Consider the following 144,179-nt stretch of genomic DNA (forward strand, 5'->3'; position numbering starts at 1 on the left):
TTCTTTCATTTTCATTACATAGGTCACAATTTTGGTAGAACTTTTACAGTTTGCTTGACCTACCTAAAATATTACAGTAATGAGATTCCTTTTCTTTTTTTTTCCTTTAATAAACTAGTATAACATTCTTTGTTGTATGGGTGTCCTATGATATTTGGGCAGAATAGTTACTCCCTCCAATAAGGCAATAATAACACGGGGACTAAGAGATTTTGATAATTTGTTTTTATGTGAGGTCAAAATTGTTTCTTACAGTCAAGTTACGAAAAATAGCAGCATACACAAAAAACAAAAACAAAAACAAAAACAAAATAATAATAATAATAATAATAATAATAATAATAATAATAATAATAATAACAACAACAACAACAACAGCAATAATAATAATAATAATAATAATAATAATAATAATAATAATAATAATAATAATAATAATAATAATAATAATAATAATAATAATAATAATAATCAGGCTGCGTTTTGAACATAGCCAAGTTAATATTTATTAAGTAATTAGCCAAGTTAATATTTATTAAGTAATTTACAAAATTACCATTAAAATGTCGTTTATTCATTTTTGCAGCAGAGCATGGTTTCAATTGATTTTCAGAAGTCCCTCTTAAAAGAGTTTTGAAACAATTAAAATTACCTATTTGTGGCTAGTCTCATAACCATTCGAACTATCCCATCCGAAACTAAATCCTACATGTTAAGTTGCATGTGCTTGTGTGATTCTATCAATATCCTACTATAGCTAAAAGTTGACAAACAATAATCTGTACTGGCCCTTGCCTAATTTAATTATTCGGTCTACAGCAGATCTCTTCATAATTTAATTAATTAATTAGGCACTTCATTTTAATGGAGATGTTGCGTAAATTAGGCACAAAGCTGTATCGCCTTAATGTGGAGATTGAAAATAAATCAACATACTGCTAAACACGATGTGATAAATCAACATACTGCTAATTGCTAAACATGATGTGTGACAGAAGTATCACTCTCATAAAATGTCATGGATAACAACCCCAATCTTTCTTGATATAACCCTTCCCCTGCCCGCAGAAACTTAAAAAAGAAAAACAAATTAACTGAAAAAATTAAAGAAGTGTAGAAAGAAGGCATAAATTACTATTATTACATTTCTTGTATTCGAGCGCCGGTTCTGTTTCAGAAGAAGCATGATGGCAGCTTAAGGTTTTGCATCGATTATAGAGCGCTTAACAAAGTGACCATCTAGAACAAGTACCTTATGCCTCTTATTGCAGACCTTTTCGATCAGTTGAGTGGAGCACGATACTTCACGAAGTTTGATTTGCGGTCGGGGTATTATCAAGTGTGTATTGTCGAGGGTGAACATATTTCTTTTCTCTTGTGTTGGCTTTGCAAGTTCCTGCTGTGCATTCCTGCCCGATCATTTTCTTCTGATTATCTCTTTTTAGCCAAACTACGCAAATGGGTTCTTATCTCCTTATATGATTTGGGATTTTAATATTATTGCCGGACAGTTAAAACAAATTTACTCGCCTAGACGTAATCCGTTTAATCTTGTCAATATATACTCAATGCAATAATAAATGTATAATGTATATCACACTAATAATATATAGATTATATAGTGATTATCTTAACTATGTAAAAAAAAAATTAGGGATTTTTTTTGCTGTAGGTTTTTTTGAACAGTTATATCGCGTAAAATCTCTTCTGATTTTGAATCGTCAGATTGGGAGCTAACTTTTGAGGTTCAAATTTTGTAAAATTAGGCCGAAAGTTCATTTTCTTTACATTATTTAGAGTTAGGTCCTTTTATATTTTGGACCATCCAATTTTGGGCCCCTAAGTTATATCAGCTATACAAAAACGTCCGGTCTTTGACGCATGAGGATATTAAATGTCCTACAGTGATAGAAGGAATATGTTGTTCTTCTTATACCATCTTAGAAAAATCCTCATATTACAATAGTTGTGATGAATTCAGATGATTACAATTTTAGGAAAGTGGGGGAATTTATAAGAAAAACTGTTGGTAACTGCTTTCGTGATTTTCGCATGTTTCAAGACATTAAATGAATCCCGAATATCTTGAAATTTGACTGTTCTTTGTGTTATCGTCTGTCCGGGCAATCTGAACCTTTAATTTAGGATAGATCGTTGTGACCTCTGCTGTCCAATGCGAATAAGGCCGGTCCAAGTGCTGATTCTTGAATATAATGGTCAAACACGTCTTTGATCTGACGGGCGTTGACTGAATCAATAGTTGATTGTAGCCCTTTTTATTCTTGCCATGTATTTGATAAAATAGTCTTTGCTTTCGGTATGTATATATATTCTTATCAATACAAGTCACGTTAACGGAAGGAACGTTTTGTTATCTTCGTATACCATCTTGAAAAATTCTCATCTCACAATTAGCTTTTGAAGTTGATTTAGACTGAATATCTATATATATATATATATATATATATATATATATATATATATATATTTTATCTATTACAGTGTACCACAATGCAATTATATAGCAATTCGTTTAAACAGTGAAGAGAGTCCTCTCCTATCTACTTAAACATTCTCATCTTAATTTCCTTATTCAGATATAAAATGGCGTGGAATTACTGCCAAATGTGGTAGTGTAAAAGTGAAAAGAGACTCTCCACACCTAAAATTCCAAAGCGGCTCTTCATAAATCTTACAGAGTTTTATTAATGTTTCTGCGATGGCATTCAATATATTTGTCCGCTGTGAATTTCAGTAGGACAGTTGATAGGGGATGGACCCCAAGACTTTTGTAACCCAAAAATAAATTTTTGGAACCAAAATAACTCATTAAAAAAAAAAGAACTAAAATAGGCTTTACGCACAGAATCTGTGCGTAAAAGGACCAAAGTGTACATTTACACTTAAGTTCTTTTACGCGCAGATTTTGTGCGTAAAATCCGTTAAATATCCTGGGCTCCTTCTTCTCCACCACTGGTCCCCCTCTATCAAAAAAGAAAAAGAAAATCAGCCATTGAAGGTGCGTTCCGAGGTCCCACACGATCAAAAACATCATTTTCTTGTTGATTTCCAACCCGAAAGTCAACATTTTTGGTATATTGAAGTCTAGGAACAAGTTTCATCGCAATAAAGCGGCGTATATTCAATTCAAAAACTCAAAATCAAAACTTCAATCTAGGTATTTTACTACGATTTTTCTATTACATTATTAACCTAAGCATTATTATTGTGTATTATTTGCGGATATTGACAAAACAAAAAACTTTTACACACTTTTTTAGTGCGCAAAATGGGGCTGTTGCCAGCCCGTTTTTTCTTTTATTTTTTTATTTTTTTTTATTTGTTAATTTTTTAATTGTTTATTTAGTATTTGTTAATTGTTAGATTAGTTATTTCAATTGTTAGACTAGCTAATTATTTATTTAATTTTTGTTAAGCCAATTGTTTATTTGTTAATTATTTGATTAGTTAGTTAATTGTTTATTTATTAATTATATGCTAATAATTTGTTAATTGTTTGATTAGTTTGTTAATTGTTTATTTATTAATTATATGCTAATTGTTAATTTTTTGATTTGTTAATTATTAATCTTTATATCTTTAATTGTTAATTTATTTATTTGCTAATTAGAAATTGAAAATCCTTAGTTTAGGATTCAATCGTTTGTATAATTTCTCGATAAAAGATTAAATAACTAATACTGCGTATTAGAGATTAATTAAAAATATAATGATTAATTTAAAATGCGTAAAAAATATACCACTTTAATCCTTACTTCATGTATTAATGATTAATTTAAAATGCCTTAAATAGACAGGACACCTCCATGGAGCCGGGGCCCTTCGACAACAGAGGGGTACTTTATCTACAACATGAGCATAGGTCCCATTATGTATGGGATGCACCGGTATCCTATAGTAGAGTAGTCTGTACCCGTTCGGGGGAGTCAACATGGGATATTCTAGAGGCTATTCCCCCACATCCTTGTGTCATAGATATACTACGTCGGGGCGGTATCTATCGATGCATCGAGATTGGTCAGCTTGTGCACGATAGGGCTCTAGTGACGGCTATGATTGAGCGCTGGTGACCGGAGACCCATATATTTCATCTTCGCCCTGGCGAGGCTACCATCATCCTGCAGGATGTCGACGTGATTTATGGTCTACAGATTGATGGACATGCATTGAATAGAGTGGAGCCTCCGCAACCATCGTATGATCATATTTTGGGTCAGCTGCCGGCATTTTGTAGGGCAGGTGAGCACATATGGATGGCACGGTGTCCATTGATCCATATGGACATCGTTGAGTATCACGCGTCCGATCGCGTGTTACGGCAGTTTGGGCATGTACAGAACATACCTGAGGCTACGCGTTGGGAGCACGGCCACTATACCTGGGATGAACGTTCGATCGACAATGCGGCATGGCGGGAGCATATGCACCAGGAAGTCGATGCATGGAACGCGAGGATGACGACTCTAGCGGCGGTCAGACATGACACTCCGGTCCATGAGTACATGACGCGGTACATGCAGATCACTCACACCTTGATTGTCAACCCCTCGACGCATCGTCCTGATGGCCGAGGATATGCATCACTCTCAGGAGCGTATGAGAGGCTGGTAAGTTTTATTAGTCTTAAACTTAATCCATCGTCTTATTATGTATTACTTTACGAATTTATTCAATTCTTAAAATTTGCAAATATATGCAGCTACAGATGACTCTGATGATACGCCATGAGAGCATTCTCCTTACGGTGTCCCCTAAGCCTGGGATAACGGCATATACAGCACGTATAGTTCAGCTTACCGACACTAGTATAACACGGGTGATACGCTCAAATTACACCTATTAATGGTGTAACGCGGACGTTGTCAAATATAGTAACCCAACAAGGTTGGGGTCGAATCCCACAGGGAATATGGTGTGAAAAGGTTACTAAAGTCGTAGGATGCTAAGTTCTAGGTCTAATGTCTTAATCCGATGATTTTGGTAAAAGTTGGTTTTTCTATAACTAATTGTTATCTATTGCTTTGGTAGGAATTTATGGTAAAAGAACTAAGGTTGTGTCCCCGTTAGATAGAGTGTATGATCATGGGTATTGATCTTGATATACTTGTAATGGATCATTATATGAATGCACTTAATCTCTATGTGAATCTCTACTATTTCCCAATAAATAAAGATTATGTCTTTCTATGATTTTCCCAAATATAAGAAAGTGACTTATGAAGAACGATTAATCATGCCAAGTAAATTCTTCTTATTCCTAAGTGAATTTATTAAACAAAGTTTAAAGCTTTGAGTTCCTGTTAGTTATTCTTACCAACCCTAATTATTTTCCCAAATAACTCAAGGTTTATGGCTTTAATCAATGTTTGTAACCATTAATTATGAATGAATAATGAAGAATAACTAAACCCTAATGATCCATTATTTGTATATCAATCACAAACCCAATCACAAAACACCCATCATTGGGTTCACAACCCTAGTAAGAGAATTTAGCTACTCATGACAAGGAACAAGAAATAAGAAATTGAAGAATTCATAATTGCTTACTTTGGAATGAAAGATGAATTGATGTTTGAATCTTTAAAAACTAGAGAGTATTTACTGTTCTAAGTCAAGAGAGAAAAATATAAGAACTGATGTCTATTAAAAACCCTACAATGACTATTTATAGGTTTTGGAAATACAAAAGTTACAGATTTGCACTTTAGTCCCGTCGTTGCGAAATACAGTCCGTAAATTGAAATACGGACCGTAAACCAGTTTATTACCCAGTCGTCCTTCAGTTGTCAGCAAATTTCGTCTTTTGAAATACGGACCGTAAAGTGGTTTACGGCCCGTAAACTGCTTGGTCGTCTTTCAACTTCCATAATTCAGACTTTCTGCCAATTGCTCTAATCGTTAAATACGTGTTGGAATACGGAACGTAAACTGAAATACGGTCCGTAAACTGAGCTCGTAAATCACCATCTTCTCAACTTGCATTTCTGTTTCTGGTATCCTTTAATACGCCCATGGAATACGGCCCGTATTGTACTTTACGGACCGTAAACTGAGTTTACGACCTTGTCACGACCCAGCTAGGGGCCGCGACGGGTACTCGGAGCAATTACCGAGCACCGCTCACTCTACTGCCTGTCTTGCTCATTTAATACTCTTTTATAAATTTTACATACCAATTGTAGAAAAATCATATTTAATCAAAACATACATACATACTTTATATACATTTGCCTTTCGGCCATCAAAATAATATACATACATATGAAAACATCTTGTGAGACCATCTAACCCACACTGTGTATCTACGAGCCTCTACTAACATAATGAATACATAGACGGAACAAGACTCCGTCATGCCCAAAATATGCATGTATGAAGGTACATCAAAAGAATAGCCATAAGCACCTCCGGACAATGGAGTGTTATCTATCAGCTGACATCTACTGAGGACCTGGGCCAAGCTCTCCTCCCTGTCTACCTGTGGGCATGAACACAGCGTCCGAAGAAAAGACGTCAGTACGAATATTGTACCGAGTATGAGAGGCATACATAATGAAAGGAAACATCAGTAATATGAGGATAACAACAATATGAGACAACTGAATCTGACTGATAATCATACATGAAGTAATGCATGCTGTCTTACTCATCATCATAACATGTATGCATCATATGCAAGCTGCCCGTCCGTGTCGGAACGGTGTGATAATCAATAATATTAGCCCGCGTCCAGGCCTCCCGCGTCCGGGGTACCATCTCATGCCACCCACTAGTGGTGTCTGCCCACGCCCGTAGGTCGTGGTGTATCCGTATCGCCGCCCGCCGAAGCGGTGTCTGCCCGGCCAACTAGGCCCGGTGTGAATGCAATCATGACATGCTTAACGTAAATACTCATAGTAATATGTTTATCATAAAATACTTATCTTATCATAATGCGTATATATATGACTCATGGTCAACTTTACTCTATCGGGGTGACGTAAGGTCGTGATCCCCCGATTACATTATGGAACCATCATGGACATTCCGCCTCACCTTGAAAGGACTAGTACATAAGGTGAGTGTAGGAAAGGAATAACATCATCATCATTCTAGTGTCATCATATCGTATAACTTATCTCATATAAACATTCATAGGCATAAGCTTTTAACTTCTTAGAATGTAAGAATTCATGAAAGGAATAGGGATTCAAGCTAAAAGATTCATGCCATTAGAAAGAAGGACTGGCCTCACATACCTTGGTTGTTTAACTAAGATATCGCTCACTTGTTCTCCGTCGATATCACGTCGTTACCTTCATAAGAGAATTCGTATCAACATTAGTAGCTGGCTATAAGAACGCGTCGCTAATTCTAGGAAAAGTTGGACGACGCTTCCTTCGCTCATACCACTTTTCCCACGTTCTATATCAACTCCCAATATTCATAGTATTATTCGTAATATCATAATCGACAATCGTCATTTACGTACTTTTGGCAAAATCCACCATTTTCCTCCAATTTTCCCTTATTTCTACTTCTAGCTCATCCTTTCATTTTCATGCATTCAATGCTTGTTTCATGATATAAACATCATTTATAACATATTTGTACTCACAACACTTCAATATTCATAGTTCAATTCCACTATCATTCATTTATGTCACTATTCACTCAATAATGACCCATTTCTATGTTCTTCTACATTTCAAGTGTCTAAGCTTTCCAATACTTCAAACAACATGGAATAATCATGAAAATTACCTTGGATGATGGTTGAACAATCCTTAAGTTGAAACACTTCAATTAGCCAAAACCCTAGTTCCACCTTCTTGGGAATTTCTTGACTTAGAAGATCCTTTGATGTGTTCTTACACTTATTTTCATGAATTTGGTGGTGTTGATCTTAATGGTTCCTTTGATCCTTTTGAATTCTTGTGGAGGAAGTATTTGGAGAGTTCTAGAAGTCTCTTGAGTTGTATGGATGAATAATGAAATGAATTGAAGTCCAAGTCCTTTTAATAATCACAAAATCTGATCTTTAATGAATTCTTGTCGGGATGAACAGTGGTCGTAAACCACCATATACGGACCGTATTTTGATTTACGGTCCGTCCTCCATGGTCGTATTTAACCATTTCAAAGACAGAAAGTTTTGGCTGATGGACATGGCAGTTTATAACTGAGGTTTACGGTCCGTAAACCAGTTTACGGGCAGTCCTTCAAGTCGTACCTTTCCATTACAACAACCCACAATATCTTCGCCTCACAGGGCTATATCACAATATCAACACATTTATGGCCACACACGACCAAAAACATAAAATTAAAACATACATACCTTACACCATCGGCGTCTCATCTTGAATCTCTTATGGGGATTGGAACAAATGGGGGTACATAGATTTCATCTTCTCCTCCGCTTCCCAAGTCATTTCTTCCCGATTATTGTTCCGCCATAGGACTTTGACTGAAGCAACCTCTTTATTCCGAAGCCTTCGTACTTGTCTATCCAAAATGGCAATGGGCATTTCTCTGTTACTTGCACATCATCAACCGGAACTATTCTTGTTGGATCTCCAATAAATTTGCGGAGCATCGAAACATGGAACACTGGATGCACGGATTCGAGCTCTGAAGGCAAGTCCAATTTATAGGCTACTCGACTCACCTTGCGAATGATTTGGTAGGGTCCGATATATCTGCGACTTAGCTTTCCCTTCTTGCCAAATCTCATCACTCCCTTCATCGGCGATACCTTCAGGAACACCCAATCGCCCACTTGAAATTCCATGTCTCGTCAGCGATTATCTGTATAAGACTTTTGGCGACTTTGAGCTGTTACCAATCGGTCTCGAATCACTTTAACCTTTTCAATTGCTTGTTGGATCAAGTCGGGGCCTATCAATTGTACTTCTCCGGTTTCAAACCATCCAATTGGGGATTAGCATTTTCTTCCATATAAGGCTTCACACGGGGCCATTTGAATACTGGAATGATAGTTGTTATTATAGGCAAATTCAATAAGAGGAAAATGCTCATCCCAACTACCGCCAAAGTCCAATACACATGCCCGTAGCATATCCTCTAAGGTCTAAATAGTGCGCTCGGCTTGTCCGTCAGTCTGCGGATGGAACGCCGTGCTGAGCTTAACTTGGGTACCTAGACCTTCTTGAAAGGACTTCCAGAACTTGGCTATGAACTGTGCCCCTCTGTCTGTGATAATGGCCAAAGGAATACCGTGAAGTCATACAATCTCCTTGAGATAAAATTTAGCATAATCTTCCGCTGAATACGTGGTTCTAACGGGGAGAAAATGAGCTGCTTTCGTGAGTCTATCCACGATCACCCATATAGAATCGTACTTCCCTCGCGTACGGGGTAATCCTACCACAAAATCCATGTTAATTTCTTCCCATTTCCACGTAGGAATTTCCATTGCTTGCAATAACCCTCCTGGCTTTTGATGCTCGGCTTTCACTTGCTGGCAATTCGGACATTGGGCTACAAATTCTGCTATGCCTCACTTCATGCCATCCCACCAATATATCGATTTAAGATCATGGTACATCTTAGTTGCACCTGGATGAACGGAATACCGGGAATAATGTGCTTCCTCTAGAATCCGTTGGTGCAAGTTTTCCACATTCGGTACACATAGCCGACCTCGATATCTAAGAACCCCTTCTATGGAAACTTCGAATGGAGACTTTTCCTTTTCATGAGATAGATCTCGATAGTGGCTTAATTGAGGATCTTTATATTGTCGTTCCTTCACTTCTAGATTTAATGATGAAACTGTGGGGTCATTGATGCTAATACTTGCATCTCCTGAATCAATTGGCCGTACGCCGAGACTTGCTAACCGATGGACCTCACAAACCATTTCTCGCTTTTCCGAAGGAACTCCACATAAACTACCCATCGATCGGCGGCTAAGTGCATCTGCTACTACATTCGCCTTCCCTAGATGATATAGAATGTTCACATCGTAATCCTTCAGTAACTCTAACCATCGCCTTTGCCGCAGGTTCAACTCCTTCTGTTTGAAAATATATTGAAGGCTTTTGTGATCCGTATAGATGTCCATGTGCACACCATATAAGTAGTGTCTCCACATTTTCAATGCATGAATGACCGCAACTAGCTCAAGATCATGAGTGGGATAATTCTGTTCATGTTTTCGCAACTGTCTCGAAGCATATGCAATAACTTTCCCATTGTACATCAATACACATCCTAATCCCACACCGGAGGCGTCACAATATACTACATAGCCATCTGATCCTTCTGGAAGTGTTAGCACTGGCGCTGAGGTCAACCTGTTTTTCAACTCTTGGAAGCTACGCTCACAGGAATCACTCCACTGGAATTTAGCCGACTTCTGGGTTAACTTTGTCAATGGGGTTGAAATAGATGAGAAGCCCTCTACAAATCTTCTATAATATCCTGCTAACCCAAGGAAACTATGAACTTCTGTGGGCGTCGTAGGCCTTGGCCAAGTCTTCACAGCTTCTATTTTCTGAGTGTCGACTCGGTTACCATCATCTGAAATAATATGACCCACGAATGCAACAGAATTAAGCCAAAACTCGCACTTCGCAAACTTTGCATACAATTCTCGATCTCGAAGAACGCCAAGAATAATTCTTTGATGATCTGCATGTTCTGATTCTGTGCGAGAATATACCAGGATATCGTCGATAAATACTATCACGAAGAGGTCCAAGAATGGCCTGAACACATTATTCATTAAATTCATGAACACTGCCGGGGCATTTGTCAACCCGAACGACAGTACTCGAAACTCGTAGTGACCATATCTTGTCCTGAAGGCAGTCTTAGGAATATCTGCTTCCCTAATTCTCACCTGATGATAACCCGATCTCAGATCTATCTTGGAGAACCATTTAACACCTTGCAATTGATCGAACAAGTCGTCAATTATAGGAAGGGGATATCTGTTCTTCACCGTCACATTATTCAGCTGTCTGTAATAAATACACATTCGTAACGAACCGTCCTTCTTCCTTACGAACAAGACTGGTGCTCCCCATGGCGAGGAACTAGGCCTTATAAACCCCTTCTCAAGTAAATCTTTTAGCTGTGCTTTTAGCTGTGCTTTTAGCTCCTTCAGTTCTGCTGGAGCCATTCGATACGGAGGAATAGAAATAGGCTCGGTGTTTGGTAGTACATCAATAGCAAAGTCGATCCCCCTTTCTGGAGGAAGGCTTGGTAACTCGCCGGGAAACACATCTGGGAATTCATTCACTACCGGGACAGACTGAAAAGTTGGCACTTCCGCTTCCGTGTCATGAACCTGAACTAGATGACAAATATAACCTTTGGCTATCATCTTTCTCGCCTTAAGGTAGGAAATAAACCTACACTTTGGGGAAGCTGTATTACCCTTCCACTCGAGTATGGGCTCTCCCAGAAATTGGAATCGAACTACCTTTGTCCGGCAACAAACATTAGCATAGCATGATGCCAACCAGTCCATACCCATAATTACGTCAAAATCTATCATCTCCAGTTCAATCAAATCAGCCCTTGTCTGACGATCACATATAATGACTACACAGTTCTTATATACTTGTCTCGCTATTACGGGATCACCAACCGGAGTGAATACCTCGAAAGGTTCAATTGGCTCAGGTCTCACCCCAACACAATCAGCGATATACAGAGTAATATATGAGAAGGTAGAACCCGGATCAATCAGAGCATATACGTCACGGGAAAATATAGTCAAGGTACCTGTGACAACATCTGGAGAAGACTCAAGATCCTTTCGCCCAGCTAAGGCATATACACGGGGCTGAACAGCACCTGAAGTGGATGCTCCCCCTCTACCTCTGCCTCTGCCTGCTGTAGTCTGAGGAGTCTGTACGGTCGGGCGCGCTGAAGAAGAACTCGCTGCTGAACCTGTGGGCTGAGTCCCCGCTCTATCTCTCGCTGAAGGGCAATCTCTTATCATATGACCAACCTGCCCGCAAGCATAACAAGCATCCGAACCCTGACGACACTGTCCGGAATGCAATTTACTGCACTGCTACACCGCGGTACTGAAGGTCTCCTCTGGCTAAAGTCTCCCCTAGGCTGCGAATCTGAAGCCCTTGAACTCTGCCCCTGGCCTGATTGAAAAGAACAGTCGAATCTCCTATCCGAGAATCTGGGAGGTGCACTGGTCGCTGACTGACCTGAGTGCCTGGAATGCGTCTGTCTCGGTCCCCTCGGTACTCACTGCTCTCCCCCATAGATTTAGCCCTCTTACCTTGTCTTCTGTCACCCTCACGATCACTTCTCTGCTGTCGTTGTCGTTCCTCGAGGTTCTGAGCATGGGCCTGTATTCGGAAAATATCCATCCCGTCTTGCAAAGAGGCTGTCAGGCAATTTCTGAACAAGTGTGGTCCTAAACCACTCACAAATCTATAGACTCGGTCCCCCATGTCAGCCACCATAGTCGGCGCATACCGGGCCAATGAGTTGAATTGCATACTATACTCTCGGGCACTCATGCTTCCCTGTTTCAAATTCAAGAACCTGTCCGCTCTAGCTCGGCGGACTTCAGGTGGCAAGTAATGACGAATAAAGCCATCTGCAAATTCTTGCCACGTGGGAGGTGGAGCATTCTCTCCTCTTGTTATCACTCAATTCTTATACCATAGCACCGCCACGTCGCGAAGTCTATATGAGCCCAACTCCACGGATTCGGTCTCAGAAGCATGCATAAGTTTCAGCGTCCGCAACATCTCATCGATAAAACCTTGTGGGTCCTTGATGTGGCGTGATTTTACACCACAATCGATGCTTTTTAACTATAAGTTTTACTTGTTTTTAAGCAAGTCTATGTCATTTTACGTAGTTTTTGTCATGTTTCAGGTAATACGAGGTCCCTAGAGCCTAAGTGTGAAAAACAAGCAAAAAAGTTGCAAAACTGGAAATAACTGGAAGTTCTGGAAAAATACCGTGGAAAAATACTCTACGCGATCGTGCAGAGTACCCACGCGATCGCGTCCACGCGGGAATTGCACTCCACGTGTTCGCGCTGGAATATAACGCGACCGCGCCCACGCTCGTTGTTAATGACACGCGATCGCGCAGGCTCGACACGCGATCGCGATTAAGGGAGCAGGGGAGCTGACGTCATCCACGCGATCGCGCAGACACATGGCGCGATCGCGTTGAAGGATTTTCGGAAATTTCGACCAGAACTCGGATTTTGACGATTTCTTCCATTCCAGTTCATATAAATAGAAAATTAGGGCAAAATATTAAACATCTTTGGCAGCTCCCACAAGTTGGAGGCTAGGGTTCCTACAAAAAATGTTCTCTCTTCTTTTTAATCCTTGTTGATGGAAATCTCTTGGTGACAATTAAGATTGAAACTCTTGTTGTGCTTATTTATTCATTTGCATTGTTCTTAATCAAGTAAGTTTTTGGCTATTTTAATTATTCTTGTTCTTGAATGTTTTCAATGGATTAGCTAACCTTTGAACTCGCCCATTTACTTTGTTTGAAACTCGGAAGAGGAAGAACGGAGTTGAGTTAGAATAATTAACATGAATTTGGGGCGTTAACCCTCATCTAATGGAAATTGACCTAGGAATAGACAATACCAATTGTAGTCATATTCGGGTGTTCTTAATGCTCCTAATTGCTTGAGGGATCTTCAATTGGGTAGTCTAGTTAATCTTCGGAAGAAGTTAATTTAGAGTCATTATCCGAGGCTAAATAACATAAACTTGCTATTATTTACAATTCGTGAAATAGATTGGATCGTTACTTGAGAAGTAGTTTCCCTCCTTCTATTCTTGTTGCCATTGATCAATTTACTTGCTTTCTAGATTAGAATTTATATTTCCATATTTTATAAAAACCTTATCAAAAACCACCATTGATGCGTTCGGGCATAGCTATTGTTAGTGATAATTCCTAATCTGCTTAAATCACCTACATATTTTTCTCTATGGGATTCGACCCCGACTCATAGTTGGGTAAATTATATTTGCATACGACCGTGCCCATTCTAATTAATAGGGTGGATTTGGACGTTATCAAAAATGGCGCCGTTGCCGGGGAACAATTTGGCGTATTTGGTTTAGTTTGGGATTTAAGCTAATTTGCTTTGGTCCAAACTTTCTTTGCTTTATTTTATCTTTAAAAAAAAAAAAAACTGATCAGTTTTTGCAAAACTGTCCAGTTTTTATTTCTGCAAAACTGTCCAGTTTTTGCTTTTGCTAAAATAAATTTAAAAAAAAAAAAACAATGGCATCTTGTAATGAAAATGGGTCGGATGGAAGTTGTTCATACTTTGATGACCCTTGTCCCTATTGTGGAGGACCTCACTTTTGGCAAAATTGTTTAAAGTCTCCCGGGGGAGGATTGTGCGCACAATCTCGAACCCATGAATGGAACATATGTGATAGATGTGGTGGTTAAAATGGCCATTGGGCTAATTGTGCTTATGTGTCCTTCCCTTCCCCGAACCCCCACTATGTCGATTCTACTTTTTGTTGTGATAATGATAGGGAAATGGAAGTGGAAGAAGTTGAGAATGGACAAAATGGAGAGTGCAAGCTCATGATGGAATGCCTACTTAAAGAAGGAAATGAAAAGCAAAAAGCCTTGGAGGAGTACTTGGAAACTAGTCTCCAAAATGGCTTGATGAATGAATACAAAAATCTTCCGTGGGCATTTGATCAAAATCAAGAAGAATTCTCAAATGCTCAATATGAGGAGAGAATGCCCATGTTGGAGGCCAATCATGAAAAGGAGGAATCAAGAATTGAAAATCCTCCAAACGAATCTATTTTCATTAGAGATGCCAAAGAAGAAAAGAAATTAGAGTCAACCGTTGTCTTGAGAAAAATGGTGGAAGTTGACTCTAGTTTGGGGGAAAATGAGAATGTCAAAATCCGGAAAAGTTTGCAAATCGGGAGGTTGAAGTCTCACTCCAAGCATTTTTCAACATTGGATTTGTATGGTGATATGGGAATTGAGCCACATACATCCATGTTGGATGGTGAAAAAGAAAGACAAGTACCTTACATCTTGCAATTCGAAAGAGTAAGAAGGCAAAATGACATTCCTCATTTGAAAGCCAAGAAGTTCAGAATGAAGAAATTAACGTTTGGCTTGTTCATCTACTTACCACCCCCCACCGCTCGTGGTCACAAACTTGAGTCCAAGTTGGGTGCCCAATTCATAAGCTCCAAATGGCGAGAAAAGCGGTAAAGGTAACCGTCGTGCCGCGACGTTAACTTAAGCGCTTGGTGGGAGGCAACCCATCGTTTTAAAAAATTTAAATCGTTTTTGAAATTTTATTTTTTAGAATAGTTTAGTTTATGATTTTTGACTAATCTGCAAAGTTTAAGAATTTTTGGAGTGTTTTGAGCAGGTCGGATTTCCGGACAGCCCCAAACCAGTAGCTCCTGAAAATTGCAGCACTGTTAATAGAACTGTTTTGCACAGTTTTTGTAAAACTGTCCAGTTTTTTGCAAAATTGAACAGTTTCTGCAGAACTGTCCAGTTGCAAAAAATTGTCCAGTTGCAAAACTGTCCAGTTTCTGCAGAACTGTCCAGTTTCTACAGAACTGTCCAGTTTTTTGCAAAACTGTCCAGTTGCACACAAAAAAAAAAAAAATCTATTTTTATGTTTTGTTTTGATTATGTACAATGAGGACACTGCAATATTTTTAGTTAGGGGTGGCATGTGGTAACAAATTATATTTTGGTTATGCTTGATCGCGCTGACTCGTTTCAGATTTTTCAAAAACATTTTCGCAAACAGGTGGTGTGCATGATTTTTGGGGCTTCGATTCAACGATTTTAAGCTTGTATTTTGCCCCATTTTTTCATATATCAGCACCCAACTCTCAACTCACATCACTCAATCAACAAACAACACTTTATACAACAACAAATTCAACAATTTCATCATATTTTCATGCTTAGACAAGTAAAAATATTTTTTTTTTCACAATTTCTAACATGGAAAGATGATAAAAACAACCCTAGGAACAAAACAATGTAAGAATCACATACCTTGTGGTTGCAAGTTGAAGAATTTTTCCGAAAATTTGAAGTTGAATTTGAGAGAAAAGTGAGAATTTTTGAGAAAAAATGAAGGAAATGGGGGGTTAAGCCGTTTTGCCCTTTTTAATTCTGTTTTGATAACTGGACACGCGCCTCTGCGCGTTCGCGTGTCCTTAACGCACGATCGCGCAGCGTCAATATTTTTTTTTTTTTACGCGATCGCGTGGGTTATGGTCGCGATCGCGAAGAGTAAAATTTGCCCCTATTTTTCCAGATTCAGAAAATAAGCACAGAAACCAGTCTAACAAATTACAGAAACCAGCAGCTACTGATTTGTGGCTGTTCTGAAAACCCAACCTGCTCAAAACAATTCCAAAAAAAATTGAAATTTTGCAGATTAGTCACAAATCATAAGCTGAACAATTCTAAAAAAAAAATCAAATTTAAAAAATGATTAAAAAAAATTAAAAATGATGGGTTGCCTCCCACCAAGCGCTTAAGTTAACGTCGCGGCACGACGGTTACCAACTTCACCGCTTTTCTCGCCATTTGGAGCTTATGAATTGGGCACCTAACTTGGAATCAAGTTTGTGACCACGAGCAGCGGGGGGTGGTAAATATCTGATCACGCCAAGTAAAATATTGTTCATTCTACACTTCTTGGCTTTCAAGTGAGGAATGTCATTTTGCCTTGTTGAATTTTCAAATTGCAGAATATAAGGCTCTTGAACTTTTTGAACTATGACATCCTCTTTTTCCCCCGGATTGGGGTCAACACCAACCATATCGTTCAGAACAATGGTTGACTCCCATTCATTTTTTTCTTTGGCATTCCCAATAAACTCATCTTCATGATTTACCCTTTTATTTTGAGCATTGGGTAGTTCATAATGATTTGCCCGTGGAGGATTTTCTTCTTCTTTCATCAAACCAAGTTGGAGACTAGTTTCCAAGTACTCTTCAAAGGCTTTTTGATTTTCATTACCCTCACCTAGTAGACACTCCATCATGAGTTTGAACTCACCAATTTGGCCATGCTCACAATAAAAGTCATTACTAAACAAGTTTTCATGGAAAGATGCCATTATTTTTTTATTTTTTTTAAATAAAAATAAAACACAGAAAATAACTACACAAATATTTACGGGTTCGGTTCAAAGCAAGTTAGCTTATTTCCTAGATTAGCCAAAATACACCCATTGTTCCCCGGCAACGGCGCCATTTTTGATAACGTCCAAATCCACCCTATTAATTAGAATGGGCACGGTCGTATGCAAATATAATTTACCCAACTATGAGTCGGGGTCGAATCCCACAGAGAACAATATGTAGGTGATTTAAGCAGATTAGGAATTATCACTAACAATAGTTATGCCCGAACGCATCAATGGTGGTTTTTGATAAGGTTTTTGTAAAATATGGAAATATAAATTCTAATCTAGAAAGCAAGTAAATTGATCAATGGCAACAAGAATAGAAGGAGGGAAACTACTTCTCAAGTAACGATCCAATCTATTTCACGAATTGTAAATAATAGCAAGTTTATGTTATTTAGCCTCGGATAATGACTCTAAATTAACTTCTTCCGAAGATTAACTAGACTACCCAATTGAAGATCCCTCAAGCAATTAGGAGCATTAAGAACACCCGAATATGGCTACAATTGGTATTGCCTATTCCTAGGTCAATTTCCATTAGATGAGGGTTAACGCCCCAAATTCATGTTAATTATTCTAACCCAACTCCGTTCTTCCTCTTCCGAGTTTCAAACAAAGTAAATGGGCGAGTTCAAAGGTTAGCTAATCCATTGAAAACATTCAAGAACAAGAATAATTAAAATAGCCAAAAACTTACTTGATTAAGAACAATGCAAATGAATAAATAAGCACAACAAGAGTTTCAATCTTAATTGTCACCAAGAGATTTCTATCAACAAGGATTAAAAAGAAGAGAGAACATTTTTTGTAGGAACCCTAGCCTCCAACTTGTCGGAGCTGCCAAAGATGTCTAATATTTTGCCCTAATTTTCTATTTATATGAACTGGAATGGAAGAAATCGTCAAAATCCGAGTTCTGGTCGAAATTTCCGAAAATCCTTCAACGCGATCGCGCCATGTGTCTGCGCGATCGCGTGGATGACGTCAGCTCCCCTGCTCCCTTAATCGCGATCGCGTGTCGAGCCTGCGCGATCGCGTGTCATTAACAATGCGCGTGGGCGCGGTCGCGTTACATTCCAGCGCGAACGCGTGGAGTGCAATTCCCGCATGGGTGCGATCGCGTGGGTACTCTGCGCAATCGAGTAGAGTATTTTTCCACGGTATTTTTCCAGAACTTCCAGTTTTGCAACTTTTTTGCTTGTTTTCCACACTTAGGCTCTAGGGACCTCGTATTACCTGAAACATGACAAAAACTACGTAAAATGACATAGACTTGCTTAAAAACAAGTAAAACTTATAGTTAAAAAGCATCGATTGTGGTGTAAAATCACGCCACATCAGTCCTCATCCGGCTTCGACCCAAAAAATTCTGGAGGGTTTAGAGTAAGGAAATCACGGGCTCTTGTACTAGCTGAACGATCACTTGGGCCCGCATTCTGTCGTTGTGCCTGAGCGGCAACCAACTGCGTCAATAAATGTATGGCCTCGGACACTTGTTGACCCGAAGCACCCGGTGGAGGAATCGGAGCTGAGGCTCCTCCCTGCTCTTCTACATTGGGTGCGGCCTCACTTTGCGATTCACTTTCCTCTACATTTGCCGGAGGCTCCCTTTCTGCCCGCTTCTTCGTCATAGCTTTGCCTTTCTGGGCAGCTGTAGCTTTTCCTTTCGGCGGCATTTTTCTGAAACCATAACGCACTTTTAGGAATGATATAATCCTAGACATGGCTCTATCACACGATCTCATGAGAAGAAGAATGGTCATTTTCCTAAATGCCCTGTAGCCTCTTGTTGATTAGCGTGACGCGCAACACACCATAAACAAGACTCTACTAGACACGGCTCGTAGACACTTCCTAGGGCGAACTGCTCTAATACCACTTCTGTCACGACCCAGCTAGGGGCTGCGATGGGTACCCGGAGCAATTACCGAGCACCGCTCACTCTACTGCTTGTGTTGCTCATTTAATACTCTTTTATAAATTTTACATACCAATTGTAGGAAAATCATATTTAATCAAAACATACATACATACTTTATATACATTTCCATTTCAGCCATCAAAATAATATACATACATATGAAAACATCATTTAATGCTTGTTTCATGATATAAACATCATTTATAACATATTGTACTCACAACACTTCAATATTCATAGTTCAATTCCACTATCATTCATTTATGTCACTATTCACTCAATAATGACCCATTTCTATGTTCTTCTACATTTCAAGTGTCTAAGCTTTCCAATACTTCAAACAACATGGAATAATCATGAAACTTACCTTGGATGATGGTTGAACAATCCTTAAGTTGAAACACTTCAATTAGCCAAAACCCTAGTTCCACCTTCTTGGGAATTTCTTGACTTAGAAGATCCTTTGATGTGTTCTTACACTTATTTTCATGAATTTGGTGGTGTTGATCTTAATGGTTCCTTTGATCCTTTTGAATTCTTGTGGAGGAAGTATTTGGAGAGTTCTAGAAGTCTCTTGAGTTGTATGGATGAATAATGAAATGAATTGAAGTCCAAGTCCCTTTTAATAATCACAAAATCTGATCTTTAATGAATTCTTGTCGGAATGAACAGTGGTCGTAAACCACCATATACGGACCGTATTTTGATTTACGGTCCGTCCTCCATGGCCGTATTTAACCATTTCAAAGACAGAAAGTTTTGGCTGATGGACATGGCAGTTTACGACTGAGGTTTACGGTCCGTAAACCAGTTTACGGGTCGTCCTCCAAGTCGTTTTTAACCATTTTCAGAATTTACAGAAAGTTGAGATTTTGGACAAGCTGGAGGACGATTGCACTATACGACCACTGGGCTGAAAAAAATTTCGCGACTTTCTTATTTCCAAAAATTCTTAATTAGACATTCCCGACTTAATAAAACATCATTCACTCAACTTTTCATCATTCCACTCATCATACAAGTACGGAGAAATTTCCGAGGTGTAACAGACCTGGTTTTGCCTTTTCAACTTCTGTCATGCCAAATCTGTTCCTTCTCCTAAAAAACTCTAAAAATCACGTAAAATCACATGGACTTGCTTAAAAACAAGTAAAACTTATAGCAGAAAAGCATCGATTTGTGGCGTAAAATCACGCCACATCAACTGGCACAGAAGAGGCATCTAGTATCAATAAGGATGTTCTAGAGCCGGTACCAGAGGGTGTTCCCGAGAGTGGTAGGGCTGATAGAGATGGTCGGACTGATGGAGGCGGTCGGGCTAGCAGAGGTGGTCGGACTGGCAGAGGTCTAGTAGATGAGCATGACAATATAGCTCGTCAGGCTCCGTCGGCTACAGATATCCCGTCGACTTCACAGAGACCTGGATATACGCCGGAGATGTTCGCACATTATGATCCTTGGTCATCATTTCCACAGGTTCCAATTAGTGATTTACATATGGGAGACGGACATGAGGACTTAGACTTGGGGATTATTTTCGATGAGTACTTTCTTCATCCTACAGCCAAGCCTACGGCACCATCTGCATCTCCGGCTCCGCGGGCCGCTCAGGAGCTCGTCGACACACAGGTTTGTTTTTTTTACAGTAAAATAATGTATTAATTAATTATTTTATTAATATAAACTAAATTATTTACATGTATTATAGGTTCATTCTTTTGCGCTTATGGACCCGTCTCCTCTTGTTCAGATTGACCCGTCTCCACCTCCAGCTATAGCTCCGGGTAGCACTCAGGAGACTGTTGAGGAGCCAGCTAAGGAGCCCTCTAACCAGCCATCTCAGGAGGCCGTCGACACACATGTTTGTTTTTTTACAATGAAATAATTTATTAAATAATTGTTTGTATATTATTTCATGTTTAGTTTATGATAAATCTAAATTAAATTGTTTATATGTTATTTGAGGTTCATTCTTCTGCTCATGTGGTCCAGTCTCCTTCGATTGAGTTATCTCCTGAGGCTTCTAATGTGGCTACGTAAGTTTCGACCGCCGTCGTCTCCCTCAGGATGCATATTTTCACCCTGAAGAAGGTAAGAAAGGATGATCATGGCATAAATCATCCTGTTATTAAGAGAAGGAGAGAGGATCCTGATGATAGTAAGGATGGTGGGGTTAGGAGGATCCTTAGGCCTTGGGAGATTGTGTATTTGTAAATAAAATGTACATTTTATGTTAATATTATATATATTTTTGGGTATATTTTTTTAATGATAATTAGTTATTTTAGTATATGTTGTCGATTAATAATAACTCGCGTGATGTCCTATATTAATTAGAACCCTATAAAATATGACAATTAAACTTAAAGATAACAAGTTTTCAAACTTACTTCGGAGCACTTTACAACCCCTAAAACGATGATCCAAACATATATGTATACATGATGTAATGAAACGACATTATTGTACTCTAAAAAAAATATTAAACTCTATATAAAATATTTATATTCCGACATTTTGAAACGTGACTAATCTTCGGTCAATGTAAGAAAAAAAACTTAAATATAACGAGATTTCAAACTTACTTCGGAGCACTTTACAACCCCTAAAATGACGATCCAAATGTATATGTATACCTGATGTAATGAGCCGATATTATTGTACACTAAAAAAAATATAAAGTTCTAAATAAAATATTTATATTCTGGTGTTTTGAAACGTGACTAATCTACGGTCAAAGTACGAAAAAAAGCTTAATTTTGAGTTTGATTTCTAAAGAATAAAGGCTGGAGTGGGGGGAAAGAGGGTTTCACGCACAAAATCTGTGCGTGAAAGGACCAAAGTGTAACTGTACACTTTGGCCCTTTTACGCACAGATTATGTGGGTGAAACCTACTTTATTTTTTTATTTTTTATTTTAATGGGTTAGTTTAATTCCATTTTTTTTTTTTTTGGTTAAAAAAGTTCCGGACCCATAGGGGATGTGAAGAATCTGCTATGTAAAGCCAGAAAAGTTCGTTGATGTGGTAACAAAACATATATTGTACCAAATTGAATTAAAACTGCCGCTGCTACTTTTTATTACTTATTATACGTACTTAAAAAAAAAAAAAAAAAAAAAACTACAGTGTACACTTTGTTATGATTATGCCAGGTTGTACTACTTTACTACTACTATATGCAAGCAAGCAGACATTATAATTTAAGACATTTATTAAAATCTAAGAAAATAACGTAGGATTTGGTGGGTCCATTATGAACCTCGCATGTGACTTAGCTACACACACAATTGAATTTTTAGTTTTTTTTTTAATTGAATCTGATCATAAGTTTCCATGAGTTTGAAATTTTAGCCCCTTTAATTTGATTGATGTGCATGCGTTATTCTTTAGCTAGCCTGGAGACCACCTTACGTAATTAAGTTTACTAACTTAACCCCTTTCACATGCAAATCAACATCAAAGTCCTCTTAATGGTGCCTGACACTGACTTATACCTCCTTCAACAGAAGCAATTTTGCTTGAATTACCTTGGCTAATTGCTTCAGCCCAAGGATTTTTCTTTTCCTATGCGTCCAAACGTAGTTAAGGACTTATGGGTCCATCTGAATTACTAATTTTGGATCGAATTTCATAGATTTGTTAAAAATTCACAAAATAAGTACAAATAATTGAATTCAAACCCTATAAATAAAATGAGTGATAGAATTTCGAACTCGAATGTATAATTAACATTCTTTAGTCTTGATTGTGTCTATTTGTTTTTTTAGTATTTTCCATATAACATATGTGGCACGCAATGTCTCATGTGACAGTATTTAACTGTTCATATGTGAATGCCTTATTGGGAACTAGAAATTTGTCAACTCGAATTCTGTTATGTGGTACTTCATGTAGAAAATGGAACAGAATTTTCCATCGACGCTCCTTATTCAGCCGAGAAATTACTCAATCGCAAGTTGAATGACGAGATGAGTGTGAAAATCAAATACTTGATGTTAATTCAAAGATTAATTCCTTAGCCATTTAAAAATAATACGTTCATGTAAGACTAAATGATAAATACTACTCCATCTGTCTCAGTTTATGTGAATGTATTTGACCAAGCACAAAGTATAAAAATAAAAGGAAGACTTTAAATTTGTGCTCTGAAAATGCACCATAAATATTTGTGTGATTATAATCGTCTCATTAAGAGTAAATGGAAGTTTAAAGTTACTCCCTCTGTCCATTCTTATTTATCATGTATTGAGCTGGCACGCCCCCCTTGAGGAGCTATAAATAGAATTGTATACGGGTAAAACCGAGGAAAAGGATATTCTCAGTTTCCCGACACGGGAATTGAGTTCGGTTGGGACCAAACCGAGGTACGATGAGAAGGCAGTTAATCACCATAATGGGGAGACTGAAATATCCGTCACTAGCCGGATATTTTGGCACCATCCCACCTATCAGTTACTGAAAGATTATGTGTCTTATTTAGATTTGTAGTAGGGTTAGGACTCATCTACTATATAAAGAGGAGGCTCCCCTTTACTTTGGGCAGTTCTTTTTCAGACGCACAAATCCGAAAAGCAATACAATTGTTAGCAAGTGTTAATTCATCTTTCTAAGTATTCCATTACTGTTCATTGTTCACTACACAACCATTATAGCTCGATCTCGGTTCCCAAAACCCGAGGCTGGCCATAACTTACTATGGTTAGATTTTTTATATTCGCATTTACTTCATTGTTTATCGCATAATACTCAATCGTGTTAAATCAAATCGCATATCCTTTGCACCGCGTACAAATTTAATTATTATCCATTTTTAGGGTAAACAAGAATGACAATTTTACTATATCACCTAATAATTACTAAGTCATTGCAACCACTAAGAATTCTTTAAACTTTCCAATCCAATAATAAATAATAAGGGTAAAATAGATATGAAATGATAAATTATCTCTTGGGTTTCCAAATCAGATAAGTAAAAATGGACAACTATTTTTAGTATGCAGGGTAAGTAAAAATCGACGGAGTGAGTAAAAATAGGGAAAGTAAAAATGAACGGAGGGAGTACTAAATAGAAATATGTCATTCTTTTTTGGATTGACTAAGAGCATGTTTGGATGGGCTTATAGCTGTTGACTTATAAGTTAAAAGCTATAAGTTGAGAATTCTAGCTTATTACGTTTGGCTTATTTTATTATTTGGCTTAAAAATAAGTGCTTAAAAGCTATTTTGGCTAAAAAAAATACCTAAAATAAGTCAATCCAAACGGGCTCTAAAAAAGAGTGCTATATAAATTAGGACGTAGCAATTGATACTAAAAAATATCAATGGAAAAAGTTTACTTAATTGTAATACTGTCATAAAAGAGAAAAAAGAAAAAGTACTCTCTTCGTTTCAAAATAAGTGTCACCTTCCCAAAAATGAATTATATCAAAATAAGTATTATCTTAGGAATTTAAGACAAAAATTTGTAAGTATTTCTAATTATGCGTTTCGTATTAAAGAATTAGTCCTCTTTAATATTATTTAATTTTTTTTTAAAATCTAATAAATAAGATAGTTTAGTAAAGTTCATATTGTATTAATTAATTTGAGCATATTTTTTATTATAATGACACTTACTTTGAGACAGAGTCTGAGAGTATTACTTAAGTTAGATTATTGCTCCAAATAGTTTCAGAGCCTGAATTCCGATAGATCAAGAAAAATAGGGATTATCGTAGAGTACAAAAAAAATATACTCCATTAATGAGGTGAAAAGAAAAAGGAGAGAGTGAAACAAGCTAGAGAAGAAAAAGATGTTGCGAACCCGAGAGGAAACAAAGAGGCACACGGCTCGAGAAATGCCAAACACCAAAACGTACCCAAATTATTGGGACTCGCGCCTCAGCTTTATTTCCTCCATCAATATTTTTATTCCTCGATACTGTTTGATATTTAGTTATTTACTTAAAGAAAAAGTGTCAAAAATATTTAATAACTGTTTGATATTTATTTTAAGGAAAAGCGAAAAAATCTTTCTTAACTACGAGAAATAGAATAATTGTTCCATCCATTTGAATTTAATTCTAAATACGTCTTTTATTACTTCCTCCGAATAAAAAAGATTGTCCACTTAATTTTTTTGGATAAAGAATAGTGTTCACTTAGCAAATCAAGAAAGAATTAACCTTATTTTTTTAAAAATTTGCCCCTATTAAGTGTTATGTGATCAAATTTCAATACATATTTAATTAGGAGCAGTTTGATTAAATTATCTATTTTTTTTTGTAATTTTTTTTTTCAGGAGTGTGCAAATAGCTAAGTAAATACTTTTTTTTTATCCGGAGGGAGTATAAGTTATTTGCCTTTCAACTCTGAAAAATAGAGAAATTCTATCATTAGGTTGAGTTTAAGCCCTTTTACTTGCTCAAATTTGTCTATCAAAATTATCACTTTTCTGTATCACTGCTAGTAACATTTGCTAAATTCATCTAGTTTACCACTATAGCTGATTTTCGCGCACAAAGGAAAAAAGGTCCACAAAATAATTTATGGACAATATATTAGGGTTTACATACCCACACAATAAGAAGACTTGAGGGAGTTTGACCTTTTCGATCTCCAAACCTGGATCGTTTTTAGTCAATGCTACTTATTTGATAATGGTCCACGGATTTGTGGCTCTAATTGACTAAGATTGAGAAAGCAGCGCAAAAGTAACGAACAATAAGTTTTGTGGGTTCTAGTTACAATTCAAATCTAAAAAGTTTGATAACTACCTCAAAAAAAGTTCGTGATGGGACGTTTTAGTGCATTGAGCCTTCACCATATTAGTTTCTGCCTTTCAAGAACTTATGAGATCTATAGCTTTCAAACTTTTTTATTGGGAGATCGGCAAGAAAAATGTAGTCAGAGTTTTAGAACTTTCGATAGCTAGAGACTAAAGGGCTATTGTTTTAGGGACGACTTTGTGGAGGAGGATGGTCCTGGAAATCTTTTTGTTTCACTTTCAGATTATATCAAGTCCAAGGTTTATACACGCAGTGGTGTGGAAATGAAGAGCCTGTTTGGATGGGCTTATGCCTATAAGCTAAAAAAAATAAGTTGGGGTAGTCTAACTTATTTATTTTTTTGCTTATAAGCTGTTTTTTGGTTATAAGCTGCTTTAGATAAGTTAAGTCCAATGGACCTAATTATTTTTTTGAGCTTATTTTAAGCACAAAATGACTTTAAGCTGGCCAGCCAAATACTCAAAAAAGCTGAAAACATCTTATAAGCAACTTATAAGCCAATCCAAACGGGCTCGAAGTCGGAGGCAAAGACGAACCTAGGACGTATTCTTTGGGTTCAAATGATTCATTATATTTTATTTGAATTATATATACAACGCAACAAAAGTTAATTTAAAGTGTATACAAACAAAAGTAAAATAGTGCAGTAGTAATTTTGAATCAGTGACTTTAAATTCTGAATTCGCCTTTGAATGGAGCAGAATGAGGCGGGGTCGTGTATGTATTCCCTATTATAAATATATTTCTCAAATTTCGAAGTTAAGAATGGTTTGAATTAATTATACTAGTTTCCGAAGTCTAAATTCACCGACTTTTAAATTATAATGAGTTCAATCTTTAAAAATGTGACACAGCAGGGTGCGGGGCTGCTACTCCGTTAACCTTTTTAAAGTTCAAAACTAACAAATTAAAAGCGAGAAGGTAGAATGTCACATCCGAAATTTTCCTCTTGAGAATGAATGAATCCATAATCAGACGTCGAATCCATCTTTATGGCTCACACAAACAAGTTAGAAAGGAGGAGGCGAGTACTTCATCTTAATGTCGGTCTGATCAAATACCCATGTTAATTAATGCAACATTATTTAACAGTGGCATTACACGGGATATGTAGCGAAGTTGATGTTTAATAGATTAAACCATGAGCCTTTGGTTAAAAATATTATCATTAAAATGGAGACCCCTATTGAGTAGCATGTTCACTTTACAGTAAAAAAGTTTCTTCATACTCCACGGTAATTCATCCTTAAAAGTTGCTACACTCGTGAACCTAGTTTTTTAGATATTTATTTTTCCATTTGTTTGTTTCCATTATAGAGTAAACATTTGGTTAGTCCAGAGTCGGACAAATGAAGTACGTGAGGAATAAAACGTTTGTTACATTGAGCAACATAATATTGTCCGTTATTAATGTCATTCACTCAGGTTATATTGACCTGTGATTGTAGGAGGTTTGACATCTACCTCTACCTTAAGTGTTATCATCTGAAAATTATTTACATAAGAGGAGGGCTAAACCTTTCCTCCCAATTCCTAGTGTAGATTAAACGTGTTCAATGCTATACGTACACGGGGATGGGAAGTGATCTTACGCAAAATAATACGAGGAAGTTCTCCCCTTCGTCCCAAAAGGCTATACTTATTAAGGGAAAGAAAAGGCTAATATTGTCCGTTCACTTCTCAAACTGAAAAGATATGAAGTAGTAGTAGTTTTTTATTTAATGTTGAGATCTTCTTTTTTCTCTTAAAACACTACATTCACAAAAAATGTTGTCTCTTTTCATTATAACCTTCCTCAAAGTGGTGCCTTATTTGGCGAAAAGTTTCGTCATGTATCATCTACCAAGAATAGAATAGTTATACGCACACAACACGTTTATACAAAAGAAAATTATATGTACAAATAAACAGTCGTTGTCATCTCCTTTGCATCCATATTTTAAAAAAAATCTTTTTCCTTTTCGATCTTGTTTAGAATCGGTCCTTTATTATGTTATAATTATTATTGACAGTTAATTTGCAGACGCACCCACTATTTAACGTATAATGTTGGCAAGTAGCAATCTATTATAAAGGCTACTCTTTTGTTTTATATTTGGGGATAACCAATAATACTCTAGCTTGGATGAAATAACAATGACCTACTGAAAATAAAGAAAGGGCCCAAATCGTTTAAAAGGATTGAAAGTTGGCACCAAGCATGAAAATGCCATACAATAATTTTTTCTAAAGAGGCACGGAAAAAAATAATATAAAGTTGTCCCAACTGATTAAAAGGATCCATATCCTTATTCGGAATCATTTAATACAATTAGTTGCACTAACAATAATTTTACCTAAACCTAAGATCGAGTCTTAGAATCCTTTGGGTTGAGAATCACATGGCAAAAGCTGATCCAATTTCTCTTAGATTCTCTCCTATGCAGCAACTAACTACTACCTTACACATGGCTACTAAGAATGAATTAATTCCAGACGTCCACACTTATTTGAGAACTGTATAAATTAAATAAAAAGCAAATTGTATATATTAAACCTTTTATTCGTTTCGAAAATTTTAAGCAAAAAATTGTAAACATGATAATTGCTTCTAAACCATTTAACTATTACATGATCGATGGGTCTAGCTAAAATCTTTAATTTTACTCTGCAAATTTTTACTCCTATATATAAATAAGCTCAGATTTTTTTATTTTTTATTTTTGTCGTCATTTCTCATGTATCGAGGTCAATATAATCAGTTTTTTAAACTATATCAAATATATACTGCTTTTCAAGAAAATAAATTTAAATATTCAGAAATTACCCTAAAACTACTACTGACATTATTTTTCTCTCATTTAAAAGTGACAAAACATTATAAAATAAAGAGTATTTGTTATGACTCTCGTTAAACAAATAACTAACCAACTTTAAAAAATAGAATATTATATTTTAGTCTTCATTAATCATCAGTTAATAATCCCCAATTATTGTTTAACTTGGGCGGTGCCCGGCATTTTAAGACAAACTCTCGTTTCTTATTAAAAAAAAAAACAAATACCATGTTAGTTCTATTTTACACGACATCCTTAACTACCATTCAAAAAGTCAAGTCAATTAAGTTTTCGCATACCATAGTATTTTCAATCAATTCCCTCTATTTACTTTTACTTGTCCACTATATTAAAAGTAAATTTTCTTATTTACTTGTCCACTTTAGCGTATCAAAGAAAGATATTTTTTTCTTATTTTACTCTTAACATTAATTACCCAATTTCAAATCATTCTCCAAATCTAATGAGAAAATACACCAATTAATATGTATATTATGGTAAAATATATATTTTATTTATTAATTCTTAAAGGATAGGTAAAATTAAAAATAGACAAGTAAAACTGAACGAAGAGAGTATTAGATAGCTAGGCTGATAATATAATTAGTGGAATGAATAAGAAAAGTCTATGGTCGACAAAGAAAACGAGGAATGGACATGGGAAGAAGCAAGACATCAATGGGTCACAACAAGACGAGCCAAAGAGAGACTCCAATGAAGTCATCATCAATCAAATATATAAGAAAAGACAAAAGATCGGAGAAAGCGCATGAGAGTCAAGAGAAGGATATTACTTTTTTGCCATGAAAATTAAATATTTTTCATTTTTGGAATTTTGACGTTGGAGTTGAAGATGAAGTTGTATTTGGTTATAGTTTTTGAAAGAATTATTTGGTTTTTTTGAATGTATTAAAAAATAGGGTTTTAGGAGTTTTCAAATTTCAAATCATGGCCAAATGTTGATTTAAAAAAAAAATGAAAAATTCTCATGGCCAAAGGGGTTATGGCCAAACGTTGATTTCAAAAGATTCCCTTTTTTTAATTAGAGATCTCGTGTTCAAGCCTAAGAATGAATAAATTTAATATTAAAAGTATTTCTCCCATTTATGAAAAATATATATGACACAATCTGAATTATTTGGATCAACGAAATGGATAAATGGTTATACACAAAAAAACACAATTAATTAGAACTAGAACTATGTAAATGACTTGTAATTTCTAAAAATTAAGAGGTACTAAGATGTAGATGGTTTGAGCACACCGTAATACTTTTTAGACCGATGCCACATAAATCAAGAGAGAGCGAGTACCATTTTAACTAGATTCTGAAGATTAGGTTTTATGAAAATCACTGAATTTTTTTAACCAGAAACGTCAGGAAAATCCCATGAAATCTCTTAAACTGCAACATCAAAATCTACTCAAGACAAAAAATAGATAAGAGGTAACAAAAACTACCCCAAACTCATAAATAGACCAAATATAGAAGAAACTGTAAAATTACATAACCGAAAGTGAGTTAATGTTAAAAAAATCGCAATTCCTATTAAATCTCACAACCAAAATTTGTTTTTTATATGTGACCTAGTCCAAAATGCTCATTTTCATGCACTTAATGGATCAAAACTGGTCAAAAACATTTTTAAGAGATCACTTTAAACAATCAGGACCATTTTTGCTTCTCGCTTGATATGCATATGTCTATTCAGACATGATTTCAAATTAGTGATTTGAAATAAGTTTTTTTTTTTTTTTTAAATTACATAGGGGGTAGGGAAGGGAAAACGGAGGAGAGATTACAAGGTGGGAATCGAACCCTCACCAATAATTTGAAAGTTCAAATAACCAACCAACTAGCTACTAAGATTCCCCAAATCAGTTTGATTTGGAGTTGAGATTTGTTAGAACATGCAATTTGAATTTTTTATGTTGAATTTTTTCTCATAAACTTGAATAAGTTATTGAAATATCCTATGGCACCACATTAATAAATCACAAATCTCCATGTTCTTTTTATAAATAAATGCTTAAAATTACATGCTATTACAAATTTTCAAATATACAATTTTTTTATGAAGATCCACTTGTCCAAAAAATCAATAATAATAGTAACTAGCTATTTTTTAATATAATCCCCACACGATATGGACAATTTTTTTTATGTCGAGCATGACTCTTTATTTGTAAAATTTAAAATGATGAGTTTTTTTTTCTTTTTTTAAACAAAATATAAACTATGAGGTAAGTTTTACATTAAAAAAAAAAATTAAAATTACAACTTTGAAATTTGAAACCCTACTTTTTGGAGAATAGAGGTTTGAGTTAGGCCTGTGCACGAATCGGTTCGGTTCGGTTTTGGCCATCATCGAGTTGAAATTTTGAATTTCGACTTTCTCAAATTCTCAACCAAACTCGATCCATTCTAGGTTCAATTGGATTCGTTTTTTATTATTTCGGTTCGGTTACACAAATTGATTTGTTCGGTTTATTTGAAATTTAAAGAAGCAACTATTTCATTTCAGTTTTAGAGTAAACACAACAAAAAATAATGAGATCTTAAACTTACACCCTTATAACCAAGACATTAACCAAGAAAAAATCATAAACTTGCAAGCATAATAGCATATAAATAGCAAAACAAGAGCTTGACAACTTGTGTAAGCATACAAATCCGCCAACACCACATTACATATACCAAATTAGTCATATTAGTCACTAGTGGCATATAAATTGGGTTTGTTCGGATCGGTTCGGTTGATAATTGAAGCAAACCATATCTGAACCGTTAAACCGTAATATTTTACAACTGCATTTATAAATCAAAATCAAATTATATTATCTAAATTGAATTATCCGAATTGTTTCGAATCGGTTCGAAAATTTGAATTGAATCGATTTGGGCACAAGCCTAGTTTGAGTGAAGTCGAAGTTTGGCACGAATTTCATAAAGAAACGTTGATTTCAAATTAAAAGTCCAAAATCCTATGGTCACACGCCTACTATGGATCCAAGTACGTCTCACGAATCCTAGGTGCAACTGGCGATATGCAAATATATCATTAGATGCTATTCCAATGTAACAAAAATTAGAATGACTGGTGTGGGGTGGGGGTTCCTAATGAGTATTTTAACAATTGTATGTACTGGTAGAGATACTTGTCATAGGGTCGGCGAGGTTCCGTATTTTATTAGTCACAGTTATCATAATTGGAATAGTATCGTGTTGAAAAATAATAATTGGAATAGCATCTTAACAATTTGTGGTAGTTTTGAAAAGAGTCCGGAATCAAAATGATCCAATAAAAATCCAAATAAATTAAAATACCCCCTAAAAAAAATTTGATACAAAAGTACCTTTAGCGCAGTATTTTACTGCGCTAAACAATATTTTTCTCTCCCCTATAGCGCAGTAAAATGCTGCGCTATAGGACTTCTTACTTTCCCAAAACACATTTTCACACTTTTTTACGTACTTTAGCCGCATATTAATAGACTCCGAAACTTCAATATTTTATGTAGAACCCTACTTATTTTTGTACGATTAATAAGGTAGGCTTAATACATCAAGGATACGCAAAAGTTCGGATTGTCGTGTTAGTGGTTGAAAAGTGCTCGAAGTCCATTTTTATTTGAAGACTTGTAGTCATTAGTTTACGTTATTTATGTTGTAGGATTTCGTGTTATTTTTAAATTAATGCTTAACTTTATTTCGAATGTGACACTATAAACAATAATAAAGACTAAGATAATATTTATAAATATAAATAGATATGCAAAAAATATATAATATTTACGATAAACTGTACAACACTAATGTATATACACTATCGTGGATGGGTCCCACATGTGGTATACCTGAGACTATCCTTAGGCCTAAGGCTCATACCATCCCCACCGCTCTCGCCATCGTCTCCATCGCCCTTTTTCCACTTAATAACCGGGCGCTCCAAGTCATGATCATCTCCTCTTCCCCTAGCCCTTGCGCCCTTGACTAGAACGTGCTTCTTTTTGGGATCTAGTCCCGCTGGCACGCTCAGAACCTCAGGCTGAGCTGGGTATGGAAACTCGACCTCTTCCTCGTCAGGAGTTGCCACCGCGGGCGCCGAAGGATGAACCTAAAAAATATATAATAATTAGTACCATTTCTTATTTATATTGAATACATTAACATTTGTTGAATAATCAAACTTGTGTATCAACAGGTGCCTGAGTAGGCTCCAGAGATGGGTCTGTAGGCTCCTAAGATGGGTCTGGTGCAGAATATGAGGTAGTCTCCTGGACGAGATGCTGTTCGAAGTCTAAATAAAGGTTATAAAAATTAAATAAATGTTCACCTTATATTGAATAAAATTGATTTTAAGTAAAAAGTTTACCTGTGGCTCGATAGTCTCATGAGAAGACACCTTTGGCTCGGCAGACTCATGAGTAGGCTCCTGAATGGGTCGCTCTTGTGGACCCACTGGCGCGGAATCCTAAAATATGAAAAAAATTAAATAATAAGTAACATATATATTTAAAATAAGTACTTTAAATAATCAAATATGTATTTTAAATATTGACCTTATATTAAACAAAGTTAATTTTAATAAAAAGCTTACTTGTGGCTCGAATGTCAAATGAAAAGACATCGCTGGCTCGGCAGGCCCATGAGAAAACGCCTGAGTGGGTCGCTCTGGCGGACCCGCTGGCGCCGAATCCTAAAATATAAAATATTACTAAATAATGAGTAACATATATATTTAAAATAAGTAATTTAAATGAACAAATAAGTATTTTAAATACTAATCGGGAATAAAAACTCATCGAAGTCAAGAATCCTGGGTACCTCTAAATTACTCACATGCCGCTCATCAGCTAATGAAACGCGTAACACCGCCCAATCGTTGTTATCACGCTCCTCTATGTATGCATTCTGGCTCGGCTGTGATGAAGACTCAAGTATCTTAGCAAGTAGGAGCGCCGGCGTAAACGTGGGTGTCTGTCCAGGTGAGCTATCACTGGCCTGGAATGGCTGTGGATGGACTAGAACGAGAACGTCCTCTGGAATGGGAGCGGCCTCATCTGCCTCATCTGCCAGATGGTATCCTCCACCACCAGGTCTTCTAGTAGCAGCACCACGTCCTCTACGCGCACCGCCTCCTCTGGCAACACGGCGTCTTCTGGCAGCAAGGCCTCCTCCTCTGGCAGCACCAGGCCCTCTTCCTGGCGCTGGCTGATACTCAGCCTCTGGAACAAGCTTCTCTGTGCGCCTAAACTCTCCTGCCTACCGGATACCATCCTCGAATAACCGTACTATCTCCACCGCAAGCCCGGCAAGCCTGGGTAAGGCACATGCTCTAACCCAACATGCGTAATCACTGAACGGCCACCAACTGCATTTGTGTTCAACAGTAAAAAAAAATTATTTTTTAAAACGTAACAGTTAATACAATTAAATAAATCTTAATACGATAAACTTACCAATACCTCGTACTGTCCGCGAGTGCTAAGTATCTTACATCCCTTGCGGGATGCAAAGCTGGGTTGCCGATCAATCGACGTGAGATCTGATGATACCAACACATGTAATCTACAATGGGAGTCAAATGGCCGACCACCGCTAAAGTGCCCAACTTGTTCTCCCAACGATGGAGTTGGACAGCTATGAAAGACAGAAATTCATCATCAACGGCGGCCATCATCCCGCTGATAATGTCGAAGCTCATGACGAACGTCAGGGGGTATACTCTGTGTATGCCCAAACTATCGTAAGACGCGCTCGGGCATGTGGTCCTTAACGATGTCCAGACTTATCAATGGACACGACGACCTCCAAACCCCTGACCTGCCCTGCAAAAGGCCAACAACCCATCTAATATAGCAACGTACGACGTCCATATTAATAGCTGCATAACATATAAATACAAATCAGTGATCACCAAGTAGAAAAGATGTTTAATTAAATTAATAACGTAAAGTTAAATTGTTTTACCGCATAGTCCTTCATGTGATCAAGCTGGTCCCGGAATGGAAGAATACTATGGTGCATATCCACATCCTGGTCAACACCAACAGTCCACCTCTTCGCATAAGGCATGTCAATATCGAGATGATACCTAGGTACGGGCTGAAAAGGCATCATCCTCTCCCACGCTCATAACTGTAAGCCGTATTAGAAAATACGATTTTTTAGTCGTCGTTTCAAGAGGTTTATTTACATTAAAGGGACGCATACTTAACACCTGGAGAAGAGCACCGCCCCAGTTGTAGTCTCCCAAGCGGTCCAGATTCTCCAAGAAGACCAAATATCGTAAACTGACAAAGGCGCCCGATGAGTTTGGGAACAAGAGGCCCCCGAATATAATAAGCAGGTACAAACGGGCATGACGATCAACAACGTCCTGCTTGGTGCCGTCCTCAAAAGGATCCAGACCCTCCAAATAAGTTCAGAGTGCACTAATCTGAACCCGACTCTATCTCGAAATCTGGCCCTCGGCACCAGGCACGAAGTGGGTGAGCCTAGTGTCACGCCCCAAACGGAGGAGTCGTGATGAGTGCCCGACCTTTTCTGATCAAGCACTCCTACCTTCGTACCTGAAACTCACTGAACATTATGGTGGCCCATATATGACTTTTAACTGAATTATACACTTCTGTACTAATAATATAATCGACTCTACACCAAGAACTCATGACCAACATATATATATATTTGTGCAAAAGATAACAGTGCACGCCGACTGGCCGCTACATATGCTGTATGACAAAAGTAAGAGCCGATAAGACTGCATAACTTTCTAACTACGTACAACTGTCTATAGACCTCTATGGAACATAAACTGTAGAGGAGACTGGACAAGGCCTCGTCATACTCCTATGTACAAATCAAATAGCATACCAAAAGAAACTGCACCTCCGAACCAAGTGGAGCGCACTGACTGCAGTTGAGTGGATATCCTACTGCGCTGGGCTGCTGGCCTAACCTCCTGAACCTGCAGGCATGAACGCAGCGTCCATAACAAAAGGACATCAATACGAGCAATGTACTGAGTATGTAAGGTATGAATAACAACATAATATAGATATGAAAGGTAAAATGGGATAAGAGATGTAACTTGTACATCTGGATGTCTCATAAGGCGGATGTCATGCATGCTTAGTTTTTTTTTTTTTCATACATACATATATATAATATCATCATCATAACGTACCCGACCTTTTCAAGACTCGGTGTGTAACGTACCCGGCTCTTTCGGGACTCGGTGTGTAACGTACCCAACCCTTTCGAGACTCGGTGTGTAATACCAACTGATCAGTGGTTGCACAATAGGTGTCGTACCCGACCAACTATAGCGCGGCTCGGTGTGAGAAAATACATACATATAAATATAAAAGCATGCATAAGAGCCAAATAAAAGCTATGAATACATCGGAGTGATGTAAGGTCGGTAGCCTCCGATTTTCATTATGGACTTATCATCATGCATATATCTCACCTTGAAAGAACAAAATCATAAGATGAGATCAACATCAACAAATATAATCAATAATCTTGAAACCAGCTCAGTAATCTCATAATGACATTAAAACCATAACTTTGGAATCTCCAGAAATGGGATCATCATAATCATCATCATGGTCATTATAGAAAACATCCATCTTTAGCATCATAAAAACTTGGAGAATCATAAAATTTTAAGGTTCTTGGAAATGAGGATTTTATGGAATTCATGCATGGGTTCGAAAGAAGAGAATCATGCCTTTAGAAAAAAAAGGATTAGCCTTACATACCTTTTGGTCTCCTTAACTACTCAACGTTTATCCTTCCAAACTCGTAAATCTACATATAAACCATTCATTCTATTATTAGGCTCATTGTCACATGCTTATCTTAAGCTTTCAATTTAAATCCATTTAGAATCTGCCAAAATTCGGGCAGCATCTCCCCTGCTTATATGCCTAGCCCGAAATCATAATATCAACAACCAACAACAACAATACCAATACCAACATCAACAACATCATTATCAATACTAATATATTCCGTAAAATATCCCACACGATTTTTTCCAAATTTCTCAACTAGCCAACTTGTAATACGACTATTTAATAACTTTACCTCCGCAAATAAACCGAAATTAATATCAATAAGGAGAGATTCATACCTTATTCTCACTAGATCCGCAAGATCTTCAATATTTGCTTTGAATCCAAGCCAACTCCATCGCAAAACAATACTATAACCACAACTACACGTTACCCGAGCCTCGATTAATATTCTGTCACTTGAAATCACTCAAAATACTCAATTTTGTGATATAAATATACTCTCATGTGTTTGATGAGCTTTGCGGAAATGTTTTAGGTGGAAATGTGGGGTTTTGCCTCTTTTATAAAGTGTTTAAGTCGGTTTGCACCAACTCAGACGCGAAGGATTATTCTGAACTCCTCTTCGTGTTTGCGGCCCTTTGGTCGCGTTCGCGAAGGGTTAATTTCTGCTCTGGCGGCCTAACTTGTAACGTCCATAACTCTATACTCTGATGCCCTATCGATGAGCGGTTTGTTGCGTTGGAAACTAGACTTCATGAACTTTAATTTAGGCTTTTGTTTTGCTCCAAAACTCCTCATTTACTAAAAGATATTTTTTCTCCAAGTTGGGCCAAAATTGCCCCTCTTATTTTCTCCAAAATTCAACAAACTTAATTTCGTTGATTCACTTGCCCTCCAATCCTTCCGTAGCTTATTATTTGAACTTAAACCCTCTTAACCATAAGATAAGCGCATATAATCTCGTATATCCTTGAAGGTAACTCCAATGTCCATACTTAAAACAACCAACACCTAACTAATCACAACATTCAAAACTATGGGGTGTAACACCTAGTCAACTCCGTCACCCATGTACTACCAAGAGGGGGCTCGTACCGAGTGTATAATGGCTCTCCATCTACCCGCAATCCAAAGAGGACCTCCATATCCTGAAGTGTAATCGCGGCCTCACCGCTGCGAAAAAAGTAAGGTATGTGTCTCCGACCTCTACCGCTCAACCATGGCCGTAATGAGCGCCCAATCATGCTGTAACCGACCAACGGACAAGCATAGATGCCGCCCCGAAACAATATTTGCAAGACGCGGGGGTGTGGGGAGCGCTCGTATAAAAGAATCCACGCTCTCTGCAGCCTACGGGGACAGAGCCTAGTCAATATCCCTATAGTACCAGCCCATAATAACTCTGACCTATGATTGCCTTGCAAAGACAATACTGATCTATCATCGGGGCCCGGGTGAACAGCGGGCCCCAGGTGATCATCGGGCTCTGGGGGAACATTCAGATCCATGAAAGAGTCTGGTCTGTACAAACTAAATTAATCATTATTCTTGAAATTAAAGAGAAATTATATTAACTAATTAATAATTTGTCGGGAATATGTGAATTATGTTGTATTATATCTTGTGGATAATTAACATGGGATAAACAATTTCACAAATAAATAAAGTAACAATGGCATAATTAACATAATAGGAGATTACTATATTTTGGGGGTATGTAGTCTCTATGTATGTGCGTTGCACGAATATTTCTTGTTGATTTTTATAATATTATTTATATTCTATTGATAAGCAACTTTAAAAAATAATATCTACTTATTATCTTGAATACAATATTATTTTTGAATGTATAAAAATCAAATATTTAATTCATTGCACGATTCTGAATATTTGATTTAGTAATTTTTTTATCAATCTTTATTAGATAGTCTTTTCCAAAAATTATTTTCACTCTCCAACCAAATATTTGAAGAAAATAATTATTTTCAACACAACTTTCGTAATATTAAATGTCCAGTAAATTTAATATGTGATAGTAAGGACACGGGATTTTGAATTATGTGATGGCAAAGATTTTTAAGTTAATTAGATTGGGAATCAAAATTCAGCAGTAATATTTTTTTAAAACTCTATTTTGAATATGTGATATATTTTTAGTTGACCAAATAGCCAACACAAATATGATAAAATTAGACTAAAAGAGTATATTCGTCGACCACATATTTTCCTACAAACCTTGCATTTTATCGTTAACGTATGCATTTATGAAATTCAAAATAATTTTTATTTCCGTGAACATAAATATTAAAAGAAGAACTTTAACTATTCTTTTTTAGATAATCTTTTTTATTTAAAATATATATTCATGATTTTAAAATAATATAGATTTTACAATTCATTCTCAATTAACAAAATAATAATTCATTAACAATTAACAAAATATCAATTCATAATCAATATTTTTCCAACTAATTAATTAATAATTGCATATTTTACTAATAATAGTACATTACTATATTAAACATTTCATAAACAATTAACAAATTAACAACTCATAAACATATAATAAATTAACAATTCATAAACATTTAACAAATTAACAATTCATAAACATTTAACAAATTAACAATTCATAAACATTTAACAAATAATGAATTAGCCAAAAAAAAAAAAAAACCGGAACAATGGCAAAAGCCACTGCCCAGACCGATCAAACAAGAAAAAGAAAAAAACTTTTTTTTTGGAAATTAACGACAATTAAATGTTAAATATGCTTAGAATATAATGCATATAACAAAATAATAACAAAAGTTCATAGTACAAAACCTTAATCGAAGATTTTTGTAGGGTTGTTTTAATCGAGTTGTATGTCATTTTTTTCAAAATTCGAGCTTAGAATCTTGCTGTTTGACTTGAATATACCGAAAATCTAACTTTCCCGATGAAAATTAATAGAAAACGGCGTATTTTGATGTGGGGACCACCTTGAAATCGCCTCCAATGGTGTTTTTGATTTATTTTTTTTTTGCTACTGGAGGGACCAGTGGTGGAACCCAATCGGGTTTTATGTGGGGTGATATAACACAGCATTTTACTGCGCTATGGGGGAGAGAGAAATATTGTGTAGCGCAGTAAAATACTGCGTTAAAGCACTTAACGGCTCCGTCACGGTTAAGTGTTTTAGCGCAGTAAAATACTGCGCTAAAGGTACTTTTGTACTGATTTTTTTTTTTTGAATATTTTGGTTCACTTGAATTTTTATTGGGTCATTTTGGTTCCGGAGTCTTCTGAAAATTACCCGACGCTCTCACTGTGGTAGTCAACCCCCATCCCTTTCAACAAATGTCCAAGTACTACTATTAAAGAAGCACATTTCTTCATAGTTGAAACTTTTGCTGAGTTAACGTAATTTGTTTTGGGAAAAAAATTTCATTTTTGATTTACAAAAATCTGTTGACTAATTTAACTATAAAGGCGTAAAAAAGATATGGGGCAATTAAACTCACTAGTAAAATAGATACATTCCCCTTGTGCAACATAAAAATGGTCCCATTAAAGTCACTAGTGAAAACAACAATTATTAGAATTTGAAAGTGTCTCCGGGAAAAGGGGGAAAAAACGTTGATGGAACCATCTCTACTACACTATTTATTCATTATTTCAGCATATTTAGCATTTAGCATTTAGCATTTTTAATATTTACAAGTTATTTAAAATTTAAATTAGGTGTTATTAAGTGGAAGTTTTCTATCCGAAGTTTGTGGACTTTATAAAGATATCTTTAACTTCTGCAAGGCCACTTAGGTGGTTTGTGGATTGGATAAAGACGGTAACAAGTTCAAGGACTCTATGATTAAAAACAATTGTGACAGATATATATAGAAGAATTACTAAACAGAGAATCTCCCAATCTTGGGATTATTTTATATCATCTAGGAGATGGTATAAAATAGTCCCAAAATAAGTGGTATAAAAAAGTATATCGCAGTTTATATCATGAGATATATTTTATACTTTGTTTGGTACAAGATATAAATTTATCTCAGGATAAAATTATACTTTTTACCAAACATGGTACAAAAAATTAGTATCGGGATATTCCAGCTTATACCTACTACCAAACGACCTCTTACCGTTATACTATTGACTCAAATATTTCCTTCACCGTTAAAGTTGTCCAAATTAAAATTCAATCCCACATAACACTAATATTTTAATTAGGTGAACACTACATGACATGCACGTCATTGACCAAATCCATTTTACCCCACCTCCCTCTCCTTCCATATCATCTTTCACCCTTAACATCTCCCCCTCCACCATTGTTATACCCTTTCATCACTAATATTTTTTCTCTATTAACATTGTTCCGGAAATAGAAGAATGAGCTTAGAAATTAGAGCAACTAAAGAAAACTAACAATTGGGCATCACAATTACATAAACAAAGACACCATTTTTCACCTTCCGGAACAATTCCAGAGCAAATATATAAAATTAAAACATTACAAGCTGGGATTACTGGTGGGCCCAGATTGAGATTCGAATCCATCGTCAAAATGGGTGCCCAAAACGGGTCTTTGGGTAAAAATAGAAGAGACAGTAGTTTTGAGCTGAACCGCAATTATTCCGTTATTCTCTCGGCCATTTGGTTTAACTTGTTCCTCCATTTCTCCTACTTCTTCCAGCTCCAATACAGGTGGTTGGCATAAGGGTGTAGCAACGGTGGAGAGGGAGATGTTAAGGGTGAAAGATGATATGGAAGGAGAGGGAGGTGGGGTAAAATTGAGTTTGGTTAATGACGTGACATGCCACATAGTGCCACTTTATTAAAATATTAATGTCATGTGGAATTGGATCCCAACTTAGATAACTTTAATGGTAGAGAGTTATATTTAAGCCAATAATATAACAGTAAAAATATATTTAGATCCAAAATATAACGAAACGTATATTTGGCCCTTTTTCCGTTTTTCAATGCTTTTGTTCCAAACAGTTATGAATGGAATAGATCAATGATTGAGCTTGCTTTTGATTGTGATGAGTAAGTATAACTGGTGCGCTAGCTAGGTAATTAAGAGCCTGTTTGGATGGGCTTATGCCTATAAGCTGTTTGCAGCTTATAAGCTAAAAAAAATAAGTTGGGGTAGCCTAACTTATTTTTTTTGACTTATAAGCTGCTTTAGATAAGCTAAGTCAAATGGGCCCAATTAATTTTTTGAGCTTATTTTAAGCACAAATTAACTTTAAGCTGGCCAGCCAAACACTCAAAAAAGCTGAAAACAACTTATAAGCAACTTATAAGCGACTTATAAGCCAATCCAAACGGGCTCTAAGTGCCGGTCATGGATTAAATTAACTTCGTAAGAAGAAAACATAAAAATACAACATATTTAAAGGACAAAATTGTCTATTTAGGCTCCACAATGATTTTACTAATTCTAATAAACATAAATAGATTTGTATAACATTTGAAACCGTGAGATAAGAAAAGAAGTGCTACTTCTCTGTCCCAAATTATGTGAAGTCATTTTTCTTTTAGTCTGTCAAAAAAAAAAGGTCACTATTCTATAATTATAAACACCTTAACGTTAAAATTCTTCTTTTACCTTTAATGAAATGAATTATAACCACGCAAATGTCTAAAGTTTATTTTAGACCACACATTTCAAAAGTCTTAATTTCTTTCTTAAACTTTGTGCCATGATACCACATAAATTGGGACGGGGAGTGTATAAGTCAAAATTATCTGTAGGTCCATGAAGAATTTTCATATGAATAAATTAAGGGGTTCGGTTGATTAGGAAGTGAATTACTTATTATTAAAATTAGCATAAGCGGCATGTTAGTTTTTTTTTCTTCAACTCTCGGGGAAATCCGCAACCGCTATTCTTTGGGTGCGCACTGGTCAACCTGCTCAATACGCAATAGCTCGCAAACCATATAGGAGATGTAAACCGCACTAGGCAAGTCAGGTACGACAAGCTCTAATTTGACTGAGAAAGTTGCCGTGAGGTGAATCGATCCCAAGTACATCATGGTTATATCAGGGAAATTAGGGAATCTATATATTATGTTATCACTACAAAAAAGGGTAATTTACGGATGTTGAAAGTTACAATTCCTGAGGGTTTTAACCTCCGCTATTTGCTAAAGGAGGCTAAAATCTCCGCAAATTACCTATTTTTTTTAGTGTATGCATGAAAAAAGATGAAATAACTAATTCATGCCATACAAATACCGGATAACACTAAACAGCCACCCTAAGGGGTTGTTCGCTTGAGTATGTGGTTAACTAATTTGAGCATAAAATTCCACATAAATACACAATGTTTGATTGGTGCTAACGAAATATAATTATTTCATGCAACGTTTGGGTGACAGCATCAAATAATACATATATTAAGTTATGTGTCAATATATGTATTATTTTAATGGAGAATGTAATATAAAAAAAGGTAAATTAATAGCGCGGAGATTAATTAAACTATTTAAAGATAAATATGTTTTTAAAATATATGTTGAGGCATAATTAAATACATAAACATTTGTTATCTCTTATAACAACTTAAACTTTAAGATGTAACAGTTAAATACCTGAACATGATATTAGAGTAGATGAAATGAGTTAGAGTTCTTCCTATTGTTATCGGAAATGTACTGACTTATTTGGCTCCTCAAAAGAATCAAACACTAGGGGGCATGCATGACATAATTCAATAAATAAAAATATATTTTCTTTAATTACTTTTAATTTTTAGATTGCATAAGGATTTATTAATTATTAAATATCGTATAACAATTCTTCATTATTATTAATCATACATAAATACTATAGTTGAACCAAAAAGAAACAAAATTTCTCTCCTCTTTTTTTATATATAAGTTCAGAATCAGAGGGAGAAATTTTTTGGGGCTTACACAATTTGTTGCATGGTAATTAGGAAACAAACAATAAGGGAGCAAGAAGATAAACAATCTTACAATAAGGGCGCAAGAAGATAAACAATCTTTTTCTATATATTTATTACACACAATTAAAATGGATGGAGACATAAAGGCAGCAGGTTTGGAGTAACGAGGACAAGGGAAGCAACTGCTGAGTGCTCGACACGTGTCAACACAACAACCGGCAGATTGGAATGTTATTATCTCAGAACCATAGGATGAATTAAGAGCAACACTATTAAGTAGTAATTGTGAGAGAGAACACTAGTAAAAGCACATCACTTTACAACCACCGATCGATTTAAGTGTGAGTTAAAGATAGTTATAGAGAGAGAGAATTGGAGGGCCTGTATATGTAAACAAGACTTGAATTAGCGTGTGTTTTTTTATGCTGAGCAGAGTGGGGGAGAGAGAGAGAGACGTTTGCTGCTTTTTTGGCCATGGCGGCGTTTGCAGAGAGTTGTAAGTCTACCTCTTTAATGCTCCCATACATAAGCCACAAAATAAAAGCCTAAAAAGCAAAATCAAAGGACTTATAGCTCCCCCACTTCTTTACTCTTCGAATTATCTCTATCTCCAAAAGTCTTCCTTACCTTTGTCTGCCCAAGAAAATTTAACAAAAAAGCTGCAACTTTTATCTATAGCTACCAAATGCCTTCTTAGCTTCCTCTCACTGTTGCTGTCACGCGCTTATATAGTACAGACAAGAACTGTAATTCTTTTAATTTTTTTTGTTTTTTGTTTTGGAGAGGGGAAAAAAAAAAAAACTTTGTATTATTCTTTTCGTTTATTGTACTCAAAAATTAAGAAAAAGTGGAAGGGGAGGTACAACCCATATCATTCTTGGGTCATAATCAAAGCCGGTGTTGGTGATCTGCTATGGATTGTCAGTCACAATTGAATTTTGGAAAAGTCTTAAAGAAGGCAACAAAATGGCTGGGTTCTTTTCACTAGGTGGAGGGGGAGCAAGTAGCAGCCAAGACCAGGCGGCTCACCAAGAGAGCGCTAATAATCCTCCCAATGAAATTAGTCCAGAAAATAATTGGTTCTTGTACAGAAATGATCCTCAAGAGTTGCCCACCACATACAGAGGGTTCGAGCTATGGCAAACTAGTAATAATTCCCAGCAACCCCAAATTCGACACCCAATTAATCCGCTTCAAGATCTTTATCCAACCGCGGCGGTTGGATTAGGTGTCGGGCCGAGCCGTAGCAGCTTTACTGTTACGGCGCGGCCCGATCATCATGACCCTTCCTCAGGAGGATCGGGTTTGGTCATGATGAGGAGTAGTGGGGGAGGGGGAATTAGTTGCCAGGATTGTGGTAACCAAGCGAAGAAAGATTGTCCACACATGAGATGTAGGACTTGTTGTAAGAGCCGAGGCTTTCAGTGCCAAACACATGTGAGAAGCACTTGGGTTCCAGCCGCTAAAAGGAGAGAAAGGCAACAACAACTATCTACTTTACAGCAGCAACAACAACAAGACCAACAAACGCTGCAGCTGCACAGAGATAACCCCAAAAGGCAAAGAGAGGATCCAAGTGCTTCCTCTCTTGTTTGCACTCGTATTTTACCTTCCAGTACTTCTGGTAAACTTTTTTGTCTTTCCTTCCTTACCGTATAACACAGAAATATATATACTCTCGAATTTCATATAAAGGACCTAAAAGATTAATCCTGTACTACAAAGTAATTCAACGAGAAGAAGTAGATGAATGTTTTTAAGGAAAAAAAACGAACTTCCATCACCGCTTTTGCTTTTTCTTTCTATCTACCTTGTCATCACTGTTTTTCGGTAATCCTGACAAAGAAGGCGCTATTTTCTCTCTCCTCTCATACTTCTATGTGTGTTTTTGATATCTGTGTAGCCACATGCCTTTCTTTTTTCCTCATTCTATGCAAATTCTTCCCTAGCCAATTATATTAACTTCACTTTGTTTTTGATGTTGTTAGGGTTAGAAGTGGGGAATTTTCCAGCAAAAGTAAGTTCAGATGCCGTATTTCATTGCGTTCGAATGAGCTCCATTGACGATGCTGAGGATCAATTCGCTTATCAAACAGCTGTGAACATTGGTGGACACGTATTTAAGGGAATTCTATACGATCACGGTCCTGAGAATCAGTACATGGCTGCTGGTGAAAGCTCGTCCGGTGGTGGAAGTGCTAGTCACCAACATAACCTTATTGGTGCTGCAGGCACCGCCACGTCAGCTGCTACGAGTGGTGGCGGTGCTGCTGCAGCACCCGAAGGTTCGCCTTATCTTGATCCTTCTTTATATCCAGCTCCTCTCAACACTTTCATGGCTGGTACGCAATTCTTTCCACCTCCAAGATCTTAGAGATGAAATATTCTTCTACACCTAAAAATTGACATTTGACTTTTACTCTGTAATGGGATATAGTTATGTTAGTAGTAGCCGTTAAGGTTGAAATTTCTAGGGGGACAAAATAGGAGCATATGAAAGAAAAGAGGGAATTGAGAGGATGATGATTTGTTTCAGTTCTAATTTCAAGCATAATTGAATTATTTCCAATAATTCTCTTTGGAATGTCTTATAAAGTCTCTCTCTTTGAGCTGAAATGTTTGGCTTTCTTCTTTTATTTTTGTATCAATTTCAAATGACATGTTTTCAAGTGTCTTCTGAAGTGAATTCAAAATGGGGTCTGAAATAAGTTGTGTTTGATTTTTATAGCCAAATTCCTGGCTGAAGGTTGAATATAGCACCTTTTTCTTCTCCGTAAACGTGTAGTATTGCCTGCTCTTTGAGTTGTTTTTTTTGTTCCCCCGTGCCCATAAACGTTTTGGGGTTCTGACTAATTCACGTCCCTTAAAGAGAAATCTTTACGAGTAGTTTACTCCTAGGAACTTTTTCTCAATCTTAGGACTTGAAACCTTTGAATAAAGGTGCAAAGAGATCCTATCTATAGCACCTCTACAAAAAGGAAGAGCACAAGCAAGACTTGTTGCGCTCGCATGAGAAATACTTTGAATTCATAGCGAATAGGCTATTTCAAAAGGTCTACATACACCGAATGGACAACTTGAAAAGGTCTACATAGACAAAGAGGAGAGGTGCTCTTTGAAGTGTAGTGACACTCAACGAGGTATTTTTTCTTTTACATTGTCAAACGTCTTTGAGCCTGTTTGGATGGGCTTAAAAAAAACAGCTTATAAGCCAAAAAAAATAAGTTGGTGTAGTCCAACTTATTTTTTTGGCGGCTTATAAGCTGCTTTAGATAAGTTATAAGCCAAACAAACCCAATTAATTTTTTGGGCTTATTTTAAGCACAAAATGGCTTTAAACTGTCCAGCCAAACATTCAAAAAAGCTAAAAACCGCTTATAGGCAACTTATAAGCCAATCCAAACGGGCTCTTTCATGTGTATGGTAAAAGAGTTTAACTTATACATGCACTAATACTTTAAAAAGAAATTTTGCATAAGTGTATTTTTCTACTGTGCAAATTATGGTTCACTTGAAACCACGATCTCTCAGCAAAATTAGTTACTTTTTTACATATTTTCTAGAGTTGATTTACTACTATTGCGAGTTTCCATGCTGCAAAAAAGATGAATAATACACTTGGTTGAATGCTGAATTATTCATATTTTCTTCTTTCTTTACTGATACATCCATATTCTAGAAAACGTAGATATGACTTGGCGTTATTTATCATGCTTTTTAGGTTCCTTGCTAACTATAAAAGTTACATCGTATTGACTTGTAAGTGACAAATGAAAATTTTGTTACACTTTATATTAGTTAATCTCTATGGAAACTTGAAAGAGCATACCTTATCAGGTGTGGCTATGTTATGTCCGTTCTTTTTTCGAGTGAGCTCTGTGTATATAAGAGATGTGATTTGCATGTAAGAAATGGAATGCTGCTTTTGGTTGGTTCAGGTTTTTGATTAAATGCATTGCAGGCGCATTATGTTAAAATTTATGTGCCATAACGTAAAGAGCTCAAAAAAAAAAAAAAAAGAATTTAAGAGCATTTACACAAGATGCATCAAGGTGTTTTTCTGTTTTCATTGTCAATGTCTACTTATGTGGTAACTGTGCAGAACAGATAAATTGAATAGTTTCGCCAATTTTCTGACCTGTTGCCTCTTACTATCTGATCTGAATTGAAGGGCTCCTTTGTTCTTCTCAGTCTGTTATTTGCCATATTTCTACTGTCTTTGCTAATGCTAGCATCAAAGATTTTTAGAACTGATATTCTTAATTATACTATAATATTTGATTCATCATAAAATTATGTCAGCAAAAGTAAAATAAAAATGTTAAAAGTTAATTTTTTTTCTTTCAAATATCTAAACTAATTTCTGCCATCTTTTTTGGAAAGAATAGATGGAAAGGGAAATAGTTTCATTGAAAAAAAAAAAAGTGTAGATATATAGTAACTGAAAATATCCTCCTTTGTTGAGATTTTGATCAACCTTATCATCATCCTTCGTTTGCAAATTATGTCTTTCATATAGTTCATTTTGCCAAGAATCTTTCTATTGGGTTAGAGATTAGTCATAATTCCAACTAATTAGTTTCGAAGTCTTTGACCTCTAAATGTTCATAAAAGCAGTGGAAGCACAGCTAGAAATGTGTAGTTGATGATTATATTAAAAAAACAATAATATAATGTGTACATCCACATTGATTAGTAGCCACCCCCATTGGGATGACCATAAATGACCGTATTCTTAGCTGGAAAGTTAATTCTCAGCAGGTTTTAACAAGTTTGATAGGTTTATTTAATGGTCTGATCTTTAGCTAGAAGCATTTAGGGAGAAGTTAAAAGAGCAGAAAAAAGATGAGCAGTATTCTCCATATTTTCAGATAAGAAAAGACGTAAAGTGTGAAATATGTATTTGTCCCAAGACTGCAATGGATACAGCAATGTTAACACCTGTACAGCCCATTCTTACATGACAAGATGGGCGGGACGTATTTCTTATTTATGCACAGGAAATATTGTTATTTTTTTCCGTCACTCTATTGCTTTAGATAATGAAGAACATTTTGCTATTTACTACTTCTTTCGTTTTAATTTATGTGAACTCATTTCACTAGGTACGACATTTAAGAAAGAGTGAACTTTTAAAACTTGTGGTTCAAAATAAGTCTTGAATATTTGTGTGGCTGTAAATCATTTCATAAAGTGAATTTGTTTTCAAATTAGGAAAGAAGTCATTCATTTTGGCACGGACTAAAAAGAAAATAGATTCACATAAATTGAAATAGAGGGAGTATGAATTTATCTTATGTGTGTTGAGAATATAATTAAGTACATAAAATATGCTATGTAAGCACATTTCAACATAATATTAGATAAACAAAAGTTGTGAGTTCGGGTGCTACTACCACATTTATCGTATTAAGAAAGAATTATCAAGTGCATGGCTGGGTAAAAAAAATTACGTATGCACTTGAAGAACATATTGAGAATATAATTAGAATAATAAATATGTATATGGGATAAGTTGCATTTTTCTTTGAACTAAATTTATTTAGTCAGGCTAGAGTTAATTTCTTCCCTTATGTGGGAAGATGGAATGATTCTTTCTTGCAGACAAAAGTTACGCCTACTAGAATTAACCGCTGCATTATTTGAATGTTCTGCTTTTACTCGTGATGAGAACATATAGTAATTGGTCATTTACTGCTATTATTTGAATTTTTAATTTAATTAATGCCTTTGCAATTAGAATGCCATTAATTTACTTCATGTGTGCTGTGTCACTGTGACATGCACGCTTTTATGAATTATGGTCCAGTTCTACTTACTGTATCATAAATTCATATGGAGTTAATACACTTGAAACTCGCTGTATATTTTTTATGTTCTCTAGTGAAAAGGTTGATGATTGAGATATCGAGAAATAGAGGTGCATAAGTGTTTTGAAATATAAAATTTTAATGACATTACTTGAAGTGTGTTACTGTTGATTATTTGTTTGAACTCATTGGGGATCAATTCGTTGTTTTTTATTAATATAAATCTTTATTTTATTTAGGCTAAGATTTAAAAGACAGAATAATTTTATGTATCAAATAATTCCTTGATTTGGTCCGGCGTTGCACTTGTCTTGTCTTAGATATAAGTAGCGTTTATTCAACTGAAAACTTTCCTTTTTGGTCGTGTAGTCGAGCACATCTTCTCGGACCATGGTCTACACGAATTAGTCCTCTATATTTCAACTCCGGAATGTGATTGCATGTGCTTTTAGTTCATGTGCCTAATCTATATGGAGCTTTATGTTTTTGGTATCGTCGATGGCATATTTTCTACAAGTTTCCACTTTTTTTTTCCCTATGATTTTATGTTTAGTTTGATGCATGCTCATGGATTCATTTTCAGAATTTTAGAGTTATGCTACTTTTTGCTTGTTTGTTATGCTGCGTATTTCCATTCCTTTTTTATTTTAGAGAAAAAAGTGAAACAAAACTCGCCATATGGTCCAAATGTAACCCCATTCCAAAAATAAATTGTAGTGATTATGAAAGGATTGAAGTATCCAACAAAAACGCTTTATTCGATTGATGGTACTGCAGAAGGACCATTTAAACTTTCTTGGAAGCTCTTACACAATTGACAAGAGACAAGTGTAACATTAAATCTCGCACGTGTACAATTTTAGACTCTTCTTGGCGTTCTTTTTGTTTTTTCTCTTGAAGTATAGGGAGAGGGAAGGCTGAACATGAGCGGGTATGTATAGGGGATGAGAGATTAGGTTCAACTGGCTAATCAGTGAGCCTGGAGTAATATTAGTAACTTGACGAAATTTTGTAGAAACGAGCTTATCATAGTTTGGATACATATGATACCTGGAGTAATATTAGTAACTCATTGAGTTTACTGAGAGAGAAGTTTTGAACGATAGGACACTAATGTAGTTGTGGAATTGAGCTTACGATGGAAGACTATGATACCATATGAAAGTGTCGGAGCAAATTTTCAAAGCAATGGGGAGTAGCCTAAAATAAGTTAAATATCTTTAGAAATTCTTATACAATTGATAAATGACAAAGTGCAATATTCTCTTATTGTAATATATCCAAAGAATTACGCACCTAAGGGTGTGATTTAATGGTTGATGAGTGGTTTTAAACTTTAGAAATGAGAGTTTAAATTAAGCTAAGACAAAAAATGTTAGATAACTCTAATTTATTTCATTATATAAGCTTTGGTAGGAAAAATTATCTGGTATGTGTATTAGCGGAGATAGCAAGTATTCGATAGAACATGCGGAAGTGTTGAAATAAACTAATATTCACGCATATAAAGACCGAAATGAGGAGCATGCATCGCAATGAACGTGTCGAAAGGCATATTTACCTAGTATGAGAATAATACATAGGGAACATATAGTCTGAATGGTCAGGTTTTCAATTCTGGCTTAACATGTAGCCGAAAGAAGACTATCATATATGAGCAACTATTATTGCAAGTTTACTGTCCCATGAAATTTTGAACGACTAGATTCGATCATATTTTCTTGGAGAAAAAAAGAATTCCATCAAAAGAAGAAGAAAGGTTTCCACTTTCATCAGATTCAAGAAATCTCGAGCAACAAAAAAAGCAGATATCTCCTTCTGCAATTTCCCTGTGCCACAGTTGATCCTGCCCATTTTTTTTGATAAATACGTCCTTTTTACGAGCTAATTAAGATCAGTGCTAATTACCAGCAATACTTTCACGTGATAAATGGGAAAAAATAAAAACTTTCATTTGCTCTAGTCAATGTTGGAAATATGTTGTAGACCATTTTTTGTCGTTACCATGCCAGACCATTGAATTATTAAAGCGTGAATTCCACATGACTAGCTCTCTCAAAGTTAATTATCTAATACAAAAACTTGACAGAGATGCTACAGTTTGGTGCAATGCCAAGGTCTTTTTCGTTTAAGTTTTCGCGAGAAAACAACAAAAAAAAAAAAAAACTGGCCAATTTACTTCCTCCATCCCATAATAAGTGTCACTTTAGCTAATTTTTTTTATCCCATAATGATAAGTGTTATCTTAGAAAATCAAGACATAAATTGGCTAGTTTTTTCTATTTCTACACCCCTTAGACAAAAACTAATAGTTAAAGTAACATCTAAATGATGATTGTAAAATTCACATAGTAACTTGGTATTGTTGGAATCACAATGTCAATAGGATTATTAGTCATGCTTGCTCTCAAGAGGAAAAGGTATTTTATTTTTATTATATAGGAGTAATTTAGTAAACTTCACCTTGAATTATTGGTTTCTTACTACAGAAAAGGGCCTAAAATGCCCTTGAACTATTGGATTTGGTACAAAAATGCCCACAAAAAAAAAAGGGTAATTTGCGGAGGTTGAAAGTTGCAATTCGGAGATATTTTAGCCTCCACTATTTGCTAGCAGAAGATAAACCCCCGCGAATTGCAACTTTCAACCTCCGCAAATTACTCATTTTTTTGTAGTGCCTCCGTTTGCCTTTTCGCTCCAAAATGCCTCTGCCGTCAAACTATTGGGCCTAAATTGCCCTTAATTTTAACGACCCTTTAACGGCAGAGGCATTTTAGAGCGCAAAGGTAGACGAAGGGCATTTTATACCAAATTCCATAGTTTGAGCGCATTTTAGGCCCTTTTCCATTTAAAAAAAAAACGCGCTCTCTCTACACACTCACCAGCCACGCTCTCTCTACACACTCACCATCCCACCCAACCCCCTTTGACCCATTCTCTTCTCTCTTCCATTTTAGTTTTCTTCCTCCTGTCAACCCCTCCCTCCTCCAATTATTTTCTCTAATTACTTATTTGTTTGCTAATTTTTTAAAAGTAAACTGTTTAAGTATGCAAAATTATTTTGATTATGACCAAAGTAATTAAATTAGTTTGAGTTAGAATCTGATCCTAAGTTTTTATCATTTACTTAATTATCTAAGCTTCTTGATTTAACGGAGTAAAATATTAATTATAATTTAGCTTATACAATTAATTAATTAATTGTTTTCACTAATAATAATTTGGCATAATTAAAAAATTAGCAAACAAATATGTAATTAGAGAAAATATTGAAGGAGGGAGGGGTTGATGGGAGGAAGAAGATAAAATGGAAGAGAGAACAGAATGTGTTAAAGGGGGTTGGGTGGGCTGGTGAGTGTAGAGAAAGAGAGCACATTTTTTTTTCCATAAACGGAAAAGGACCTAAAGTGCCCTCGAACTATGACATTTGGTGCAAAAATGCCTCCGTTTACCTTTGCGCTCTAAAATGTCCCCGCCGTCAAGGGGCCGTTAAAAATAAGGGCAATTTAGGCTCAATAGGTTTACGGCAGTTGCATTTTAGAGCGAAAAGGTAAATGGATGACATTTTTTTACCAAATCTCATATTTCAAGGGTATTTTAGGCCCTATTCCGTTCTTGATACGAGCTTTTTTTTGCTAAGGTGACACTTATTATGGGACTGTGAGTGTAATTTATATTACCCGATTACTGAATTTGTTTGGATTAGGTCATATTGATTTACATTGAGCTTTTAGAATAATCCACTGCTTGTTCTCTGTCTAAGACGTACGTTTAATAATTTCCACCAAGTTCTTTTGTTTTCACTCTCCCGGCCCTAACGAAATCGCAATGATTCAAAGCCAGGAAAAACTCTGTGTCTTATAAAGCTGGAATAATTGGAAGGCCTTTGATTTCTATTGCATGAACTTAATTCTTTGACTAGATATAGTGCTCTTAGTTTGATCGTGCAGTAGTTCTAATATTTCTGTCAACCGATTAATCATCTTGAAAAACCGAGTTTACACATTAATTCTGGGAATGGGTTTTACTAAAAATAAGATAACTGAATGAAAGGGATATTAGGGTTTTGTAGTATTATGACGTGGATTATACTAGCATCTCTTGTAAGGATTTATAGCATCTTTTCCTTTTAGGGTTGTTGCTTTCTTTTCTCAAAGCTGGATTACTAGGTTGATTAGGCTTAATTCTTAAAGCAAAATATATAAAGATATAGGAATCATCTCCAAGCCCAATGCGATGATAATGGAGTGGTCCCCTAAGCTCAATTACATAGGGTCAACCTAAAGTTTCTCAACACTTGAGTACAAGAATGATTGTTATTTGGATTGAAGATGCTGCAAAGTTAATAGGAAATAAAAGAGAAAATAAAAGAACATGCAGTAGCCAGAACTGAAAATTCTAACTGTGTGTTTTTTCGGGACTTTCCAAATCTTGATGAAGCATAGGGTGATTTCATGGAGGACCCATTTTCAGAAGAGACTATTCGTTTTCTTGATGTCGTGGGGTCAAATTACTTAAGCTGCATATGATAATGGAGCTATACTGTGTATATAAATGTATGTGGAATCAAATGTACGAGAATGTGAAGGGGGTTTGCAATAATAACGTTGCTATATCTGAACAAAGTTCCAAAAGACACAGTCATCAGAGAGTGACCATTTTAAATCCAATGGTTGAAATACATACAACGTTATTGCTAGTCCGATCGATACCTTGTACTGATAAGGTCATGATATACAAAAAGGGTATAGCAGCAGGCTAAAGCAGTGTGCAGGAAACAGTGGACACCGAGCCACATGACCCTATGGACCTAAACTTATTTACTGGCAGCATGTATTTGCATCTTTAATTTGGAATACCTATTTACTATATGAGCCGGTTTATGTTTGCTGATTAAAATTAGATGATAAGTAGCAACTATTGAAAAGTATTGTCAAGTGCTGAAATTAATTAGCGTTTCTTGATAGAAGTTTGAACTAATATAAACAGCTACTTAATATGTTTGGTAAAAAAGTGTTGATAAACACATTTTTCGACTAAAATGTCCTTAAAGCTTATTACAAAAAACGAAAAAGGCTCAAATATGTCATTGAACTATCGGAAATGGCTCATTTATGCCACTCGTCAATAGTTTGGCTCATTTATGTCTCGCCGTTACCAAAATGGCTCATTCATGCCATTTGTCTGATTTGGGTCGGTTTTTTTAATTAATTTTTCATTTAAAATTGGGCTAGTTTAATTAAATAACATGGACCTCTAGAGGCCATGTGTCATATATGGTATTGTAAAATCGGTGTTAATGAATAATGGCATGAGTGAGCCATTTTGATAACGGCGATGACATAAATGAGCCAAACTATTGACCAGTGGCATGAATAAGTCATTTCTAATAGCTTAATGACATATTTGAGTTTTTCCGTACAATTTTTTTTTTAATTTTATTTTAAGCCAATCATCCTCTGGTCAGCGATCATAGGATGTTGGGGGCTTGGCACGACCCCTACCTTGTATATTCCTTCGTACCAACGAGAGAAGTGGAGGGGGACAAGGGCCTAAACCTTCATAATTACATGAGGATGAAAGATCAGCCTTATACCAAAAAAGAAAATGAAGGGGACACTGAACCGTACAAAAAATAAAAATTTAAAAGTAAATTTATATACAAAAGGACAAATGCCAGGAGACAGAACTTAGATAAAATCAAATGCTATGCTTTAGGAATAGTATTTTGGAGATTACAAAAAAGATTAGGGATGAAAACATAAAATGCTTTTAATATCAAAAGTACTTATAAGCTATAAAATCATATGTTAAGAGTGACAGCTAATTTGGCTAATTTTGGCTTTTTAAAACTTTTGGTATTACCAAATGCGTAGATACGCCTACAAATACTTATAAGCTAATTTGACAACCTTATAAACTTAGCCAAATACCCTATATATATTTGCATGTATAAGTTCTCTTTTTTTGAATTTTTGGGATGTGGGTAAGCCCGTTAACGGGTCTAAATCGGACCGGACCGGCAACCGGTTAGAAAACCAGCCAGTTTCCAGTCAAAAAATCGAAACCGGCCACCGTTTGCAGGTTAACCGGTTCCAAAATTGAAAAACGGAACCGGCCGGTTCTATACTTAAAAAAACCTCTTTTTGTTTTTTTGTTTTTTGTATAGTATATGTATATTATAGTATTTCTTAGTATATTGTAGGTATATTTATATATGTTAGTTTATATATTTACTAACTAATAGCATATATATATATATATATGTATTAAGTTATATGCTTAAATTAAAACTTTCTATTTATAAGTTAAGTATATTTATACTAGATATACCTAAAATATACTTATATATGTTTAAGTTTTTTCTAAGTTTATAAATTCCTATTTTATAACTTAAGTATATTTATATTATAACTATATTCTTAGTATATTTTAGTTATTTTCCAAGTATATAACTTTCTATTTTTTAATTTAAGTAGATGTATATTATAAGTATATTCTTAGTATATTTTATTATTTTCCAAGTGTATAACTTTCTATTTTTCAATTTAAGTAGATGTATATTATAAGTATATTTTAGGTATATTTCTAACTTAATATAAGTAATCATATGAACACAAGTAAATAGAAGAAAGCTCAATGAGCCATATATTTTATTCATTCATGGATAACATTTATTTGCAAGTTGTAGTTTTTTTAAACTTGCAAATAATACATGAGTTGCAAAAAAGTAATAGAATAATAAAATCAAAAAATGTCAATCATTTGGCTAATATCCGCCATATCATATTCGGTCATTGAGATATGTTCAAAGTCTTCCATTTGGTCTATTCCACTTGCTATCAAATTTTCAATCTCTTCCTCTTCGCCTTCCACCGCTTCTGAGTTTTGGTTGCGTCGCTCCGATCTAATCCAATCGCGAATGCAAACTAGTACTTGCAAGCTAAATCCGGATAATGAGTGTCTATGGTCTCCAATTTGTTGTCTTCCTTGGCTAAATGCACTTTCCGAAGCCACGGTTGATATTTGAACCGTAAGGATATCTCGAGCCATTCTTGAAAGTATCGGATGACTTGTCTTGTATTTCTTCCACCATGCTAAGACGTCCAAATCATCTAGTTAGTTGATATCCACATTTGGCTGCATCAAATAAAAGTGATATTCATCAAAGTTTGCATTATCAGAAGGAGCTAGTTGTGAATGTAAAACTTTTAAATTCGGCAAACCCTTTAAGCCCTTTTTGCTACTTTGAGAAGTAGTAGGGCGTGTAGCAACAGGTGTAGCACTTTCTTCCAAAGTAGAATAATGACTAAAAAAATTTCTAAACTTAGAATCAATCGCGAGCTCGCGTCAGTTAAAGATTATTTCACTTCCTTGTCAATTTGTAAATAGTTATAAATTTGACCAACCAATGCTCTAGTATAAGACATTTTAAAACAAGGATTTAAAAGAAAACCCAATATAAATAAAGTTGGGATGGGAAAAAAATACTTCTCAAATTTTGTTGTCATATTAAAAATACTGACTCTTATAAAACTCTAGCTATTTCCGTTAAGTAGGCTAAAATTCCGGTTACCGTGAGATATAATTGTCTAGAAAAATCAAGAGTTGCATTATAAATTTTTTGTAAAAGTTTAATACATTCCTTAACGTCTTCCCAATCGGTAATATTTAACCAATCATCACTATCCGTATTAAAATGGTTGTGAATGGGAATCCTATTATCATATGCTTGGTGTAACATAATGTAAGTGTAGTTCCACCTAGTGTCAACTTCTACTTGAATTTTCCTAGGTCTAAGGCCATTTTGCACACAAGAATTCTTAAAATCTCTCATTTTTTTGCTTATTAGCATTACAAAAAAGAAAAGCAATCGCATATCTAACTTTTTGAATAGAATTTTCAAAATAGTCAAGACCATCTCTAACAATCAAGTTTAAAATGTGACAACTACATCTCACATGAAAAATATTTTTTAGCGGAGGGTTTAATTCCCTTTTTAAAAGACCAACCGCCTTTGTATTATTAGAAGCATTATCTAAAGCAAAACAAGTACTTCTAGGAATACCCTATATTTAAAAGACCAACCAACTAATCTATATTTTTTATATAAATCTATAATATCCGCTCTATAAGTACTTCTAGGAATACCCTCAAATAACGGATTATACTAACGTTGAATATAAGTAACAAACCTCAAACCTGAAGGAAAGGAAAATGGTAGAGCATCAAAAGCAACCATTTTAGCTATTTCTGCACGCTTTTTTTTCTTGTCATAGCTAAAAACTTTTACCGGTTCGTGGATCTATTGTCATTTGAATACCCCCACATTTGAACCCGTTCTCTTCCCAAACATCCTTATGTTTAGATCTCATATGACCCGTTAGTGAACCTGTTCCACCATCCTTACTAGTTTCTTGCCTAAAAACAAATTCTTGTTTACATATACCACATATAGCTGTTTGTCTTTCCTTATCTTTAGTCATAAATTTTCAAATTTTAGCGGTTTGTCTTGTGTATGTGATTGTGCAGGACCTGTTTCATCATCATCATCATCATTTATTTAATTAAAAGTGTTGGTACAGTGTTGTTGCATTACCTCATGCTCTAAAAGTGGATTATTTCCACCAATATCAATACCTAAATTAGGTGTTTCGTTCACAAATGTTTCCTCATTAAACCCACCCCTAACAATACCACTACTACCGGCACCACGTCTCAATCTCTTCGACATTATTAAATAGAATTAATTTTAATCACACTCAAATAAATTGCAACATATTAAGTTGCTAGAATTAAATTGCGTAAATTAAATAGCGAAAAATAAAGATAGAGTTGGAACGAAGGTACCAAATTGCCGGACTAATTTCTACCAAAGTAAAGGCGGCTAGAATTGCAAATGCACCAAAGCTTTGGAGCTACTTTGGATTGTTGTAAAATCACCAACTCCACCAATAATTTTTTTTTATAATTACAAAATTAATAATTGAAACTAGAATAAAACTTTATAATATTTAATTGAGAGAAATTTAAAGTGATTAATTGTTGCAAAGTAGCTATAATTGAGAGAAATTGAGAGAAAGAGAAGAATGAATTGGGGTGGATTACAATTGAAAATGAAAAGGGGTTTATATAGGGGTGGGGATGGGTTAAAGTGTAAAGAAAAAAAAAGTTTGGGGGGGTTGGGGGGCCAAAAGGGGTGTTTGGAGCCGTTGGCAAGGCCCACTTTTGCGAAATGGGCCGTTGCCCAACGGTCCAGTCCACGCAGGGAACGGCTATATTTAAAAATAAAAAAAAAATTGACCGGTTAACCGGTTTTAACCGGCCGGGTCCGATTAATCGGTCCCAAAAATTAAAAACCGGACCGGTATTACAACACCGGTAGACCTTTAACCGGTCCACCGATTCCGGTTACCGGTTAACAGGCTTAGATGTGGGTTGATGGAGGTGTTGAAATTTTAAACAAACCTAGAGGGGTTTATGGAATGAAATTGGTTTATTCCTTTTTCAAAGGCCCTAGTTGAATGCTCACTAGAGTCAAAGTGAATAATGGTCCTTTGAAAAATAGGTACGAAAAGAAATTCGGAATTCTTTTTTCTTTTCTCCTGCCATTGGCATAGAATTTTTACTGTCTAGATAAGTGTACTAAGGGAATAAAGGAAAAATAAATAAAATAAGAATCTCTTCTCTTGTAATGTGTTTGAGAGAGAGTTACGCTTGTTCTCCATCAGTTGTGTAAGCTTTCCAAGGGATTTAAATGGTCATTTGGATGCTTGTTGAGACACTGTTGAAGCTATAATGCCTGTTCTCGTTAAAACAGCCATATGGCGTATTTCTCACAAGTTTTGGCGGATAGACCAAACTTGCCTTGGACTTTCTCCTACCATTTTCAATTTTCACAAGCTTGCCTGGCGGACAAAAGTTTGACCTAGTTGGATCCTTCACATATTTTGTCGGATGATAAAGGTTAAACTCAACTCAAATACTTTCCTGCTTGAGTTTTCTAACTGTCCACAAATTTTGCTCGAAACATCAGCTTTGGGCCCATTTTTATTTGGTAGAATACCTAAAGTCTAAAGACCCCCTAAACTTAACGCGTTTTATTCATATCAGCCATAAACTATACTTGGTCCTAATTACTTCCATGTACTTCGCTTTTCTATAATTTCAACAGTGCACAAGCTGAGATCTATGGGATGATTCTATCAGGGTGCATTTACTACATATGGCAGGAGAGAAACACGCGGGTGTCTCAAATTAAAGCAAAAGGAGGACAGAAAGAGTCTTGACAAAGGTGATCATACAAGACATACATTACAAAGGAGATAGTAAGCCTAGATTACCAAAGGTGTTACAGAAACTAAATTTGTATCCATAGTGTAGATATAGACAGGATGTGATACTGAAAGGATCCTACTTGTATTTCTTGGTTTGTAGTACTAGAAGCTGGGGCTCTATGTCCAACTCTAGAGGGTTCAAAGTTGAATTTTGTTAATGTATTAAACTACTGAAATCCTGTTTAAATTCTTTTTCATATATAGACCTGGCCAGCACTGTCATCTACTATTTGTTATTGCAATTTCCCTTTTAAACTCTGTGTTAATTGATTGAGGTTGCTGAGGCTGTCAATCAAATAAATGAGTGGGCTGACAAATGATCTCATCGAAGAGATTCTTCCTCGTCTTGGGCAATGCACTATATCCTAAAGGAGCATGGGATGAGAAGTTCAATGCTTCAAAGACGCAAGACCGTGAAATCCATCTCCTCAGTGGAGGAAGTGTTCGAACACCAAACACCATTCATTACTAGCATGAAGAAGTAATACATACTCCCTTTGTTTCAATTTATGCGAACCTATTTCCTTATTAGTCCGTGCCAAAAAGAATGACTTCTTTCTATTTTTGGAAACACTTTACCTTTATGCAATGATTTATAGCCACACAAAATATATGTGACTCATTTAGGAGCACAAGTTTAAAAGTCTTTCTCTTCTTTCTTAAACTTCGTGCCCAGTCAAATGGGTTCACATGAATGAATTGAAACGGAGGGAACATATAGCAGCCTTTTATAATGGCTTTAAAGTGCTGAGGCTTCCATATAAACGTGTCGATTCTCAATGTATTTAATTCTCCCGGATGCACATGATGGATTATCTACTTTAGTGGACAAAATCAGTTCAGAGCCAGGATATTTTAGATTGCCATGTTCCGTGTAGAAAAGTTAAAGTAGGCAACTCTCGGAATACCTAAAATCAAATATATTCTGGTTATGAAGCTTTTGAAGTTCTAAAGGGACTTGCCTCACATTGCCTCTCTCTTATGGTGGATTCTTCTTTTGCTGCTTCAGAGGTTCTCCACAACGTCCTTTATTGAGGTAGATGAGGAAGGAACCGAAGCTGCAGCGATGCATTGCTGCCACACGATTGAGAAAGATAAAATTTGTTGTTGATCATCCATTCTTGCTCCTTGTAAGAGACGAATCTAGTAGTGTGGTGTTATTCATAATCATAGGGAGCTTGTTGAATCGACGAGCTGGTTTGCCCACGGAAGGAACAAAAAATTAATGAGTTTGGAGAAGAATGAAAGCAATCGCGAATATCTACATTATTGGGATAGAGTTTGGAGAGTATGACGCCAATGGTCAATATCTGATGTAGTGTTTCTAATAGGATACTCTTTTGAGATGTCTGGCAATTTGTATAAATATTGTCTAAGATTTCCTTTCCAAACATCTGTCCACCCTTTCAGTACGGATGGGTATATGATGCTTTAGCCTGTCATAATAGTGTTAGACAACAGATATAGTCTCTTTACTTCTCTTGAGAAAAGTTCTGCCACCTGCTTCTGTGTGGATGTAGTACTGTTTGGCCGCCTGCATTCTTGTAGGCGTTTGCACATGGATTTAGTTCAAACTTGAAAAAAAAAAAAAAAAAAAGAGAGAGATTTTAAAGTTGAAGTGTCATGTGTGTGGGGGTTGCGTTGGGGGAGGGATTCACTTGAAAACCCCATTTTCACACTTAAAAAGATCATCTTAAAAAACTAACCAAAAATTTATTTCAATGTATAACCAAACAAACAACGACGACGACATGCCCAATGTAATGCGGAAGGATGGGGTTTTGGGAATTCTAATATCTGCTGCATATATATGAGCAGTAGTCATGTTAGATTTTTCCTTTAGTCCATGAGTGGTGGAGATCTGAGTACTAACAAATGACTAAAGCTTCACATGATGATCTGGACATGCTCATTCCTTTCTTACTCTCATTATCAACCTCCTGCATCGACTGTGTATTACCAAAATGCTCAGGGGCAGAAACTCTGCCATATTGAGTACTAACGGATCGTAAGTCTGCCATATTATTCTGTTACCCCTCTTGTACTTCATCTAATAGTCTAAGGTGTTAAGACTTTGTTGGAACACCAATCTAGTATCGGTCTGCTAACAGTTACTAACAGTAGATTATAGGCAATAGGGAATTTTTAACTCTACGCTTGCCATTTAAAACATCTTTCAAAAAACAAAGAAGTTGAACGTAATCCACACATTTCCACATTTTTGTAAGCTAGGACAACTACACAAGCACAGAAGGGATTCCTGCAGGCAAGTAGTTATTGGAGAGAGCATATGTTTTGAAATATTTAACCAGAAAATAATTGAACCGTCTTTCCTTCCAACTGGTTGTTCACAGATCAATACGTTAGGCAATGGAACTATATTTCTATCAATCAACCCAGACCTGGGGAACATGTAGCTATGAAAACAGCAGATGAAGACAAAAATGGACAGATTTGAGCAAAGATGCTATGGTACACCTGAAGAACCATCCTTGTAGAATTTGGAGATAACTAGATAAATGAAAAACAGCATCAAGGATGAAAGGTTGACAGAAAAAACTTGCCTTAATCTCCCATATATAGGCATAGTTTATACGCAACAAGTCTTACAGTAATATACAACTCAATCCTATAGGAGAATAAGGACTAAGAAGAAAAAGAGCTCTCTAAAAGTTTACAGTGTTTCCAATAGCAAGGCGGTCCCCGTTCACCCAAACCTAAGAAATTTCCTCGATGTATATGGCTGAAATCCCATTTCGGTAGTTCTTTCTCAGCATGAAGTCGGGGATCTCATGGCTTATGCCACCCTCATAAACTATCAGTATGTCTCACTTGTCACCATTGACCAGAAGTTGCTCTAGGTTTTCCCTTTGTAGAATTTAGATACTGCGAGACGAAGAGCACTCCCATAACAATTATAAGGCAGCCTACGAGTGTGCTAAAGAAGAGTGCACCAGGTTGCCTAGTTTGAACAAAACCATAAACTCCACTTGAAGAGACAAGGATAAGATCAGTTAATCCATCATTGGAAAAGTCTTCAGACACCAAAGCATGAGTGGGAGGTGCAGGGAGGTCAATAGTAGTCAATAGACTCCCTCCAGGAGATAATACTACAGCTTCTTGGTCTCCTGCTGCTAGGATCAATTCTTGACTGTCATGCACACGTAGAGGAAACGCCTTCAGGGTTGGGACTACTGTACCAGCTTCCATCATCCCCGCTGGTGATTGAAGGTTTGACCATGTGGCACCCGTCAATACCTGCCAATTCCACAGAGCACCATGTCCGTGCAAGCCCGGAGAATATGATGTTACCTGAAAAGAGAATGACAAGGAATCAGCAGTCAATTATTGAATAAAATGAATGTAACCAAACATCTCATGGAAGATAAAGACTTTTAGCACGTCCATGGCATGAGAACTCATTTCCTTCAGGATTCAAACTACTCATTGTGAAGAAACAAGTGTATGTTACTATTAAAAGTAAGCTCTTGTTCCAAGTCAAGAGAATACCTCGCCACGATTTGTCAAGAATATAACATCTCCATGGCTTCCCTTACGATGTCGATGACCATCATTTCTGGGGATGAGAATAGGTGTTGCTACCTCTAATGAACTTGCATCAAAAGTGTGACCAAATCCTCTGGAGAATTCACCATGTTGGAATAAGTTAAAAGGAGAATGACGACAAATAGAAGCATTGAAAAGCTGTTCTCGCACTGGAACACCAGAGGTGGCAACAGCCCAACAGGGCCGCAGCACCTCCATTGAACCACTAACAACAGTCTGCTCAGCACCATTGGCCCCCACCACCTGCAAAAGACAAAAATTAGGAAAGAAAAGAAAGGCAAAAAGGTGTGAGAATGCTGATTGATTTCTTAGAATAACAGTACTACCGTGCCACCAACTTTTACCCTTTACCATTCATGTAGAGTCAAAATACCTTACATTGCATTCTAATCAGCTAGTTCTTTGGCCTCTAAAAATATGGTAGAGATCGGATTTCTCTCCTAATATTGGTTCTTACCTTTCACTTTCAGTTTACACATCCAGTATCCTCAGATATGTATCATTCATTCATTTTTTGGGATCAAGTATAACAGAGAACATGCCATTCATAGGTAAGTTCAAGAGAAACAGCGTGTTCTCTAAAATTATCTCATCCTCAGCGCATGTTTTATACTCTTCCTTAATAAACCTCTCTGCTATAAAGCTTCTTCCCCAAGTTCAGTTTTATGCAGTTATTTGGGGTCCCCAAGATTTTCTGCGACTTCACTCCATCTTATGCTTGTTTTCATCTAGTTCATCACATGTTTTTCCTGTTGATGGAGCAACCTATTTGCTGTTTTATTCTAAAGATAAATTATCCATGTTTACCCCCATTTAAGCAAAGGCTCGTACACCAAAGCTAATAGAGATTATCCAGTATGCTATATTAAAGCCCAAATTTGATAAGTAATTGAAATTGGACAATATAGTTCATTTCAATCTGAAAAAGAAAGTAGCATCAATACAATGCTTGACTAACATTAACATATCTTCACACCTTGACTTGAAACAATGCATTTCAATTGGAAACAGAGAAAGAAGAAGGCGAGACATCAAAAGTTGTATATTACCTGGACATGGTCCAACACTCCATCGCCATTAATATCTGCATGAAGCCCGCCTTCTAGGAGATGAAGCTGGTGAAAATCATGACTTCACATTAAACCATGAGCTAACAGACAAGAAGATGGAGGTGAAAAGGGTACAGAGTTCCCTCATAAACAATCTTCTGGTTTAAAAAAGTGTGGAAAATCTTTTTCTTTTTCTTTTGATCAAGAAAAAGTATTTTCAATCATAAACATGGCCATAAGCAGCCATATACAAGGGATATACCAAAAGGTAAGAATCTACAAAACGGTATGATTCTCTACAAACTCCACCCAATCATCTGACAACAAGGAACATTCTGTGTGCACCAAAAGAAATAAGGGATGTGAAGTGTGGAAAATCTTTTCTAGGTTTTCATGATATTTGGCAAATTCTTTTTTTTTTTTTTCAAGAAATCGTAATGACTAATATTCGAACCAGAGACATCGACAAAGATTTGAACCCCCCAGACCATTGAGCTAAGCTTCTCAACTACTATTCTATTGAAAACAAGATATTGCAGTATGCTTAGAGTTTATCAGACAGCTACTATCCGAACCTTGGTTACTTAGACAATACAATCAAAAACTTTTATTTTCCAGAATGCTACACATATACACAGCAATACTTGAATCATCATAGTACATTAGGTCAGACGTGTAATATGCGGCAATTCATACCTTGCACACAGTACGGCCAGTTGCTATATGAACAGCTTCAATCCCTTCCTTCTCATGAGCCACAACAACGTTAGGGACCCACCAAAGCTGGGTATAATTGGTAATAGTAGGTATATAGGGCGAAGGCTGCAAAAAAGAAAAAGCTTAGAATGTGATCGAGTACTGAAATGGTTTGAGGAACACAGTATAGTCAAAATATTCTCAATTTTACCCAATTAAGTCCAGATTATTATCTATGAATGATTCTAACTTCAAATTAACTGCCAGCTGAAAACAGTTGCTCTATTAGATGGTTCCATAGAAATGCAGTTTCAATCGCAAAACAGGCACCATCTTAGTGAACAACATTGTATCATTTACTGCCTTTCCAAGATCCAGACCCCCTCACCAATATTCAGAAGAAAACTGCTAAAACTCACAGTGAACCATCACCTTTTTGGGTTTTGCTGATTTTGCATAATTTACTGCCTTTCCAATAACATTTGAGATTCTCTTGGTAGTGTCTTTCCCAGGAGGATGCTTTTCCTCAGGCTTATGGAAAGGGTAAGTGGCGGACTTCCCAGGTACTTTCTTAACCGCCTTCCTTTTGTGTCGCCTGAAGTGTGCCAGCTTTAACCTGGTGTCTTCCCGCCGATCCTGGTCCAAAAGAATTTGCCGCATTAATTAACACCACCATCAACATACATTGCAATGGCTAGCAGAAAGTAAAAAAAAGATGGCATACTCACCCAGTTATGTGGCATAACTCCAAGAATAGATTCTCTAAATTCCCGACATTCGAACTAGTATTGCAAACAATTCAAGTTAGCTTACAGATGAATATGTTTATAGAGTTAAATAAAACATAGATCAACAAACAAGGCAGAAGTAGTGAGGAAAGATAACATTGCTGGTCTTTAAAAGTTCTCACATTCACTTCCATCGATCTCACAACCGTTCTATAGAAATTGGCTTCACGTTGTTAAGTCATTAAATCCCAAGTCCCAACAATCACTTTGAAGTCTTTAGGTATCTATTTACTGCTATCACTCCCTTAGGGCTCCTTTATTGCAATCATTTGTTACATTTTCACCTATCATGTCATTCTTGCCTAGATATCTGAATAGTTTGTATTAAGCACTATAATCTTGTCTAATTTCACTTCACTTTTATTGTTCTTATGGAGACCAAAATTGAAAAAAATTATACAAGTAGATCTTTTCATTGGATGTTCTGAGTGAACGGGAGTAGATCCTTTCAAATATAAGGCATAGAGCAAAACATGTGTCTATAGATGGCACCTCAAGGCACTCAAATTGAGCTAGTATGTTGCCATACCTCCCCAGGATGACGACTGTTCAAAGCATGAGCATCAAGCTTGTAGTTATGTTGTGGAATTAGAAGAGATTCATCAGAAGATGGCGTCTGAATATTCTGCAATATCAAGAGGGAAAAAAGAAATTTGAAAAGATTGAAGATCATTAATAGATAAAATATCTAAAAGATTTCTCTCAAGTTTAGACATACCCAAACTGACCAAGTTCACATCACAAATTCTAAGCTAGAAAAAACACCAGTAAGTTGTATCACCCAGTGTAAGATCTTCGCAAACAATTAAACTAGCTAGCTCTGACAGGATATTCAATTTCAAATTGACATTAACTCAAGGATTTTCGACAAACAGCAGACCAGCAATGATGCAATTACAAACAGTAACATTGATCTATGTTACAGATAACTCTAGGATATACACACTTGACCAAATATTGGACCTGAAAGGTATTCTAGAACAGACGGAAACCAACAATCACGAAGGAAAATAAGCGACAATACTAAATATCATCTTCAGTCCTTTGGAAAAAAATAATATATAACACGAAACAGAAAAGGCTCCTATTATGAAGTGGAGAGTTAGGGAAAACCTCTATCTTCCTGCTCCAACGAAGTTGGCCGGTCCGACCAGCAAGTGCATAAAGTGCAAAATGGCGTAAATCCACAGCTCCTGAGTTCTCAGACGCCTGATTAAACAAGTCAAATTTAGACACTAAATAAAAACCTAGCAATACCTTTTTACCATAAGCATAATAAAAGAAACAAATTCACGAAAAGAAGATAACTATAAAACTGAATATAAACAACCTCTGACAAAAGAACAGACTCTTCACTTTCAGCACCCCCTCCCCCAACAAACAAAACTCCACACACGAAAAAAGGGAATAATAGGCATATTGTATGTTTACCTCCTTTTCAGCAGCACTTCTTCTATGCTGCTCTGCACTTTTCTCAGCCATTTCAATCTCTTCAAATGGATCAATATGCATCTGAAAAGGAAAATATGTAAGTTAAGAGAGTTTTTTTGAAACTGACGTTAAAAGAAGTTTGGCTCCAGAACTTTTACTTACTCAAAGAAAAACTATAAAAGGGGTAAGAGACTGGCTAACAAATGCTACATTCTGTTTTCCTTTTGGATTTTTTACTTTGTAAATACTACTACCTTAAGTCGCTTGAGTCGTATATGACATAATATTCTAACAAGGTTGATCACTTCTAGATAACATAAAGGGTAATTACATACATGAGGCTGCATTTCCATCCTTCCGCCAACAATCACCAAGCCTGAATCTCCGTGCTTTACAGTATAATTACTTATGGAAATTGCTATCTCCCTGTGATGAGCATTATGTGGAAAATCCTCCTGTACGAATTTACCAGGAAGAACGAATAGAACATCAGTTTATCAAAAACTATATCAGAGGCCTCTTTAAGTTAAAATGTGAGACTCTCCATGCATGAAAGCACCTGCAAGTTGACCTCCCATAGCTTTTTGAGATTGTGATCGAAACACATCACAGACCAACCTGAGGTAACAACAACTAGGACCTGTTTCCGAGGCTCCCTGTGATTATAGTTCCTATCTATCACACCAGTGGCCATCGCCACCGCTCGTCTTCCTGAGACAATACGAATTTTGTCAGGCAAGAGGGACACCTCCGCGAGCAAACGTGCTTCACTGAAACCTTCATCAACACGCCTAGAGTGTGGTTCCAAAACCTAGCCAATACCCATATGACAAGAAAACAAACGACAGACCAGAAATTTTTCAGCAAAAAAGGTAGATTAAGCTTCATCCAAAAATTGATTAACCGCATCAAAAAATACTGCTCAATAATTGTTAAGTCTACTATACTATCCACGAACATGGAATAAACCAAAGATCTTCATTTTATGCATTGCTTCATCAAAATAGCCTCTACTCTCCTCAAGTTCCTTTGTATTCAAAGGCGAGCAGCGCTCTTCTACATTATATAAGCATTAAAGTAGGTAGGCATAGAGCCGAGTAGGTTTCAGTTTGGCCCTTTTCTATCTTATTAGTCAAAACTAATCATCCTATATGTATAAAATGCAGCACTTGGAAGGCACAGATTATATAAATCGTGAATCCGTATTATGATCGAATGGGATAGTAATTGTAGAAAAGGACCTGAATTTTGGCATCATGAGTGGCGACAAGGACCTCTTTCTTGCCATCACCATTGAGATCCGCAACAATTGGGGGTGGAAGCCGCTCAGCTTCGTATTTGATAGGATACTCTTCGGAAAGATGAAACCATGCCTCCTTGAACGATAAATCGCCTTCATGCTACACATAGACAATCATTTAAGCTTAAAGTATGGATTTTTTTTCAATTAGGAAAAGTGATATCTAAGATGCTAGGGTTTTTTTTAATAGAATTACCTGAAGAGAGAAGAAAATAGCGAAAGCAGATAGCATAAGAATAGCTAAATCGCGTTTCCTCATCTTGTTGCCGATCAACGACTCCACGGAGTGTTGTAGCTTTCTCACTTTCAATGGAGATTACTGAGTTGTAACGTTTGACTTTGACTACGCCTTGATTTTTTCCGGGTCACCCCGCTCTTACATTCTGGCCCAATTAAAGTTGGGTTCAAATCTTGGGATCTTACTACACTATCTTTTTCTGGTCCTGTGATCTTTACTAGATCTCACAAAAAAAGGTTCACAATTCTGAATTGCTGTAATTTCCATCTTCCTCTTCATTTTTTTGCGCGGATTGCCCTTCTTTTGGGGTGGTCTTTAAATTATGCCCCTCATATTGTTGGCCTTTAAATTATGCCCCTTATATTGCTAGTCTTTAATTTTTGCCCTTCGCATTGCAACCTTGAGCGTTCACGCAGAAATCATGAAGTTCTGGTTTCGAACCCCCGCTCAAACATAAATTTTAAAAAAAAAATTGTAAGGCAAGGTTTGGGCCGCGTGTATGCCGGATCCGGCATACACTTGTTAAGAAATTACCAAAGTTATATCAGACTTGGCATACTCATGCCTTATGGGCAGACTTGGCATAAGTATGCCGGGTTCGGCATTACTTTGGTAATTCCTTGACAAGTTTATGTTGGGTGCGGCATACTTACGGGCAAACTTTTAGTTAAGCCTTAACTAAAAGTCTTTTCCTAGTTGTGCCTTATGAGGTAGACTTTTAGTTAAGGCACAACTAAAAGTATGCCCCATAAGGCGTAACTAAAAGTATGCCCCATAAGGCGGAACTTTTCCTTAAGTCATAACTAAAAATTGTCTTATAAGACAAAGTCTATGTCTTAAGGAAAAGTTATGCCTTAACTAAAAGTCTGCCCCATAAGGCATAACTAGGAAAAGACTTTTAGTTAAGGCTTAACTAAATGCTTGCCCATTAAAAGTTTGCCCATAATTATGCCGGACCCGACATAAACTTGTAAAGAAATTACCAAAGTTATGCTGGACCCGGCATAAACTTGTGAAAGAATTACCAAAGTTATGTCGGACCCGACATACTTATATCAAGTCTGCCCATAAGGCATAAGTATGCCGGGTCCAGCATAACTTTGGTAATTCCTTAACAAGTGTTTGCCGGTGGGGGCATAGCGAAATTTTAACTCTGCCTTGCGATTTTTTTTTAAAATTTTTGACTGAGTGGGGGTTCGAACTTGGAACCTATGGGTTTTAGCCTAAGGGCAAAATTTAAAGATTTCAATTATGAGGGGCAAAATTTAAAGACCACCCCAACAAAAGGGCAATTCGCACTTTCTCTTTTTGCTCCCGCCTGTGGAGGATTTGTGTTTCACTAAGTGTGAAGGGCAATTTGCACCATTGGCCTATTTGGGGGTGGTCTTTAATTTTTGTCCTTGCCTAAATATTCATGGATTCTGGGTTCAAACTCTCGCTCAGTCAAAAAATTTGCAAGATAGAGTTTGAATTTGCAAGACAGAATTTTGCCTGCAAAACTCTACCTTAAGGCAGAGTTTGCTACTTTATAACGCAGAGTTTGCCTTAAGGTAGCAAATTCTCCCTTAAGGCTGAGTTTGCTACCTTAAGGTAGAGCTTGCCTTGAGCCACAAGGCAGTTTGAATCCAGAACTCTGTCTTGCGAATTTTTCTAAATTTTTGATTGAACGGAGTGTCGAACCCGGAACCCATGGGTTTTTAGGCGAAGAGCAGAAATTAAAGACCAACAATTTAAGGGGCAAAATAGACAATCGTGCAAACTGCCCAATTTTTTTGCGCGGATTTCCCTTCAAAGGCATTGGTCTTTAATTTTTGCCCTTAAATTGTTGGTCTTTAATTTTTGCCCTTTGCCTACAAACCCATGGGTTCCGGGTTCGAACTCTCACTTAGTCAAAAATTAAAAAAAAAAAAAGTCGCAAGGTAGAGTTTTGGATTCGCAAGGCAGAGTTTGCCTTCAAGCATACTTGTAGATTTTAAATCCAAAACTCATCCTTGCTAAAAATTAAAAAAAAATTGACTGAACGAGTGTTCGAACCAGGAACCCACGGATTTTAGGCGAAAGGAAAAAATTAAAGACCAACAATTTGAGGGGCAAAAATTAAAGACCAGTGCGTTTGAAGAACAATCCGCGCCAAAAAAAAATGCTTCAAGAAAGATAGTTAGATTGAATGGGCCTAGTTGATATCGAACTATGATGAATGGATGACGCCAAATAAACTTTCGTGTGAAAAACAACGGCAAAACTTATTACTACTATATTTTCCGTGAACTTGATAAGTCTATCCGCTCATTTGTTACAAACTAGAGTTTCTAGTTTCAAGATCGCATTTTTAGTACTACTAGTCACTATAAATGTGCGTTACACATTATTTCCCGTCAATCCCAGTCATTATAAGAAAATGTTAGATAATATTATCCTTAATTACATTACATTTGTTTTTTAGGTAAAAAGATGTCACTACATATAAGATTGTATATTCATATATTTATTTCGTACAAATATGATATGGAAAAGCATTAAGACTTGAGAGTCCAATTTGAAATTTTCATCCCTAAAAGAACTTAAAATTCGTAAAGAAAAAGCTATGTGGTGCCCTCTTTAGAATAGATTAAAATTAAAAAAAAAAAAAAAAAGAATAGATTAAAATGGCGAGAATATATGTTTCAATACAATAAGAAAAGGACAAATCTATTTAGAGAAAAATTATATGACAACACTTCGAAGGTTTAATTTCGGACTTTAACTCTAAGTATTGGACAAACGTAATTAATATAATTACAATTTAATCCAGTATAGGATTGCTTCTTTTAATATAACAATGAAAGAGGACTGAATTAAGAGTTGGTTTCTATTTAAAACTCCACCTCTAGCAAAGTATGCCTCTTTTTACCGAAATAGCCCATCAATTTAATATACATAGGGGTGTCAAAGTCGCTCAATATTTAAAGGATATTTTGGTCAACTAACATTTATATTCATGCTTTTATATTAATATAGATAGATTAGATGCAAATTTGCTCAACTCTTCTTCAGAAAAAGATTTTGAAATAATTTTGACCAATTTGTCCAAACTGTTGTGAGTAATTTTTCAGTACCGCACTAAGAGAACCCTTTTCTTTATTGTAACGTTTAGACAGGTTGTTTCTTGCGCCAATTGTGTTGAAGAAAACTTCCTGTGTGGATGGAGACTTTATTACAGCATTAGGTATGACTAAGTACGGTAAAAATAGAGGTTGATATAAAGGCGGGGACATCACTAGTGAACCAGTCTTGACGGAATTGTTCCGTACAGCGTCTCGTAATCAATTGTTAGAACATATTTCCCTAGTTCACTTGTTTTTATCATCTTTCCTTTATTATCATTGACTAAAGGACATGCAACTACATTTGCAGAGGAGGACGGACCATATAACGAGTTTTCCAAATGATACTTGTTAGTGGAAAAAAGATGGGAGTATCACAAAAGGATTACCAGCAACTTCTCATACTAGTTCAAGTTTGGAAACCCTTATAATTTCAATTGTATTACTTTCGCCCAAATTGCAAACTCGTGGAATCAACAACTTCTGTTACATAGCAATCTGGGTAATGACGTGAAATGGAAGGTAAAGGGACGTTAGTTCTGGTGAAATTTGGAAGCAGAATAGGCTATCAAGCAATGCACCTTATAAACATGCTCCAAAGCTAGCAGATTGTCAACTAACAAAGGTTATTTTATCAGAATGACTCCGCACTAGGTTTTACTACTATCAGCCTCCTCTAGTAACCTCAACACGAGAGAACTTGATGACATGAGAAGCTTTCTCTTCGACCCTTATTTCACTTACTCCGAAGAGTGGAACTTTATTTACTAAGAAAAAGATTTATTCATATTATTTAAATGAAACCAATCTTGGAAGAGAGATGGTTTTCTATTTTCCTTTAAATGGAAATAATATTTGTGTAAATGAAGATAAACACAAACCAATTTTATCATTCCCTCATCTAATGCACTTGAATGTTGATGTTAATTACTACTTTATATTTCCCTCATCTGATGCACTTGAATATTGATGATAATTACTTTATCCTTTTTAGGGGGTGGGGTGAGGCAGCATAAATAGAAATCATCATACAAATGCAACTAAATACTAAATAGTACAATAATTCAGGGGACTTATGAGCCCATAGAATTTGCTGTATAAAATCCAAAACGGAATGGGCGATAAGGAGAACCCCATATACAAAAAGGAAGAGAGGGGACGAAGAGATGGAAGGTTGAGGATTTCTTGGAAGAGGCACTGAGAGGCCTACGGTTATCAATTCGTCATGGTCCAGCTGAATGCATACAATTCACGAGAGGATAGGCCCTTTACTATGCCTGCTGCCCAAGTTGTTTCAAAAGTTTAAGCTTTTTCTGACTTTCCAGGCGCGAAGAAAGCTCGGAAGATTTCTTTTTAGTGTCCTCTAGCTCTTTCTCCAGCTCCTCTATCTGTGTCAAGTGTGTCAGATATAAGGTCATATCACTAGATTAGTTTCAACAGCATAACTTTAAAGAAAAGTTAAAAAGTATCAAACACATGCTCCGCATGGAAGTGCTACATACTGTACGTTTCAACTCGGTTTCTCTCTGGATGAATGATTCACACCTGTGAAACAAAGATTCAAAATGTTAATAATTGGCGTTGCCACTCTGATTTAGTTGCTAAAGCAGGCCAAGAGCTGAAAGAGACAAACTAGAGAAGGAAACAGACACAAGGATTGGTCCAGACAGCCTTAAGGCTGCCTAAAATCAGAGATGTAAGAGAGGTATCTTATATCATTTAAATCTCGAAGGCAAATTTAAGTGCAAAACCAAATTCAAGAGAAGGTTCAACACATTTATCATGTACTCATATTGGAAAGACCATCCCACAAGTAGCAGCATGCAGTTGCCACTCATCCATTGATCAACAAACTCGAGAGGAAACAGTAGCATGAATTCTGCAGAATCTTTTCCCCTGAACTTCAGTTGTAGTACACTGAAACCCTTAACTTTTAGTAGAAGCAGTGGGATAAAGATAGTTCATATTCTGTTTCGTTATATTTAGTTGTTATGATTGTTTACTTTGTCTTAGCGTAAGGTACAGATTTTGCCTGGTAAGTCAACCCAGGCCACAACCCGACATTTTTTTTGGGTCGTGACACGTTGACAGCAAGAATTAGTAGACGAGAGAACCAGAAGACAAGCCCGAAAGCATGTCTAACAAAAAGAAGTCACACACCAGAAGAAGAAATTAACTGTTGAAAAGAAAATGGATGATTAGTAACAGAACAAGAGCAATTGCAAGCCAAAGAAGAACACGACGATATTAAAGTAATGCATACTTAGAAGAGTACTACAGTAGCAAAAGGCTCTAATTTTTTTCTTCTTCCATTAGCCTTTCAGTAACAAATCCATGAAATTGCTAACAATGTCTAATGGTCATTCTTGTATTATCCGAGAGCTCCAGCATAGCATACATAGGACAGAGATTTCAATTTGGCCTACAAAATTCCCTAATAGAAGTACAATCTGGATGGATATAATCCCACCTTATCCAATATGGCCAAGAATCCCGTTATTAACAATCCCAATCTGAAGGGATACAGTCCCACCTTATCCCATATGAGGTATCAAATGACTCTTTAAGTGCATAAATCCATCATGATCGATCAATCATGCAATAACTTTATGCCAGGCGTGGTTGAATCTTTTTTTAATCAAGTACCGTGTGCGGCTGTATCTTAAAGAGAGCATCTTTTTTTAAAGAAGCATGTACCTCCTAAAGAGTTGGATATTCTCTTCACAAATCTGATCAATTGACATGCAACTTGAACTGGCTATTTGTGTATCTTTGTGAACAGACCCCTGCAAATATACCATTAAAAAAGATGAAACTGACAACGCCATTTTTGTATATAATAAATTGACACTATCCAACTAGACATTTTGATAACTTTAGGAACATGAATGTAGTAACATTAGCTTCTCAAAAATGTAAAAGCACCATAAACAAAAAAGTGACTCAAACCGACGCCGAGAAAAGGAAGAACGAGGTCCTACAGTTGCATTCCCAGTCATAGGCTGTACAGCTGGCAATTCCCTGTTGCAGCTGGTTCTTCCACTATTACCACTCTGTGGAGAACGAAAATGTGGCCTGGGATGAGCTGCAAGACCTGTAACTGGTTGAAAGTCAGTTGGCGACTGATTTTGAGCATTAGCCACTTGAACTTGAGGTGGAACAAAAGATTCTCTCTGAAGGTTTCGCAAATGCGGCTCAAGAGGCGCCAATCCTATCAGGTGACAATGACCTTTCCTGTATTATGATCACGAGAAACATGCTTATATCACAAGTTGTGAAGTACTACTAGTTTGCTAACAGTGACAGAATACAGTGATGAAACATTACAAGTTGAGCAGTAAATTTCAGAGGTGTAGTAGTCTAGTAAGTAGGTGGAGACAGGGAGGACGAGAAAAGTACAGCCAAGGATACCATAAGCCGGACTTTGATGGAAGGAACTTTAAATTTTGTTCTCAGTAAGCAAGAGTGCAGAAGGGTTTAATCTTGGCCGGGAGCACTGACAATCATGACTGGCCACATGCGCTTTAGCTACCCCATGACCTCAACCAGGGTTTGACTATGAGAGAGTTCTAAAGAAAAAGTGAAAAATTACTAGATCCCCATTAGTTTTAACTTTTTAAAATTCTCAGCATGAGCCCATCTGGATATTAGCCAACAAGATGAAATCAGAACCATCTGAAGTCAGAAGCGAAGTCAAATAAAAAAACAAAATTACATGTTTCAGTATTCACTATTTTACATTTGCAGTATATGTTCTTCAGAGCAAGCCATCCTTTGAGAGCCACTTGTGAAATCAAGGCATAATTACCACTGAACTACATCTGTTTTCCCTTTCAGTAAAAAATATATGTATTTATGTACTACATTAGAAATTGTATTGACCTGTTAAAGCTTAATTGATTTATTTTGTTTGAAACAGAAAGCTTAGTTGAGTTATGTTGTAGTCAAGACTTATAAATGCAAACAACGAAGTACAAGCAGAACCACTCTTCCACAACACCCATTTCATCCAGAGAAAAAAAAAAGCCTCAAGGGTTCTGAAGGAAGATTTAACTGCGGTATGGGTTCTATTTAATCAACAACGAATTGGTTATGTGACCTACAAATTTACATAACTGAACATACAAAAAGATAATGAACTCCTGTTAAATATCTGAAATTACAATACAGAACATACCAGTAATCCATCACCATTTGCTTGAGCCTAGCCTCCAGCTTGAAAAACAGAGAAGATCGTTCAAAATCTTGCTTGTCGTGTGCAGGTTCTATGAAATTTGCTTCCAGAACACCTGAGTCAAGAGCAATTGAGTACATCATCGCCATCATGGGTAAAGTGAGTCGGAATACTTAAAATACATACCAACAACACCATTTCCTTTGGAAGAACCATCTGCAGTAACTTTCCAGAATGGCTAAGAAAACACAGAAGAACATAATCAGAAATAGGCAATTTCAAGTTACTTAAGGAAAAAAAAAAAAAATCTATCAAGTAATCTCAACTCCAGCAAAATTCTGTTCAGGACAACTGCAATGTTTGGATGCCCCTACATGCCAAAATTTATTCAGAGCTTCAAGGTCTGTACAAACGTTTGCTTTCTCTTTTTCTCTTTTTCCGTTGGGAGGGGGGAGGGGTTAAACCAGGCCAAATCAGATAAGTTTTTTTTTTTTTTTTTTTTTTTTTTTAAGATCCTCAGCAAGAGAGACAAGATATTTCTATGTTAACATTTTCTAAAAAAGAAGATATTGCATGTAATGGTAATTAAAATGCTCTGGAAAATGACATATTTCTCCAGTAACAACATCGCATACCCTGATGAGGCGATTTTTGTGGTAAATATTGAATCCACAAACTGGTGATGGAGCATCCTTGACCAAGCCAAGACTTGTTTCAACCAAGATCTGCAGCAGAAAAGCTATTTGAATCCACAAAATTTTGACGATGGCCAAATAAAGCCACAAGTCTGGCAACCGATTTGCAATTAGTTGGTACCCACACTGAGAAAATCATATATGAGGAGAACTCATATAATACTACTCCCTCTGTCCCAATTTATGTGATACACTTTCCTTTTTAGTCTGTCCCGAAAAAGAATGATACATTTCCTTATTTGGAAACAATTTAACTTTAAACTTTACCTTTTACGCTTAACGAGATGATCTATAACCACACATATATCTTTGGCTTATTTTAGGCCACAAGATTCAAGAGTCTTCCTTTATTTGTTAAACTCCGTGCCCAGTCAAACTATATCACATAAATTGGGACGGAGGGAAGACTCTTGGTGAGGCTGTTCCAAGTGTGTAGGCCCCACATGTTGCTCATCTCCCCCTGTTGGTGGTGACAGCAGCATGTATAAGAGCCGAAATAGGAGTAGAGGAAGGAGCGTACATCATGAATCTTTCTGTTCACACACCTCTCCACATCCATCACCAGGATTTATTAGTAAAACCGCTGTTTTGTTCTCAATTGTGAACATTTGACACAAATAACAGTTCACAATCTAAAGTTGGACTTCTGGTCTAATTTGAACATAACCCCCCCCCCCCCCCCCCCCCCTCTCCAAAAAAAAAAAGCAGGAAAATCAAGAATTTTGTACCTCCTTTGATGTCCCAGCAAGCTGTGGCTTGTACGTGATTACTTTTAAGAGCTTCAACTCATCAAGAATATTTAACTGCTCAACGGGCTTCCCTCTTAGTATGATACTGAAATTCGTAAATTTTTTGAGGTATAATATGGATGTGTATGCCTGAGAAGAGATATAAAGAAGCACTAAGATACATTACCAAAATAATCAGAGCAGGGATGTTTAGAGGAATTAAGTAAAATTTTGTGGTTACTCTTAGAGAGTATCGTAAGCGATAGGAAATATGGGATTGCAATTCAAGCCTTCTCTTGCTTGTTTTTGATGTATTTCCATGATTAGCTTCATCTCTCAGCATTATATCCTACATGACCAACAAAAGAAAGAATAGGACATCCTTTAAATAGCAAGAGAAGGATGAGGCAGAAAAGGAGAAAATCTTCAAACAACATTGGGAGCATAACCCGTGATTCCAAAAATATAATACAACACCAATCAGTATTATAAGAAGAGTTATTATTATTAAGGTTAGAGGAATGAAGTAAAATTCTAGCCCAATGGAGATGGCATTTAGCTGTTTATTATATGAAGAGAATTATGAGTTTCCTCCATTACAAGAGCATTAGACATAGACGGGATCATCAAAAACAATTTGCTTAACAAAACTTTCTTTTCACTTTTTTTTCCTGTGCTGGGATTAAGTTTTATAACAACCTGAAATATTGGGCCTTGGCCCATCTAAGTTACTTAGGTATTAAGTCTTGGCCCATTTTTACACTACTTCAACCATAAGCTATTTACCCACCTCTTTAGTACCTACTTATAACATAATTAAAAAAAAAGAGCTACAGGGAAGAGATGTGAAGAAAAGAAGCTAGAAACTTAGAACCACATAAGAAAAATGCAAGACCCAACTAGTTTCTCCATTCTTGACTTTGCAAGTAAGTTCTTTCATCACTAAATTCATCCTTCTGTTGGGTAGGGAGCAATAACAACTAAGATTTTGAATCAAATAAATTGGAATTCTCTTTTAGAGTTCTAAATTTGGGGAATAAAACTAAAAACCTGATGTTGGCATGCTCAATCCAGTGAAAGAATAACAGTAGCTAGAAATCTAAAATTAGTAACCTGACGAGCATATGTTAATTTGGGGAAATTGACATCTGATAAGCCCACATGTGACTTGACTATTGCTTTATATATTTTAGATAACTAATACTTCAAGGAGACAATTGTCGGAAGCGAATTGGAGTTATTCGGCAAGAGTAAAGTGAGTGATAATTCCTTCATAGTTGATTTTTTTTATTGTAGCTTGTTTTAAATTCGTTTTCCTGCATAGAACTGGTTGTCTAAAGAAAGAGATTATTTGCACGCGGACAAGCAACAATATGACCTTATATATGTGTATTTATGAAAACACATCAATTCACTTTTACATACTGGATGTTCTTGAACTATGCCATTTATGAGTTGTCATATATTTTTTTCTGATAAGGATGAGTTGATATATATTGCTGGATTAATTCTTGACACGGAAAGAATACATTTGTATTATTGAAAAGGGACTTTCGGAAGAACCTTTGCCAGATTCGCCGTTATCTAACATCGGGATCGTTAGACCAGGTGCCCCTTGTAAGTGAACTCGTATTGTACGAAAGCCCTCTAGAAGGGAACCTAGCTGACGGGGTAGTCAGACGGCTATGGTAGATCCATGGTCTCAGAATGTATATTTCGATACTGGCATAGCGACCTCCCAATAGATAAGAACGTGATTACTTAACTAGTTTGAACATAGTTTTCATAGATGTATTGTTCTGTTGGTTTAAAGGAGATATCTTGTACACATGCTTGTCCCAAATAAAACACTATGGTTGATATTATTACTCACTCAGTCGGTGTGACTGACCCCACTCCCTTGTTTTATTTTCCTACAGATAACTTAGCCGAGGGTGACATTCTGACTCAGACAGAGCGATAGACAGAGCTGACAATGAATCCAGTAAGCCCCACACTTGTTTCGCGTAGGCCATCATGTTGCTGGCTACTATAGTATATTAGTTTTTTTTTTTTTTTCAAATCCTAGAGTTTTGCTCCTTAAGTCGGCCTTGTATATCTTATTTTGGCTAGTGTTAGTAAAGTGTAGCTTAGGACTCAAAGTTTTGCGAAAGCCCATGGCTTGGGATTATGATGCTCTATGAAACTTAATATGTTGGGATTGTAGCTTGTTGGATTATTTTACTGAGTGTTGACAGGTTTTGATTTATGGATTTTCTCCCGGAAACTCCGCCGAAATCTTTACTAACATAAAATGGTTCAGGCTTGCTCGGTCGGCTTAGGCTAACTGAGCGCCGGTCATGACCTAGGTGGGTGGGTCGTGACAAGTTTAGCCATAGATACACTAACCAACCTTCACAGGAGTCTCTAGAGTCTGCTTAACAGCTTCGACGATAACTAGATTTGGAGAATTCCTAGTTTTAGAGAAGCCTTGATTTATCCTAAAAGGCAAATTACTAAGTACTACAATGAAACAGGCCCAACTGGAGCATACAAATCAAACACTTTCTTCTTTTTGTATGACCAGCCTCAAAAGGTTCATGCAAGTTCAGCTGTTTGAAGATGACAATATTCATTTCGGAGCTTAGCTTCAGAAATTTCTTTTGCAATTTACTGCAGTAAATACGATGTACTGCTCCTACTTCTACTTACTAAAAGATAAAAAAGAAAACCCCTTCTACTTCTAGAGCAGGTATGGTAATCTTGCTCACTTTTCGATGAAAAACATTGCCCATTAATTCCTTAAGATACGATTTAAACAGAAAGACACCCACAAACCCAAAAGAGAATAAACAAAGCATTAGAGACAAAACCAGAGCCATCAATGACTAGCAAATGGCAAAAGAAGGAACACAAGCTTTCAGTCTCAGGTTAAAGCAGCAATCAAATCCTTTGACCTTTATTAGCTAGAATGTCCAAGATTTACAAACTAAGACTGGAAGAAAGCTGAGCCAAATGTTTTCAGGAAGTAGACATACCTCATCATCGTCATCAAAGTTCAGTTCATAAATGCCTTCATCGTTCAGCCATAGGTTGTAGACTATAATCCTAGTTCCATGTGATTTTATATCATCAAACTGGAGAACATACAAGAGAAAAGACAGAGCATTCAGTAATAACAAATAAAAGTAATTCTGGTAACAATAATTGCAGTGGAATCTACTCTATAGCTGATTTTTCTGACGCTCAAGGATAGAATTTATTTCTAAAAAAGATTTTTTCTTTTTTTTAATAACTACAGTCACCGGGCCAGCTTGCACGCACCTCGACTAATTCCACGGGATACCTGCCACCTCCCACCAGCAATATGTACCAGGTAACTCTGTTCCCCAAGGCTAGGACAGATGGGAAGATATCACCTGGTGTTTTTGTCTTTGCTGGGATCTGAACCTGAGAGACCTCATGGTTCTCAACCCACTTTATTGACCACTAGGCCATTGGGGAATTGCAAGATCTTGTTCTCTATTACAGTCCCTTAGCACCATCATCCTGGAGCAGCTTCAGCTTACCGAGGACATGACCCATGATAGAAGGGTGTGAAGATCGATTATCGGGGTAAAGGGTTAGTAGGTTGCGCACGAATTACTTTTCCGAACTAGGAGTAGCAGTATCTCTGTTTTGTGCGCTTATTATTAGATCCCTAGTATTATCTGATTGTTTCTTTCACTTCGTCATCTTATTATTTTGTTGTTATTACTGCTTATTATTATTGTTTTATCATTACTGATGCTTTTTCATCTCTCTTTTCTTCTTTCCTTGAGCCGGGGGTCTATCGGAAACAGCCTCTCTACCTGTCACAGGGTAGACGTAAGGTCTGCGTACACTCCACCGTCCCCAGACCCCACCTGTTGGGTTTCTACCGCGTTGTTGTTGTTGTTGTTGTTGTTGTTGTTGCTGCTGAAGGTATCATTCAGGTGAAATCTTCTCTGTTAAGCCTTGCTAAATGTCATTGACTTCTTCCAACACCGATCGTTAGCTTTGGAGGACAACAAAACACCTTTGAAGGTTTCTTGTTTTTCATGGCTTGTGGCTAAGGAAGCATGCCTCGCTCAATCAAATCTTCAGAGAAGAGGAATGCAATTATGTAGCAGGCGTCCCCTCTATGAAGAGAACCCTGATGATTCTTGTTATCTTTTCCCTACTTGGCAAGATCACTTATCAGATATTTTATATGCCTCACATTTTTTTGATAATGGTAATAGTATTTTATATGCCTAACATACTAAATACTCCCTGTGTGAACCCATTGCCTTATTAGTCCGTGCAAAAAAGAATGACCTCTTTCTATTTTTGGAAACAATTTACCTTTATGCAATGATTTATAGCCACACAAAATATATGTGACTCATTTTACACCACAAGTTTAAAAGTCTTCTCTACTTTCTTAAACTCCGTGCCAGTCAAATGGGTTCACATAAATTGAAACGGAGGGAGTATATAGATAGTACCACACTCGCCAAATGTCCACAATATAGCCTGTCCTAAATAAAGCCAGTGTTCTAGAACTGAAAGTTGAATGCGTATTGCATAATCTAGAAAGTTATCTAAGCTCCAATTGGAAGTGAAATTTTAATACGCTTTACATAATGATGAAAGTTATATGTGCTCCATTTTATAGTTTTCCGTTCAACTTTTTGCTCCTCCATCCTTGAAAATCCTGAAGCAATTAATAGGCTTCACATGTACCCCCATTTAACAGGAAGCAACATACCTTTTTTCAACTCTAACCTTAAAACCGTGTCATCTCAAAATGTGTATCCTGAGTTTGAGATAGAGGAAGTATATGTTCGCTCAAAATTTAGCAGGTTTGTGCTTGTATGCTTAATGAGTTATACATGGACATTTTCATATTTGACTGTTGTATTGTGATCATGATATGTTCTCATGAAAAACTAAAAAACAAAAAGAAATTCAGTCTGCAACAAAGAATTGAATCGATAAAAGTAACTTTCTAGATACAGCAATTCACACAAAGTAAATTTATAAAAAAAAAAAAAAAAAAAATGTAGCTTGAAAGTATATGTACCAATTATCCAACCAACCTGGTCCATAAGATCCATCTTTGTTGCAAAAGGGGACCACTCGAGGATTGTTTTCAAGTTAGTTGCCCAATCATCTTGAGAGCCATATACTATTGGTTCAGCCCAATGGTCGGAGATATCAAAATCGATCTGCATTCATTTTCAATTGAAAACAAGAAAAAGCAAGAATAGATGTTCATGTTCAGAAATAGATTACAAGCTTCATGTGCCAAATATTACAAATTTCAACAGAATGTAAGACTTTTTACCATCGGAACAATCACATCATCTTGCCCTGTTCTCCGAAGAAATGTATAGGACAGAAGGCCAACACTTTGAGTTGCTCGCCTAGACCATAGAACATATCAAAATTCATCAAGATTCTCAAGTACAACATCAATTCTAGCAACATAACTAATTGTTTAACACCAGCGAGCATCAAATTTCGAAATAAATATCAAGCAGCATAATGCAAACAAACCCCCCATCAATCAACTTCTTGGTCCCTCTTCCTCTTTTATTCTTCTCCCAACTCATTCGGATTCATTCTATACAAGAATACATATCTGTTCAAATATAAGCCTGTTCCACTCCAAGGCAGCCTAGCGATCAAAAAAATGGAGTAACCATCTTGGAAACCAAGGTTTGAATCCCAACTAATTTGCCTAAGTCTCAGTAGCCAGAGTTACTCTATAGTTATACGGGTTAAAAGTAGCAAATACCCGGTGGATTAGTCGAGGTGTTGCAAATTCGCCCGACCACCACTATTATCCAAAAGAATAATGATAATGATATACTTGTTCAACCATTTTTAAAACTTAGAATAGCTACATAGATTTGTCTAAAAAAAGTACACTAAAAAAAAAAATGAAATGAACTATTAACAAACTTGGCAGTCATGAGAAAGTAGTAAAAAGGGCTTCCCTTGTTCCCAAATTTGAAGCACTTTATAGCCTGAATAGAGCTTTGACAAATGTGATTTTCAGAGTTTAGACCCATATATAATTTGCTTCACATAACCAATATACTTTAAAAACAAAAAGTGCCAAAAAACACAAGACTGATGAGCTTTAAGCTTTAAGCAAGAAGCAATTGTACGATACCGATTAAATAGAACATGCACTCTTCTTCCAACTGATGTGTACACCTTAAAGAAACTATAATAAATACCTATTGTATCAATTTAGTGCTTGTAAGATCCAAGTTGTAATTGACATTGCTAGTTTCAAATCTAACATACAATAACAGATAACTATAATTTAAAATAGAGCTATTTTCAGTTTTCAATAGATCAACCATAAAAAGAAATACCAAAGATAACTTTTTTGTACCCCCCCCCCCCCCAAAAAAAAAAAAAAAACACCCAACCCCGTAAACAAAAAGTATACCAGCAAATAGAGAAACTACACGATAACATAGTTCTCTATGAAAGGCACCATGTCATTGGAGATATTACAAATGTTATTATAAGGAAAACTGGCATTTTAGCCACCAAAGTCATAAGAGACGTCACTTCCTTTGTCGAAGAGACGTCACTTCCTTTGTCGCGAATATCGTAGTTTGCTTTACATGCTTACTAACAAAAGAATCTGAAAGGTGAGTGATTTGGTGCTTGTTAGGGGGGGATTGATTAGTAATTAAATTATATCATAAGCTATGTTTTCTTCAAGGGAAATAATATAAACATTGAGAATTGGTAGTTCACAAAACAGCTCATAAAGTTTCTTTATTGAAACCAATATGATCTCTTGAAGGACCTAATATTCCATAACTACCATATAAATAAATATTATATATGTGTGTGTGTGTATGTGTGTGTAGATATATATATATATATATATATATATATAGTGTGTGTAGATATATATATATATATATATATATATATATGTGTGTGTGTAGAGAGAGGGGGGTTACCCTGAATGAGATGAACGGCTGAAGACAATTACATCAGCGCCTAACCGCATGGTACTCGTCTTAAATCCATTACCATCTAAAGTCCAGGAAAAAAAATAGCTTTAGAAATATCAAGTAGCTTATTCATCAAAAAGAGAAGTCAAGTAGCATAAAATGCCTCAAAAGTCAAAACTTCACAGGAGTATAAGTGATTCACAAGCACCAATGGAGCTCAAAAACTGATTATGGCAGTAATAGAAATTAATACACCAGATCCGATTATTTGAAACTCTAGGAAGATGCTTACATTGTCCAATTGTTGAGTTTGATGTTTTCGAAGAATAACCCAGGCTCATGCACCTGCGAAGGCATTCCGGATCCATACCACCCCCATCGTCTGCTCAATATGATATAGTACACGTTATGGCAATTGTAACAAGGTAGAAAGTATAGTATGATAGTGATGAAGGTTAAGTAACAGCAATACCACACCCTGGAAGAGCAATGCAGGAGAGTTGTCCCTTGGGTTAGAGATTCTGTCAATTTTCACAAAAGTTGCACCAGTACTTATCTAGCATGCAGATAAAGACATAAAAGAAAAATAGCCATTAGACAAAAGATAATTTGTATAAGTTAAAGAGAGACTGGTTTCAACATACATTCTTGATTGTGAAAATTATTGTTAAGACATTTAAGTCTCTAAATAATTGAATTTCTATCCAAATGGCAAAGGGGGAAATGAAACACACTGAAAGTTAGAAAGTCAATAAAGTTGTGAAGGCATCCAAAACAAACCAGCATCTAACCTAAAGTTCTAACCAAAATGGAGCTTCCATTTCCTGCTCAGTACAGAACAAGGGGAAGAGAAAGAAGGGTAAAATTGTGCCTTCTTGTTCTAACTACTTGATGCTATGGTAAATTAGAAAGTTGTTAGTAACAAAATTTACGAAACCCAATCAAGCTTTCCTATGGAGACCAACAAGTTCTGGGCTGAAAAGACAATATTGTGATACCTCATATGTCTATCTCTGCACAGAAACTTAAACACAGGAACCGTATTCTAATTGCAAAACCTCTGAAAGGTACCAAAGGAAACGTATCCACAACTATCTTCGAGGGCCACATTAGACAACAAGAAGTCAAATGAAAATAACAATAGAAACAAAACGAGAATGGCTCTCTTGCAAATAGTGATCTCCACCAATCCAGCTCTGAACATCTCTTTAAGACCAATCAAATCAAATATGTAATGGCCCGTAAGAACAATTAAAAGCTATTCTTCTCACCAAAAACCAATTTAAAGATACGTAAATCCTATGTAGTATACTAGTATCACATCTAACTCTTTTTATGAGGTTACTATTGGCAAAGAGGGGAAACTCAGTATACAGCCCCATATCAAGGGCACTATATGGCTCAAGGAACCGTCCAATTATCTCTAAAATGGGTAATTCTGATCCAAAATACACCAAGAAGAAAATGTGCTTTAACCGAATCATGGAGTTTTGTTCGTCCTGCAAAAGTTCTTCTATTGCACTCCTTTCAAACTATCAAGAAGACGGTGTTGGGTGATCTTGTGCCTCATAGTCTGTGGAACTACAGCTCCTTAAGGATTCAGAGATCATTCTTGGCATTATTCAAGCAATACCCAAAAAAGTAAAGAGCAAGCTCCCGGAAGAAACTTCGACTTCGACTGTAGCTTTCGATCCAAATTATTGGTAAGATCCTAAGGTCAAAGTAATAGGAAAGAAAGCTTAAAATGAGTGACTTGAGAACATTTTGGTTAGATTGTGCTCATCAAGGAGGAAATGACACGATTCTATGACTATAGAATTTCCGATTGAAGTCAACTCCCACATAAGACAATGAGGAAAAGGTGATGGCTTCTGGTGGGAGAAAGCAAGTGTGCATGGGTTAAGTTACCAAAGCAACAAAACATAGTAGAACTCTCAAAGACATATGGGTGACAACTGACAAGCTGTAGTTTCAACAGAAACCAAATTTCAAGTAGATCGATATATTATACATAGAATCCTGAACTTGTATTTTCTTAGAATGCTGAACTTCTATTTTCACCTCATAAAACATAATATACCAAAATAATCAACATTACAGTAAAATACCTCATCAACAGCATTATCCAAAAGCTCGGCTATTGCTGCAATGACATTCAAAATATTAGTGGCCGTGCAAAAGTAAGACCAGAATGAGGAAACGTACTTATTAATTAACTATCTTCCACCACCATAAGACCATGACTAATTAGATTGGCACTATGCTCTTCTATCAACCCAAAATAATCCAAAGTTCATATTCTTTTATAGTATATCAAAGTGCCACATGTAAATGAACAGCACATAATAATATTTAGACAACCTAGAAAGAATCATTGGGTTCGTTTTTGTATGCACTTGCTTCGGCTTACAAAAAATGCTATGCAGGTTTTCTTTTACATATATTTCTATTAGAATGTAATGTTAACCTGACAAACCCTAGTCAAGCATAAAGTTTACCTCCAAAGGCCCATTTATGAGAAGTAGCATTGGAATGCAGAAATTTGGGATGAACACGTGCATGCTCCAATTCACCTACATAAGGTAAAAACAAAACTTACTCGCAACTCATGTGTCCAGTAAAAGTAACCTCTGAATTGCACAAAAAAAAAAAAAAAACAAGAGACGAGAAATGAACCATGGATGGAAGTTGATTTGATACGACCAACTTCAAAATTGCCAGCTTTCCAGAAACTTCGAGAATCGAGTGGCTTGTAATTGGAATCCGATGGAACAACGGCGTTGGGCTTTTCTATTACCGCTGATTTGGGAAGGGCGGTGCCCTCGTCGTCGCTACTATCGAGTTCCACCACATCGACTGAGGGTTTCTCTTGCTTAGGTGGCATTGAGAAATAATGTAGATTTCAAGGAATTAGAGATCCGTTTGAGGGCTTTACAACACTACTCTCCAAAGCCCGTTTACCCAAGCAGTTTTTTGCTGTTTGGAAAGAAATACTATAAATTTCTTCAATCAAAAAGATTATTTTTCAGAATAAAATTATCTTTGTTAAATTTATATTTGTCAAGCTATATCTTATTTAATTTAACTTGTATATATATTTCAAATTTAGGTATAACCCTTCTCTCTTCTTCTTTTTTTTTTTTTTTGGTTTAATTATATTTATAGTGATTTTAAATTTTAACTAAATAAAAATACAAAATGTAAAATTAATTAAAATCTTTCGTAATAATTACTCCCTCTGTATCAATTTATGTAAACCTATTACTGTATAGTGTCGTATTTTTTTCCCTAGGTTTGCATCAATATTAAGAGACTCTAGATATTTTGAGGCAACTCTATTATTGTGATTTCAGGTCTAGCTCTTTCCCTTTCGCATTTAGTCAACCATGGTTTCATACCAATAGATAGTGCATTTGGAGGCAAACGAATGACATGATCGAACCACTTCAAGTAGACTTCTCTCATTTGATCTATAATAGGTGTAACTTGAACCTTCCGTCGAATGTAATCATTTATAACCTTATTAATCCTGTGAGGGCAACTTCCATCTTAACCTTTGTATCTCTGCAACACTCATTTTGGGGATATGTTAAACTTTAGAGTCCTAATATTCGTAACTAGTATAACTTATCTTTGACTTTAGTATGGATCATTTTATCACATAATTTTATTTTGATTCTCCATGTGATATCTTCATCTTCATCTGACATGTCACTTAGAAATATCAACCTAAAAATCTGAATTGCTTGCATTAGACACTGCAAAGCCCGTCTAGACTGACCTCAACTTCACTTTTCCTATACCGTCTAGACTGACCTCAACTTCACTTTTCTTTTACCGACTAAAGTTTTAGTGCTTGTATTTAGGAATTCCAATCAGGCAGGTAGAGCGAATATTATCGAGTCGAAAACAGGCCTGATAAAAACGGATAAAAAGTCAGAGATTCATATTTGCTATGGATAAAAATGGGTTGAATGAGGATACCCATATTATCCATAATGATCGCTAAAACTGCACACTTTTAGTAGGACGATTATAACACCTTAAGATGAACAGCTTTAAAATAATGCCCAAGGCTAAAAATAATTATTAGCTCGGCACAAGCAATCAAAGAGAAGAAAGGATATACACTAACTGTTAAGTATACATATAATTTATTGCAATGCCAATAGAATTCGTATTTCAAAGAGGACAAACTTCAAACAAAACCAGCAATCCATAATGTCTTAAAAGGGGACATGCACTGATAAGTTCTGAAACATATTAACAACTTGCAGACCCCATTCTACAGCAATACGATAATAGTTTTACATTTTGGTTAGGCAACAAATACTAATAGTAGCATCCTTTAATCAATAGTTTGATTTCTGCGGCGACATACCCCTCCAAAAATTGGCTCGAAGTTTTAGCAACAATATAACAATCTATGCCCAACATTGCAATTTGCAGCTAAACTATAACAAAGTAAAAGAAAACTTGATTATTCACTATGTTCTCAAAGCATAGCATAGGAAGAGTGTAGATTCATCTTTTTATTACTAGTTCTTAATGTGTCCAATGATTAACTAACTTATAAAAATAAAAAGAAAACACGGTCCCTACTGCCTCAGTCCTCTTCTTCAGCTTCTCTAAGCCACTGGATATATTCTTTTGATTGCTTGACAAAAACCTTATCTGACTCCTCTGCTCCTTCCTTTTCAGAAGCCCAGCCAAATATTGCGTCTTCTTGTATAATGTCATTATCATACAGAAGCTCCAAAATCTTTTCAAATAGTGGAGAATACTCCTTGGCAGATTCCAAGCACATTTCTTCGAACTTTAATATTGCTTCAATCTCTTCATCAATGCTTGGTAAGTAATATTTCAGAAGCTCTTTCCGTTCTTCAATTGCCTTAGCTACAACACCGACCAGTTCAACATGTGGAGTATCCAATGCCAATTTCATCACTGAATAAAATAAAGCACCAGCACAATCAGCAGATGTCATATTGTAGGACAACCGCAGTGCATTAACTTCTAAGATTATATAATCTTCTTTTACGTTTTCCTCTACAGCCCTTCGAAAAGTTGCTTCAACTTCTTCCTCAAACATTATGGCGTCATCATCTCTAACATCTTGACCATTTTCATTAGAATCATTAGTGGTAGAGTCAGGTCCCATTGTCCCAATTCTACATAAGGTGGAAGAACAACACCACCATCTTCATTTGGTATATCCGCTTCATCATTAATGATTTGCATAAGTTTATCTAGAGGAATTGGAGCAACAGAATGTCTCCATTTGTCTTCACTGGCTGACCATATAAAACCAACTCCACCATCACCAACCTCAGATATGCATGGCACTTCATTGGTCCCACTACTACTGTCAGCATAATTTTCGAGCTCCTCATCGCTGCTATCATTATTTTTAGGTTGTTGAAGCAAAGATACCTTTGAGTAAGAAGGAGCAACGAAATTCCTGCCAACCATAACATCAAAAGACAAGATGACACCAGGCTCTAAAGCTGCTCCGGACTTGATTGTCACATCGTCACACGCTATTGAGTGCTTCAATTTGCAGTTATCTTCAATCGTGACGTTGTGCCATATAAACGAACCTTCTATAGTAACATTCGAGCCAATTGTGCAACCTTCCCCAATAACTGAATTTGAAATCTCTGTGTTGTCCCCAATACTAGTTCCAGTCCCAATTACACTGTAAGGACCATTTTTTGCCGAACAGGATTGCTTAACTTCAGGTGCTCGATAAATGCCTTGCCTTTCTAATTTAGTACTAGCAGAATTTCCAAAAAACTGGACATCAGGCACCAAAGGATACGTCCATCGCTGAATTATGTCCTTGCTAACAGTGTCATAACTTCTATAGTTATCAATTCTAGCCGCATAACTTGAATGTATCTCATGAGTGAAGATTTTACACCCCCTGATATCATCTTCGAGCAACCCCTTAACAAAATCACGCCGCAGATCTTGATAGTCAAAATTATCAGTGAAAAGACTCAAAACTTCTGGTGAACAGATATCAATATAGCAATCCTGCTTGTCATTGTAAAGACACATGGAAGAATTATTACTATCAGTAAGCATTGCCTTATCAAGAGAAAAATACCCTTTTATCTCCCTTGTCTTCATAATACAACACTTGCTTAGCCTGTGAATCAATTGCCATAAACAACTCTTCAGTTCCAACACGAGATTGACGAGTTATCGATGAAGGCTTTGATTGTTTAATAACCATGGTCATTACAGCATTGCTATCCTTTTTTCGTCTCTCTTTATGTTCCTTAAGTAGATGTGATAGTGACATGTTGCTCACAGTATCTCCATTGACAAGGATAAAATCACCACGTATCACATGTTGCTCGTAGATCAAACGTAATGCATCTCCTACACTAACAGCGTTGTGTGATACAATCGTTTTGACCGAAAAGTTTGGTTGGTTAAACCAATTGGAGTTACGTAAATCATCGATCACTTTCTTGGAATGAGCACAACAGAAAACATAAACTTCTTTAACACCAGCAGATTCAAGCCATGCTAAAGTATAATCTATGATATGGGCGTTGATCAATGGTAGGAGTACTTGGGGCGTTCAAGAGTGATCGGTTGAAATTGTGTCAAAACTATCAGCCAAAAGAATGGCCTGCAAAGGGGAATGAGCCAATGATTCTTCCGCTTCCCCCATTCCTCCTCTTTTCTTTCTTCCCTTCTTAACCACCATGCTGTGTGAGTATATGCCTTGCGTATAAGTTATAAGTTTAGGGTTTGAGAAGTTTTGTGTTGTGTGATGAAAGATGGAAGCCTTTGGGGTGAAATTGGGTAAAAACTTATACACACCAGGTGTTTACACCGAATCAATGTAATATACCATTATATATATGCATTAATTAATCATGATTAAGTGCTAGTTGTGCATATTTAAATACATATTTTATATATTTATTGATTTGGTGTAAACACCCGGTGTGAATAAGTTCTTACCTTGAAATTGTGTTCAATTTATTTTGTGTTTTGATTGAATACGAAACTAGAGGTAAATCTCAACAGATATATTCTTCCCATTAGAAAAAAGGAATCAGCCCATAAAACTCCTATTTGAAAAAATAGATTTTGTAGCCTTAGATTTGCGGTTTGTAATTTAGAATTTGCACCCCGAACATATTTCCGCTTTTATGATTTATACCTTGTTCTACATTCTTTTAATGATTTGCATCCTAATCTCCTTAGTTTCTTACAAAATAATAAAAATTACTTCCTCCGTTTCAATTGAAAAACAAAAAGAGCTATTTTGAATCTTATGGTTTTAAACTAAAGAGATGTAGGATATACAAAATTTCCTTTAATTTTATAATCTTAAACATGTCATGTGACAAGTTGAAATTAAAAAATTAAAAAAAAAAAAAGACATTATTTTTAAACGAACTAATTAATTATTTTCTTCCAAAGTTACTCCTATTTAAATAGATGAGTTTTATATAATAAAAAAACTATATTAACTAGATACTATTTAATTAAAGATAGTTTAATCAAACACCTAATTTTTACTAAAGAGGGTAATTTTATAAATCAAAGGAATTTTTTATTTTTTATTTTTATTTTTTTGAAAAAGGAATACTCCGTATTTGTTTCCTTCCACGTGTTCCATGGGCCTAGGGAAAAAGGTCCGAGTAGGGACAAATTTGTAAATGTACAGAATCTTCATTGTTCCATCCTAAGCTAAGCCCTATATATAAGAAAGACGGAGAGAGCCTCAGGGATTTCGTTTTCGTGTTGGGTAAGCTATTTATTCGCGAAGGCAATAGGAAAAAGAAGAAGAGCAGAGAAATGGCAGCAGAGGAGGGACTAGTGCTAGGCGTCCACACCGTTGATGCATGGAACGAGCAACTCCAAAAAGGCATTGATACCAAAAAACTGGTAACATTTGTCTTTTTTCTTTTATTAGTATTATGTGATCATTCATCGTTGGATTTTCTTGCTTAATGTTTACGGAAATCGGATCCTGATTATGCCTGGGTTTGGAGTGTTTGTCGAGATCGAGAATTGAAACTGTAAAAAAGGAAAATTAATTATTTTTCCCTCATTGGAAATGACACATAAAGAGTAATAACTTATCCCAATTGTCATTTTTTTTTTTTTTTTTGACAATGTAGGCAATATGTTCAAGTTCTGCCTACACAAATCAAAAGGGAATAAACCTTTCTGACTTTGAGGCTCACCCATGTTTCTAGAACATCTAAGGCGTTCTGGCATGATAAAGAAATGTTCTCAAAAGATTTTTTTTCAACCAAATGAATAAATTGAGTTCTTGACAATTATTTGAAGTCTTGTTTCAGCTAAACATTTTTAATATTAACAATTTAACTTTTAATATTAAAAATGTACAATCTTTGATAAATAAAAATACGGAAAAGGGCCAAAATTACCTTGAACTTTGAAAGTTCGTCCATACCCTTCGTTATACTTTAGGGCCAATTATACTCTTATCGTTATACTATGAGGTCAATTATACCCTTATGTCTAATAGCTGCCACGTGGCATCATCCCAGCCCTTCAAAATTATTTTCCCCTCAAATAATTTTTTACTCACTAAAATAACTCAACCCGACCTGACCCAATTTTTTTTTTCCAGCCAAAGTGATACGGACCCAACCCATTACCCCTTGGCTGGAAAAAAAAAATTGGCTCGGGTTGGGTTATTTTAGTGGGTAAAAAATTATTTGAGGGGAAAATAATTTTGAAGGGCTGGGATGATGCCACGTGGCAGCTGTTAGACATAAGGGTATAATTGACCCCATAGTATAACGGTAAGGGTATAATTGATCCTAAAGTATAACGAAGGGTATGGATGAACTATTTCCCAAAGTTCAGGTAATTTTGGCCCTTTTCTGATAAAAATATGCAGGTTCACAATATTTTCGTACTCTTTTACAATCTTTCTATTGTTCACGCTTGTTCTGTACTTGCTGTGTATTGAGATAAAATTGTGAGGCTTTTGGTTTATTGATTGTCCGGTCCAGTTTGTGGGATTGCACCGGGTATGTTGTTGTATAGATTATCGTCTGGGTAATTGATATAGCCGGAAGATCCCTCTCGATATGCCTAGACTGTTGCTCCAAAAGAGCAAACAATGTCTATTTAATTGGTCGGTCTAACTCTTAACAGCCAAAAGACTCGATATCTGCAGTACTGTATACAGTCTAATTTCTGTCTAATTTCTTGCTGAAAAACAAATTGGTGACATAGTTTACTATACACATATCCTTCTACTACTTTAATATGCTCATGATATTACTAATGCTGCAGATAGTTGTGGACTTCACTGCTTCTTGGTGTGGTCCCTGTAAGTTCATTGCCCCATTCCTTTCAGAGTTGGCCAAGAAGATACCCACTGTTACCTTCCTGAAAGTGGATGTCGATGAATTGAAGGTAAAATTATTGAGCCAAACATTTAATGCATTTGTTGGCATATAACCAAACCCCATTAATGTTCCCTAACAATATGATATGATGAAACATCTGAGCAGTTATATTTCTTAGTACGAATGGTCTATTATAAGTATTGATGTCCTATTTCCTTGTCGCAGTCGGTAGCTACTGATTGGGCTGTGGAGGCAATGCCAACCTTCATGTTCATCAAGGAGGGGAAGATTGTTGATAAGGTGGTAGGAGCCAAAAAAGATGAACTGCAGCAGACCATTGCCAAGCACATCAGTAGTACCTCCTCATCAGCCTAATGTGCTTACTCAATATAATATAATTGCGCTTGGTCTAGTGACATCTATCTTAATATGAGCAAGAACTAATTTATTTGTCTGTTGAATATTCCAAGTTCTTACTATTAAGTCAATATTAATCTGTAGTTTGAACTGTTCCTTATCCAATCAAAAGTGATTTCTTGTCTCGAATGACGAACGTATTCATTAGTTATTTCAATGGGAGTGTTCCATTTGAATTATTTATGCTGACAGTGTTATAATACCCAAGCGTACAGTAGTTTTATCCAGTCCAAGTAATAAACTTGAAATCACCTCTTGTCATGGTGAAGCATGAAAGTCATGAACAAGAGTTATCAAAGTTCATTATTGATCTTCAACCAAGAACCAAATATAACGCCATACCATACGGCAACATCTAATAGATCAACTTCAAAATAGCGTAATCAATTTAAAAGATCATATGACACTGCTTTGTGAAAAAGGTTAAATCAATCAAAGACTAAGCAAGCTATAATTTCTAGGCTGATTGGTACGGGTCTTCGCTTAAAATAAGCTTAAAAAAATAATTGAGCCCATTTGACTTAGCTTATCTAAAGCAGCTTATAAGCTGAAAACTACCCCAACTTATTTTTTTTAGCTTATAAGCTGTTTGCAGCTTATAGACTTATAAGCCCATCCAAACAGGCTCTTAGTCTACTATTATAGGATGATCTCTTGACTAGACAAGGACTGCTATTTTCATATGACAAGTTGTTCGATCCCATTTCGCGGAGAAAAATGGTTTCGCAGAAAAAGGTTGGAAACAATAGAGTTAAACAGATATAGATGGTTCATATAGTTTAACTGCAAGTAATTGATGGGTGAAGCATAATTGATTGATTGATTGAAATATATCGCAAGTGACTTCAGTTTATGAAGAAAGTCATCAACCACCACTAGCTCAAGATTGATGGTACCGGAAACCAAAATTTGAACTGCCATCCAATCACTGAAACTTCGGTTCTGTTTGGTGTCATTGCCTTGGGCATGACACCCAAAAGATAGAAAGACCGTTCGCTCAAAGAGAACTCTTTTAGTGCCTGGTATCATTCAAGCCCCCTCAATTCAGCAACGAGAGTCGGTTATGGAATGGCCTTTTTAGTCGGTTCAGTTTGGTGTAAGAAGAGTTGAATAATAGCATCAGCAATAGTAGAAGGATTCGGACCATAAATAAATTGATGCAGCTTTCAAACTCAAAACTGAACTATGGTACCTTATTAGAGCGCTCTGGTGAGTCCCTGTACTTCTCTTCCGGAGTAATTAACCTGCTCATCTAATATGATGGTAGTTGCATGAAAAGGAAAGAGAAACATGGATGCAAATACACTTTTCCATTGAATTCTTTCTACCAACTGCACAATACAGACGATTACAAAGGGTCATACTAGGATCCGTTCCTAACATGAACCTAAGGGGTTTGATTTTCCCAGGAAGACGAGCTATCACACTGTTACATAATCGATGCTTATCTGGTCCACATTTCCAATTTAAAAGCAGAAAGGGACCAGACGGCACTCTAAGATGGGAGTTGCATTTTGGAACTCCCAACGATCTACAAACTCATTAATAAATATGCTATCTTCACAGTGTCCCCTTTGGCACCCCAAAATTAAGACTACTATCTAATGAATGCGTATCAGGAGTTTTCCTCTACAACAATAGCATTCATCAACCGAACTACTACCTCCTATTTCCTATGCTTCAAACTTTATTCTTACCTCTCACTAGCCTTTTCCTCATGATTGAACACTAAGTTATGCAACATTTGAACAACTTTTTCCTTTTTACTCTTCAACTCTGTGTAGGTGTACAAACTGCTTCTACAGACAACCGCTTCAGTACGTTGGGGCAGGGATCTTTTCCAAAGTTGCTATTTGATATCGTCACAAAACATCTTTGGCGTCCTAGACATTTCTGTCAAAGTAACAAGAACAAAATGTGAGTCATAAGAAGTTGGGCGGCCAAGTTAGTTGAACAAAAAGTAAACAATTTATTCTTGTCCACTCCAAGACTGTTAGCAAAATAAGGGTTACCTTTTCTACAATGGCGTGCGAGTTAGGAGCATGGCAAGGTCCTTGCTCTAAGCTCCCGCAGGTTCCGCGAGGAGTTCCGAAGCTTGCAAATTTAATGGAGGAAATAGATTGACCAGGAGCACAGTGAATGTGAACTTTAGGTAGGTGAAACTCTTGGGTTCTGCCATAGTTCTCAACTTGCCAATTCCAAATGTTTGGATGATATTCAGGAACGCTGGCACATACGGTGCTGACTGATCTCTTCACAAGAGAAATTCTTGTGGGAACTCCTCCTAGTTCTTCAAAAAGCACCAATAGATTTTGAGTGGGTTTTAACCAAGACCGAGGAACATGGTACCTGAAAAAAAAAAAAAACTTTTAGTTGCAAGTACAAGGAACTCTGGTTTCTAGTTATTAATGGTATGGGTGAAGTTAAGTATCAGAGTTGGTTTACCATTTTTGAGTTGGTTTCCCACATCCCAGTTGACATTTTGGAGGCCGAAAATTTCCAGAATAATGGCAACCATTGCAATTTCCAGTAGCATATGCAGTCCAATATCTACCAATACTCTGACCATTAATCCATACTTGACCTTTACCCATACTGCTCATGTCCAAAGCCAGTGGCTCATCTCCGTCGGGTGTATTGAAGTAAGCCTGCAATATGATGAGGATTTGTAAGATATGACTATAAATATCACTTGCATCTTGAAATTTATTTCACCTAATTTCATACCTTATGCCATGTTAAAGGTTGTTGTTTCTGTGCAATTAATGAACCCTGCATCCATTCAACAGCAGAAATACCATTTGGAGAAACAAGATTCATGGCCTCCCCTTTGAGCCCAACCTGTTAGTAAGTCCACATTAGTAAAAATGGTTGCTGTTGAAATAGTTGGTGATTGATTGAACAATAGTGCGGTAAGTTAGACGGACCTGATATGTCCACTTTGCCCAGGACAAGTCCCATTTTCCCTGGTCTATCCCATGAATTGCAACAGGACCCAGTACTCCAGTGCTCCATGTTTCAAAATGTCCGCCCATGTTCTTCAGAAACAAACGAAAATATTAAGATTTTAGAATACATTGAAAAAATGCACATATTATCTCAGGACTGTAAATCGGTTACAAATTGTTGCTTCAACATATCAGCGATGGTGATGATAATAGCTACAGTCAGACTGATGAGCTGGTTTCATTTCCTTTCCTAAATACTTATTTTATTTTCTTTATTAGTTATTTGAACTTTGAGTTGATCTCAGTATGCACACTATTTGGAAGACCGAAGATGAGGATTGAACTAACCGGCAGTCCGACAGCCACGCTCAGCAGTGCAATTCTGTTTGAGCCAGCACGAAGATTGACTTTTCCTTTAAATACGAATCTCCTATTCTTCCTCGTCCCAAATGCAGAACCTATAACAAGTGTAGGATCATTCAAAATGGTTAGCCAAGTTTAATCATACTTCATAGATAACTTTTGATGAAGAAAGTATTAACTGCATTACCTGAGAGCTGTCCATTAATAAACACATGCAGAGCATGGCCTGTTGTCTCAGCTATAAGAGTAGGGAGCTCTCCGCCATGCAAGAAGGACTCAGTTGAACCGATATCAACACTGTACACACAGGAAACATCATACATATGTCATATAAAGCTAGAATTTCAGCTGTCAGGTCACATGTGCCAATTGGTCTTATTCGGATGAGTTGCATTTCGTTTTCCTTTTGGTAGTTTATCAGTCAGGGCCAAATCCTTATCCCTAAAAATTCCGGATTTGTTTAATGCAAAGGAGAGGTACCAAGGTTGAGCAAACCGAGGAAACAGGTTTAATAGTCAGATACCAAACTAAACTCACCTAGTTATGTACCACAAATAGTCACTTGTATCTCTGGTAACATTTATTTGCTCCAAGAGGCCAAAAGATCTAATTGATGAGCTGTCATCTAATGCAGATATATCTTCGTTATAACTCTCCCAAGATAGCAGCTGTGAATTAGTTGGTAGCATTTCCATCTTTGATGTTTGAACTCCAACCTGCACATAAAATCCAAAGCAGTTAAATCCTTACTATCAGAGTTGTTAGCGAGTAGCATAAACGAACTCCGGCTTTCCGAAGATGCTAAAGCAGCTCATGAGTAATATTGAATATACAAAAGTTCCAAAGCAGGAGTATTACGTACTTTAGCTGTGTTGAAGACTACATTTCTGCAGTCTGGAAGGATGCTAATGGACCAAGAAGGCAAATTATAGTGCATGTTATTGAAAAATACTCTAGCAGAAGAATTCCAGTCATTGTTTGACAAGAAAGCTGCACAACCCCCTGTCTCTGAAGAGTACACATAAGCCTACAGTAACAGAAAATAGTCAATGAGAGACTCATTATAATGAACCATGGCGACAAGAGACTAATGCTTATGCAGAATATATACCTGTTGAAGGCTTCCCAAGGATGTGATAGCTGGATCTGCAGAAACTATGGATTTCTCACACATCTTGACAGCTCTATGAAGCTCTTTGAGATGACCATATTTTGGCTGTCTGATCAGACCTATCAAACGAAAGAGGGCATTTAGAGGTTGTTTCTCTTTCAAATTTTTTATGTTGAAAAGCTTTTTCAGCACACACAAGATAGAGAAGGAAGCTCCTAGAAAACCTTATAGAACAAATTTCAGTGATAGCAACGTGGTCTCATTGGACTATTCCACAATTACAAAGACCAATACAACTCGTTACAAAATATTCAAAGACCTGTGAATATAAATTTACAAGAAAAGAGATGAGTAAAGAGGAAACGAAAGCTCTACACTCACCATATTCATCAATTGGAGCATCATAGTCATAGCTAGTAGTGATGAATGGCCCCCCTGCAGTACGTCCAAAGTTTGTGCCTCCATGGTACTGTTAGGCAAAAAGAGGAAATGTCGTTACCATATGGGACTTCATGCGTGCTTGATTTAATAAGAAGTGCTATGACATTTCTATATCATGCATTTTCCGAAAAAAGTGGAATGGCAACTAACCATGTAATAGTTAACAAAAGATCCTCCTCTTTGTATAAATTGGGCTACCGCAAATGCCAAATCCTGAACTGGCCTCTGATGAAGTGTACCGCCAAATTCCGAGAACCTAAAAATTTATTGAAAAAGCAAGTCAAACATGACCTGACTTCAAAGTTGAAACATAGTCAAAACTTAAAGGAAGAGACAAGATAACATACCAACCACTCCAAGCTTCAGTCCAAATAGCAGGTTTGTATGGTTTGTTTGGGAAGAAATTATCACAGTAGAAACCATTACATGTGTTGATCTGTTATCAACACCAAGAAAAAAAAACTATGTAAGAGGTTTATCTCAAACAAAAAAAATTATATAAGAGGTTATGAAACTGTTTTAAGAGCCTTGAGAGTCAACCATCATATAAATTTTGGATTTTAGAAACTGAAGCAAAATAGCAGAGGTTCAAGAGGAGTAAAAAACAGTATGGTTCATGCTAGGAGTTTAGCTAATATACACTTATGGGTTGTTTACCTTTCAAGGTGGGGGTTAGGTCTGCGTACACTCTACCCTCCCAGACCCCACATGGTGGGATTATACTGGACTTGTTGTTGTTGTTGTACACTTATGGGTTGTTTGGTTGCTGGTTAGAGTTATATAGGGTTTAGTTATTCATGTATTAGTTATTCCATCTTATACCATGCATAAAATAATACATAAATTGACTAATAACTTATACATGTGTTGGGTGGGATTATAAAATGATGACCAAACACCATACTTGGTGTGCTGAATTTTATACAAGCAACTAAAAAGCTTCCAAACATGGTATTAACTAAGCTACTTTTAATACATGAATAATGCACTTTCTAACTAGCAACCAAACAACCCCTTTAGAGTGTGAGATCAGGAGTATTAGGTCATTTAAAGGTAATTACAAGTAACTTTTATAGCAATTATGAATTGGCAATGGCAAATGGTAAATGACTTATTACAGCAGGTAAAAACGTAACTGATAGGTGTCTATAGTTAAACTAAACTAGAAAATGCTACAGAACAATGCCAAATGAAAGCAACAACTGAGTTTGCATACCACAGGGTCTGGGGCATCTTCTTCCTTGCACATCACCCATGGGACACCTGTGTCTAATCCAACTGCCATCTTTGCAGCCCAATGTGAGTACTCATGGCCCCGTGCTCCAAGTGCCTTAGCTTGCGGCCCATATTCATTCTCAATCTGCAATAGCAGATCAGTCAGAATGGTTACATGGGAATTGAACTTGTTTTAGTGAAATTTAGCTTCAGCAAACAGAAGACTAGTATAATGGATATTTCTTTTCTTTTAGCCCGGTGCATTAAGCTCCCGCTATGAGCGGGTCCGGGAAAGGACCAGACCACAAGGTCTGTTGTACGCAGCCTTACCCTGCATTTCAGGAGGCTATTTCCAAGGCTTGAACCCGTGACTAGTGTAATGGACAAAAAAAATCCTGAAAGACAAACCTGGGAGAGTATGATTGGACCACCCTGAGACTCGAAAAGATTATGACTCTTCATCAAGCTAACAATTTTCTCAGCATACCCTTTCATTGCATTCTGCCATGACCATAAAACAATTAAACTTTCTTTAACTACCACCATATAAAAATGGATAAATCCTCTTTCAATTCTGATTTTCTTTGTGTGTGTGTGTGGGAGGGCGTAAGGGGGCAAAAGAAGGCGTAGAAGTTGAGACCTTGAAAGGTTCATTATCTGATCTGAAGCTAATGCCTGGTACATACTTCAGCCATACTGGAAAACCTCTGTGGAATTGACAGTAAAATTAGTACTAGTATGAAATACCTGTTAAGTAGATCCAGTGAAGAGCTCAAAAAAAGAGAAATGTACCCAAAATTCCATTCTGCACAGACATAAGGGCCAATTCGAAGATGAGCATAAAGGCCTGCTTTCTGAATTGTCTTTACAAACCTCACCAGGTCATATCTTCCTTCAAAATTGTACTGAAACCACCACACAAAAACAAGAAAGATTTAATTTTCAGCACAAGACATGAGTGAAAACCAGCTAATTGAACAGATATAAGTGGAAAATGAAGTACATTGCCAGGAGAAGGCTCATGAACATTCCAAAAGACATAGGTCTCAACCACATCCAAACCTCCTTCTTTTGCCTTGTTTATCAGATCTTCCCACATCTACAAAACCACATTTCCAATCTAATTTGATAAACAATTTCACAGTAAATAAAACAAGAAAGAGAGAGTTCAACATGGGCAAGAATTGAAGTACCTCAGGGGTACTTCTGGGATAATGTATAGAACCAGAAAAAAGTAATCTTCTTTGCCCATTAATCACAATAGCTTTTCTGTCATAGGTAACATCACACTGAATTAACCCACAACTGATAAACAGCACTACACACCCTATCAGAAGTGAGCTAAACTCCATGATTCCACTTCCTCTTTGCTCTTTATCTTACAAACACATCCAAGAACACAACTTTGCTTTCTGGGTGGAGGGAAATTTGAAGAAAGATCAAGAATCTTGAAACAAAAAGCTAAAAATGGTGAAAAAAATTGTGGGGGGTAGGCTTAGTTGCAATGTGGGTGCACTACAAGTCAGTCCACTTTTGGTTTGGAGAGCAACCACACTGCTTGTGTCTAAGTAATTGCCTCAAATCTATACTAGTAGTGTGCAAGTCTTGGAAGTGATGGAAATACAAGTTATATATAGAGACAGTTGTAATTGTACAGCTTTAATTTCACTATTGCCGAGAGAGAAAGTCATCAGTGCGTGACTCTGAGCTCAACACTCAAAAAGAAGTAAAAAATAAATTAAGTTATTTAATAAAAGCACATAATAGTAAAAGAAGCTGACAAAAATATCATGTGTAAATCCAAGCTTTCCCACCCTTTTCTCCTTTTTTTTTTCTTTTTTTTTTTTTCAAATTAAAGTTTAATGAAATTAAAGTTTAAGTTTTGGAATGGAGGGAGAGAGTGATTTTGGCGCATTAATTGAATGAGTGCAAATTTTGCGGGGTCATTATTTAATTAGTGGGAACCTGGTGGCTATATTTTATTTTCATAATCTTTGTTGAGACTCTTTAAATGTTTTGCAGATAAGGAGTCGTATTTTACAAATTTGTTACAAGAAGCAATGTTATTTTGTATACACCTGTTTTCCTAGCTGTCACTGCAGATGGTCAAACTATACACCTTGTATTTTGATTTTAGATCCCATGAGCTGACACAGAATTATATTTTCAGACCTCATTTAATTGTGATTAGTTGACATTTAATTAAAAATGAAATCTTTGATTCTTAATCGACTAAGGAGAATAAGTTAAATGATTTGAAAATTGAAACTTCTGAAGAAGTCTCGTGAAGGTATCGATTCCACTTGATTTTTCTTGTCAAATAATTAATTAGGAAGTTGCCTCTTATCCTCGCTATTTAAAAAAAAAACCATTATATTAATACTAAATTATAATCAAGTATAGTAATAGGTAAGAAATTTTATTTTGCAAGTCACGTAACCAACATTACTTATATGAGTCCAGTTTATTATTTGACATGTGAACTTATGGGTCCCACACACTTGTTCTTAAATATAAAATACAAAAGACGATATTAAAATCTTTTAGGATGCATACCTATAAGGAAGTTAACATTTAAAGATCTCCAATCGGCTATTGACGGCATACTAACAAATCCGTTTGTGTTGGAACTTTTAGTCGTTGCAAGGTCTCCCTTGCTTTTATCCTAATTTTAATTGAAATTCTTATATTTTTAGGATTCAATCTGATTTAAAAACATGAGTAATTTTACATTTGTATAACTTTTTTCTTTTTCATTAAGCAGTTGTAAAACTTTCAAACGTATATTTTTGTTGGTGATTTATGATCATGTAAATATCGTATTATTTTACTCAATTAAGATCACTTTACTGAATTAAGATCATATATATTTAAATTCTTTGTACATGATTTTTTTTTTTTTTTAAATAACTGATAATCCAATTTTCTTTCCTAGAAGATCAAACTAAGACCATGCTTTTAGAAAATTGAGACCTTTTTTTTTTCGAAGAATCCAATTAATACCTTATACAAATGATCTTTACAGGTTCTTTTGCATAATAAAAATTATAACGAAAGCAAGTTTTTACATCCATAAAGACCTTGCGTCAATAGACGATTGGAGATCTTTAAATTTTAATTTCCTTTTAGGTATGCGTCCTAATAAGGAAAAAGGTAGATTTTAATATTATCTTTTCTATTTTATACTTAAGAACAAGTTTGTGGGACTCTGAGTTCACTTGTCAAATAATAAACTAGACTCGCATAAGTAATGTTGGTTATGTGACTTACAAAATAAAATTTATCGGAAAAGGAAAAATTAAATAGGTTGTATTTACGTATGGAAGAAATATGATTTACAAAATTAGGGGACTGTTTTTTATGAAAAAAGATTCATAACAAAACAAGTATTTGTGCGTCACTCGTCGTGATTCACCAGAGGCAAAAGCAATTAAAATGTAAAAAGAAAACGACAAATAGACTTAAAGCCAATAAACGTGAAAGTTTAATTCTTCACATAATCTGTGTAACACGTCTTACTTGTCATGTATACAGAAATTGATGAAGCCCTCACCGACACAGCCATTAGTAGAGTACAAGAATGTGATTTGTGTCAAAGAAAGAAGATGGTCAAGTGTCCAATCTTAAGATAAATCAATGTCACTTCTCCAAATGATACTGGTACTAGCTAGTAGTTTGATAAATTGACCTAAATTTAAACATTTAATGTTTTAAGATTTAAAAGAAGACATTTATTACTACCCCCTTTAGTTCTTTTTATATGTTGTTTTGCCTCTGACCGTGCATCCACTAAGAAATTCATTTGATTATGCCAATTATAAACTTTGACCGTGGATTACTTTTAGCTTTGCTAAAGTGATAACTATTTTGAACCAAATTTAGTTCTGGTTAAAGTGACAAATAGCAAGGATAGGAGGAATTGCATTTTGTCTCTTCAAATCTACTATTTTTTCAATTATTATAGTGTTAATTAAGTGAAACCCTAAACTAGAGATGAATGATAGTTCCAGTTAATACTTTTATGATTACAAGTGATACGTCTATTTTTCATAAGAACGCAAAATCTTTAAAAGACAAATAGTATGACCGAAGATATTACAAAAATGTTCATCGGACTGGGGAAACCCTGAATTACCCGTGGTGCACTTGCGGGAAACTCCTTGCCGAGGGCCTGTGCACCCTCGGGATTAGTCGGGGCTCAAAGAGACTCGGACACCCGACGCTAATAAAAAAAAAAAAATACAAAAATGTTTTGGTCCTATATGCTGACCGAATTGGCACCACAACTATAATCCATATTGAAGCATGCTAGTAGTACGTGTGAAGTTGCCTGCGTTACACCCAAAACTTTTTGGTCGGTCATTTTCATTTCAGAAGAGTAAACCTCAAAACTCACTCTCTCTCCATCCCCTTCAGCTAGCAATAACTACTGCTCTTTTAATTTACAATCCACAGCATTTGCAGGGTCAGTACTATTACAGCTTGGCCACTATTTCAATATTCATGGATGTCGTTTTTCCAATGCGTGATCGATGCAGTATTGACAGTGTCTTCCAGAATTATGTTATTTTTCTAGTGCTTGCCTTAGCTATGCTCACTTCTCTTACTGATTGAGTGTCAAACTTGCCTACCATTTTTCTAATCACTAATAAGAGTTAATAACACACGTCAAGATTCAACAAGGAAATGCCAATTCGTTGAATGAGATGGGGGAAGCTAGTACTGGTGGGAAATTCAAAAGCTATTCCACTAATTAAAGTTTTATTTTTGTTTTTGTTGTTTGTTAGTACTTTTTTTATATCTTAAAAGAGAGGTCCCCACGAGACCAGAACTAAGTTAATTTGTGTCAGTCAGAAAGTAATAGCAGTATATGGTTAGACTTCAATATTCTAGTTCTGTAATTGCTTTAGCATAATGGAGCAGAAATTTATGTTTATATACTGAAACTTTTACATGAGAATATATGTAGTACTTCTCCATTACCCGAAACATAGCATGAAAATTCGCAACGATTTCATGCTATGTTGCTTTTCCTATCATAATCAAATATAGTACTATATTTTTAAGCTAATAAATGAGTAGTAGCTTATTTTGCAATTAGGAGAGTATCCCTAATTATCGTATTCTGGCCTAAAATGTCATGTCTTAAGATCTATACATTTTATTGGAGTTCAAAATAACACGCAAATAAATAGTCAAATATATACTAGTATATGTTTAGCTTATAAAATGAGTAGAGTAGTTTATTTAATTGCAATTAGGAGAGTATCCTTAATTATCATATTCTGGCCTAACATGTCACTTAATCTGTACATGTTGTTGGAGTTCAACAAAACAAGCAAATAAATAGTCAAATATATAATAGTATATTTTTAGCTTATAAAATGAGTAGGAGCATATTTTGCAATTAGGAGAGTATCCCTAATCGTCATATTCTGGCCTAACATGTCATTTGATCTGTACATGTTATTGGAGTTCAACAAGACAAGCAAATAAATAGTCAAAGTTTGTGGGTTTGCACAACGTTTGTTGTATGCCAAGGATAGTCAAAGTTACTTAAGGATGTCAAAAAAGTAGTTGGGTAGAATTGGATGATTTAAGATAGTCTGAGTCAATAAATAGATCTAATATTGTTTGCTCCAAAAAAGTTAGTTTGGGCTGTATGAGCTTCAGAGGGATTCCTTCGCTGAAGATCAACACTTAGCCTTGAAAAGCTTTATGAACTCATAACACTAAGAATATCAGATGAACTATAATTTGATTGTTTTTATAAATACGATTTATTAAGCTAGAATTTTTGTCCCTATTACATTGAGTTTGCACTCCTTTTATAGGTGTTAATCATCATAAAAAATGGTGAAGCGTGCCTCATAATGAATAATAATAATCAATAAATGCTATTTAATTACATAATTGTAACGTTTGACTATTTATCCCGGCCGGTTACGGAACGTCTGATATTCACTAAATGCTTCGCGGCAATTGCATTGTAACCTCTGCTCCGGATCTCTGATTGTCTTCGGGTTCTGTCATAAAAAAACGTCATCACCCACTCTCATCTGCCACGTGTCTATGCCACATGTAATGTATCATTTTTACCATACACAAATATGACAATCGAATATAACGAGAGTAAAATATTTAATTTATACATGTGATACCAGCTAGTTGGCATTATAAAGACTAGTTGTGAAACAAAATTTACAGCAGATTTAGTGTTGCTGAGAGCTTTATTGGTCCGCTTATATAGTAGTACAAAATGTAAAGAAAATCTTCGAGAATTCAAATTACTGAATACTAAAATATTACTTGAAGGGGGTTTCAGATTGAGCGAAATAAATAGTAACCCCAAACGATCCTAGACAACTTGGGTTGAGGAGTAGTAGTTGTCGTAGTTATTGTTGTATCAATAAACATATTTTGATCGAACCTATATATCCAAAGCTTGTTTAGATCAATTTGAATTTATTTGGACAACTAGGTCATCAATCTGCCCACCTAATTCAAGCTAATTAGACGGGTTACGCAATCATTCTCACTCCTAACAGGCATAACTGTTTACCCTAAAAAATAGTACAGTTAAATTTATTTGAGGTCCAAAGGATACGTGAATTGATTTGGTATCAACAGTGAACAATGCCAAATGAAAGCAACAACTGAGTTTGCATACCAACAAATTGAATCCATTGGTCTTGTGTAAACACCCGATGCGGGTAAGTTTTTACCATTCTATGTCCCTATTACATTGAGTTTGCGCTCCTTTTATAGGTGTTAATCATCATAAGAAATGGTGAATCCTGCCTCATAATGAGTAATAATAATCAATAAATGCTACTTAATTACATAATTGTAACGTTTGACTACATATCTGGGTCGGTTACATAACATCTGATATTCACTAAATGCTCCACGGCAATTGCACCGTAACCTCTGCTCCAGGTCTCTGCGAAATCATTGTCTTCGGGTTCTCATAAAAAATGCCATCACCTACTCTCATCAGCCACGTGTGTATGCCACGTGTAATGTATCAATTTTACCGTATACAAATATGAAAATAGAATATAACGAGAGTAAAATATTTAATTCATATATACTATACCAACTAGTTGGCATTATAAAGACTAGTTGTGAAACAAAATTTATAGCAGATTTAGTGTTGCTGAGAGCTTTTTTGGTCTGTTTATATAGTAGTAGAAAATATAAAGAACATCTCCGAGAACTCAAATTACTGAATACTAAAATATTATTTAAAGGGGGTTCAGATTGAGCGAAATAAACAGTAACCCCAAAAGATCCCAGACAACTTGGGTTGAGGAGTAGTAGTTGTCGTAGTTATTGTTATATCAACACATATTTTGATTGAACCTATCCAAAGCTTGTTTAGATCAACTTGAATTTATTTGAACAACTATGTCATAATCTGCCCACCTACTTCAAGCTAATTAGACGGGTTACGCAATCATTCTCACTCTTAACAGGTGTAACTGTTTACCCTAAAAAAGAGTACAGTTAAATTTATTTAAGTTCTAAAAGATACGTGAATTGATTTGCTATCAATAGTGAATAATAAAGTCAATAATGACCAGAGAAATTGAATGAATAAATTAGTAAAGTATTATAAAGGAATAATGAATTAAATAAGCCTGGGCTTTGCTGATCCTTGAAGAGAATACTTTGATAGGTTTTTCTCCGGCGGAACAACTGTTTGCTTCGGCCTTGCTAAATTAATGGTAACCCGGTACAAAAGAACGATAAAATAAATTTAATTGCTAAAAAAATGGATAGTATGAATGTGTGTAAGTTGTTGTTATTCGATGATTTTTTTGAGAGGCCTTCAGGCTCCTTTTATAGTACCAATACATCAGCATTTAAACTGAGATTAAATTCTAATAATGAGCAATAATAGACAATAAATGTTGTTTTAATTCTAAATCGTAACTTCTGCTTTGAATCCGAGCCGGTCACACAACGTTTTATCTTTAATTAATGACCCGAAGCAATTAGCTTGACAAGTTTACTCCGGGTTAACCAGGGTCTCTCGTTCCGACCAGGTTAAACGACTAAGCAGCGTTTTGTTTCAAATATCACGTGTTCCCTACTCGTCGTGTCATGTGTCAAGCTATATTTTATCGTGTATACAATAACCTCGCAAATACAACTTGTCATTTATCCTAAAGTTAACCTTAAACAAGTTCCAAATTACGAGGATTAATTTTCTATCAGATCATGGTCACTCTCGAAAGAAAAGTACCAAGATTAGACGCTAGTTATCACTAATAAGTAGTCTGTACACTTCTAATTGTCTCAGACAAAAAGGACAATTTAGTCTGTCCCTGTTGATCTGTGGTCAAAGAAGCGAGGAAAATGGAAGTGTTTAAAGGGCTGGGGCCAGTTCTTTTCTTTTTCGTTTAATCAATTGTTTGGAATTGTCATTTAGAGTGCAAATTGTTAATTAATAAACATAGGATACTAAGTGGTTGCTGCAGTCTTTTGGGGGTCAAAATAATAGGAGTGGGGCTTTTTTGTTGCTTTTGTTAACTTTTTTTTCATTACGCATATAAGCTTTCGACGGCGTAATGACCGGGGAGATTGCAGATTCTGTTTCGCTAATGCTTGTTTGCTTAACACAAAGCATATCAACTAATTAATATTAAACTAGTAGTCCACTTACTTGTAGTTGTTGCTAAAAGCTCATTTTTAGGTATTATTACAGAGTTTGTTCACATTTTAGTTCTGATGATATTTCACGACTCCAAGGGTATTATTAAGTTGGCAAAAAATTTCAATAATTGTTAAAAAAAAAAGAAGTATAAAAGAAAGAATCTCTTCCAGAATCAGTGGAATGAATGTGGCAGAGAAAATGACACAAATTTTCTGATCGATTAAGCAATGGATATATACCGAATCGATTTCCTGCTAACAAACATGTTGCCTTCATATCATGCTTCTTGATTAAATAATAGGGAGACCTTTCGCAAATTATATTAGCTTACCATGATTAAGTTATTTAATGAGGTAATTTTTTTTACTAATAATTAAGTATGGTTAAGTTAAAAAATTGTATGTCTAGACAAATCATATTTATTTATTAATCTGATGTAAACACTCTTTATTTGTCCCAAAAAAAAAAAGATAGAGTTTGTAATGTGTGAGGCGGTAAATTAACACATTCAAATTTTGTGTGAATTAAAATCAATGTTAGAAACCATATAAGAATAGGAAATACAATTTGATTTTTCTTGTTAATAATTATTTGAAGAATCGTAATTTAAGACAGTTATATTCCTTAAATAACAATGTTATCATTCATTTAGGAATGGTTAAATTATTCTTTTTGTTTTTTTTGTTATCGTACATGATCATAAGAGATCATTTCCTCCTAAAAGAAAATGTAAGTTAGTATCAAACATCATAAATCCTGTCTACATAAAGCTCTGCCACACCCACAACTAACTCTTGAGATCATCCAAAGGGTCTCAATTAAGTTTCAATTTGCACAATACAGGCAGTTAATTAGTTTGCACATGATTATTGTAAATAATTTCAGGTTTGCAATTGCACCAATGAAGAAATGTGTTAGGTCCTATCATAAAAGTCTGTTCTCTATCTCAACACAACATCAGGGCAAAGACGATAATTAACTTACCTTGGTCTGATGAAGGTTTAGTCTAAGTAGGCGTTTGGATGCAATTTCATCTCATGAGATGAAATTAGCGTTTGAACATGCGATTTCATCGAAATCATTCAAAAAGGCATGATTTGAGATTTGAAATCATAATTTCAAAAAATATAAATGTAAAATTTGACCCATACGTTTATATTTTGTACAAAAAGACCCATAAGTTGGTAGATATATATACCAATCATGTTTACCAACCATTTGTATTAAGTTGCAAGTTCGTACCATGTGGAAGGATTATATTAAAGAGTAGTTACATTACTATTCTTGTTAAATTTTCCTTTTTTATTGAACTAAAGTTTGATCAATTGATGTTGTATTTTTTAGAAAATCCTTCTAGTAGCGTATTAATTTTATTATGAACTATGATTTACTCATTTGATAAAATTGTCTAAGAATTGGGAAATTTTTTATGGTTTTCACAACTTGTGAGTTTTGCATGTTTATAAAAAAAAATTACAACTTAAGAAATTCAAATTGCATGTCCAGACATGATTTCATGTCCAAACGGCTCCTAAAATAGAGAAGCAAAAAAAAGTACTGTGTAAAGTACATGCTAGAAGGTTATAACCTATTGACGACTTTCTTTTAACTTGCACCAAAAAGAAAAAGACAGCGTTCGTCTTTTAAGTACTGATTGGTTCTCAATAACCATCTACATCAATAAGAAAATAATAAGAAATTTCATAATTCAATAGCGTATATCAAAAAAAGAAAAAAGGAAAAGAGTAAACAATATGTATAGGCGTGGAGGAAGATGGACGGTTGGTCAGTCTTTGTCGAAATGGCAATTGAATGAACACTCATTGCGTTTCTTTTATTTTGTTTGAGGTTGTATTTTTTGCAAGAGACAAATGTCTCCTTGCTGCGTGATTGCATATACACCAAATGCCTTACGCACCTCCATCTCATTAAAAAGAAACACATATACTACATCGAACAGCTGTAAATATTTAAGTATATAATATTGTTTGATTAAGGTTTAACAAGATTTATCACATAAGTTGATATGTTTAACGTATCATATCTCAATATATTAGAATATTGTTATCTTAACATGCTATCCTATTTCAATATATTAGAATGCTAGAATTAATTAGTAGTTTCTTATAATATAAAAGATACATCAATAGTTTTGGATGGATTAAAAAATAAAATAAAAAGAAGAAAATAACATATTCACCAATTTGATTTTCTTTTCACTAATAAAAAACTGGCAAAAACCGACGGATTCCGTCGATTTTTAGATAATTTTTTTAAATCTTTTTTTTTTATAAAAAAACCGATGGAGTTCGTTAGTTTTTAGAGTGAAAAAATAGTATAAATTAAATCAATGTAAGTATTTGAACAAAGAACATATGTGGTATAGTGGTAGAGCCTGTTATTGCCAAGGAACATACCCGGGTTTGATTCCAAGTTGTTACATTTTTCATTATTTTATTTTCAAAAAATAAAAAACAATGGAGTTCGTCGGTTTTCGAAAAGCGACGTAACGTAGACCGACAGACGTGTTACGTCGATTTTCACTGAAAAACAGACGCTGTCCGTCAGTTTTGGCCTTCGATTTTCGCCTGTTTTTTAGTGTGTTTTATTTATCCATACGATATTCAGTATATACATTGGAGAGCTGACTAATCTAAATTTCCCGTAAGCTAATTAAAGGGGAAGGCCTTCCTATCAGAACTTTTTTCATACTCAAACTCAATAATTCTGATCAAGTGTGGTAGAATTCTATCCCTTCCACGATCCTACAACAATCCTTGATAGTCAATTTGATGTTTTCCAATTGGATGTCTGGGTTTGAATTAAGTGACAATTTTAAACAAGATTATATACTTTATAAAAAATTATAAATGATGAACTTATATAAAACATATGTCATCTTATTCATGATTTTGGATGTACATAGTATATACTAATTCGAGTAAAGCTCTTGTCGATGAAAGCGTGATAGGCCTGCCTATGCGTGATTGGTGACATAAGTCTAGAAGCCCCATAAAAAATAAAAAGGTAAAGAAGGAAGAGTTGCAATTGAGGTACGGTAGTTGTTTACTGGGGCCCACTACTAAAACAAGAGGCACGTGGCAGTCATAATTAGCGCCAATAATTATTAACGCCGTGACCCCACTTCACATTTAACTATCGCTACCCAATTTTTTTTTCTGCTTATCATTGTCTAAAATAGCGTCGGTGGGCTGAAGATCCGTTAATTCTCACCCTTGGACTTGTATCTTTTTTCAAGTATCAACAACAATATTCCTTCCAAGTAGTATCATTATGACCACCACTTTTTACCCTCTTTTGGAATCTTCTTTTTCCTTTTCCCCGTTTTCATTAAGCTACCTACGTTTTTTAAAAAAATCTTTAGAGATAAATAATAGTACTACGTACGTATGAGTAATTAATCATACAAATTAGTAAAAGTTAGAACTTCACAATATCATACTATAATAAGGGGTCCTTTGGTACGCAAATTAAATTATCCCGATATTATAATCCTGAATTATAATTTTGAGACTAATTTATCTCATCTAAAAGGTGGATAAAATAATCCAACAATGATGGGATAAGGTGGGATATCCCGACATTAGTTTTGGGCTTCATTTTATACTGTGTTTTACAAGATATAAATTATCGTGAATAATTTTATATCTTGTATCAAACAGAGTATAAAATTAATACCAAACTTAATACTAGAATATCCCACCTTATCCTGCATATCAAACTGACCCCTAAGTCTATAATGCAGAGATGCATAGAGAAAGTAAAAGCATAAATATTTACATCATTTCCCCCCTCTTCTACGAGTAGTTTTTGACTATATATCTTTTAGGTGCAAATGAATAATTATAAGCCGAAGATGATACGTATTTGAGGGTAAATTTTAATCTTAACCATATTTTGGGTTAACAGTTGGGTATCATAAATGGGTTTAATTAATTTTGGATGCAAAGTGGACCCACTAAAGTTGATGTGGCATTCAACTTAAATTTTTTTATGAGTTTTCACCAGATTTGAGCACTTATATTTTTAAGTAGATATGAGTATATAGTTAAGTGATTTTATGTAAACTAAGAAAAAGAAAAAAGGTGACTTTTTAAGTTAATATGAACATAATTAAGTGATTTTTATATAATGAAAAAAAGAAAAATGTTTTTTTATGATGTGAACCTATATTTGAGTGATCTTCCATGAAATTTAGTCATGTATTTGACCCTTTTCTTCGTAAAACTCCAAACCTATTATCTTTACGTATTTTGTAGGTGTGTCAGTATTTTGTAGGTGTGTCAATGGTACGGTTTGCGGAGCTATTTTATAAAACTTATATCATATCAATTTTTCGGTTATTTCAATTTGCATAACTAAAATTAGACTTTTCGAAACCGTCTCATCATCTCGATTTCTTTCCGATATCAATACTGATTCGGATAATTTTCAATATTTTTTTAAAAAAAAAACATCATGGTATACTTATAGTCACTAGTAAAACTTAAAACACGATATGATGCATACTCTTATGAGACTTTAGCAAAAACTCTTTAGACATCACTACAAGAAAGAAGACATTTGACAACAATTTTTTTTTGTTGCCATAGATAGGTTATTGTTGCAAAAAGTACTTTTGGCAGCAACATTCTTTTTTGTTGTTGCATAAATTTTCCCCAAAGACTGTTATTGCAACAATTTTTTTTAGTTTCCAAAGTACTTTTTGCAACAATAGTCAATATTATATGACAACAAAATTAAATTTTTGGCAACAAAAAAAAAGTTCATTTTAAAAGATTCATCGTATATGCCAACAATAAAGCTAAGTTGTTGCCAAATATTGACTTTTGTCAACTATATTATTTTTGTTGCCGAAAGAGCTGTTGCAATCTCTATACTTTCTTGTAGTGTATTTTTATTGTTTAAAAGGTGATGAATCAAGAAAACATGAAAGACAACAAGAATAAAGATTGATCCCACTATTTTAAGTTAGTGTAAAATAATGTTAAGCAAATACCAAAAATATAAATTAGATCGCACTAGGGGACACAATTCAATCAAGATGGGACTGAAGAACTGAGACTACTAAGATTAAGTATACCATAAGAGAAATTTAAAATGATACGAGAAGAAATCTATCTAATACTTTGTAGCTTTCTATCCAAGATCATTGGAATACCTTGTAGCTTACTAGTTAGTAACTACTCGAGATGCTAGAACTGATTTAATTTCAATAGGAATAGTATAATAGGTTTTAGAGTTGGAACTTTTGGTGTTAGTTATGTTGCCGGCTTGTAGTTTTCATCATTCCGTTACCCAAGGAAAAAATCTTAATATTTTATTATAGTTAAATTCAATATATTGAATATATTTTACACATATAAACTTATAGGGTGCGGTTTAGTATTTTTTTGGTTTATTTTTTATAAAATTAAAAACCTACCTAATTATTCGGTACGGTTATAAGTTTATATAAAAATAACTAGTTTTATTAAAAAAAAAAACTTAAAAATCGATTCGGTAAGGTGTGGTTCGGTCGGTTAAGTCAATTTTTTGAAAACCATTGACACCCCTAACTATTTTGGAGAGGCATTTTTTTAGTATTGTTAAGAATAAGAATTTTTCATTTTATATGTGAATGCTGCAATTAAGGATTATATGTTAAATTTTGGTCGGACACTCGTGTTTTGCAAAAGAAAGGGGATCTTATAATTTTTGTGAAGGCAACGTGGCTAGATTTTTGTTTTTTTTTTTTGTTTTTTTGGGAGATTTGGTATCTTTGACTTTTGCTCGAGTTGCTTTTTATTTTGTTTAAAAGGAGGAAAAGAAAAGTAGTGTCTTTTTATGCTTTCTCTTTGCTACTTATTTCGCTTTATTACTATCTTATAATTATGATTAGGAGTGTTCAAATTTTCTTTTCAGTTCGAGTGGATCAGCTTTAACGGTTTTTATTTTTTATTTTTTTTATAATTATGTTATGCTTTAACGGATAAAACATGCATAATTTTCCGGAATTTGTAACGTGATTGCTTCCTTTCGGTAGGACTAATAACATAATTTTCTTATTCATTAATCATTATGTCTTAAATTTAATCCACAAATAACTAAAATTACCAAATTCTTAACTCAAAAAAAGGAAAAAGGAGTAGATTCCCAGCCGGCTAGACCTATCCGATGTCTGAATTATTAGTCTCCGACCATGGTGCAAAGTGCAAACCGTAATTATATTTTAACGGTAAGACAAGAAGTAATAGGAGTTGCTAATTGTGACATTTGAACGGTTATGTTTTTAACCTTTTCTTATTGATGATCTATCGGTTGATTAATAGTAGTAGGTTTATTGACATCTTCAATGATTATAGTTGGTGTTAATTTTTTCCCTACTATAGTGGGTGTTATCCATCTCCCGCATTCATCGCTTGAACGTTAGTCATCTTTTTTTTTTTCCCCACCTTCTAGCACAACAGTCCCTTTTCTTTTTTGGTTTTTGCTTAAATATGATATCACTAAACTTTGACATAGCAATTGTCAAGAAAAAGAAAACTTTGACATAGCAAGCTACGATTTAAGAGAATCTAGGATTCGACCGTTACTTAGTGATTTAACCTCAGATGACACGAGACGATAGGTTTTGGATTATTATTTTGGTTGTAAGCCTCAATTATTATGACATTATACAAATTACAAGCTAGTCATGTTTGTTTGTATATATAAATGTCTGAGAATAATCTACATTTACCAGCTATGATGTAAATATCACGAGAACATATTTTGATTTAAGTATTTTTGATCTGTTCGATTTGAATTTTATTTAACATGGTTTATTCCTTCTCTATTGATTTTTTTTTTTTAAATAACCAAATTCATATTGTTATTATACAAAAAAGACTTTTAGAGCTAAAAAGTAGCCATTGCCTGGTAATTAATTAATCACCTCAATGACTTGTTTTTTTAAACTTCCACTCTCGATGATGTAAACCATATAGATTTAACTTGATTTAGTCGTTTTCTGTTAAGTTGTTTTTATGAATCGAACTCATTGTTTTGTTATTGTACAAAAACGGACTTTAAGAGCTAAAACTCAACCATTACTAGGTACATTAACTATCATATAGCCAGTTTGGATTAAATGATTAAAAGCAGCTGACAAATGTCAATTAGTGCTGAAAATGCTTTTACAAACATTATTATCAACAAGATAGTGGTACAATCTTGGTCACACCAAAAGTACTTGTTATTAAACTAAAAAGTCATAAGTTAGGAATGACGCATAATTAAGCCAAAAAATATTTAAAAGCTGATTTGACCAGCTTATAAACTTACTGTAACACCCTCTTGATGACTTAAACTATCACTTCAAAATTCTATCAGTTTTGATGGATGTAAACCATATAGACCTGTTTATCTACCTCATATTGTACTTTCATTAGTTAGTTAAGAATTAAAGTTCGTTGCTGTTAGATAACATAAACACATGCATGAAGCAAATTATGATTTGGCCCTTCATGAGGGTGGTACCAGCAAACAATAGGATATCTAATTAATAAGGCTTTAGCACGCCCCTATACAAGATGGTTCCTTCATTTTCACGACTCGTTTATTTTGGTACTTTATGAGATTTGTGCTTGCAATTACTCTTTTGCATGTGATTGCCACGACAGTCTCCTAAATTTTGGGCCTTGGTTTTGTTTCGGCCTTTCGTCACTAACACATATATATCGCATAATGTATGTTCCCCTTTCTTTAATTACTCGTTTCTTTCCCTTTTCACTTTCCCCTTTTCTTTTTCTCTCCTCAGCTTCCTCTTTAGCTCTTTGGTCCTCTACCATAACTAACATCTAAAGTAAATAGTTTCTATGCTAGTTTTTCCCACACCTAATGGCAATTTACTAATCTGTATCTGAACAAGGAATTTGAATATTTTCGCCCTTTTTAGTAATTACTTAAAACTATATATACTAAACCGTAGGGACGGAGCTACATCGTACGAAGGTGCCGATTCAATTGAATTCCTTTCCCAGAAAAATTGCATTGTGCAAATAGGGTAAAAGTTATTTTTTATATAAATATATAAATTGTTGAATCTTCTTAATACATAAGAGATACTCTTAGTGTAGCGGCGAAGGTGGATTAGAAACCTACTATTAGGTTCAAATACTAGGTGTGACATTTTTTCCGTCTTTTACTCTTTTTGTGGAACAATAATACTTATCCGCATTGGATGTTTACACTTGTTATCCCTTCATCTTTTAGCTCTATGTTGGAGGAATAGTTCTTGTAAAATTTAAAAGAGAATGTCTCTATAAGAATTAAACATGGCAAGTGAAACAATTGCCAAACAAATGCCTCCTACTCTGTAAAGACAGCTGAAACAAGGTTTGGCAAAGTAAACTTTAGAGCTTAATGAGGAATAGTGAAGAATGGGACCAGCATGGAGACAAGAAATATCAAGTATGGGGACCTTCTCCCGTACGAGAGAGTTATGGGGCAAATGTTTTTCTCAGAAAAGATCACAAAGGTGATTGGTCTACTAAGTTTTGTCCTACTCCATACTTCACCCTCTTTGCTTCTTCTTTAAGAATTTTCATAGGCAATCTTATTATTCATATAATTAATATACTCCAGTAGGATATGTCCAAGTTATTTTCATTTTTTAACGTGGCTATCTTGGTACCAAAGATGGTCTGATTTTGATAAATATTTTGTCGATAGGTATTACGTTACAATGGAAGAACTTGTTATCGAGAAATATCACTTGAGCATGTCCCAGTTTTGTCCTTTGTAGTCGTTGTAGATGATAGGGACATTGCTACACGATTTGTTTCTTTTCTCTTTTGACATCACATATAGTTCTAAGTTTTTCGTTCTTGCAATAGTTTGTACTTGTGTGCTTTGTATGGTCACATTTTGTCGACGAGCCTTCCTCATGTAATTTTCAGCAATTTTTAGCTTGCACTTAAAAATTGGACAGTCTAATTGTTCCTTCGACAAACACACTGAAACTATGTAATTACACTCAAAGGTCAAAGCTAATTTCAAGGTGGCTTTCCAAATATTTGTATGTCCTAAGTATAGCATTTCAAAACTGTGATAGTACAGTTAAGCCTGTTATCCGGTTTGAACCGGACCGGACCGGACCGGTAACCGGTTAATAAACCGGCCGGTTTTCGGTTAATAAACCGGCCGATTTCCGGTTTACCGGTTAAAAAATTGAAACTGGACCGGTCCGATTTGAAACTGTCCAAAACTTTTTTTTTTTTTTTGTATAGTATATATATATTATAGTATTTATTAGTATATTGTAAGTATATTCACATATGTTATATAAGTTTATAAGTAAAGTTTATATATTTACTGACTATATATACTTATATGTATATTACATAGGTTATATAACTTTTATATATATATATATATATATATATGTTTAAGTTATATGTATACTTATAACTTATATATTATAACTTAAGTTATATATAGCTTAAGTTTTTTCTAAGTTTATAAATTCGTATTTTATAAATTAAGTATATTTATATTATAAGTATATTCTTAGTATATTTTAGTTATTTTTCAAGTATATAACTTTCTAGTTTTTAATTTAAGTAGATGTATATTATAAGTATATTCTTAGTATATTTTAAGTATATTCCTAACTTAATATAAGTAAAAATATGAACACAAATAAATAGAAGAAAGCTCAATGAGCCATATATTTTATTCATTCTTGGATAACATTTATTTGCAAGTTGTAGTTTTTTTTAACTTGCAAATAATACATGAGTTGCAAAGAAATAGTAGAATAATAAAATCACCAACTGTCAGTCATTTGGTTAATTTCCCCCATATCATATTCGGTCATGGGGATATCTTCAAAGTCTTCCATTGGTCCGCTCCACTTGCTATCAAATTTTCAATCTCTTCCTCTTCGCCTTCCACCGCTTGTAAGTTTTGGCTGCGTCGCTCCGATCTAATCCAATCGCGAATGCACACTAGTACTTGCAAGCTAAATCCGGATAATGAGTGTCTCTGGTCTCCAATTTGTTGTCTTCCTTGGCTAAATGCACTCCCCGAAGCCACGGTTGATATTTGAACCGTAAGGATATCTCGAGCCATTCTTGCAAGTATCAGATATCTTGCCTTATATTTCTTCCACCATACTAAGACGTCCAAATCATCTAGTTCCTTGATATCCACATTTGGCTGCATTAAATAAAGCGATATTCATCAAAGTTTGCATTATGAGAAAGAGTTGGATGTGAATGTAAAACTTTTAAATGCGACAAACCCGACAAGCCCTTTTTGCTACTTTGAGAAGTAGTAGGGCGTGGAGCAACGGATGTAGCATTTTCTTCCAAATTAGAATAATGACTAAAAACTTTTCCAAACTCGGCATCAATCGCGAGCTCGGCGTCAGCTAAAGATGGTTCAACTTTCTCTTCAATTTCTAAAAAGGTATAAATTTGACCAACCAATGCTCTAGTATAAGACATTTTTAAACAAGGATTTAAAAGAGAGCCCAATATAAATAAAGTTAGGATGGGAAAAAAAATACTTCTTAAATTTTGTTGTCATATTAAAAATAGCCGCTTGATAACCGGATTTATTTTTATACTCTTGTAAAACTCTAGCTATTTTCGCTAAGTAAGCTAAAATTCCGATTACCGTGGGATAGAATTGTTTAGAAAAAGCAAGAGTTGCATTATAAAAAATTTCTAAGCGTTCAACACATTCCTTAACATCTTCCCAATCCGTAAAATTTAACCAATCATCATTATTAATATTATATTTGTTGTGAATTTGTTGTATGGGAATCCTATACTCATATGCTTGTTGTACCATAATGTAAGTGTAGTTCCACCTAGTTTCAATTTCTACTTGAATTTTCCTAGGTCTAAGGTTATTTTCCACACAAGAATTATTAAAATCTCTCAGTCTTCCCCTATTAGCATTACAAAAAAGAAACGCAACTGCATCTCCAACTTTTTGAATAGAATCTTCAAAACACACAAGACCATCTTTAACAATTAAGTTTAAAATGTGACAACTACATCTCACATGAAAAATATTTTTTAGCGGAGGACTTAGTTCCCTTTTTAAAAGACCAACCCCCTTTGTATTATTAGAAGCATTATCTAAAGCAATACAAAGTGTATTTCTATAAATGTTAAAACAATCTCATAATAGTAGATATTGAATCCGCTAAATTTTTCCCATCGTGACGACCTTTCCCTTCATCATATAAAAAAACTATAATTCTTTTTTGCATAAACCAATTATCATCAACCCAATGACATGTAATAACAAAAAAATCTAACTTGTTAAGACTAAGACCCAAATCAGCGGTAAGAGAAACATTACAATTTAAAGAATTAAATACATGGCGCAAATAAAATCTATATTTTTTATACAAATCTATAACATCCGCTCTACAAGTACTTCTAGGAATACCCTCAAATAACGGATTATAACAACGTTAAATGTAAGTAACAAACCCCAAACTCGAAGGAAAGGAAAATGGTAAACAATCATAATGTTATACCTCGCATTTCCAGTGCATGAGTATGGCATGTACCTCATCGTAGTAATGGGGTATCGGAGACATCCCAGGATGCTTTGAAAGGCACAAGCCATGGAAAGTACGTAACAACGAAGAAAACGGGTGAATTACGATCTCGTAAGTCGTAATCGGGAAAAAACACTTTGAAACACGAGAACATGGCCATTATTAGTGTAATAAGTGATAAATGTCATGTATGGATAATTTCAGAATATTTCGAGATCGAGCAAATTGAAGAAAATAAGTTCGACGAAAATTTGAGAAACGCGAGACGGGTTTTAGTCAACTTTGGAGGCGCATACCTCATAGTATATGTGGAGTTTTAAGGTATTTCAAAATCCTAAAATGAAGTTCGTTGAGTCTAGTTTATAATGCAACAAACCGTTCATTGATAGGACATCGGAATAGGGAATTATAGACGTTATAAACTGAACTGTCGATGCAGAAACAGCATTCCCGCGGTACCGCTACAGTACTGCTACAGTACTGTAGCTACAGTGAAACCGACTTCAGCATTCCTTTTTAAGGGACAAAAATCTCATTTTTTTTCAGCACAAAAGTTCCCAATATTTTCAGAAAAATTCAGCAACAAAAGATCATTTTTTTTTCTTGTGGATAGAGAATTGAGAGAGAGGTTCGACACTGTTCACGGTGGCGCCACTGTTCACGACGGCAACTGTTCACGGGCTACTATTCACGGCGGGGGTACTGTTCACGGCGTCACTATTCACGTCGCTACTATTAAGGTAAGGTTTAATATTTTCCTACATATTTTAGAAGATGATTAGTCTTTGTATGAATTGGTGGATGTGGAAGAAATTGCAAGAGTTGTGTATGTTGATATGGAAGTGGCGTTTGAGCCGTATGGGGCCAATTTAAACTAGCTATGGTAAATGAAGTTTAATTAGTAGTGTGGTTGTTATTATCATGGATTATATGGCGAAAAGATTAGAAAGTTAAAGTTGGAATTTTGTTGATGTGAATATGATGTTGTTTTCGTTGAATTGAAGGAATTGAAGATATGATTGTATCCATATGTTGTTGTTGGTATTTCTGTGTCAACAGGAGGGCGATTGAAAATTTGGGATAGGCGAATGTATAGGGGAAGTGTTGCCGGATTTTCGCTAGATTTTTAGATAATAAAAAACCCTAAATGGGGATATATAAACTAAAATATAGGTTCAATAAGAAATGGGTTATAGAATTGTGGACTAGAAAATATAGTTACTAACGATAACGTTACTTTTATATAAATAGGCTAAAAGGGCGACGAGGCGAAAAGGATCCACGACTAAGTCACTGACAGGTATGTAGAGCCGACCTTTCTTTCTTTTGGCATGACCTTTATGAAATGAACAAATAACGTATATGTATGATTCTAAGGAAAATTCTATTCTTAGCGCCACTAGGATGACCGATGTCTTTGATTTCCATAAGTACTCCATATGGTTTGATATGTATATACATGACGTTCAAAGATTTTAGTGGGTATATTTCCGAATGTTGTTCGAAAGAAAATCGATATGACTAAAGTCTTTGATGAATATTTTGATACTTAAATATGATCTTAAGGTCCCTATTTGATTTGGTCCAAAACATTATTCAGAAGTTTCCTAATATGAATAATACTTGAATTTCGAAATATGGCTTATGAAATGTTTTTAGAAGGTTCCGTACTTCAAAAGCTCGTAACTTTCGTAGACTAACTCGGATTTACTTGAAACGTGTTTGTGGTTTACTAATGATTTCAAGAAAACTAGTTTTGTACTAAAGGAAACATAAAGTCGATTTTCAAAATCACTCCGAAGAGAGTGCGAGATTTTATTATTTAGACTTTCCAAAAACCACTCCGAAGGGGGTGCGAGATTTTCAAGCCCAAGTCACTAGATGACTTCATGACGTAGCTAAGTGTGCTATATGATATATGGCCTCAGCTCGTGCCTGAGTGAGCTATGGCCTCAGCTTACGCCTGGGTGCGCTGTGGCCTCAGTTTATGTCTGAGTGTGCTATGTGACACGTGGCCTTAGTTTATGTTATGGATTTTCTTTAAAAGAGATTTCCATACATTTGCATATTTGCATTCATGCCCGAAGGGGCCATTATTGATATAGAGCCGGAAGCGGCTGCCCGAAGGGGCCACTATTGATGTTGAGCCGGAAGCGGCTGCCCGAAGGGGCCATTATTGATATAGAGCCGGAAGCGGCTACCCGAAGGGGCCATTATTGATATAGAGCCGGAAGCGGCTGCCCGAAGGGGCCATCATTAATTTGCCGGAAGCGGCACGTGTGTTGCATTGCATTATTCACTTAAAGGAGGTGTGTTAGATTACATTACTTATTTTGAAAATGTTAGTTAGATTGCAATTATTTACTTGAAGCCTGCTTGAGATTTGCGTACATATTTACGTTTCTTCCAGCGAAGGCTGCAGGTATTGGGTTGGTTATGATTTCTTCTTTCCTAAATTATGCGATGGTTATCATTTATTCCCGCTTTACATATTCAGTACATATTCCGTACTGACCCCCTTTCTTCGGGGGCTGCGTTTCATGCCACGCAGGTACACCCAGGTGAGTAGAAGATTTTGCTAGAAGGTATTCCAGCGGGATTGGCGAGCTCCATCTCAGTTCGGAGTATTGCCGATTCGAGTACCTTTGTTATGGTGTTTTGTATGTGTTAGAGACTTTACAGACAGTGTCCTGTGGATAAGGCGTCGAGAAATGCGAATCATTTATAGATGTTAAAAGAGTATGTATTTTTAGATGATTTCAGTTGGTAAAAAGTACGTAATTGATTGAAAGTTTTTTTATAATTTGTATAAAGATAATGACCTCTATTTGGAAAAGTTTCATGTGTTTAAAAGTTTTTGAAATGACAGGTTTTCGTAAAGTGAATGTTTAAGGGTTCGCTCGACTCTGAAGGGAGTCGGGTGCCCATCATGCCCTATCAAGATGAGGGTGTGACACATAAGCTACCATTTTAGCTATTTCTACACGCTCTTTTTTCTTGTCATACTTAAAATTTTTACCGGTTCGTGGGTCTATCGTCATTTGAATACCCCCCACATTTGAACCCGTTTGCTCTCCCCAAACATCCATACGTTTCTTTCTCATATGACTATTTAGTGTACCCGTTCCACCATCCTTACTAGTTCCTTACCTAAAAGCAAATACTTGTCTATATATGTTACATTTAGCTGTTTGGCTTTCCTTATCCTTAGTCATAAAATTCCAAATTTTAGCGGCTGTCTTACGAGTTCTAGGCGGTTTGTCTTGTGTATGTGATTGTGCAGGACCTGTATCTCCTATGGGATTTTCGGGGGCTTGTGTTTCATCATCATCATCATCATCATCAATTTCATTAAAAGTGTCGGCATAATGTTGTTGCATTGCCTCATGATCTAAAAGTGGATTATTTCCACCAACATCAATATCTAGATTAGGTGTTTCTTCCACAAATGTTTCCTCATTAAACCCACCCCTAACAATTAAGGGTGGACATAAATACCGAAAACCGAAAAAACGAACCAAACCGAATGAATTCGGTTTTTCGGTTTTCGGTATTTCGGTGTTTCGGTTCGGTTCCGATTTTTTTAAATAGCAAATTCCGTGTTCGGTTTCGGATTTTCGGTTTAACCGAAAATTTAATATAATTTTTTTATACCAATATATAATATATATCAATATCATTACTTCCATGAATCACAACAGATATCGTCTCAGTCCACTCCTATCAGGCTACTCCTATCGTCACAGATATAATCTGCTGCTGGCGGCTGCTGCTGCTGCTGCTGGCTGCTACTAGTTAGTTATAATTTAAGTATGTTTGAAGAAATTAGGAAGATCACAGCTTCGTCAAGGAGTTGAAGGCAAATAGAAACATGCATCAAAATTTAGCTAGCACTACAGGTTTAAAAAAAAAAAAAACGTGAAACCCCATATAGATATACAATCAACTTGGTTTTTCGGGTGCCAAGGGTCTGCGCATATAGGTACTATCTATTAGAAAAGTAGCCCGTGTTAGTACATTCACTAGCTCCACCTAACACCACAGCCATTGCACATCAATATTGAGTGTCTAAGCATGCACTATTGCCAATTGTAACTAACTAGTCCATGTAAAAGTTAGATGCAGAATGAAACGTGCATCACACTCCATCCAAAGTAAATAAATAACACATAACGTAGCATATTCAGCACAGACAGGAGTTGAAGGAACGAAGGATGAAACAAATTTCTGCAATCCTTTGATATTACCATGAACCTCTTCACCTTATATCCTAGGTTTTTAATTGGAAGAACTATGGAGCCTTAACTATGTTTTCATAAGGACAGATGTACAACAGATATTTAAGTCATATGCAAGCCTAGGAACTTCAAACAGATATATAAATTAAGATGGTAAATCACACTATTGCTTAACCAATGCCAAAAAATCGAATTAGAAAACTGAAATCGAACTGAACCGAACTTCAAAACACCGTACCGAACCGAACTAATTCGGTGAGGTGTTCGGTTTCCACTTTAAAAAAACCGAAACCGAAAAATCGAACCGAACTTTGAAAAAACCGAACCGAACGCCCACCCCTACTAACAATACCACTACTACCGGTACCACGTCTAAATCTCTTCACCATTATTAAATAGAATTAATTTAAATCACACTCAAATAAATCACAAGAAAATAAATTGCAACAAATTAAATTGCGTAAATTAAATTGCGAAAAATAAAGATAGAGTTGGAACGAAGGTACCAAATTACCGGACTAATTTCCAACAAAGTGAAGGCGGCTAGAATTGCAAATCCACCAAAGCTACTTCGGATTGTTGCAAAATCACCAAATTCACCAACAATATTATAATTGCAAAATTAATAATTGAAACTATAACAAGACTTTATAATATTTAATTGAGAGAAATTTAAAGTGGCTAATTGTTGCAAAGTAACTATAATTGAGAGATTGAGAGAAAGAGAAGAGTGAATTGGTGTGAATTAAAATGGAAATGGAGAGAGGTTTATATAGGGGTGGGGGATGGGTTAAAGTGTTAAAAAAAAAGTTTAGGGGGTTGGGGAGACCAAAACGGGGGTTTGGAACCGTTTGGCAACGGCCATTTTTGCAAATGGACCGTTGGCCAACGGTCCAGCCCACAGCCCAACGGCTACATTTTTTTTTTTTTTTTTAATTTTTAATTCGACCGGTTTAACCGGTTCCGATCCCAAAAAAATCGAAACCGGACCGGTATATATTAAACGGTTGACCGGAACCGGTTCCACCGGTTCCGATTTTAACGATCCGGTTACGATTTGAACCGATTAATTCAAACCGGTTTGAACCGGTTAACCCAAACCGATTGACGGGCTTAAGTACAGTGTATGATTAGCATTTATTAGTACAACTACTATCGAAAAAAGTTGAGTTCCTCTTGAGGGGTACGTAGAAAGAAGATACATATTCCAAGACTAGAGAGTCTGGTTGACTTGGCGTTAATTGGTTGAAACATCCCACGGGTTTATCAGATCTCAATGTTTCTTTAAACATATATCCTATACAACATCATTTTCTATAACATTAATCTCCCATATATAATTTCAGAGATCGATGGGAATTACGAAGTACCATCTTCTCTGTTACAGCTGAAGAATTCTCTTCAATCTTACTGTAAAAATACTGAAAAGAAAAATAGGAGGTTCTTGCAAAGAGAGGGGATTCAGTGCTAATTAGGGATAAAGATTAAAAATGTTGGAAACAACACGAGGGTCCCCACTAAAAAATCTTTATTTTCCCGTTGATTTTCCACTGAAAAATGTTCCGTGACTATTTTCCACTGAATCGGTGGGGAGCACCTCTATTTCTAAATTCTAATAACGGGTGTGAGAGAAAAATAAATAGCAGATCTGGCTGACTATCTGCATAAAGACTCTAAAAATAACCAGATCCAGAATTCTTATCCACAAACCTTTGAAGAGTTATTGCGTTGTCTTAGTACCTTTCTACCGAGGAACACATGTTATGATTTGTATGCAAAAGACTCAACATCTACAAGTTATTTAGTATTGTAGCAAAACACTCTTGAAGAATATTACTCAGTGACAAAGATGAACATTATTAGTAGTTGGGCTCATAAAAAAGAAGTGATTTAGGGGTGTTTCTTTTTACATACAAACGTGTGAAATAATGATGTGAGCTTGTTTGTGTATTCATAATTAAAATCCATAATTAGAAGGTACCAAATTGGGCAAACTTACTCAGATGACTACCTTATTGTAGCTATCCTTTTAAATATTACCATTTGTAGCTACATTTTAGCAAAATAGTGTATGTTTTCGCGTGTATTTGTTGCCAACAAATACATGAGAACACGGTAAAAAAAAAACAGGATCCTTGATTTTAGCCTTTAACGGTGGAGCTATTAAATTAGATATTAATATTTTTTTTGATGTATTTTAGTGATTTTTTTTTTTTGCTTTGATGTATTTCAGTGATTTTTTTTTCTATAATGTATTTTCGTGTCTTTTTTTTTTTTTATGTATTTCACTGATTTTTTTTAATGTATTTTACTGATTTTTTTTGATGTATTTCAATGGCTTTTTTTGATGTATTTCAAATACATTGTGTACATTCCAACTACATATGAAGCCAAATATATTCAAATTTTCGTGTATTTGAATGGATTTCAACAAATACATTCGGATACAAAGACAAAAATTAACAAAATACACTAAAAAAATACAAAGAAAAATACATTAAAAAATAGTGTATTTGTATTTGGCTTTTAACAAATACACACGGCCAGATCTGAGACACTACTACCACCAAAAACCCTAATCTCTCCACCACAATCAAAATCCTAATCTAAGACACCGTCACCACCAAAAACCCAAATCTGAGACACCACCACCACAAAAAAACCCTAACCTTTCCACCACCAACAAAACCCTAATCTCTCCACCTCCACGTCATCTTCTCCGGTGCCATCTCAAAATCAGTGCCATCGCCGTCGCCACCAACAATACACACGGCCAGATCTATGCCATCGCCTCACTGGATAGAGTGAAAAGAGAGAGAGAGAGGGGTGAGCACAGAGGGAGAGGGAGAAGAGAAGAGGGGCGGCGCGGCCATGGTGGTGGTGGTTGAGAGAAGGGGAGAGAGATTTTTCAGGGTTTTGAGAAATGAAAAATCTGAAATGGATAGTGATTGGGAAAAAAGAAAGATATATGTGTTTGGGTATGTATTTTTGATATAGCTACCATTTGTAATTTAGAAAATTTAATTAGCTACTAAATATAATTAAATAAAAGGGTAGTTGATATTAATAATTAGGTCTTAAAAGAAGCTACAATGAGTAAAAATTCCTTCCAAATATGCAAGGTTCAGTCGGGCCTTTCTTTCCATGGTAGATGGGCCAAATCAGCACTGGCTCAGAAAAGCAGTTCATACTTTTGGGCTGTTCAATCTGAGCTTGGCCCAGATTTATAAACTGACCCGGATGAGGAAAGAGCCTTATTTATTTTTTGATTTTTTTTTCGCTCTCTAATTCCCGCTGAAATTCAAATCAAAGCCTGATAATTTAGAAATCTGTCCTTAACAATGCTTCATCGCACCAAAATAATGTCCAACAACATTTCAAAACTAATCCTTAGCCAACATATTGTCCGACAAAATTGTCGTACGAAGTCAACTCGCCGCTTCAACAACGTGAAAGATGAAGATGAAGATGAAGAATATCAGAAAGCCCGAAGAAAAACTGAAAATAAAGAAGCTCAAATTTATTTGCTTAAGAGTAGAGGTCAACATCTTTTAATGAATCCTCGAGTACTTAATTCCATAGTCCAAAAATCCAACATACTTCCTACTGATACAGTTCTAGAAATTGGACCTGGCACTGGAAATCTCACCTTGAAGCTTCTAGAAGTTGCCGAAAAAGTCATAGCCATTGAAATTGACAAACGTATGGTAGAGATTCTTCACAAGCGCGTATCTGAGCGAGGACTTCAAGGCCGTTTAACTGTAAGCTTATAATGCTTACATATTGTTCGACGAAATGCCTTACCACTCGTTGAAGAAATTATCTTGCATTATTATTTTAATTTGTTGTTTCCTCGTAAAACTTGAACTGGAATCCAAGTATCTTTTATACCGGGGCGGAGCTAGAGTAGACGTTACGGGTTCGGTTGAACTCAGTAACTTTGATCGTAAACCCTATATTTGTCAAGAAATCCATTGTTAAAGCCTAGTAACTTAAAAAGAGTAGAACCCCGAATTCATAAGCTTCAAATCCTAGTTCCGCCCCAAATTTTATATGAGGATAGAATGTGAAATAAGACTAGGTGTATTAGTAATACAACGTTAAGCAAATTCTGAATTAATTTTGGTATGGCCGTTGCTGCATCCTATATTATGACAATCCGTGTATGATTCTGAGTTTATTACACTGTATAAGCTATAACAACCCTTATATTATAATCCTTGTGTAACTTGTCATTCAACCAAAGGACTTCTTAGTGCAGTTGAGACTGACAAGTGTAGGACTTCATACTTGGTTCAATTGAGCAGTTGTCATTTGGGTTTTGCAGATTATATGTCAAGATGCTTTAAGAACCGAGTTTCCCCCGTTTGATCTTATGGTAGCCAACATTCCTTATGGAATTTCCTCGCCTCTGGTTGCTAAGTTGGTTTATGGGAAGAACTCATATAGGAGTGGGACACTACTGCTGCAGAAAGAGTTCGCAAGGAGGCTATTGGCTAGTCCAGGGGACTCGGAGTTTAATAGATTAGCTGTGAATGTGAAGCTGGTGGCTGACGTAGAGTTGGTCATGAATGTTAGCAAGAAGGACTTTTTGCCATGTCCAAAGGTTGATTCTTCTGTTGTGAAGATATATCCTAAAGCTGAAATCCCGGAGGTGGACTGTAAAGAATGGTGCGCGTTTACCAGAACTTGCTTCACCAAGAAAAACAAAACATTGGGTGCGATATTTAAGCATAAAAGAATGTTGATGGAATTAATGAAACTGCAGGAAACCAGAGGAGATGAAGATAATAGCACATTGTACAGTGATTATCATGTGAATGATACCGAAGATGAAGATGGGGTGAGCAATGAAGACGATGCTAAATTCTCTTCTGAAGTGGGAAAGGACCTGACCTTGTTTAGAGAGATAATCAATGACATTCTAAGATCTGGTGGATTTGAAGATAAGAGGCCTTCAAAGCTCTCCCACGAGGAGCTACTGGACTTGCTTTCTTTATTCAATCGAGCTAGGATACATTTTCATGGTCAAGGAAATCCGAAGGATGAAAGTGATGCAGAATTTGCTTCAGCATTTGGTCCATTATAAAGCCTTAAAGCACCTACTCTTGTGTAAATACATGCTGCATATTTTCTTGCCTCATTTTCGGAAATTCAACCAACTTCATTGATCTAGCCATGGCTGATCAATTTTCTTGCAAGAATTTTGCAGGAGATGTATCATTTCACCCTCAGAAAGTTAACACGTTGAAGGTGATTGATTGGTCTGAGCCTCTTAGTCATATCAAGAATACTGGTTTCTTGGCACAAACTTTGTGTTTCCTTGGATTAAATTTGATTGGTGGAATGTTCAAATGGACCTCATAAGATGGCGTTGTTTAATCTATTTATGATCAGTTCTATTTAGCAGATGGATGTACTGCACTGGAGCCCATATCGAGTTGTCCATTAGGGAAAATGAGTTTCGGAGCCTTGAGACAGTTTATTGGACTCGTTTCCAAAACCCTCCTGTCAGGCCTGAGAGTATCCAGTTGTTTGCTAGCACCTTGTCGGCCACCTCTACCTGTGCAGAACTGGAGCTTTGGCTGTTATATGGCACACTTCACCCTGAGCCTTTCGTAAGATTTTTCCATTCAATAGTTTATAGCTTAACCGACAGTCACCAGACAGGGAAGGGCCAGCAACAAGCTTCGCGTGAGAAGGACCAGCTTGAAACCCCCAGGTCTCTACCTGACCAGCTTGAAACCCCCAGGTCTCTACCTTCAGCTTAGAATATTGGGTTTTGGCTGTCCTATTTAACTGTCTTCTTCTTTTCTTGTTTGGGTAAATTCTTAATAAATTTTTTCTTCCAAGTTTCTTAATCATCGGGAATTTTAATGTTGATTTTACCAAGGCCATGTTGGATGTAATTTGGAATAATATAGCTCAATATTGATCAAAAGGAAAATCATCCATCTTCGTTGTTTCTATTGCTTTTCTCTTCCTTGAATAGAATACGTTGTCTGTTTTTATTCAAAGATTGTGTAATTAGTTTTCTGGTTTGTTGGAGGCCTACTTAGTCATATCACCCTTCCTAGAAGGTGGATATGATTTTTACGTGCTCTTTAGGTGTAATCCTTTGGTTTGTCTATAGTAATATTTCACAGTTATTACCAAAAAAAGTCAGCAGTAAGAAGGTGTTATGATTACATCAAAAAGTAGCAAAGAAAATGAAACCTTAGCTATCTATACAAAAGATTTTGCTGAAGCATAACTGGGTTTTGAATTCGAAATTGATCTTCAGGATTGAGTTCTTATACCCTTCAAAGCATCTCCTATTTCTTTCCTTCCAAATACAACACTAAATGGCTGCTGTAATTGTATTCCAGGCTTTCTTCAAATGCCTTGAGAGATCTTTTCTGTTCCAGCAAGATAACAACTCAGCTGTAGAACTTGGCATTGCCAATTTGATACCCAACAAAATCAGAAAGATCTGGCATAATTGTGATGTGGCATCACATTGAAGTAATAAGTCATTGCTTCTCACATATTTAACAATTTTTGACAATTTGAAAACCCCTCCTTTGAAGATTAGCTTGACTTAAACACGCTTTTCGGTCACTAGCTATACAAAACACCTCACTTTAACAGGAACTTTTGAATTCCAGACATATTTGCAGGGGCCAAACACATCATTTGCAGGTGATGATGTTAATATCAAAGGGAACTTTGCTGGTCTGATCCAGAAAAGGAAAAGAAAAGAAGAAAGGTTGAATGTCAAAAACACATGCTAATACTTGCCTATTAACCGAATAAGTCTAATTGACAAAAATGAAATGTTAAGCAACTACTACTACTTTAGTGAGTTTATAATCTCCTCTTTCAAAAATCTGAACCATGATTGCTCCTTTGACTTTCTTGAAACTTTTGAACAATCTATTGAGGATGATTGAAAGTTCATGTTTTCCAGAGGGTGGTCCTTCCAATTATCATTGATAACGACATTTTCTTATTTTTCTTTTCTTAAATTTTTTGACGGTGGTAACTTGCGCCGATGTCGTCTCCCTATCTACGGCTAGCTTAAATTAGGTCCTTCAAAGTTTCACAATAGATGCCTTTGAGAATTTAGAAGGTGCTTTACTGTTTGTGGCTACTAGGGATCAAAAAAATAATACTAAGAGCCTGTTTGGATGAGCTTATGCTTATAAGCTGCAGCTTATAAGCTAAAACAAATAAGTTGGGGTAGTCTAACTTATTTTTTTTTGCTTATAAGCTGTTTTCAGCTTATAAGCTGCTTTAAATAAGCTAAGTCAAATGGGCCCAATTATTTTTTTGAGTTTATTTTAAGCACAAAATGACTTTAAGCTGGCCAGCCAAACACTCAAAAAAGCTGAAAACAACTTATAAGCAACTTATAAGCCAATCCAAACGGGCTCTAAGTCACTTGGCTTTGCTGGATATTTTTCATAGCGATTGAAGAACTTGGTATCAACCCTAAAATATTTTATGAGTATGAAGAGAACTTGAGGTATCTCATTAGCCGATAGGGGGTGTAGTTGGATCTTCCTTCAATTCCTGTAGCAACGAAAATTAGTTTTTTTCTTCTAGAATAATTTGTTAAAGAATGGATTCATAAAACTAATTGATTAGAATAGTTTAATATTGGATAAGGGAAAATTAGTCAAGATATAATTAATTTCATTAATAGTAATAGATTAAGCAAATTGTTACATAAAAATCAAAATAAGGAAGGTAAGTTTATATAAACTGCAGGGGAGATTAGTGTTATGAAGCGATACTTAAGAGAAGATCTCTGAAGTTACCCTTTTTAGAAAGGAGAATCAAGAATTACATAATAACAAGAGAAAATGGACCTAATTGATTCTCTGATTATATCTGATCTTGTTTGATACAGAATAAATTGGCTTAATACATTGACAATTTCTTGAACTTGCCAGCAAATTCCATTTACACATTGGAATTAAGACTTGTTTCAATTGAGCATCTGAACACATAATAAAGTGTTCCTATTAGACTTAGACGGTTCAAATTTTGAAAAAACTTTTGCAAGCATATGTTAGGTAGTTAGTTAACCAAATAAAATATAGCATGTCCTTTAAGCACACATCAACCTCAATTGGCCAATAGGCCCGAGTTTTTACGGCTTATTGAGTCAAATGCATATAATTAAAGAAGGTGACATATTTAAGTGTTTAACTTATTTACGCAATGGATTTGAACCGAAAGTGTCTAATATGACCTTTATTATGTATTTAGGTGCTCAATTGAAACAAGTCTTAGTTCAAATATCTAAATGAAATTTGGCGGAAAGATTTAGGTTGTTGATATTTTAAGACAAATATATTTGCAATGTCCTTACACTAACAAGGAAGATGCCTTCAAGCATATTTTATACAACAGTCACTCTTTGATTCTAGAGAGAAATTACAAAAATGAGGAACGGAGGATGATATAGACGTATGTCACGTCCTTAGTCTTTAACTAAGCGCACGTGCGGCACTTGACAACTCGCTCACATTCTTGCACAACTTGCTCACGATCTTGCTATGCCAAGTCAGCCTAGATTACTACACTCAAGATCGCTAAGGGAATAGTAATTGAGAAAGACAAGAGAAATTTGCTAGAAGCAAGCTTTTTATTAGAGAAGAGTTGATTGATTTTTGCTTGATGGTTTTTACAAATTGATGCCCCTCTATTTATACTACTCACCTAGGGACTAATATGTAAATAATAATTATTGTACAAGTCCCTACATATTTATAAATAAGCCCCTATTCTAGAAATCTCTACACAACTAGAATAATCCAAGGACTTTCCATGCAATTCCATAAGGTTCTAAAGTCTTCCATGAGAAATCTTCATATTTCTCTAGAATCTTCTCACATAAGCTAGCCTCCTTTCCATGTAAGCATCCACATAAGCTTTCTGCATGGCAAAAATAGTTCCACGTGACGTATAGGTGGCATGATGACGTGGCGGGTCATCACACTCTCCCCCACCTGATGTTGCGACGACTGCGGCGCACTGCTGCTGCTTAAACTTTTGACTCTTATTTTTAAACTGCCACAAGTCTTCGTATCGCTCACATGTGGCCTTTTCCGGTGATTGTTGACACCCAATTTTGTCCCTCCTTTATTTCAATTTATTTCCTGGAGCTTCTAATTTTATTGACGAGCTAAACACTTTATTTTCACTACTATTAGTTTTCACTATTTTACTATCAACATTACAAGTATTACTTTATCACAAATTTTAAATGGTTCGTCATCGTCTCATTTTTGGGTTTGAGCTCGTTAAATTAATTACAAGACAACACTTTCTTAAATCCTTTATTTTCTACATATTAATCATTAATTATCATAGTATATATTATACTGGTTATTAAATTAGGAGCCCAAAATTAATTAAATAGGGGAGGAAGGACCAACAATTTTCAGCCAAATTAATGGCTTAAAATACAAATACAATGTTATTCCCCTACCCAAATAATCAGCCCACATTTTAAATACCCAGCCCATACTTTCGGACCTGACCAGCCCATTTGTCCTACCCGGTCCAACCCAAAAACTACCCGACCCGACCCAATTTTCTATTTCTTTTTTCACCCCTAAACCTAACCCTTTCAGCCGCCTCCTTCATTCCATCTCCCTCCTCTTTCTCTTTCTTTTCCCTCTTCTTTGTCATCTTCTCCATCTCTCTACCCTACCCTCTCTCTCCCGCTCCTCTCACGCTCTCCTCCACTTACCCTGTCCCCCACGCCTCTGTCACCCACTCATCTCTGTCCCCCCACGCTCCCTCTCTCCTTTCTTAAACCCTAATCACAACCCTATAAAGAAGGGGAATTTAGAGGAGATCGGGGAGGATTTTTTTTTTTTTGGAGCGGAAAAACCTAATCAACTTTAGGCAAAGGAGACCGAAAATCCCATGAAAAAAAAAGGACCTGGAACCACAAAATCCCCTAAAAAACACAAGTTTTAATCATCAAAGATAGCCTTACTCGAAAAAGAACAACCAACAATTACTCTATTTTTTTGGTTGGAAACTTTTGTTACTTTAATCGGGTTCTTCGAGTTTGAGCATAAATCCGAGACGTCGACACCCCGTTCACTGCACCCGACAAAGGTGATTTTCCTCCCTCGGTTGTTTTAATAAGTTTCTGTCGATTGTTTGCTGTTTTGGTTCACATTTTAGTTAAAATGTGGTGTTAGGATGTTTTGATGTCGTAGTCAGTAGACCGGTATGTCTATTCATGATTTATCTGTCAATTAGCGAAGTAGGCGATAAGATGTTAGTTTATATGATGTTGGTTAAATGATCGTTGTTTGGCTCAAGTGCTGTTGTTCGAAGCCAGATAGATTTGTTAGGAATCTGTGTTCGATTACTGTTTGTTCACGTTTATGTTGATGCACAACGCTGTCAAGATGCTTTAAATGTTTCATATAAGTTTAGTGATTACATAATGCCATAACTACCCGAGATTAAGGCCTATAAGAGATAAATCTAGTTTGATATAGAACATGTATGCACATTCATGGTGATATTACATGGTCTTAGTAACATTCTATCTAGTTACTATGGTTAGTAAATTTGCTAAACTGTGATATAGTTGGTCTAGTTAATAGGTGTTTAAACATGAGTTTCAAGTCCAAATTTTGCACTAGTGAGTATATTGCCAAAACCTATCGCATTCTTTGTTTATAAGGAGTCATTGTCTCAAATAATTCTGCTGTAATTGTTCAATTGAGGCTGCCCGGACTGCTGATTATTTTCAATTTACTGTTCCCTTGTTTATTAAGATAGTTAATCCATGCAGTGAAAAGTTGAAACTGTTTTAGAAGGCTCAGAGATAGATGGATTGTTGACTGTATTTCGTTTTGGAAAACGAATGTTATCTACTCCTTAAAATCAGTAGGGTATCAACTAAGCCTAGAAAGTATTGGTATTGGCTATCTTTAAGAAAACATGCCATCTGTAGGCTGCAAAATAGATTTAAAATGCCAAGATTTTGTTATTCAAGTCCATTTTGATGCTTAGTTATTGATAACTTATTGGTTAACCTGCTTATCCTATCCTTTTGTTGATCAATAAGCATGCTTATGTGGTTATGGGTTTAGATCCATATATAGGCTTCAACTCTAAAATGTTTGACCTCATACTCGTTGAATCATTTTGCTAAATTCAGTGGGGATTGTTAGTCTAACTGAATTCTTATGTCAATTAATCATGTGCTAAGTCAATTCCTTTATGTCATTTACATATTTCCTAGTTCTTCCAAAGTCTCTATGTGGTCTGAATCTTGTCTATGGGGATATTTGCTGGTGTGTTACTGAGATTAGAGATTCTGTTTTTTTTTTCCTTGATCTTGTTTAATTAGATGTCTGCAACTGCATCATCCTTTCCCTTTTCCCCTTTGGCTGTGCTAAAAATGGCATATTTTCTATGAGGGATCTGTCGCACTGAACGTGAACACCATGCTTCTCAAACATTTGAAACCATGTTGACTGTATGTAGCCTAGTCTGACTATGCTCATTTTAGCCTTTAGTCAGCATGACTTTAAGTGCATAATAGCCTCATCTCCTCAAATCTCTCCTATCTGCCTATGTTTTACTGCTGCATCTTATGTTAGGAGGCTGATATGTGAATTATCATGGTAGTGATAGATAGAAATGGGTCTCACGCTTGTTTTCTGTCCAAATGGGAATCTTCAGTTCTACTTGCTGCTCTGCTTAAGGAAAGATTGAGGGTTTAGCATGCTTCTTTAAAGTTTTTTTTTTCCTGAGAATTATGGGTTGATTAACTTTAAGAGAGTTGGATTCTTCTTTGTAATATGAGTTGAGTGTGTTAAGTTCCATATCGATATCTGGCCAACCTGTGCCTGTCTGCTAACCTGAGCCTGCTATATCCATGATAAGTGTCTCATAACCTGTAATTGTGTGTAATTGTTTTGCTTCTGCTTATATGCATTAGCTATAAGATTAGGGATTTAAGTATAGGGATCTAAATATAGTCTAAAAATGAATAAAATCTAGCCCAAAGGATGATGTTTTGCCTTAGTGAGCATGTTGCTAAACTTGCCAGTATGCCTTGCTTATGGGAGTTTACTTGCTTAGATGATTCTGCTGTATTTGTTTAACTGAGGCTGTGCATGCTATGTATATCTTGAACTTGTTTCGTATATTACCCTCTTTGTCCTAAACTGTTTGGGCGTTGTCTTTCTTTCTTTCTTACACATGTCGTCGTCGTTTTCGGGAATTTGACTTAGAGAAACATGGTTTCAGCTGCTATTTGACAGTAGCAGCCCTCTCGTTTGATCTGAAATCTGCTGAATCCTGTTTTCATAGTGTCTTCAATCTGTTGTTTGGTCAGAAATCTGTTGAGTTCTGTTTAATGACATTCAGTTTACTTTTACTTATGTTCGCACGTATTGTCAATACATACATGGGGTAGTTGAAGACTCATATCAGTCCTAGTTTGCTTTTTTTTTTTTTTTTTTTTTTTCGAGTTCATATTTCGTATGTTTAACATTATTCATTGATCGTATGCTAATCCTTTTCTTTTCACTTTTTTTTATGCATGACATCTCGCATACGAGTCCAAGCGACTCGTCATTTTCTCCCACATTTGGCGTCGGGCCAAAGCTCAACGTAACTCTTCCTGTGTCAACCCAATCCGCAGCCAAACAAGAAAAAATAAACTTTGGGCCAAAGCCCAATAGCAATAGACAGGAACAGCATCCAGCAGCAGTATATAAAACTGATTCTGGGCCGAAGCCCAATAGCAACAGTAACGCGACAGCAGTCCTTCAAAATGGGCTGAGCTCATTTAACTTATTTGCTCCTCTATTTTATTTTATTTTCTTTTTCGTGCATTTAATTTGTGTTGTGTGATTAACACTTTTGTTTGTTTAATTTAGATGAACCTTAGTGACATTAAGGGGTTTAGTTTAGTAATGGGTAGTTAATTCCATAAATTACATTCTCTTCTATTCATGTTCCAAATTATTTATAGTATCTATAACATTTATTTGGAATAATTGATTTTCAAATAGCATGCCTACACATTCTTAGGTTAAAGGAATCATTTTTCATTCTTACCATCTTAGGATTTTCAAAACATCACAAATTATACACTAACGTTAGCTTATTTTGAGAAATAAAAAGGCAAACTAGTTTCAACAGATAATTCTTTCACTTTAGTTCTTTCCAACACTTGAAATACATATTTGTTTAAAACAACCTTCGCACAATATACGTTGAACTAATAGTCTTTCTATAAAATTTTATTAAATAACTCTTTTAAATTTGTTAGTCATCTTCTCCAAATACATAGAAACATTACACATCCCGTCTCTTTTAGTTCATTCGTAACTAAATTATTTTATGCAACTATTATTTTTCTACAAGTTTTACTTTAAATAACTTTAGAAATACTTACAAGATATTTTCTTAAATATTTAAATATTACATCTACATTTTTAGCCTTAATTAAATAACATAAGTCCGGTCAGTTAACCATTGTTAATGAGTCTTAAAGGATGCCTAATACCTTCCCTTTAGACTAATTGAACCCTTACCTAGAACCTTAAGTTTCACAGACTTTTTAACTTTAAAATAACTTTTATAAACTTTAGGTGTCCTAATTCACCATAAATAATTAGGTGGTGACTCCTTGAAAACAAACATAAATAGGAATCACCAATATGTTGTACTTCTAATTTAACCCGGTTAAAATGGGGTATAACAGCTTGGCGACTCCACTGGGGACTCTACCTAGGTTCTAACCATAACGGACTTAGATTTAATTAAGCTTTGTGTGCTAACTTAGTTACTCTATTTTGCCTAAACTGTTTTACATGCTATAAATTGTTTGCGTGATTAATTGTTGTTTGATATAAACTGTCTAAGTGTTACTGCTTTGGTAAATTGTCATTCCTTTCATATTTCTTCCACTTCTGGAAATTCACACTATCACACGGACACACGAGGTGTGTTTTGCGCACCCGCAAATTTCTTTCAAAATCCCAAATTTTAGGAGAGTTGGCGTATGCGCGGGGTGTCCGAATAACGGTGACTGCGTAGCCTTCTCACTCGAGTTGTCCGCTCGGGAACCTTGCGTCCAGTAAACCCACTCTTAGTCAGCCTAAGATAGAGCTAAACCAACACCCTTTATTACGAGCATACATTTCATGACCTAGGAGGTTTAATACCCTTGGTGTATTAAGCCCATTAGATGACTTTACCCAAACGTCCAAGCGGGTTCACGACCCCAAGTGACAATAACATACTTTATGTGCATGTTTGAAGGATAATAGTGCCTAAATATTGACTACTTGCTTTAATTAATTAAACTTTAGGAGGGAGGGAATAACTAATGTCTCTATGACAGGTATGGATTTGCATTGGAGTTCAACAAACGACGAAGACCAAGGGCATCACAAAATAGAGCTAGATGTCATATTTACTTTACTTAGATTAGAAAACATTTTATATTGTACTCATTGGACATGTAATAAATATTACATTATTTTTGTACTTTATTTTGAGAAATAGAATTTGTTTAATTAATCAAAAGCAATGGGATGACGTATTATGACACACTTTACCCTTCAAACAAACGATAGGCCTACCTCTGGCACAAAGAGGTCACATGCATATTAGGACGCGTTATTGTTTGATATACTTGTTTGACAACTTGTTTGACTCTATTTGATGAATTATTTGCTACATGCCTTACTTGACTTTATGTGATCATGACTTTACCTAGACATATGTTAATGAGACTGACATCATTTGCACTTTATGTTTCTTTTATTCCCAAAAGAGTTGATTCGTGTTGACGCTCGATGGCCGACCATCCTTACATCACAAGGTCAAAGACGTCATCGTTACCTGAACGTAGTTGGGCTGTTCAAGGAAATGAAATTACTATGTCTGATCCGGCCGCACCTATTTCAACTGGTGTGGAAAACATCGTGATCTCTGGTGATCCCCCCGAGGCTTCCGAACACGGAACTACTATTCAACGTGATGAACATATCGCCCGCCTGACTCAAGAAATTGAGGATCTACGTGGAGAACTGAATCGGGTTAGGGACTTGACCAATTTATCCATCACACTCCAAAGTCCGCCTCCTGAACCTAGAAATACTACACCAAACCCACCTCGTTTCCCATCACTCGAATCTCCAGTTCCTGAGCATTTTCCTCCACAAAACAATGCACCTACCAACAACAACTTACCTCCGATCACCCCCGCAAATCCACCAAATCCATCATCCGCCTATACTCCCCCACAAAGTCAACCACCCACTTACACTAACTATACTCCTCCACAAAATCAACCTCCCACTTACACTAACTATACTCCTCCACAAAATCAACCACCCACTTACACTAACTATACTCCTCCACAAAATCAACCACCCACCTACACTACCTATGCTACTCATAATTCACCACCCGTCAACCCACCAAGTCAATCGCTAGTTCACACTCCCTATGTTCCTTTACCCACCAACACTAATCCACTACCCACAACCACTCCTCTAAACCCACCAAATCAACCACCTACAAACACCACTTATAACACAACCCCTCCAGTCCAAAATACTCCCACCGTCCAAACTTATCCAACCCAACATATACAAGGGGGACATTTTGTCACTCCAAATGCGCAATATGTTCCTCCAGTATATGCCACAGAAACACAAGCCTTTACCAACCCAGTAACGGTCAGGTTCCAACCCGAGGTGGATCAATACGAGGAAATGGAAAAAGAAGCAAAAGCAAGGGCGGACGATATGTTGCTAAAAGAAATCCACAGTCTCAAAGAAGCGATGAGAAACCTTCAATTCGCTAGGGGAAGCAAAAGTGTAGAATACGAAGATCTGTGTGTTCAGCGTGACGTCGATTTGCCCGTAGGCTACAAGCCGCCGAAATTTGATACATTTAATGGAACAGGCGACCCTCATACACATTTAAGGGCCTATTGTGACAAACTGGTTGGAGTAGGTAGATACCAAAACATAAGGATGAAGCTCTTCATAAGAAGCTTATCTGGTGAGGCTCTTACTTGGTATACACAACAGGACGTCCGTAAATGGCGTGGTTGGAGTGACATGGCACAAGACTTTATGGACAGATTCAGTTTTAACACTGATATCACGCCAGATAGAGTCTACATGACTACGTTAACCAAGAAGTCAACTGAGACGTTCCGCGAGTATGCGTTACGCTGGAGGTCAGAAGCGGCCAGGGTTCAACCTCCGATGAATGATAGAGAAATGACTGCTACCTTCATTGAATGCCAGGCTGGCGTATTTTATGAGAAAATGATAGGTATGATGGGGCAAAAATTCACAGAAGTTGTCCGAATGGGAGAAGCCTTAGAAGAAGGAATCAAATCGGGGAAAATTCAGGATCTTATTGCTTTACAAGCAATAAACAAAGCTATTCAATCTGGTTCTATCGGCGGGGTTAAAAAGAAGAAGGAAGATGTCGCTGCAGTCATGAACGTCCAAGGGCATAAGCCGAGCCAAGCCATTACATACTTTAACCACCCACAACAACCTTTCTACCCTTACCCCTACACTGAACCCTACCAAGCTCCACTATCTCCTTACCCTGTCTACAACGCCCAAGCAAATTACTACCAACCCCGAGCACCTCCACATCCAAACCCATATCCATACCAATCTGTTCAAGCTTCCACTTATCAAAATCGACCACATGCTGCACCCAGAACCCGTCCAAACCCTGACACCAAAAACACCCGTAATTACACTCGGTTCGCTGAACCCTTGGCTCAATTATTTGAAAGAATGAAAGAAGCAGGCGTAATACAACCGATTGAAGGAAAAATTCCCGATCCTATCCCAAAATGGTTTGATGGTTCCAAGCGCTGTGCATACCATTCTGGAGTTGCTGGGCATGCCACTGAAGATTGTTATGGGCTTAAAAACAAAATCGAAGCCCTGATTAAGGAAGGAGTAGTCCAGCTCACTGGAGCTAAGCCCAATGTGGTCAACAATCCTTTACCTGCTCACGAAGATGCCAAAGTTTAAAAGAAGTTATTACGTCAATTGGAAGAATGGAAAGGGGCATGTCATCAACTTTTGTCTCTCCCGTGGGAACAATCCAAAGGCAAACGCACATGAAGATTACTGCTACAACTACTCACAACAACGAGACACCTACCACACGAGGTGCCGAACTGGGAGAGACTCTGAAGAATTGGACTTGTACTCCGTCCCTGATTCGCCAGGAGTCTTGGTAGTTTGAACATGTAGTGAACTTGTTTTTTTTTTTTAAATTGAGGCTTGAGTCGCACCCAAAACTTTTGTTTATTTTGCTTCATCTTTTGGAAGCTTAAATTGCAAAAACTATGAATGCATTTCTGATTTTCCTTAATCATCTATTATTGTTATTTTCTACTTTATTTATCAAATCTGCCTACTCTACGATTGTGACATAAAATGAACATTGAATAACATAGTCTCAAGAAAATAATAAAGAATTTAGAGGATAAAACAAGATTCCAGTTGAAAGAAATCGAAATAGCCGATAGACAATGACACAAGCAGAAAGCTAGCAATTCAAGAAGAAATCAAAGTACGACATTAGGTTAGACAACCTAGTTTGCAACCTTTCCTTTAAAGTACGAACTATGCTGACCTGATTCCCATGGGGGGATACGTAGGCAGCCCACATAGGGTTCGGTTGCATTATAACAGAAAATCCAAAATCCTTATATAAGGAAAATTACACATGGCCTGATTCCCTCGGTGGGATTCGTAGAATATCAACATACGGTTCAGTCATACTTAGATAAAAATCCAACAAATCTTTTACCATTTATATAATAGAACTACGCTGACCTGGTTCCTTTGGTGGGATGCGTAGGCAATCCACATCGGGTTCGGCCCCTTTATTAGAAAACTTCAGACCATTTTATATACTTACGAACTACGTTCTAACCTGATTCCCTAGAGGGATACGTAGGCAACCTATATAAGGTTCGGTCACACCATAACATAAATTTAGCATACCCTTCTGAACCCAAAACTGGGGCATATTTTGAAAAGATATAGACAAAAGAATAGTTGGACATCGACAAGATTAAGTCTACCAGACATGAAGTATTATAGACCAATTACTTTAGAAGTGTCACAATCGGAAGTTGGCAGAAATATTTTACAACTTACATACATATGTTTACATATATATTTTCCTCACATACATATATTTACATATATATTTTCCTCACATACATATATTTACATATATATCTTTCCTTACATACATATACTCATGTATATATCTTTCCTTATACACATACTTACATACATACCTTTCAAATGAAACACTTTCTTTCAATTGTTTCACTACTGTTCATCTACCAAGGCTTGAACGGAGATCACAAGATCCAAACAAACAAGACGAATAGAGCGCCAACAACGTCAAGCTCCGAGACAACACGAATCAACTTCCCCTTCCCAAACTAAGAATTTTTCTTTGAGTGCAGGAATTAAAAGACCGCGAGATCAACAGTCAAGTCTATCAATCATTGCCAAAAAGCATCATTTGGCTCAATATGGCCTCGCCTCAAAAGACAAACGGATTTACTTACAACTTTATCTTTAATTTTATCACAATAACTTTATGACTTTATATACCTGTTTTGTAGGTTGACGAAATTGAAGGCGAATTAAATCAGGATCACATGTCATTAGTTCGGCCTATCACGACACCATCAAACATCATCAGCCAAGCGGCTATTCTATCACTTTACTCCATACTTTATCAATTATTTTATCATATATTTTACCAACTTTAACCACTTTACTCTGAACTTTACAGGAATCAACGTTAAGTCTCCGAAGGCAACCGGAGGCATCATTTGGCTATTCAGCCTCTTCTGTACAAGCCAAACGGCTACACTCTTACTTTACCCCCTACTTTATCCATTACTTTATCATTTACTTTACCAACTTTAACGACTTTATCCTGAACTTTGCAGGGATTATCATTAAGTCTCCGAAGACAACCGGGGGCATCATTCGGCTACACGGCCTCATATGCATAAGCCAGACGGCTACACTATCACTCTACTCTACCAATTACTTTATCATTTACTTTACCAACTTTAACGACTTTATCCTGAACTTTGCAGGGATTATCATCAAGTCTCTGAAGACAACCGGGGGCATCATTCGGCTATACAGCCTCACATGCATAAGCCAGACGGCTACACTACGACTTTACTCTCTACATTATCATTCACTTTACCAACTCTAATGACTTTACCTTGAACTTTACAGGAATTATCATTAAGTCTCTGAAGACAACCGGAGACATCATTTGGCTGTACGGCCTCATCAGCATATCATTGAGTCCCGACAACAACCGGAGACATCACATAGCTACACGGCCTCATCTACATAAGCCAAACGGCTACACTTTTACTTTATACTTTATTGCTTTACTTTACCATCCACTTTACCTACTTTAACGACTTTACCTTAAATTTCGCAGACATCATTTATCATAGAGTCCCGG

The 144,179-nt window shown here is 35.9% G+C and overlaps 6 protein-coding genes, 1 long non-coding RNA gene and 2 pseudogenes across 8 annotated transcripts; 5 read left to right on the top strand and 4 right to left on the bottom strand.

The window, feature by feature from the left end:
• Positions 1–43,578: 43,578 nt before the first annotated feature.
• On the top strand, positions 43,579–46,209 carry LOC132623572 (protein EXPRESSION OF TERPENOIDS 1-like). Its single transcript, XM_060338352.1, has 2 exons — positions 43,579–45,056; positions 45,421–46,209. Exons 1-2 carry the CDS (start codon positions 44,399–44,401, stop codon positions 45,804–45,806), a joined length of 1,044 nt encoding a protein of 347 aa, XP_060194335.1. The 5' UTR covers positions 43,579–44,398; the 3' UTR covers positions 45,807–46,209.
• Positions 46,210–59,040: 12,831 nt separating this feature from the next.
• LOC132624655 (serpin-ZX-like) lies at positions 59,041–61,604 on the top strand (annotated as a pseudogene).
• A 428-nt stretch (positions 61,605–62,032) lies between these two features.
• LOC132621428 (uncharacterized) lies at positions 62,033–68,858 on the bottom strand. Its single transcript, XM_060335695.1, has 13 exons — positions 68,607–68,858; positions 68,352–68,510; positions 67,670–67,921; positions 67,446–67,565; positions 67,111–67,191; positions 66,793–66,888; positions 66,209–66,304; positions 65,620–65,673; positions 65,324–65,527; positions 64,892–65,017; positions 64,196–64,261; positions 63,090–63,389; positions 62,033–62,891 (listed from the first exon to the last, which is right to left on the bottom strand). The coding sequence occupies exons 1-13, from the start codon at positions 68,667–68,669 to the stop codon at positions 62,415–62,417; spliced, it is 2,094 nt and encodes a 697-aa protein (XP_060191678.1). The 5' UTR covers positions 68,670–68,858; the 3' UTR covers positions 62,033–62,414.
• A 3,888-nt stretch (positions 68,859–72,746) lies between these two features.
• LOC132621385 (protein MICRORCHIDIA 2-like) lies at positions 72,747–87,301 on the bottom strand. The gene is made up of 18 exons (XM_060335635.1): positions 86,976–87,301; positions 86,798–86,872; positions 86,408–86,442; positions 84,777–84,855; positions 84,592–84,681; positions 84,306–84,381; positions 82,658–82,736; positions 82,410–82,538; positions 80,346–80,444; positions 77,570–77,677; positions 77,329–77,478; positions 76,541–76,630; positions 76,092–76,143; positions 75,909–76,020; positions 74,713–74,965; positions 74,429–74,517; positions 73,234–73,276; positions 72,747–73,119 (listed from the first exon to the last, which is right to left on the bottom strand). The coding sequence occupies exons 1-18, from the start codon at positions 87,181–87,183 to the stop codon at positions 73,003–73,005; spliced, it is 1,884 nt and encodes a 627-aa protein (XP_060191618.1). The 5' UTR covers positions 87,184–87,301; the 3' UTR covers positions 72,747–73,002.
• On the top strand, positions 77,888–81,038 carry LOC132621386 (uncharacterized). The gene is made up of 4 exons (XR_009575505.1): positions 77,888–78,254; positions 78,522–78,583; positions 79,248–79,312; positions 80,609–81,038. It is a non-coding gene; the product is annotated as an uncharacterized LOC132621386 (long non-coding RNA).
• A 1,350-nt stretch (positions 87,302–88,651) lies between the features above and the next one.
• On the bottom strand, positions 88,652–91,023 carry LOC132623603 (uncharacterized; annotated as a pseudogene).
• Positions 91,024–92,049: 1,026 nt separating this feature from the next.
• On the top strand, positions 92,050–94,207 carry LOC132623912 (thioredoxin H-type 2). The gene is made up of 3 exons (XM_060338722.1): positions 92,050–92,216; positions 93,606–93,728; positions 93,887–94,207. Exons 1-3 carry the CDS (start codon positions 92,127–92,129, stop codon positions 94,034–94,036), a joined length of 363 nt encoding a protein of 120 aa, XP_060194705.1. The 5' UTR covers positions 92,050–92,126; the 3' UTR covers positions 94,037–94,207.
• A 1,164-nt stretch (positions 94,208–95,371) lies between these two features.
• Positions 95,372–101,854, bottom strand: LOC132621488 (beta-galactosidase 3). The gene is made up of 19 exons (XM_060335776.1): positions 101,350–101,854; positions 101,160–101,255; positions 100,949–101,061; positions 100,797–100,863; positions 100,565–100,657; positions 100,158–100,301; positions 99,289–99,377; positions 99,092–99,197; positions 98,882–98,969; positions 98,501–98,619; positions 98,252–98,416; positions 97,927–98,105; positions 97,577–97,686; positions 97,375–97,484; positions 97,006–97,116; positions 96,806–96,919; positions 96,524–96,726; positions 96,091–96,427; positions 95,372–95,971 (listed from the first exon to the last, which is right to left on the bottom strand). Exons 1-19 carry the CDS (start codon positions 101,506–101,508, stop codon positions 95,849–95,851), a joined length of 2,526 nt encoding a protein of 841 aa, XP_060191759.1. The 5' UTR covers positions 101,509–101,854; the 3' UTR covers positions 95,372–95,848.
• A 26,024-nt stretch (positions 101,855–127,878) lies between these two features.
• Positions 127,879–130,589, top strand: LOC132623592 (ribosomal RNA small subunit methyltransferase, mitochondrial). 2 transcript variants are annotated; one of them, XR_009576309.1, is made up of 3 exons: positions 127,879–128,383; positions 128,950–130,344; positions 130,375–130,589. XR_009576309.1 is itself a non-coding variant. In XM_060338367.1 (2 exons), the coding sequence occupies exons 1-2, from the start codon at positions 127,964–127,966 to the stop codon at positions 129,709–129,711; spliced, it is 1,182 nt and encodes a 393-aa protein (XP_060194350.1). In that variant the 5' UTR covers positions 127,879–127,963; the 3' UTR covers positions 129,712–130,589. The 2 variants fall into 2 exon arrangements, 1 of the variants encoding a protein (XP_060194350.1); XM_060338367.1 differs by having other exon boundaries at positions 128,950–130,589.
• The last annotated feature ends 13,590 nt before the right edge of the window (positions 130,590–144,179 follow it).

The sequence above is a fragment of the Lycium barbarum genome, chromosome 12, assembly GCF_019175385.1.
Source record: "Lycium barbarum isolate Lr01 chromosome 12, ASM1917538v2, whole genome shotgun sequence".
Taxonomy (NCBI): Eukaryota; Viridiplantae; Streptophyta; class Magnoliopsida; order Solanales; family Solanaceae; genus Lycium; species Lycium barbarum.

Coding starts and splice junctions, on each gene's coding strand:
- LOC132621385 (XM_060335635.1), bottom strand. CDS start 87,183: ATGCCACCTAAGCAAGAGAAACCCTCAGTCGATGTGGTGGAACTCGAT. Junction 84,856..86,407: donor TGGATAATGCTGTTGATGAG/GTATTTTACTGT, acceptor TCTGCATGCTAG/ATAAGTACTGGTGCAACTTT. Junction 82,737..84,305: donor AGCCGTTCATCTCATTCAGG/GTAACCCCCCTC, acceptor TCTATGGTCTAG/GCGAGCAACTCAAAGTGTTG.
- LOC132621488 (XM_060335776.1), bottom strand. CDS start 101,508: ATGGAGTTTAGCTCACTTCTGATAGGGTGTGTAGTGCTGTTTATCAGT. Junction 97,117..97,374: donor GCGTGGCTGTCGGACTGCCG/GTTAGTTCAATC, acceptor TTGTTTCTGAAG/AACATGGGCGGACATTTTGA. Junction 95,972..96,090: donor CGCACGCCATTGTAGAAAAG/GTAACCCTTATT, acceptor TTACTTTGACAG/AAATGTCTAGGACGCCAAAG.
- LOC132623912 (XM_060338722.1), top strand. CDS start 92,127: ATGGCAGCAGAGGAGGGACTAGTGCTAGGCGTCCACACCGTTGATGCA. Junction 92,217..93,605: donor GCATTGATACCAAAAAACTG/GTAACATTTGTC, acceptor CTAATGCTGCAG/ATAGTTGTGGACTTCACTGC. Junction 93,729..93,886: donor TGGATGTCGATGAATTGAAG/GTAAAATTATTG, acceptor TCCTTGTCGCAG/TCGGTAGCTACTGATTGGGC.
- LOC132621428 (XM_060335695.1), bottom strand. CDS start 68,669: ATGAGGAAACGCGATTTAGCTATTCTTATGCTATCTGCTTTCGCTATT. Junction 65,528..65,619: donor GAGTTATGCCACATAACTGG/GTGAGTATGCCA, acceptor CTTTTGGACCAG/GATCGGCGGGAAGACACCAG. Junction 65,018..65,323: donor AATCAGCAAAACCCAAAAAG/GTGATGGTTCAC, acceptor TCTTTTTTGCAG/CCTTCGCCCTATATACCTAC.
- LOC132623592 (XM_060338367.1), top strand. CDS start 127,964: ATGCTTCATCGCACCAAAATAATGTCCAACAACATTTCAAAACTAATC. Junction 128,384..128,949: donor GACTTCAAGGCCGTTTAACT/GTAAGCTTATAA, acceptor TGGGTTTTGCAG/ATTATATGTCAAGATGCTTT.
- LOC132623572 (XM_060338352.1), top strand. CDS start 44,399: ATGGCTGGGTTCTTTTCACTAGGTGGAGGGGGAGCAAGTAGCAGCCAA. Junction 45,057..45,420: donor TTTACCTTCCAGTACTTCTG/GTAAACTTTTTT, acceptor TGATGTTGTTAG/GGTTAGAAGTGGGGAATTTT.